This window comes from Eucyclogobius newberryi, unplaced genomic scaffold (genome assembly GCF_026437365.1).
Source record: "Eucyclogobius newberryi isolate DKJ021-1_F unplaced genomic scaffold, fEucNew1.0.hap1 SCAF_6, whole genome shotgun sequence".
Lineage (NCBI taxonomy): Eukaryota > Metazoa > Chordata > Actinopteri > Gobiiformes > Gobiidae > Eucyclogobius > Eucyclogobius newberryi.
Genome location: NW_027316278.1, coordinates 27,623,333 through 27,767,211, shown reverse-complemented (window position 1 = coordinate 27,767,211; position 143,879 = coordinate 27,623,333). Strand labels below are relative to the sequence as shown.

General features: G+C 40.5%; 7 protein-coding genes across 10 annotated transcripts in view; 4 read left to right on the top strand and 3 right to left on the bottom strand.

The window, feature by feature from the left end:
- The window catches only part of rnf122 (ring finger protein 122), a 37,340-nt gene extending 2,401 nt beyond the window's left edge, over nt 1-34,939 (top strand). Inside the window, exons 2-6 of one of the 2 annotated variants that reach the window (XM_072433929.1) lie at nt 18,756-18,912; nt 31,977-32,022; nt 32,113-32,154; nt 33,090-33,169; nt 33,433-34,939. In XM_072433929.1, coding sequence (XP_072290030.1) covers nt 18,756-18,912; nt 31,977-32,022; nt 32,113-32,154; nt 33,090-33,169; nt 33,433-33,547 — 440 coding nt within the window. In that variant the 3' untranslated portion in view covers nt 33,548-34,939. Of the gene's footprint in view, nt 1-18,755; nt 18,913-31,976; nt 32,023-32,112; nt 32,155-33,086; nt 33,170-33,432 lie in introns of both variants that reach the window. The other variant, XM_072433927.1, reaches the window with a different exon arrangement.
- On the bottom strand, nt 25,653-26,771 carry LOC140346732 (uncharacterized). The gene is made up of 2 exons (XM_072432915.1): nt 26,049-26,771; nt 25,653-25,919 (listed from the first exon to the last, which is right to left on the bottom strand). Exons 1-2 carry the CDS (start codon nt 26,769-26,771, stop codon nt 25,653-25,655), a joined length of 990 nt encoding a protein of 329 aa, XP_072289016.1.
- A 2,546-nt stretch (nt 34,940-37,485) lies between the features above and the next one.
- On the top strand, nt 37,486-45,373 carry LOC140347380 (chondroitin sulfate N-acetylgalactosaminyltransferase 1-like). Its single transcript, XM_072433810.1, has 9 exons — nt 37,486-38,002; nt 38,082-38,182; nt 39,215-39,393; nt 39,996-40,212; nt 41,664-41,765; nt 42,106-42,287; nt 43,439-43,533; nt 43,621-43,702; nt 44,954-45,373. The coding sequence occupies exons 1-9, from the start codon at nt 37,643-37,645 to the stop codon at nt 45,229-45,231; spliced, it is 1,596 nt and encodes a 531-aa protein (XP_072289911.1). The 5' UTR covers nt 37,486-37,642; the 3' UTR covers nt 45,232-45,373.
- Nucleotides 45,374-64,944: 19,571 nt separating this feature from the next.
- Nucleotides 64,945-72,524, top strand: LOC140347184 (phospholipid phosphatase 1-like). Its single transcript, XM_072433545.1, has 7 exons — nt 64,945-65,035; nt 65,274-65,473; nt 66,730-66,881; nt 67,449-67,729; nt 71,323-71,380; nt 71,511-71,687; nt 72,304-72,524. The coding sequence occupies exons 1-7, from the start codon at nt 65,013-65,015 to the stop codon at nt 72,430-72,432; spliced, it is 1,020 nt and encodes a 339-aa protein (XP_072289646.1). The 5' UTR covers nt 64,945-65,012; the 3' UTR covers nt 72,433-72,524.
- A 2,270-nt stretch (nt 72,525-74,794) lies between these two features.
- atp5fa1 (ATP synthase F1 subunit alpha) lies at nt 74,795-78,073 on the bottom strand. Its single transcript, XM_072434191.1, has 11 exons — nt 77,901-78,073; nt 77,363-77,438; nt 76,868-77,037; nt 76,612-76,785; nt 76,365-76,531; nt 75,996-76,296; nt 75,696-75,920; nt 75,517-75,624; nt 75,302-75,446; nt 75,079-75,229; nt 74,795-74,989 (listed from the first exon to the last, which is right to left on the bottom strand). Exons 1-11 carry the CDS (start codon nt 77,958-77,960, stop codon nt 74,911-74,913), a joined length of 1,656 nt encoding a protein of 551 aa, XP_072290292.1. The 5' UTR covers nt 77,961-78,073; the 3' UTR covers nt 74,795-74,910.
- Nucleotides 78,074-86,770: 8,697 nt separating this feature from the next.
- Nucleotides 86,771-103,444, top strand: ark2cb (arkadia (RNF111) C-terminal like ring finger ubiquitin ligase 2Cb). Of its 3 annotated transcripts, XM_072433515.1 has the most exons (9): nt 86,777-87,016; nt 88,116-90,420; nt 90,542-90,869; nt 91,383-91,511; nt 94,084-94,210; nt 95,118-95,222; nt 96,819-96,914; nt 98,937-99,040; nt 100,001-103,444. In XM_072433515.1, the coding sequence occupies exons 2-9, from the start codon at nt 90,408-90,410 to the stop codon at nt 100,116-100,118; spliced, it is 1,020 nt and encodes a 339-aa protein (XP_072289616.1). In that variant the 5' UTR covers nt 86,777-87,016; nt 88,116-90,407; the 3' UTR covers nt 100,119-103,444. The 3 variants fall into 3 exon arrangements, with proteins under 3 accessions (XP_072289615.1, XP_072289613.1, XP_072289616.1); XM_072433514.1 differs by lacking the exon at nt 88,116-90,420 and having other exon boundaries at nt 86,771-87,016; nt 96,831-96,914; XM_072433512.1 differs by lacking the exon at nt 88,116-90,420 and having other exon boundaries at nt 86,771-87,016.
- A 404-nt stretch (nt 103,445-103,848) lies between these two features.
- On the bottom strand, nt 103,849-142,188 carry loxhd1b (lipoxygenase homology PLAT domains 1b). The gene is made up of 42 exons (XM_072433930.1): nt 141,441-142,188; nt 139,945-140,059; nt 139,467-139,547; nt 138,654-138,838; nt 138,219-138,317; nt 137,996-138,144; nt 135,010-135,133; nt 134,231-134,340; nt 133,535-133,675; nt 132,748-132,883; nt 131,974-132,134; nt 130,954-131,040; nt 130,680-130,815; nt 130,184-130,338; nt 129,832-129,992; nt 128,972-129,048; nt 128,703-128,899; nt 127,438-127,630; nt 126,196-126,356; nt 124,710-125,031; nt 124,213-124,364; nt 120,259-120,392; nt 118,760-118,908; nt 118,503-118,607; nt 117,915-118,043; nt 117,056-117,220; nt 114,809-114,990; nt 114,604-114,720; nt 113,196-113,358; nt 112,876-113,030; nt 112,172-112,381; nt 110,077-110,212; nt 109,357-109,565; nt 108,369-108,554; nt 107,563-107,690; nt 107,052-107,169; nt 106,802-106,979; nt 105,721-105,906; nt 105,234-105,404; nt 104,989-105,121; nt 104,605-104,760; nt 103,849-104,529 (listed from the first exon to the last, which is right to left on the bottom strand). Exons 1-42 carry the CDS (start codon nt 142,066-142,068, stop codon nt 104,049-104,051), a joined length of 7,161 nt encoding a protein of 2,386 aa, XP_072290031.1. The 5' UTR covers nt 142,069-142,188; the 3' UTR covers nt 103,849-104,048.
- Nucleotides 142,189-143,879: the final 1,691 nt, after the last annotated feature.

Here is a 143,879-nt window from a genome sequence, read left to right as displayed (position 1 = left end):
GCTCCAGATGAAATTGCCGGCACACGCTGAATCAAAGAGTGACATTCTGCTCCCCAAAAATGATGGCGGTACTAGGCGGCTACAACCTGGCATCGGAGGCGGGCGATGGGAACAAAAATGACTCACGATAACCATACTCGGATCGTGTTTTGCAGAAAATTGCAGTAGACGTTCACGTTTGAACAAAAAGTTTACTCTAAATTTAAAGGTTTTTCAGTGTAAATGTATTCTGTTTGTACTGGGGTTTAGCTAATAATAGACATTTTTTAATCTTACGAAGATACTAATATTTCATTTGACCTTCTTTATTTTGATAACTTTATTTCATTGTCTGTAGCAAATAGGATTTCCCTTTGGTAAAGTCATTCTCAATGTTCCACAGTTTGGCATTGTAACTTGCATTTATTCAATTACTGTTGGTTTTATTGCCAAAAAAAAGCCTGACTTGTTGTATCTTGGCCTGGTCTCCATGGAGATAGATTGGTTTAATGCCATACAGTGGATTATTTGAGGCAAAGGAATAACATCATCATCATTCTCCATAGAGACGCGCAGGCATTTCAATAAAATAATCTATTGCCTGTTTCGGTTTTATTTCATATTAAACACATTTTTAAACAACTTTTTTTAAATTATTTTTCTTATTATAGACAATACACGTGTTATTCTGATTATTCCCACCTAATCAGAATAACAACTTCAATATGATTTCGCCATGGCGTGTTTCCGTTCGCCGCAGTGTTTATACGTGACACATGTAGTGCTTTTATGCGTGACACGGACCGCGCTGAACTTAACCTAGTTTCTACTTTTAAAAAAACGTCCGCGACAGCTCTTCGGGCGGGCTTGAGTGTTTCTACCACGTCAAGTCCTAAATATTTGATGGGATGTTCTCTTTCCGCGCAAGAACGAGCAGCTGCTTTGTGTGAGTATACTGCAAATATAGGCCAAAATCCCCCGCAGGCGTCGCAACGAGAAATCACAGCTCGGCGCGATCACAATGCTAACATTTCAACATTGATTTTGATAGGAATAAGAAACATTGAAATGAGGAGCTCTGCGTGGGTACTTCAGTGTCCAAAACAGAGTATTATTCAAAATTAAATGGATTTTGATTGGCCTTGGAAAAGACGCAACACCATTTAAAAATCGTAATGTTATATTTTTTTTTAAACACTTTTTTGAGGTTTAATTAGCTATTTTCTTTTCTCTTTTGCAATACGAAACAAGAACTGGCAACAAAAAATAAGACTCAAAAGAGCGACACGACAAAACTAAAGTCACAAGTGGAAATTAAAGCCGCGGTTGCGGCGATGATGTCTCTCGCCTCCCGCGCGACCGCCTTCCAGCCGTCCATGTTTTCTGCTGCGTTTTGCGGCATACCAAATGAAGCTCAGTAATTCACTGTTGATGATTGCGTAGTTTGCGATTCAAATAGTTGTTTGTCCTGACAAACTGCAAGATTGTGCTGAACGCAGACCTGAGCAGGGAGAAAGAGAGAGAGCCTCGGTGACCCGCGACTTCGTGTCGTTTTGCAATTGAAAATGTTAATACTTATTTCTAACAACTATAGTTTTGATACTTGTTTAGTATCGAGTAGTACCTGGGGATCGATTAAGTTTAGATTTTATTTGGTAAACGCCAGCTTATGACGTGCTGTACAGTGACAGTGAGAGTCTGGCTGACCATGATTATCTTTGTCCCTGGAAAAAAAAAAAAAAAATCACTCCATCCTCTTTTGCATCTGCTACTCCGGGTGCCATGGCAACGCCTCTTGTGAGTGTGTGCCAAAATATAGGTCAGTGGTCATGTAGGACTCCACCCACTCGCAGAAAACCCCATAAAGCTGTCTGCGAGCAAGCCAGGCCTGAGGTAGTTATTATTGAAGGTGGTAGAAATGTAAAATGAAAGGGTCATTGTTGTCGTTGTTGTTTTGGGGGTATGCTTAGTTACAATATTGAATGAAATGTCTGTAAAAGATAGATTAAATAGGCTGCAAAAAACATGCAGAGAAATATAAAGAAGAAAACACTTCCAAATCTGTAAAATGTGGTTCATTCTACAATTGTATGCGATACTTCAACCTCAACCAAGTTTTTAGCAGATTTCAGAAAATGTTGTCTGAATTTTGTCAATTGGATTATTCAAAAAACATTGTCAACCCATGTTCATATTATACTATCAAAGTATCAGTTACATTATTATTGCAAGATATTAAAATGTAGAGTAAAAGAAATACAAAAAGTCTTAAAGTCTGCAAACCCAAAAAACGTCTACCAGAAATTAAAACTGCTAACAAATTTGAACAAATCAATGATGTTTTGGGGCATTTCAATGTAACAAAAGTGTTGTGTTTATCTTGACCCCTACGACCAGGAAACTGACCACAATGAGTGTATAAAGGATCCACCAACCCCTGTCTTCAAACTTTTGAAATATTCCATTGTCTTAATCATCTTGCTCCTGGTTTAATGTGTGAATTGATACAAAAATATAATAGAAAAAGTGAAGATGCGAAGAATATGGAATAAGTGGGAAGTGCAGAGTGAAAAGGACAGCTCTGGATCAGTCAGTTCCTCTGCGTTCTCAGTAAAAGCTTCACATTTAAGGAATTCTTTGGCGCTGGATTCGAATTCACTGCCAGAAATCTGACTTTTCAACACAAAACTGCAGAGAAAATCAACAGCGTGAACTCTAAACTGCCCCGGGATGTATACATTATTCTTTTGTGTACTCTAATCTATGCCTGTAACTAACATTCTGTTGTAGTGTTTTCTGTTCCTGTAGTGTTTGCCTATTTGGTGGCAATGTTTAATTGTATCGTCCCAGTTGAACAAATAAAATGGATAAAAATAAACATGATGAATTCAATTGAATGGACAGTGAAGTGTATTCCCGTGACTTAGTACGGTTGTAGTCAAGATCTTCCTAATTTAATCATATGTTACGCCTTTTTTCTCGCCCAGGAATCATGCCGCTCTGCCCAGACAAAGTGTCAGAGGAGGTCGGCATGAGCGGCCATCTGCACAGGGAGCCCTCACAACAAACACTTGAATAAAAATGACCCAGATCTGAGCGCCGAGTGAGTTTGAGAAAGGGTTGATTTGTGCGAGAGCAGAACAAAGACAGTCAAGTGGCCCAACCATCAATAGAATCCGAATCAGAAAAGGTTTATTGCCATTGCCAATGAACAGAAATCACAAGCATAGGAACTTGTTTTGGTGATTCGGTGCGGCATAAAACGATGAACAATGATAAAACGACATATATAGAATCAAGAAGGGCACGCATTAAAGAAAAACTATTTAAATCTGCTTACTATGTACACAGAAATTACACTTAAACACAACATTTACCACCCCAATGTTTTATGTCATTCACCACAATGTTTTAAAATGTAGTTTATTTCAGATGGAGTGAAGGGAACTAAAAGCACTTAGAGCGTTTGGCTGTTAACCACCAAAATTGATTCTTTTTTGGGAGTGGGTCCACAGATTTCTCATAATTAGCTTGTGGCTTTAAGTATATTCAACTGCAACAATTGTGTCTGTTTGAGCACCATTAATGACACCGTTCAGTGCAAAATATATTCCGACTTACTTTATTTGTGCTTTACAGATATATCAACTATAAACCAGGCCAAACATCATTGCACTCATAGAATACTCCCCCACAGCACGAAACTGAACGTGTTGAAGACACCGTTACGGCAGGGAAGATATAATGAGTGTCATGACTGGGAGCGAGTCTGACATTTTGCTTTTGGAGTTCATCATTGTCATTAAACGAAGCCGTAAATAACAATACATCTTCAAAATTAATCAGATTGAACACGAGCGGCCGTCACCTGACATGAGAGGGGTTTATTGCCATTGTCAACGAAAAAAATTCACAAACATAGGAACTTGTCTTGGTGATTTGATGCAACACAAAACAATAAAACAATGAACAATGAATAAGCCATAACAATAAGCTAACAATCGATACAAAATAAGAATAGAAATAAAAAATAGGTTTAATAAATAAATATTCTAGACTAGATCACTCAGATTGTGCCCTAAATCTGTCAAATCTGGACATTTGATTAACTTTCCACCTTCTTCTTATGTCTTCAAAAATGTCTCTGTTTGTGAGAAATACACTTAGATTAATAATCATACACAATGTTAATCAAGATTTTGAATTGTTATGAGACGATGGTTCAATGATTAACCAAATGAAAACCCAAATTGATACAGAAATATATTTGTAATTATTGTATTATTGTACATTTAGTTGCAGAAACCCACCTATAACCCGTCAATCTGAAGCTTTGTCAATTTGGTAAAAGGTTCTGGTTTTCTTCTGTCCTCAATCAAAATAATCCACTAACCCTTAAACTCTGATAAAGTTTCTTAGTATCAGTTCTTATCGCTGATGGTTTTAATGTGAATTACTCACCACCATCTCTGCCACTGTGGAGTTTGGTGGTTTGCGTTGTCACAAAACTAACATTTCAAATTGGATTTTGATATTAAGGAATATACTCTATTCTCAATACTAATTTTGATACCACAATGAGAATTCAAAATGTTCTTATTTAGGTCAAGGTTTAGAGCATTGTGTACTAGATCTGCTAAAGCTCAAAAACATTCTAAAACTGTTCTGGAGAGGCCAATGTTATTCCTTTTCGTATCGATACTTGTTCAAATGAGTATCTAGTCTAGACAACCCTTTTGGTGGTGCATCCTGGGATTGTGTGACGAAAACTGCTCTAAAGGGTTGTCAGACAATTTATCCTGATACTATTTGATACTAAAACTAGTATAAAAACTAGAAACTCATTTGAACACGTATCAATACTGAAATCCCAATAAGTCAAAATTTGATCTTTATTGACTACTATTAGAATAGTCCTAAACTATATAATGTTTTAACAATCTTTATTCTAATCTACACTACTACCTTCCAGCTCAAGCTCAGTTTTAAACCAAAATCAAGTGGTTTTAATTCAACGTATAGTTAAGAAAAATCTAAATATGAAGTACTTTTTTATCCAGACAGTTAAATTTCATAAAGCTTGTCACAAACTTGAGAAATACCGTAATAATGTGTTTGACAATACTTCACACAGTCTCAGTAATCATCGTGAATAATTGTTTAAGCATGATGTTTTTCCTTACAATAATCATAACACAAGTAAACACAACATATAGACCAACCCCGAGAGTAGTATCAGGCCGTTAAATCTATATTTCCTTCCACGTGTGCTCCATTAGTCCTCGCATGCCTCTTATCGACCGCAGTGCGTTTAACACAAACACTTCTCCGCCGTTTTGAGGGAGATTCGTTGACGTCAATATCGGCTGGTGATTGCTTTTTGCCGAGCGAGATCATTTGACGCGAGTGCTTGTTCCGTGGAGTCCGGTCGTCAGCGTGCGTCCCGTTAATGGCGTATCAGAGCTCGTTCGGACTGGAGTGGAACTCTGAGGCGGCCACTATTGATCCTGTGAAATGGAGAAATGTCACCCAGAAATGTCAGCGTATTCATTTTGCTTCAGGAGTTTCTTGAAGTGGTGTGATCAATGGTGAAGTGTGGCGAGAGCGAGCGAGAGGACGGAACAAGGGATGGTTTTAACTCACAGGTGTCGGTCTGTAATGGAACAGTGTAGTTTTAATTTCATGCCAGGTGCTAGTTTTTGTACATACTCACCGCATACTATGGGAAAAAATGTGATTATTTGAGTCATTATTGAAATCGCAAATATTGGATTTACCGTATTTTCCGCACTATAAGGCGCATTAAGCGAAACAAAACGTGTACCACACAAAATCGCTTCGAGGTCAGTAAACACAACCAGAATTAAATTAATCCATATTCAAGGCGCACTGGATTATAAATTGTTTTTGGAGAAAAATGAAGGCTTTTAAGTGTGCCTTATAGTGCGGAAAATACAGTAAGTTCTATCTAAAGTTAAATCATTGAGGAAGAAAATATGCTCTCATTTGTTTAAGGACAATGCAAATGAACATAGATCTGTATTGAACAAAAGTAAAAATGCCAGATTATATACAAATGTTAACATTGTAGTGAATAAATGTTTTGTGATTGAAGTCATTGTAGATTCGATAAGTGCTTTTGCTTCAGGTTTTGAGGGGCAGAGCAAGACTTTATATATATATATATATATTTTTGGCAGTTGACTGGAACAAGTTTATTATGATTAATGTCAGGTTGAATATGGAGCATTGGATTTATAGTGTGGCCCCAACTACCACTAATCACTCGGTTAAGATGAGTAATTTTATGTTGTTTTACCTCAGTTCTTCCATCCAGGCTTCAAGCACATTTTATTCTCGCTCTAAAGATGAAAGTGGACAAATGGAAAAAGAAATTGAACAGGTTTGACCCAAATTTGACCTTTGGATCAACTGGGACGTTTATTTTGGAGTTTGTGTGGCTTAGTTTTCTCTGGATGTGTTTTATCATGTGTTCTATGTTCTCTCTGGTCTTGTCCTGTTACTGTGCTTGTTGTTAAGTGCTTGAAATAAATATATTAGACAAAAAAATGTTTTAAATTAACTAATAAGCCGTCTAGAAAGGACAAATGTCAAGTCGTTAATGAAATAAAACAAAAATAGACAGTCAGTGGACACTAAGTGAGTGATATGACTGATGTGACGCTGTACAATAAGAACCTGATTATGCGATCTCTGTTATTTCAGTCTTTTCATTTTGTGTAGAAGAAGGATTTTGAAAGCAGCAGGAAGCACTCAATCGACACAATAACCTGGCTGATTTCTCTGATGACTATTTCCCTGGTGTAATCAGTGAGACAGAGAGAGTATCGGTAATCTCCTTGACTCGTCTCGACCTTGTGCTCTCGGTGTTTAGGACGGGATTTTGGCAGGTGGCGAGCCCAACGTTTGGCCCTGATATCTAGGTTAATGTGACCTCGACCTCGACCTCTACTTCCTCTTTGTAGATCAGGACGTATCATTACAAACAAAGGGTGTATTTTTCTTGTATTTCAGAGGTCGAAGATATGACCTTTACCCTTTTCGCTCAAGTCACAAACAGTCCAGAATGCAACTTTGTGAGCGAAACACAGAACGCTGGTGTAAAAAGGACACTTTGTAGTTAGAATATGACCACAATCATCAGATTCATAAACATATCCAAGCTTCATCAAGGCACAGTCCAGAGAATGCTACAACACTTTTAGACATAGGACCAGTGTCATACTCTTTCTGCTGGTTTGAGATTGAGGTCCATGCTATAAACACTTCACAAATCTTTTATGTAAAAAAAAAAGAGGCTATTATTTAAGGATTTGCGTCTTGTATCGGATATTATAACTGTTGCAGAAGTCTTTTTAATGGGCCTGGATCAGAGGGCTGTATTTAGGTGGACAAACTGTCGTAAACGCAAAGAGAGTGTCACAATTGCAATCTGTGTTGAAATAGTTTATTGTATTTTAGTTACAGCAAAATATGAGAGTTAGGGCTTGAAAATGGGACGTAAGGTTGTGCCAATATGAGCAGTGTTTTCTCCCCGAGTGGCAAGTTTTATCATTGGTGCTGAAATTTAGACATTAGTGTCAAAGCGATTGAAAATAAATTCAATGTTTTAATGGGATGTGGGGGTGAGAAACATTGCATGAGACGTGGCAGTGATTAATCCCGGAGTGAAAAGGGATATTGCACGTTATACAAGATCAAACAATGTAAATATTCCCGAGTTGGCTGATTAGAGCTAATTTGTATGGAGCTTAGGAATTAAATGAGCACGGACCAAACGAGGGTGACAAATGCGGGGGACTGCGTCGCAGATTTGAGCGGAAATGGTTTTAACTTTGACCCTTGGGGAATCCTGTACTTCTGTAGTTATACTTATCATCTTCTGACCTACAGTCACACGTCAATTATGTCAATGGAAGCTGTCTGCAATACTAGATCAACCATTCAACCACCAAAACTAATAGAAACACAATGAGCAAAGGAAGTTATTTTTCTTTTCACCTCTATGATATCCAATGTTTGTGTTTTGTTTCTGGTATTTTATAAAATTATCAAAATGCGAGTGAAAAATTAAAATCTTCTGAACAATATTACATGAACTAAATCATATTCAATTCCATTTTTGTCACGCCCAAAATCACGACAGCATTTGCGACAGTGAAAAACAGATTACACACTGTTCAAAGGAAATTCGCAAATGTTCCTATGGGGAAAAAAGCAGAAACCTCGGGACAAAGGAGAGGTCCGACTCTCAGGGGCGGGACAATTTGCAGATAAACTGTGAATATATCAGATGTCATGTTTTAAAGTACTTGAGCTCAGTTTTGTCTGCCCGACCCACCTCTGCATAAAGCTTGCTGTCCAACCTGCCCAATGCCATGGCACATTTGCTCGTAACTCGTCTCCCTCCCCCATGATGTTCCCTGGCCCTGACCTTGCCACTGCAGACTGTACCGCTACAGTGATAATCTATTTCATGGTTAAACAAGCACACACACACACACACACACACACACACACAGACACACACACACACACATACACACACACACACACACACACAGACACACACACACACACACACGGGCAAAGAGGAGCGGACAATAGGCGAGACTTCTAATGGAAATGCCATCTGTTTGGGCTGGAGCAGTTTTCCAGACTTTTTTCTTATGCAACTATTGTGTTTGTAGCGCAATTGTATTATAAAGCAATTCATCATTTAAGACATTTTTTTGGAAGCGCTCACATTGCTTACGTTGCGCCTCGATTGTTTGTAGCTACGCAAAGTCAGACTACAGAGTTTGGTGTCTGCTCCAAAAAGGAAACTAGAAACCCATTTTTCAAATAGATCAGACAAAAACATAAACAAACAAAACTTACCGTATATAAAAAGTGTAAACAAGGGTTCAAGGTGATATTTCTGAACATTTGCGTTTATTTTTATAGTTCATTCCCTAACTTAACCTCAACCTCTGCATTTTTGAGACACTCATCCTCATGATTCAGTACAGAATTTTAGACATTCTTGTGAATCCCTAAAGGAAATTTCCAAAATACCACTAAGGAGGTTACATAATAGAATATAAGGAAGTGCTGCAGTAGGTCAGAGTGAACCAGAATAGTCAGCGGTCAGGCACTCCTCAGGAACAGGATTTAAACGGAGATGAAATATAGCCCAAACGAAAACAAGCAAAAGTTACTCTGTGTATTTAACGTGGTACAAGTTTAGTCTAAAAAGTGCTAGGGCCAAATAAAGCACCCATACTTCATTGAACACTGCAGTGCACATTGCTTTTGGTCCCATTGTTTTATTTGCATTTTGGGTCTGAGATTGCAGAAAAAAGCTCTTGCCAAAGTTGGTGTGAAGAGAAACCCGTTAATACAACATGGATTATGTTTTTGTGCTCATGAGGAATGGGACAATATTGAACAGTTGTGTCACAGTTATCATGGCCACAATGAGAATAATTATAATATCAAGATACAATCATTATTAAAATTGCTGATCGTTATGCATTATAATATTGATATTTTGTAAAGGCAGTTTACAAAATGTACTACAAATAATTTCTGTCGACCTTTTTTATAGCAATTTATGCCTTTAACCCTAAGCAAGCTTTGAAACTTTTATCATTATATATATTTACTCGGTGCAGGAGGTGGGGGACAGAAGGGTCATGGCTAGATTCACATCTATGCTTGACCATGAGTGTCGCCCCCTGCAGGACACTCTGTCCGCTCTGGAGAGCAGCTTCAGTGAGAGACTGATCCACCCTCGCTGTGTGAAGGAAAGATTTCGCAGGTCTTTCCTTCTGCTGCTGTAAGACTTTATAACAAACACTGTTAGTCCTGAACACTCGCAATACTGACCTAACCTAATACTGATGTGCAATTCTGTCATATGTGCAATTACTGTCGTGATTCATGTGCAATTACTGTGAAATTCATCTGCAATCCATGTGCCGTCGTGACACATATTTATGTGCAATTACTGTCGTGATCACATGCAATGGCATTTATATATTTGTTTATTAGGCCCGAGCGCCACAAGCTGGCGAGAGGCCTATTAATCTCGTAAGGCCGTGCGAAGCACGGCTGCGAAAGTGCGCACATAGTGCGCACGGAATCGAGCGTGAAGCGCTCGCCCACTTCCAAACACTCACTAACGCACTCCTCCACTCATGCACGCCCCGTGCATACTAATTATTAGTAGGAAAATGGAACATTACCGTTGTAAACGGGCGAAGCCCGTGCAAAAGTGCGCACTAAACGAGCACTTTACATTGGGATGACGACCGCGAAGCACTCATTTACCCTAAGTAGCTCACGAATACGTTCCTCATCTCTTGCATGTTCCGTGCATATAAGCATGTAATGCAAAAATTGAACATTATTACTGTATAGAGGGCCAAAAACACAAAGTGGGCGGAGCCCACTCAAAATTAACGAAAGTACCCGTCAGTGACCAGGGACCCACACCATGAGGTAGGAAAGCGCGAGCGCTTTCCGAAAATGTATAGTTTATGATATTTGAAAAATGGGAAACATTGTTTTCGCATCGGAATATTATTAGGCCCGAGCCCCAGCAGGGCGGAGGGCCTATTGCTCCCGCAACGCTGCCGAAGGCAGCATGTTTGGTACCCCGTCGCCCCTGGCAAGTACAGTGAACTAGCCCATGCCGAAGGCATGGATCATGCATACTTACTCCTGCTATGACAGAAATAGTCAACAATGAGTGAATGGGCGTAGCCCATTCACTCATTGTTGACAACAGCAGCGCGAAGCGCTGCATTCCTCCAAAAACCCTCTTGGCATCGTCCCGTACGCGAAAATCCATGCCGCAGGCATGGGTCATGCTTGTATCTGCTCAAATCAATGGAAGTCTATGGGGAGTGGGCGGGGCATCCCGACGGAATAGGGAGTGACGAGCGCGTAAGCGCTCGTAATGATGATTCCACCCCATGACGGCATCGGGAAGGCTTAGAGCTTTCAAACGATGTATAATTTGTTGTTATAGTGGAAACGGCTATATTGTTTTTGCTAAAAATATTATTATTCTTATTAGGCCCGAGCCCCAGCAGGGCGGAGGGCCTATTGCTCCCGCAACGCAGCGTTGCAACTGTCTGACCAAACATGCGGGCGCAGCCCGCATGTTTGGTACCCCGTCGCCCCTGGCAAGTACAGTGAACTAGCCCATGCCGAAGGCATGGATCATGCATACTTACTCCTGCTATGACAGAAATAGTCAACAATTAGTGAATGGGCGTAGCCCATTCACTAATTGTTGACAACAGCAGCGCGAAGCGCTGCATTCCTCCAAAAACCCTCCTGGCATCGTCCCGTACGCGAGAAACTATGCCGCAGGCATGGGCCATGCTTGTATCTGCTCAAATCAATGGAAGTCTATGGGGAGTGGGCGGGGCATCCCGACGGAATAGGGAGTGACGAGCGCGTAAGCGCTCGTAATGATGATTCCACCCCATGGCGGCATGGGGAAGGCTTAGAGCTTTCAAACGATGTATAATTTGTTGTTATAGTGGAAACGGCTATATTGTTTTTGCTAAAAATATTATTATTAGGCCCGAGCCCCAGCAGGGGGAGGGCCTATTGCTCCCGCAACGCTGCCTTCGGCAGCGTTGCGGGAGCAATATGACAGAAATAGTCATATTGCGGGAGCAATATGACAGAAATAGTCAACAATTAGTGAATGGGCGTAGCCCATTCACTAATTGTTGACAACAGCAGCGCGAAGCGCTGCATTCCTCCAAAAACCCTCCTGGCATCGTCCCGTATGCGAGAATCCATGCCGCAGGCATGGGCCATGCTTGTATCTGCTCAAATCAATGGAAGTCTATGGGGAGTGGGCGGGGCATCCCGACGGAATAGGGAGTGACGAGCGCGTAAGCGCTCGTAATGATGATTCCACCCCATGGCGGCATCGGGAAGGCTTAGAGCTTTCAAACGATGTATCATTTGTTGTTATAGTAAAAACGGCTATATTGTTTTTGCTAAAAATATTATTATTATTATTATTATTATTTTTCTTGTTCTTCTTCAGCGCTTTGATCTCTAATTTGACCCCCTGAACATGCTCAAAAACTCACCAAACTTTGCCCAAAATTCAGAATCGGCGAAAAATTTTATTTTTTCTGGGCCATTTTTTTTTTCGTTAAAAAATGGCGCGACAGCGCCACCGACAAAAGTCAAAATACATTGCGCCTATGGGAGACGCCCCGAGGTCAACTTTGGCGTAAAGCTACGAAATTCGGGACACGCATTCCTCTCGTGAGGATAAACAAAAAAAATCATTGTGGCCACGCCCCCAAACTTACCCTATGGCCGCCATCTTCCTTTGAAAATGAAAACAAGCTGAGTTAGCCATTTTGTTTACGTCAAACTTTGACGAACTCCTCCTAGGGCGTTTTGCCCACCGACTTCAAAATCGGCGTACGTCCTCTGGACAAGTGGGGCATCTAAAGTTATTCAATTTTTTGATATACCTTTTACGGTCTGTGTGCGGCGCAGCCGCAAAGTTGGACAACTTATTTTGGAATATTGCAGGTCTAAAAATTGCTCCCATTTGATCAAAACCAGTCCGATTAGGACCAAATTTGAATCAGTTGTTAAACTTTCTAGTTTGGACCAGTTTATGATGACAAAATTGAAATGGCAGTGATAGCGCCCCCTACAGAGTGACCTTTAAATTAACATTGAAGGTCAAAAATTAGTTTTACCAAAATTGTCTAAACTTTACCCAAAATTCTATTTTGCCGTCCCGATCACAAAAGCCAATCACAAAAATGCCTAATTTTTTACGCCGTAGTCGTAGCGATGACAGAAACCTCCCATGTTATCCCTATGGGAAAACCACAAAATCTCTCAAATTACCACATTTTTATGTTTTACACTTTAACGAAGTCCTCCTAGTGCGTTTTGCCCACCAACCTCAAAATCGGTGTACGTCCTCTAGACAAGTGGTGTATCTAAAGTTATCCAAATTTTAAGGATAACTTTTACGGTCTTTGTGCGACGGAGCCGCAAACGTTTCCCAGAATTCTGACTATTTGGCCTTCAGAGTGGCCTATAAACAATAGAGTTTTTCCAAATGACATGATATTTTGAACAAAATTCTAATTTGCCATCCTGATCATAAAAGTATGAGAGCCAAAGTCATATTTTGTACGGCGTAACCGTAGCGTTGACAGAAACATCCCATGTTATCCTTATGGGAAAATCGTAGGATCGCTCAAATCACCACATTTTTACGCTTCACACTTTAACAAACTCCTCCTAGGGCGATTGTCCGATCAAGCTCATATTTGGGGGAAATCATCTACACAAGCGGGCCATCCAAAGGTATCCATATTTTGATTCTAAGTGCTACGGTCTCTGTGTGGCGGACCCGCAAATATATGTCAGAAATGGGAAAACAGCGAAATCTCTAAAATGACCACATTTTCACGCTTCACACTTTAACAAACTCCTCCTAGGCCGATTGCCCGATCAAGCTCATATTTGGGGAAATCATCTACACAAATGGGGCATCAAAAGTTATCCATATTTTGATTTTAAGTGGTACGGTCTCTGTGCCGTGGAGCTGCAAATATATTGTCACAAATGGGAAAAACACCAAATCCTTGAAATGTTCACATTTACGCTTCACACTTTAATGAAGTCCTCTGTGGGCAATAGCTCGATCAAGCTCATATTTGGGAAAAATAATCTACACAAGCGGAGCATCAAAAGTTATCCATATTTTTATTCCAAGTGTCACGGTCTCTGTGCGCTGGAGCTGCACATTTGACCGACATTTGTGTTCATTTGCACTGGTTAAGCACAGCATTGTACATGTCCAATGTGTCGCTGTCTTAGTTCTTAGACAATTGCGTTAGCGCCATCTCTGTAAAATGCAGAGAGCAGAGTCGGAAGGCCGGCGGCCCGCGAGGGCCGTTGGATGCCGCTTGCGGCTTTAATTTTTATTATTTTTCTTGTTCTTCTGCTTTTTGAGCTCTAATTTGACCCCCTGAACATGCTCAAAAACTCACCAAACTTTGCCCAAAATTCAGAATCGGCGAAAAATTTTGTTTTTTCTGGGCCATTTTTTTTTTCGTTAAAAAATGGCGCGACAGCGCCACCGACAAAAGTCAAAATACATTGCGCCTATGGGAGACGCCCCGAGGTCAACTTTGGCGTAAAGCTACAAAATTCGGGACACGCATTCCTCTCGTGAGGACAAAAAAAAAAAAAATTGTGGCCACGCCCCCAGACTTACCCTATGGCCGCCATCTTCCTTTGAAAATGAAAACACGCTGTGTTAGCCATTTTGTTCACGTCAAACTTTGACGAACTCCTCCTAGGGCGTTTTGCCCACCGACTTCAAAATCGGCGTACGTCCTCTGGACAAGTGGGGCATCTAAAGTTATCCAATTTTTTGAGATACCTTTACCGGTCTGTGTGCGGCGCAGCCGCAAAGTTGGACAACTTATTTTGGAATATTGCAGATCTAAAAATTGCTCCCATTTGATCAAAACGAGTCCGATTAGGACCAAATTTGAATCAGTTGTTAAACTTTCAGGTTTGGACCAGTTTAGCATGACAAAATTGAAATGGGCGCGATAGCGCCCCCTACAGAGTTGCCTTTGAGTGAATATTGATGGACAAAAACTGGTTTTACACAAATGTTCTAAACTTTGCCCAAAATTCTATTTTGGGGTCCCGAGCAAAAGGCCAATCAAACTTATGCCTTAATTTTTACGGCGTAGCCGTAGCCATGACGTAAACCTCCCATGTTATCCCTATGGGAAAATTGCTAAATCTCTCGAATATCCACATTTTTCTGTTTCACACTTTAACGAACTCCTCCTAGTGCGTTTTGCCCACCGACCTCAAAATCGGTGTACGTCCCCTAGACAAGTGGGGCATCTAAAGTTATCCAAATTTTAAGGATAACTTTTACGGTCTCTGTGTGACGGAGCCGCAAACTTTTCCCTGAATTCTGACTATTTGGCCTTCAGAGTGCCCTATAAACAATGACATTATATTTTGCACAAAATTCTAATTTGCCATCCTGATCATAAAAGTATGAGAGCCAAAGTCATATTTTGTACGGCGTAACCGTAACGATGACAGAAACATCCCATGATATCCTTATGGGAAAATCGCGAAATTGCTCAAATCACCACATTTTTACGCTTCACACTTTAACGAACTCCTCCTAGGGTGATTGTCTGATCAAGCTCATATTTGGGGAAAATCATCTACACAAGCGGGGCATCAAAAGTTATCCATATTTTGATTCTAAGTGCTACGGTCTCTGTGTGGCGGACCCGCAAATATATGTCAGAAATGGGAAAACAGCGAAATCTCTAAAATGACCACATTTTTATGCTTCACACTTTAACAAACTCCTCCTAGTGCGAAACCCCGATCAAGCTCATATTTGGGTGAAATCATCTACACAAACGGGGCATAAAAAATTAGTCATATTTTGATATTAAGTGGTACGGTCTCTGTGCCGTGGAGCTGCAAATATACTGTCACAAATGGGAAAACGCCAAATCTTTGAGTCGGAAGGCCGGCGGCCCGCGAGGGCCGTTGGATGCCGCTTGCGGCTTTAATTCTTTCTTTCTTCTTTCTTTCTTTCTTTCTTTCTTCTCGGGACCAACCCCCCTATTTTTCACCCAGTGAACATTGACGAAAAGTCACAAAAATTTGCACACCTCTAAAAATCGTGCCTCTCTACATTCTGGCTATTTCCCTTTTCTAAAATAAAAAAAAATTGGCGCGTCAGCGCCCCCAAATGTACCAAAAATGCATTGAGAGATGGGAAATGACCCAAAAAAAATCTGATCGTAGAATCATGAAATTTGGCGCAGAGGTAGATGGTGACAAGAGAAGTAAAAAATATTATTACGGCAACGCCGTCCGCCCAACCAAATGTCGGCCATATTGCTTCAAAAATGGCTAAACATGACTTCGGAGTTTTTCCAAACGTCGTACTTTTACGAACTCCTCCCAGGGCGTTGGCTCTAAAAAGCTGAAATTTGGTGAAAATGCTACTGAGGAGTGGGACATCAAAAGTTATTCAAATGACATTGATACCTGTCACGGTCTCTGAGCGGCAAAGCCGCAAACTGTAGCAAGAATTTCAGAAATCTCCCAAATTTTACATTTCTGCCGTTTGCGCAGATAAAGTCCGAATTGCGTCAAATTAGAATCAGTTGTTAAACTCTTTGCGCTAAATGTACTTGAAGTGAAATAAATTAATTTGGCACCACAGCGCCCCCTACAGATTTTATATGGAGGTTAAATGTTTAGTTTTGCGAAATTTTATGAAATTTGACACAAAACTCAATTCTGGCATCCCCATCAAAAAAGTCAATCAGACCCATGTCATAATTGTTATGGTTTTGCCGTAGCGATGACCAAAACCTCCCATGTTATTCCAATGGGGAAATTGCCAGAACATGTTTACACTTTAGACTTTCATAAACTCCTCCCAGGGCGTTAGCCCTATTAACCTGAAATTTGGTGAGACTCATCTTCAAGGGTGAACCGTCAAAAGTTATTCACATTTTTATTCAAAGAGTCACGGTGTCTGTGCGGCTTTGCCGCACATTTTGCCAAGAATTCAAAATAAAATAGCTTTTTTATGGTAAAACCAAGGGGAGAAGATGTGACAGCGTCACAGATTCAGCAGTAGGCGTAATAAAAGGACAATTGGGGCGCGTTAGCGCCCCCTCCTCTTGCGGCGTGGCGGCGGCGTGGCGAGGGCCGATCATTGCCGCTTGCGGCTATATTTTATTTTTATCTTCATTATTTTTTCCCCTCCATCCCTTGTTGGGAAATGGGAGGTTTTGTCTATGGGAGTTTTTGTTTATAGGAGATCTTCTACTGAGAGTGTTTTTCAAACTTCCAATAAGTGATCTGTTCTTTTCTTCTGTATCTGCCTCTTTATCTACCTGCGTTGCATCAATGAAATTTCCCCATGTGGGACAATAAAGGAATATCTTATCTTATCTTATCTTATCTTGTTTTGTTCAGCAAGTCTGTGGTAAATGTACTTCTGGAATCAAGCTGTCACAGTTGAGCTCCATTAGTATGACAAACTTGATTTTCCTGGCAGTGTTGTTCAATCACAAATAAATAATAATGACTTTTTCAACAAAGCCTCTCAAAGTGCCACAGTCATTATTCATTCACTCCATATGGGGTGAAGGAACAATGACATACGCCACATTCATGCTCTGCGGGTGAAGTGTTTTGCCCTAAGGACACAACAACGGTCCAAGCTGAATGTAACACTGTTTTTTTGTTTTCTTTTAGTAACAATAATCATATCCGTGCAATTTGTCAGATGAATGCTAAAATATGCCTGTAAATGACTTCGAAGACTTTGAAATTTACAAAAAGTAAATACAGTACACAAATATTGTTTCAAAGCTTAATTAATTTTGGAAGATTACACATGTTTCATGTTTCATCTTTTTCATACAATACTAGTGGATTTTGCAGACCTTCTTTGACATTACCTTGCACCTCTCCACAGTTGCAATAAAAGTATCTTCTTTTTCAAGGCTAGGATACACAGACTAATTAAAATAGATTGTAATGTAACAAAGCTTCATTACAAGTTACGAGCTACAAACCAGTTGCTTGGATACAACAGTAGTATATTAACATCTTTAAGTCCAGTGAATAGAATCAATTCACCTTTTCAGAGAAGTCCAGACAGTTTTTTGTCTGCCTTTTGTCCATGTTATGCTAATGCCCTGTCATTGTTCTTCTTCTTTCCTGGAAATGTTCTTTTTCTAGGCCTGTGACTAATTACTGTATCAAATTTTTGTTCAATAAATGAGAGATTAATGAGTTCTTTTGCCACACCATATTTTCTGTAGGTGACAACCAGGTGCTGTTGTGTCTTTAGGCCACACACTTTACCTTGTTTACTATAAATGTGGTGTGTGAGTGGTGGTCAAAAAGGCCGATGGCGCAGATTGGCAGCATTGCTTCAGTCTAACTCGTAATTGTATTTTACCACCACTAGGGCCACAACAATTAATCGACTTATCGTGAGTGTTGTTGTTACAAGCTTGGTTTCAGAGATTCAGTTAAATTCAATTTTTATTAAATTTTTAAAAAGCAACATATTTCTTTAGTGATAGAATGCAGAGAGACAAATGCCTGGATACGTGTGAGCAGAGCAGAGCCGCTAATGTCCTAGGACTGAAGTGTATGTAAAAGTGTCTGAGCGCTCTGGCAATTTACTGGGAATAACAATGACAGTAGCATTATTAAAACTAATCTGATTTGTATCAATAACAAAACTTATTAATTAATATTCCATATCTAAAAGCCTTCAATCACCATATTTCAGCCATTATTTGGTTGATATTTAAAATAATGATTGCTGACTAGTCAAAGACTAAATGTCACTGTCAAAGTTTATTTCTAAAGCACACTTACAACTTTAAAAGCTCAAAGTGCTGTACAGACAAGTGCAAGAAAATACATTAGCACCAAATAAAATACAATCAATTACAACTACACATAAAGTTTCAGTTTGTGTCAAATGCCAGAGAGAAAATGTAAATTTTAAACAAAGATTTAAATTGCCCTTGTGTCTAAGCAAATCTATGTAGTTTGTGGAGGTTTTTTCAATGTTATTGTTTATTGCAATATATATAATTGTTTAGTGCAATATATATAGCCATATCACACTGTAATTATTTTGACCTGCTTATATGTTTGTGCAGGGTGCTTCTGTGGTCTGGGTCTGGTTTACTCCAATAAGTCATGCACCATGCCGCCCATCACCTTCCAGGACCTGCCTCTTAACATCTACATGGTCATCTTCGGCACAGGCATCTTCGTCTTCATCCTGAGCCTCATCTTCTGCTGCTACTTTATCAGGTACGGCTTGAATATTCAGACAGCATCATCCATGTTTTATAACTTGAATAATTTGCAATATATTGAAAACAAGTTGGAGTAACACTGCCCTAAATTTTTCATACAAAAGAAACACCTGCAGAGGAAGCATTCGTGTCCTAATGGTACACAGAGGAATTGAGCAGTGTACTAGGAGAGACACTGAAGGTGTCAGCTTCTGCATATTAGAACACTAATGAACACTGAAGCAATTAGTGATCAGAAATATGTGGGATTGCTAGAACATTGCTCAAATAAAACAAAACACAGCTTCACATTATAACATGATTTAAAAGCTGAACAATATCAGTAAAACATTGTAAAAAAAAAAAAAACCTAACCCAACAACGTAAGGCTTGATTTATCATCACAGAAAAGCAAGATTTGCATATATAATATTATTAAATAATCATCATCATATAATCATCATAATAATCATAATCATAATAATAAACTGGATAGTTTGCACCACTAAATCTGTACTGTTCAAACACTTTAGTTGTAGAATTGTCATAATTATTTAATAGATGTGCCTACAGATATGAAGTGTTAAAATGTACACATCTATATATTTTTACTGATAATTTTATTGTTTGAGCTACAGCTATTAACTTTGACAATGTGTGTTTTTAATGCGATAGTTAGCAGATCACAATGATCAGCTTTGGGCTTTTTAATCAGCTTTGTCTAACAGCCAGTCCTGTGTAGTAAGTGCTCAAGCACCTGCCCCTTTGCCTTAAGTACCCTCGTGGCCAGCATATTCTTTAAGCTTTAATATTCACCCCAAGGAGACAGCAGAGATGTAAGGTGCTGTTTTAACTCTACAAGACAAGACAAGAAAGAAGATTGCTGTCAATTCTCTCTTGCGCTCTTTCTCTCCCTTTCTTGCTCATATGCATCCGCCTGTCACAGCTTCCAGAGTTCACTTCAGCGCCGCATCCCTTCTGTCAGAGCAGACAAATACTGCTGCTGCCCCAGAGCTCTGCAGTGCCCCCAGACCAGCCGCAGTAACAGGCCAGTGGGATCTGAGCTGCTGTCTCTATACAGAGTGTAATGAATGAGTCTGGTCATTAACACATAGAGCAAGATCAAAGACTGTAGGAAAAGTTTGGAATCCATAAAGCTGTTCTACACCACTTACGCTTTTAGCCATTTTACATTTTAACCTCTTATTCGTGATTCTTATGAGTAACACATGACAAAAGTTTATGTTTCGTCATCCAGTGTGAGGCTGTAGCTCACAGACAGTGGCTGCGGACCTCAAGCTACAGGCCCTTACGGTCAGGGGTACAAAACATGTTCTTTTTCCTCCTGCTGTTTATATTTTGTTTCGTTTACATTTGTCCCAGACTCCTCAGCTCAAACAGGAAACACTTGTGCACAAAGTGTCACTGCTAGAACCTCAACAGAAGCATAAACATATTTGATATTTGAACGCTTTGCAGAAGTTCATTTTAAGCGTCATGTAAAATTTCCCTTTTTTTCATGGTAGAGCACCTGCCCCTCAAATGCCTGTACACATCGCTGGCAGTAAGAGCATGTGGGTGGGACAGCAGTTTGGAACTTGACTTCTTTTCTTTGTTAAAGTGCCTGTGCCCAGTGTTTGTCCATGTTATTGCCCTAGTAAAAAGGTAAAATGAGACCGCTGTGTGCTGTTTATAAGCCATTTATTGTCTGAGTATCAGGAAAAAACCCTTTGAGCAAGCTAGTTGTTGTTAGCTTTACCGTGACAGCAACGCTCTCTGAAAGTTGGAAAAATCTTGTTTAAACTCATCACGTGAATAATTAGGATACTTGGAAGGCAATAAAAAGAGAAGAATAAGATTCTGCCGCTGCAAACCATTTAACATGAACAATTCTGAGTCATTTAAATAGCCATAAGAATCACAAATTATAATAAATATGACAAACGTGTTGCCCCGCCCTACATTTCACGCTGCAGTTGGGATGTGCGTACTTGAACTAGAAAACTCCAAAAAGAAGAACAGCATGACCCATCCTTCCCCCCAGCTCCCAATGAGCAGAAAGGGACACGGGGGGCCATAGGGACGGGATATGAGGCAACAGGAAGCAGGCCAACGCTGTTTTAAAACCCAGCCAGAATGAATGAACTAGGCCACAGTGGGAGAGCAGCTGAAAGAGGACACGGCACCTGCAGACCAACCACTGCGTCATCCACACTCTGGGTCTGCGTGACCGAACTTCTCCCCGCGCCACATATTGTGAGCTGGAGACGAGATATGTGACATGTCAAAGGCTTTGATAGACATAGAGCTGATGCACTCTTATCCACAGAGAGAGAAATCTGAATAGTGTCCGTTTGGAAAATTAACGGCGGGATAAAAATGGCTTTAGTTCGATTAAGGTTGTGTTTGATTCAATACTAAGGAATGAGCTTGATAATGCAGTGAAACTATTTTTTTTTTTTTTTTTAGACAATTAATCGTTATAATAGTACTTAAAGCTAAAGGTAGTCAAACGAAATGTTAGCATGCGGGACTTCTTTTGTTTTGGTCAGGCATTGTATTTCATACATGTAAAACACACTAAATTAATTTGTTATTCACTCTGCTACCACAAAATGTATGATCGTCCATGTATCTCATATGTGTGATTTCATAAATGTTACTAAAGCACAGTACCATACACACAGTAAAAAATGCACACTTCTAATAGGGATGTATATTTTGTGTTCTTTAGTCGACTAAGTCTTTTTGAAAAAGTGACAATAATTATCTACTGTAATTTGATACACACAAGACACGACAGTGGGTTTTACTTTGCGTATCCTTTTCCATACAGTTTAATTGTACTGATTTCATTCAAATTATTCTTACTCATCAGTGTAATTGCAATCATCAGACTATGATTCCCCTTTTTTCACTGTCATGATGATCAAGGCCCATCAGTACTACAAAGTCAGCGTCTGTTTGGAGTGTTTTGTCTGGCTTTTTATGTTAAATCCACCAACAACTTTGTCCTCGAACCTGTTGTGTCTCTAAAAACACTGAATCATGAGCAGTAAGTCACTTCCTTTGGCCCCCATGAGGAAGCTGGAGGTAGACTGGAGGAGTGTAATTATGATTTCATTTATAGTTCGACTGATTCACCACAGTAATATCGTCAGGATTTGGTTTGTTTTATTTTGTATTATTCCATCTCTTTTTATAGATATAGATATAGAGACATTTATATATAGTGTAATCGTGTGGGAGTCCAGAGTGTAAAAGAAGATGCCCAAACTCACGCCCAATTTCCCACTTTCTTCCTCCTATGTGGATAAATACAGCTTATAATGAAGGCAAACTTTGACAGACATATTGTCTGAATATTGGTTGAATATTGTTTCTGTCAGTATAGCCCGGCCCTTGTTAGCAGATATTGTTTTTAGTAACTTTAACAGTATTAATATATATGCATACAAATGTAATGGGCCAACCAAATAAGTTAAATTATTATTACATTATTTGATACGGTGATGTTTTTAACTGTGACTAGAGTAAGGATGTGGTTGACCTGTTTTAAAACAGACAAAAAAATTATGTTGCAAAGAATTAGTTTCTTTGTTAAAGGCGCAATGGATGATTTTTCGGCGATTTGAGAACGCAGGCAGAAGTGCGCATGCGCACTCCCCCGTGTGGAGTGATACAACACACACGTGCGTTTGTTTATTAGCGCAACGGATCGCATCGCATCTCTCGTCTCCCATAGATTTCCATCTCTTATGAGTCAACTCGAACAGCCTTTCTCCGTCCTAATTTTGTCCCGTACACTAAGGGAACTATATTATGATAGATCAATGCGCTTAGACACGCGGAACCGTGCTGCTCTAGGGGGACGAGCCACACGCGGCTGCAGGTGAGCGGTAGGTGCGTTTTATGATTGATACGTGGCAGGACTAATCGGCCGTCTACGCCACGAGGAAATAAGACTAAAATTTGGGCCAAAAAAATCGTCCATTCAACCTTTAAAGACAATTAGTCTTTAATTAATTTGCTGGGTAAAAAACAGTAGCTCATGGAGTCTGCCCTGCTATACTTTTGTAATCCATGCATTTTATCTTATATTCCAGCGGTCAGGACAATCAAGGCAAGCAGTGATTGACCAATGAAATGTAAAATTACCATGTGTCCAATTACCAATTGTTCTAAAATATATCCAAATAAGCCCGTTTTCCTCTCACTTCTGCTGCTGAAGCTTGGCTGAAGTCATGATTCTGCAGTCTTTGTGTTCAGAGGCCGTTCATGCTCCTGCACATGTTCTCTGAGGACCACACAGCCTCAAAGCATTGGCTCTATGCTCAAACCACGCTGAATAAACCTGTGTGAGAATCTTAAGGTTTTGCCCTAACTGAGCATGTGCAGAGAAGTGAAGCAACAGCAGCCTAAGTTTCAATAAACTGACTTAAAAACTATCTTTTAGAGACTTTATTCTCTTTATTTGTAGTCTTTATTTGGAGCTACAGATGTTTCTAATGATTAGATGTTAGTTAGAAATATAGGCAGACATTTAACTATATAAAGCGCTAATTTGTTTAATTTGAGCTAATTTGATTGGTAAAGTGAGCTTATTTATTCCATTTAGCACTTTAAGCTCAGTAGTATAGGCATTCGCCCTTTATGTGGGAGACCCATGGGATTGTCTTTTTATACTTATTTTCTTATACCGGTCATTTATTTATACTATTGAGTTGTGTGTAAAGCATGTTCTAATGCTGGTAATGTGTATGCTGATGTTGTTAGACCAGAGTTGACTGCCCCATCCAAAGGTTAGCGCAGGCAGGTGACAAAACTTATATAAATGTGTACATTTACACCTGAATATACTTCTTAATTGTAGCCCTAAACATTATTGTGTTTGTGGCCCACCAAATGACAAACACTGTTGTTAAATACATGGACTTAAAGGTGGAATGGACGATTTTTTTCAGCAATTTTTTTTATCATATTTCCTCGTGGCGTGGATAAATCATTTGTCCTGCCACGTATCAATCATAAAACGCACCTATCGCTCACCTGCAGCAGCGTCGGTTCGTCCCCACGTTTCCACGTGCCTAAGTGCATGGATCTATCATAATATAGTTCCCTCAGTGTACGGGGCAAACTGAAGACGGAGAAAGACAGTTCGAGCTGACGCAGAAGTGGACAGAAATCTACGGGAGACGAGAGATGCGATGCGCTCCGTTGCGCTAATAAACAAACGCACGTGTGTTGTATCAGTCCGCACGGGGGAGTGCCATGCGCACTTCCGCCTGCGTTCTCAAATCGCCGAAAAATTGTCCATACCGCCTTTAACAATGAACATGATAGAATAAGGTCGTGGGGCGCTATTTAGCTAAATTATTATTTAGAATTTATTACAAAGTGAGAATCCGTAGAGATTGAGACCTCTTTTTTTCAAGTGTGACCTGGAAATGTTAAGTGAGGGCTCAGTGCTTCTGACCAGCCTGTGTTTGGGTTCGACCTGTGGCTCTTCTGGTGCTGCTGGTGAGAGAGAAGACCACACACTCAGCTCTCGATTAGGGATGATAAAGAACTAAAGACACATGGTTCTGTGTATTAATCACACTATCATGTACAGTGAATATAAAAAGTCTACACACTTCTGTTAAAATGCCAGGTTTTGTGATCTAAAAAAATTAGACCATGATAAATAATGTCAGAACTTCCACCTTTAATGTGACCTATAACTTGTATGATTCTGTTTTTTTTATTTTTTTTTAATCCTTTGGGGAGGGTGGAGTGAATATAAAAACGAAAACAATGTGGTTGCGTAAGTGTGCACACCCTTAAACTAAACGCTGGATAGGAGTCTATCTGCACATCTTGACTTGGCAATATTTGCTCACTCTTCTTAGCAGAAAGGCTCCAAATCGTCGATGGCATCTCCTGTGCACAGATTTCCAATCAGATTCAGATCTGGGCTCTGGCTGGGCTTTTCCAAAACTTTGATCTTCTTCTGGTGAAGCCAGTTGATTAGGATGTATGCTTTGGGTCATTGTCATGCTGAAATATGAAGTTCTCCTTCATCTTCATCTTTCTAGCAGAAGCCTGAAGGTTTTGTGCCAACATTGATTGGTATTTGGAACTGTTCATAATTCCCGCCACCTTGACTAAGGCCCCAGCTCCAGCTGAAGAAAAACAGCCCCAAAGCATGATGCTGCCATCACCATGCTTCACTGTCAGGAAAAGCCTTGTAGAACAGCTGAACTTTATTGGGGGCTGATCAGAGGCAATTTAAATGATGGCAGGCATGTACTGACTCCTATTTAACAGGAGTGTGAATGTGATTATAAGACCCCCAATTATAAGACACACACTTATGCAACATCACATCATTATTTTATTGTTTTATTTTTACTCCTCCCCAAAGGATTTCATTTTCAACTGAATCATACAGGTTATAGGTCACATTAAAGGTGGAAAAAGTTTTGAAATGATTTATCATGGTCTAATTTTTTTAAATCACTGGTTCTGGCTCTAAACGATCCTTTGTTTTTTTTATAACACTGGCCGGCCCTGGATGGACATTTCATTTAATCCCATCATTATCACAGGAATTTGCACAGGACCATCTCCAGATCTCAGGGCTGGACTTGATTTCAGATTTCAGATTTGACCATGTGCATGTTTTGGGTTGGTTGGGGAAACCGGAGCATCGGGAGAAAACTCTTGTTCCTCCTCAGAGTCGGATTATAAAAACCAGTAGTCCACTTCCAGGTCCTAGATGGGGATTGGTGGAGGCGGGGGTAGAAACACTCTCGGGTGAATAAACCTGCTGTTCTCCCCTGAGTCTTTGTCAGACTCCTCCTCTTGGTCCTCCTCCATGTCTTTGTCAGACTCCTCCTCTTGGTCCTCCTCCAGGTCTTTGTCAGACTCCTCCTCTTGGTCCTTCTCCATGTCTTCCTCTTGGTCTTCCTCCAGGTCTTTGTCAGTCTCCTCCTCTTGGTCCTCGTCCACGTCTTCATCAGTCTCCTCCTCTTGGTCCTCCTCAGAGTCGGAGTCTAAAAACCAGTAGTCCACCTCCTCCTCCTTCTGAACAGGGATTGGTGGAGGTGCAGGGACAACAGGAGCCGGGGGTAGAAATACTCTTGAGTGTAAAAACATGTTGTTCTCCACTGAGACTTGGTCAGTCTCCTCCTCTTGGTCCTCCTCCAGGTCTTCATCAGTCTCCTCCTCCTGGTCCTCCTCCTGGTCCTCCTCAGAGTCGGAGTCTAAAAACCAGTAGTCCACCTCCTCCTCCTGAACAGGGATTGGTGGAGGCGCAGGGACAACAGGAGCCGGGGGTAGAAACCGAAACACTCGTGAGTGTATAAACCTGTTGTTCTCCTCTGGGACTTGGTCAGTCTCCTCCTCTTGGTCCTCCTCCAGGTCTTCATCAGTCTCCTCCTCCTGGTCCTCCTCCTGGTCCTCCTCAGAGTCGGAGTCTAAAAACCAGTAGTCCACCTCCTCCTCCTGAACAGGGATTGGTGGAGGCGCAGGGACAACAGGAGCCGGGGGTAGAAACCGAAACACTCGTGAGTGTATAAACCTGTTGTTCTCCTCTGGGACTTGGTCAGTCTCCTCCTCTTGGTCCTCCTCCTGGACAGGGATTGGTGGACGCACAGGGTCCGGAGGAGCCATGGGCAGAAGCGCTCTCAGGACTTCCCTGATAGCATCCATAATGGGAGCATCTGCGCCATCGGGCGGCCTGACATTGGGAGCATCTCCACCAGGTCCAATGTGCAGTGGATGGTTGACATGATCAATAAAGTTTCCATCTCCGGCCTGTTCTGCAAAGTGCAGTCCTCCTGGATGATGGTGGACGGGAGCTTGGTTAACAGGGATCCTGTTGTTTTCCATTTCAACTTATTTGAACAAATATATATGGTCAAATATGTGTTGAGAACTCCTTTTAATAAAGAGAGAGACTAGAGCACTTTTACGTCTGCTCTAGTCAGTCTTCTTCTTTGGTGTTTTATGGCGGTTGGTATCTAAGTGTTACATTACCACCAGACCTTAGACTTTCTGCTCAGTCATCTGTGATCAAACAAAAAGATGTGTTCATGACATGCTCTGTGATGTCATAGAATGGTGATGATGTTGTTGTGTTTCTTTTAATGGCAGTTGACAGCCAACTGAAAAGGTGCATTACCAATTACAAACCAACTAGATGCTTCTTCTTCTTCTTCTTTGATGGTTGTTGTTGTCTTATGGCGGTTGGTATCCAAATTGTTGTTGTTGTTGTTGTTGTTTTTGTTTTGTGGCGGCAGGTTGTCTGGCGGTTGGTATCCCAACTGGATGCTGACTGCGTAAAGCATGGCCTTATTCTTTACAGTTGCCATGACAATGATTTCACGCAGCGCCAACATTCTGTGTCATACCAACATTCCGCCACTCTAAGAAATAGGTCAAAATCGCAAATTTGACAACGAATCCCGAAGACGTAAAACTACAGTAGGTGGCGGTAATGTAACGGAAGCTAATTAATTCATCCTACATTTATGGGCATTACAAAAACATGGGTCAAACTAAGGTTTGTAACAAAAATAAATATCTCCAAGACTGTAGAAATTATAGCCAATTAAACAAAAATATATTGAGTACGCAACACTCATGAGCAATCATCATCAATTTGAATATGTGAAATTATCAAATTAATTACAATTTCATGGGTACTAATAACAAAACATCCTTGTTCATATTTCAGTCTTCTCTTACTTAATGGATGTGTTTAAAATGCACACTGTGAACTGTTTGCTGATTTAAAAACATAATTAACTAAACTAATCTCAATCGCAATACTGGTCTGATGAATCGCAATTCTATTTTTTTCTTCAAAATTGTGGAGCCCTAGAGATCAGAAAAAATACGAAAGTATTAGCCACTCAAGTACTGAGTAACTGTGGACTTTACAACTAGATTTACGATTCTTTAATGTTAATGCGTTGGACAAACAAAACGTAAAATAAAACAAAGTTACATTCTAGGTGTTTTGAAGAATAGAAAAGGATAGTTTGTCCCACAACTGAAACAAATACTGTTACGTCCAAAAGGTATGACTAAAATCAAAGTAAACGAATGTCTGAAAACACGTTAAGTGTGATTTCTTCAAAAAGCGACTCAAGTGAATGTGATGATTAATACGTAGCAGGTCTTAACGCGCTCTCTGTGTTTGTATAGAAGTTCTAACACGTGTACAAGCAGCATCCTCACATACATTGTTCTTTAGCTAGACTTGAACAAGCAGACAATTATTCTACTGTGACCTAAGCAGGATAGGATCAATAACAAAAGAAAAATATAACCGCAAGCGGCAATGATCGGCCCTCGCCACGCCGCCGCCACACCGCCGCCACGCCGCAAGAGGAGGGGGCGCTAACGCGCCCCAATTGTCCTTTTATTACGCCTACTGCTGAATCTGTGACGCTGTCACATCTTCTCCCCTTTGTTTTACCATCAAAAAGCAAATTTATTTTGAATTCTTGGCAAAATGATGGTCCACACCTGAAGATGAGTCTCACCAAATTTCACGTTGATAGGGCTGACGCCCTGGGAGGAGTTGGTGAAAGTATAAAGTGTAAACATGTTCTGGTGATTTTCCCCATTGGAATAACATGGGAGGTCTCGGTCATTGCTACGGCAACGCCGTAACAATTATGACATGGGTCTCATTTACTTTTTGATGGGGATGCCAAAATTGAGTTTTGTGTCAAATTTCAGATAATTTCGCAAAACTAAACATTTAACCTCCATATAAAATCTGTAGGGGGCGCTGTGGCGCCAAATTAATTAATTTCACTTCAAGTAGGTTTAGGGCAAAGAGTTTAACAACTGATTCTAATTTGACGCAATTCGGACTTTATCTGCGCAAACGGCAGAAATGTAAATTTGGGAGATTTCTGAAATTCTTGCTACAGTTTGCGGCTTTGCCGCACAGAGACTCCTCAGTAGCATTTTCACCAAATTTCAGCTTTTTAGGGCCACCGCCCTGGGAGGAGTTCGTAAAAGTACGACGTTTGGAAAAACTCCCGAGTCATGCTTAGTCATTTTTGAACCAATATGGCCGACATTTGGTTGGGTGGACGGCGTTGCCGTAATAATATTTTTTACTTCTCTTGTCACCATCTACCTCGGCGCCAAATTTCATGATTCTACGATCAGATTTTTTTTGGGTCATTCCCCATCTCTCAATGCATTTTTGGTACATTTGGTGGCGCTGACGCGCCAATTTTTTTTATTTTAGAAAAGGGAAATAGCCAGAATGTAGAGAGGCACGATTTTTAGAGGTGTGCAAATTTTTGTGACTTTTCGTCAATGTTCACTGGGTGAAAATATCTCATCTGCCTGAGGAGTGGGTCCAGTTCGCCTCAGTCGGTCCCTCATCTGCCTGAAGAGTGGGTCCAGCTCCAGTCTCCTCGTGTCCGTCTGTCCGTCTGTGAGAGTCGGATCTCTCCTTCACTGGAACTCCTCCAGGTTTCTACGCTTTTTTCCCAAAGAGGTTTTTTTTGTAGTTTTTCCTGGCCGAGAAGGAGAGTCTAAGGACAGAGGACCCTGGGACATCGTCCCTCGCCACCACAGACATTGTCTGACTTCATCGCCACCACAGACATTGTTGATTCATTTCTCCCTGTGGCCCTCAGAGGCAACTGTTGTTGTGATTTTGGGCCTTACAAAAATAAATTGATTTGATTTGATTTGATTTGAAAAATAGGGGGGTTGGTCCCGAGAAGAAGAAGAAGAAGAAGAAGAAGAAGAAGAAGAAGAAGAAGAAGAAGAAGAAGAAGAAGAAGAAGAAGAAGAAGAAGAAGAAGAAGAAGAAGAAGAAGAAGAAGAAGAAGAAGAAGAAGAAGAAGAAGAAGAAGAAGAAGAAGAAGAAGAAGAAGAAGAAGAAGAAGAAGAAGAAGAAGAAGAAGAAGAAGAAGAAGAAGAAGAAGAAGAAGAAGAAGAAGAAGAAGAAGAAGAAGAAGAAGAAGAAGAAGAAGAAGAAGAAGAAGAAGAAGACGAAGACGAAGACGAAGACGAAGACGAAGAAGAAACAATGTTTCCCATTTTTCAAATATCATGAACTATACATTTTCGGAAAGCGCTCGCGCTTTCCTACCTCATGGTGTGGGTCCCTGGTCACTGAAGGGTACTTTTGTTAATTTTGAGTGTGCTCCGCCCACTTTGTGTTTTTGGCCCTCTATACAGTAATAATGTTCAATTTTTGCATTACATGCTTATATGCACGGAACATGCAAGAGATGGGGAACGTATTCGTGAGCTACTTAGCGCAAATGAGTGCTTTATATGGGGATGACGACCGCAAAGGTAAAGTGCTCGTTTAGTGCGCACTTTTGCACGGGCTTCGCCCGTTTACAACGGTAATTTTCCATTTTCCTACAACTAATTAGTATGCACGGGGCGTGCATGAGTGGAGGAGTGCGTTAGTGAGTGTTTGGAAGTGGGCGAGCGCTTCGCGCTCGATTTCGTGCGCACTACGTGCGCACTTTCGCAGCCGTGCTTCGCACGGCCTTACGAGATTAATAGGCCTCTCGCCAGCTTGTGGCGCTCGGGCCTAACTATGTACCAAGTTGGGCTGAATGAGCTGAATATCTAATTAGTTTTTTTCTGACATGCGCTGTGACTGCGATTAGATTTGCACATTTAGACAGAAGCATTGAATTTTGAGAGAAAACTAACAGAAATATGTAGAATCACGTGCATTTCAGAACATGCTTGTAGCGGTCCAAAATGCAGGGTATACCGTACATAAAAAGACCCCATGCAGACAGGATATTTCATTGTTTGCAGAGGACATTATATAAGCCTCCAATATCTTGTACTGGCAACCAAGCACCTTGCAGCCATAATAGTACCAAGAATGACATTTTAAATCAGGCGGCCATCTCACACCGTGATATGATCTATGTTTTTAGTTCGGGTTATATGAAAACAAACATCCCAAAATAACCGGGCCCTTAAGATAAAGATCTGTGCTCCATTGTTGAATTTTCGGGGAGCGGCACCAGCATTTGAACAGCAACAGTCAGCGCATTCATTAGACCCCATTGTGCGAGCGCGTCCCTCCACACGAACGCGAGCGCTGTGGCCATGGGGCGTTAAAAGACAAGTAATTGTAAAAGTGTGGTTAAAAAAAGCCCTTGTTTATATTCTATCATTGTTTAAGGACACTAAATTAATGTTTCTTTCCACCCTAAAAGAAAAGGGACTGATAAAAAGGTAGTGAACCCTCCGATTGAAAAGTTAAGAAGATGCAAGCGTTAGGGCTGAACAATATTGCAAAAATGTGCAATTGCTGACAAGTGTAGTACAGTTTGCAAGATTCAGGTCACAATGCATATTTTAAACACGTCCAGGAGCTTTAACGTTAGCGATACCAACTGAAGGTATAAATAGAATATGATCTGCTAATCTAATACAAGAAACACATGCATTTCAGAATACGTTGGTGCAGTTTTCGTACACAATAGGTCCCCATGGAGACAGGATATTTGTTGTTTGCAGAAGGCATTATACCTACAGTTTGCAGCCTTTGTGATGAAGCTAACGGCATACGTTCAAGGTTGAGATTTAGATTTTTGTTTTTGGCGTTATAATTTTGCACTCTATAGCATGTGCTGTTTGGGCAAAATAGGAACAAATTAGGTTTTTGTTTTGGGTCAAATTTTAAAAGATTCTATAAAAAAATCATAACCTTAAGCCCTTGATTTTGTGTCGAACACTAGTGAGACTTGAGAGCCACAATCATTTTTGCATCTTTTCAACAAAATAAGTATGCCGCTACTCAAAAATGTTTAAATAACACTTACCTAAGGTGTCAGTGAAGGAACTCGGGGATGCAAAAAGTGTAATTTGGTGCATAGACCTTGGAACATTAAGCTAAATACTGTAAATGTATAAATGAATCAACATTTAATCGTCTTAGCTGAGCGTCTCCAACCCAATGTAACAAATGTCTACCATAAATACATTTTGAATGTATTAATTAAACTACATATATGTACTTTTTAATTGATCTATTCTTGACATAAATTAACATCTATCTGATTATTGTTTTTGTAGCAAACTGCGGCACCAAGCCCAGAGTGAGCGCTTTGGCTACAGAGAGGTAAGTCTGTCCACTGCCATAAGCATTTACTGGGTCAAATTAAATTGAAAGATTCATCATTTATAGTTTTATTTTTCACTATATCCACAGGTGGTTCTGAAAGGAGATCCAAAGAAGCTGAACCTTCATGGGGTAAGGACATGTCTATTGTATTTATGCTTTTCAATCACATTGTATATTATATGTTAAAGACACTATTTTGATACAGTGTCAAAAGGTTCACAAACTAGTCGTATCATTCGGGAGGTTTTTGTATTATTTGTGATTGAATCTTGGGGCTATTGTGGAAAAAATATGTTGTGCTTACAATGAAAATGGTAAACTTTGTGCCAGTTTTTTTATGTGGATAGGTAACCATAAACCAGGACAATTAGAGAAGGTTTCAGAACCGGTACTAATAAAAGGAATGTAGCTAAACAGGTCATTGTCCTTCCATCACCACCACACTGCTACAGATGAAGGGTAAGACTAGTCAACAGTTTTTTTTTGTGCAGAAACTGCCTCTTCTTTACTATTTCAGTTAAACATCTCTGTCTATCCTTCCACTGTTTGATTATGGTGGCAATCATTTATTGTCATGCAAAGGAAATGCACTCTGTCACTGTGATTTGTTTTGTTACAAACAGCCCCCTCAGGACTTGCACTGGCTCATGTTCATATAAAACCATGCTGCCTAATGCCTATCTATCAGCTGCTACAATAAGAGAGATTCAACACTCCATTCTCGCAGCATATCTTGCTAAAAGTTCCCAAGGCCAGGTCCTCTTTTAGCCTCATGTCATTTAAATTTGCTGCAGCTAACGATTACATTTTAAGGACTTGTGTAAATATTTCACAGTGTCGTACTAACTGATACGATATGTAAATGTTAATATTCATTTTAAATGTTTTTGTGTTCACTCCCTCTCTTTTGGGTGCACTCTAGCACACCATGGCCTGATAAAATGAAGATAAAATAAATAAAACAAAACATCTACATTTTAACAGTGATGTGACTTACTCTGTATTGTCTGAACTAGTTCTAATGCACCGTCTTGACCCCCTGTGTTGACTGTCACTCACAGCAGACGTGTGCCGTGTGTCTGGAGGACTTTAAAGTCAAAGACGAGCTGGGGGTGTTGCCATGCCAACACGCCTTTCACAGGAAGTGAGTATTGGCCCTATATATATATATATATATATATATATATATATATATACCGGTATCCATATCTATACCTATATCCATCTCTATACCTCTATACCTCGCTCTCTCTACCATGGGATACAAGTAGTTTATCACAGCACCTTTGAAGTATTTTAAGTACGGCTTTTCTACAGTTTCCTACAGCTGATTTAGTGGAACTTTTAAAGGCTGTTTTTGAAATTAAGAATTGTGATAGTAAATCTATATTTTGTGTCTGTGTCCAGGTGTCTGGTGAAGTGGCTGGAGGTGCGCTGTGTTTGTCCCATGTGCAACAAGCCGATTGCTGGCCCCCCGGAGCAGCACCACAGCATAGGCACCCTGCTGGATGAACTGGTGTAATGCATGTGTCTACAGCCACAGGGACCAGCCAGCAGCACCTGCTTTAGGATCAGATCCAGTAACAACAGGGGACACTGTTTGGTAGAAAGAAAACCAGCAAAACCAGACCATGCAAATATTAAGATGAGGTAACCTAGTTACCACCTGGAGGAAGACTCTGAAGGATGCAGTTGCTTAGCAACATAACGACACCTTGTGGTGTCTGAGATTATGTGGAGCCACCCACACATCACTCCAGCACCCTTCTCTTCACCTAGTTCTTCACATCTCCTGTGCGTCTCCAGCAAGGCCAATGCAGAGGAAACATTAGCTCGCCTCAGCAGGATGAGAAGACAGCAGAGCATTTTATAAAGAACGTGCTGCTGCAAAGAATGGTATTTTAACACTACTGGAGACCTCACCATTTGTCTACTTATCAGCAAATAACATTTTATAACTATGTCAAACATGTCTAAAAGCTGAGAAGAGAAAAGTATTAAAACTTGCTCTGACCTGTGGTTGAATGTGTGTGACAATAGTCCCATTTTAAAGAGGTTCTACATGGTTCGCACCGCAGTTGTCCAACGTGTCTGTCCCTAAACTGTGAACACGTTTTGACTCCATTTGTTTTCTATTCAGGCCTTTGCTGAAACAGTGGCATTGCTCCTTAACTCCTCCGCTCTTTCCTGTGTCTGTCGTCTTGTTATACTTTTTCAATACTCAAATAGGAGCACAGCCAGACACTCCACAGCTCATATACTCTTACTTTGGTCTAGATAATACACTTTTTTATTTGTGGGAGATCCAGGTACAAGTTTTGAGTGTCGTTTTGTGTTTTACTATTTTCAGAAAGGCAACTAAATTGTTCTTGCACACAACAGTTGTTCCACAGTCCTCTGAAGTGTTTTTTTTTTTTTCTTCAATTTTAGTGACTTTGCAAAACACTGCCTAAATTGAGCACAAGCATCACAAAGCACACGACCAGGACACGCGCCAGCACTGTATTTTCCAAATGAGGCTGTGGATTTAACATCCGTCTATTTGCCAAGAAAATCCGTACTTCGTGTTCTGTTGAAAATAAGACTGAGACTATTTTCCTCACACATTCCACCTTTTGTAAAATTCAGGTAATTCATGTAAATATGGTAAAACAATAATAAAGTTGTCTGTTTTGCTCAGCCTGTCTCCTTTTACAACCCCGTGTGTTTGGCGCCACCATCTGTTCAGTAATTATAGGTTATTAAAAACTGTTTATTTTAGATTAACTATAATCTGCAACGCAATAGCTGATTAAAGGTGCACTATGTAACATTCCTAGTGGAGGGTCCGCCATCTGATTGTGTCCGCTGGGATGTTATTGCTTTGTCATGAATGTTGCACAGTTTGACTTTAAACTTATCAGTCTTACGTTTATTCAGAGCGGTTCTTATTGCTCAGAAATACCTTAAAAGTTACTGTTACTGTGAGCGCCGTCGCCTCTCCATGGATATGACCTGTACTAACTTGTTGAAGCAAACAACCTTATGTACATCTACCCCAATCATTTCAACAAAAACACTTGATACAGCACTAAATAAATAATTGCACTGAACATTTCATATGCATTTAGTTGTTTAGTTGAATCTATTTGTTTTTAAATAGGAGCCCAACAACTGCAGAACACGTGAGAGAAAGTCAAATGTTAAACCCAGAGTGACCATCTGTACAGTATCTAATTAAAAAGCAGAGGACCCCCGCCTAATGGTGAGATCCGGTGGGTACCCAGCTATTTCCCCCTCTCCAGATTGCAGGTGGTAGAGCATCGCGGGCTGAGGGCATTCCTTACTCCTTCTGCCTTTTAATTAGACGTAAAGCAAGAAGCTGATAACGAAGAGAGAGAAGAGAGATAAGGAGAAGAGAGCAGAGCATAGTCAGAAAAAACATATTCAACAAGGCAACACTCAAGTTTGGACCAAGAAGTTGATTTAAAAGAAGTGAAGTCTCTGGATCAAGATAAACATGACTGCAACTTGAATAATCTAGGTAAGTAAATGTTCAAATGTGTGTGCGTGCTGCAATATTGTTCATTGAGACAAGTGTAAGAATTATGACTGTTAAGACTAATGTTATAAATCTTGAAAAGCATCAGGGAATACTTATCTTTAGTCTAACTTGTTAAATTATGTGAATCTTGTTCCATGTCGCTTAATTCAGTGTTTCCTAACCAGTGGTATGGACCCCTGGGGTACGCACTTACTGGGGGTATGAAAGAGAGGATGTGAGATATGCGGGTGGAACGGATGGAAATTAGCCCATGGCATGTTTACAGCATATTTTTCATGTATGTTCATCAGCATGCACTGTCCCCCCCCCCCCCAATTAAACAAACAAAGAATAGTTACTTAGAAACTTAGAATGGTTTCAGATTTTTCAAATGTGAAATTGTATACTATTTGACAAAAAAAGGAATGTTGTTGAGGAATGTTATGGACAAAAATTTGATTAAAACAAGAAAATATAATAATTGACAATATACGGTAGGAAACAGATTCATTTGTCTATTTTATGTATGTTTATTTTTCTTTATATTGACCAATTTGTTACATCTCTCATCACAAATCTAACTTTTTTTCTTACAATTTGCAGGTTAGAATAGTATGTCTCCATTTAATCTTTCTAGAATCCGGTGACCTTGATCAAAAAATTGAGAGAACAGTCTTAGTGCTAATAATTTAAAGAGTCTAAAGCATGATTTTAAAAAAAAAAGTGATTTTCGACTCTCTGCACATTTACTGTAATTGCCAGTCACACACACACACACACACACACACACACACACACACATACTTGGGTGGACCTGAAAACATAAGCAGGTCTTTCATGAGATCAGCTCCTACCTGGGCCATAAAGAACCAACTGTGCAGTGAATAAACTGATGATGGCGTCCACACGTACACGCACACATACAAACAGAGCAATGCTTGTTCCTGTCACTTCCCAGCGTGCGCGGCGTGGCACCCTGAGTGAATTTAAGGTCAACTTTTCCACCTTTTCTGCAGTTTTCTCACAAGGCGATCCCGGACATAGCAGCATGGAGACAGGCAGAGGAGCCACGCCAGGGACATGGCCGTGAGGACGAATGATACATCAGAAGAGGTTTGAGAGCTTGGTGTTTTTTATGCATTCTTATTTCCCATCACTTTGTCCAGTTACAGGTCAGATATAGATGAATCCGCTCACAGTAAGAAGGCAATAACACCTCCTTCTTTAAATGGAAAGTAGGTTGTATAATGTGATCAAATGTATTTACTGCCAGCATAATGAGGACAATGTTAGCAGAAGGAAATTTTACTTTAAACTGCCTTTTGCAAGAACTAAAATGTGCATTTCAGTTGTTATGTAAAGAGAAACTCTCTGTCAACCTTAAAACTGTTAAAATATTATCAAATTTAAGTATAAATGTAAAGGGATGTAAAAAAATGACTAAATTTTCATACTTCTCCTATTCTTATAGAATGTGTTATGTGTTTTTTATTATTGTTACTACATTTTCTCTCTCTCTGTCCGCCCTTTTGATAAGCTTTATACTTATTAAATTATGAGATATGTAATTAAATTATGAAATTGCATTGGATCAAACTTTTGCACTGACTACAGCATTTAGCCACAATTTGATTTTGATTAAAGGTATAAAGTGTATTTTTATAAAATAATTTATTAATACATGATTTTATATTTTGGTCCATTGTAAACTGCAATATTGATTTAAAATAATAATTAATGATAGAAACAGGTCCGTTGACTTCCTGTTCAAAACTTCAGAACCAAGAAGCCCCCGCCTCTTCTACAAGTACTTTGAGCTTATGATGAAGGAACACCAAAATTAAACGTTCAAAAAAGTCAGTTTTACATTATACTGTATATCCCATTACCCAGGTCACCTCTTGAATAACTAACTCCTTGACTCTCATTTTAGGATCCCTTTTGGGGCACAACACAGCTGAAGACTGAAGACTGTGGATTTCAGTTGGAGATTTGACACTATGATTACCTCTCTGAATGCGGATACCATTTTTTGCAGCCAATATGTTTTGGCTGATCATTTAAAAAAGACCCGGACAAATAAACTCTTCCGCCATGTTTAAGAGGTGGCTCCTGGCCCTGGTGGCTCGGGTCGGCCTCATCGTTTTGGCCCTTGGCTGTTGCCTCGCGCTGGCTTACTTTCTGGCGTGTAAACCTTCCAGCACTCACCGCGCCTCCTTATCATCTGGCGGGAGTTCTGCATCCAAGGAGCGCTACCTGGCTCTCCTCCAGGAGCGGGAGGACACTCACAGACATTATGAGAACAGCCTGAACAAGCAGATCTCAGAGCTGAAGGAGGCGCTGGAGGAGAGGACGCAGCAGCTGCAGGAGGCTCTGGACAAGGCCAAGGCCAAGGGGATTCTGCCTCTGGGGCTGGAGAGTCTGAAGAAACGCCCGACGCAGATCGACCTGAAGGTGAGGGCTTGAAGCAGCTGTGCGGAGGTGAGCTGAACGAAGCCGGACAGAACAGTGACTGATGTGTGTTTTGCTGCAGGAGTTCTTCCACTCACAGCTGAACCAGGCTGAGGTCATCTATGGGGTCAAAGTGTCCAGTGAATATGAAGTCATCTCTTACGACGCCTTCACACTGCAGAGGTAAGGTACATACAGTTGTTCAGTATTCACACTTTTGACTCGTAACTGCAGGGTTGGCAGTGGCTCAGTGGGTAGGGTTTTTGCCCATTAACTGTGAGGTCAGCAATTCCACCCCAGCTCTGTCCAGTGCACACAGTTGTTGTGTCCTTGGGCAAGACACTTCACCCATCTTATGTATGAATGTGGTAGTGGTGATTGGAAGGTCAATGACGCAGATTGGCAACCTCAGTTTCATCCAACCCAAGATCAGATGTGGCATCAGAAGTATTTGCCCTATATTGAGTTTGGGGAGTATTGCGTTCACAACATTTTCACCCAACCAGACCCAACCAGAGTCATCCTGGAACTGGACTAGATCAGAACCTAAATTGAGTCAATGCACCTTCAGAGGCTTAGAAGCTTAAAGATCAACAAAGCAGCAAAACGTAAGCCATTACAATGGAAAAAAATCCAAATCTCTGTTTGTCCCTGGCTGTGGCTCCAGTGTACCACACAGTGATGGAGGAGGTGAGGATGGACTTAATGATGGCCGTGTAGCACCATCATCTCCACTGTCAGATTGGCATTCCTCAGCTGCCGCAGGAAGTACATCCTCTGCTGGGCCAGTAGCTCAAGATATATCGAGCATACAGACATTGTCTACTGCCAGTCAGAATCAGAATCAAAAAAGGTTTTATTGCTATTGACAGTGAACAAAATTCAGAAACTACAAATGTTCTACAGTATGGTATAAAAACACTGAATATGAATTAATTAAATAAGTAAATAAATAAACGCTTTGTCTGAATATGAATTTACGAAGTTTGTAAAAGTGCAAATAGATGACATATTGCCACACATGGAAGTGCACAAGTGATTGTTTGAGCTCTAATTTGACCCCTTGAAACTGTACTGTAAGTAAAATTCACATTTCCAGTGTACCTTCTGGTCTTGTTTTGTTAATTCTAAAAGATTCAATCTGGGATAGATTCCTTCCACAGTAGAACTTTATGTGATCTGCTAGATTCCAGTAGATGTGCACTGTTTACCCAGGGTGTACCAGCTGGAGACAGGACTGACCAAGCACCCAGAGGAGCGCCCCGTAACGAAGGACCGGCGGGACGAGCTGAACGGGGCAGTGGAGTTCGCTCTGCACGTGCTCAATGGACCTCGGCAGCACATGGACGCCGGCAGGAAGAAGACCACCTTCTCCCCCGCAGACTTTATTCAGGGTATGTCACACAGGGCTGTCTACAGGTAATATCAGAGAAACTAATGTTGAGTGGATTTGATCAAGGTGGAAATACTATTTTGATTGCACTAAAGTAGATTTTGCTGTTGAAAAAGCTAAGATACAAAGCTAAGATACGTATATATACACATACTGATGATGTGGTTTTGCCTAGAATGTTCCACAGTATGGCATTAAACGTATCTACCTTTCATTTATAAGATTGCAGGTGTTTTTATTGCTCACAAATATCTTGATAGACATTCAATTTTAGTGGAAAAAGGTGACATATTTTGGTAAAACTTTATGATACCTACACTTCTATTTGTCTTAATAAACTAGGAACAAAGACTTAATTCATAATTAACAAATTATTTATTAGGAATGATCCAGGCTTTATAACTTAATTAATACCCAACTCCTGACCCAATAATTAACTACTAGATACTAAGCCTGTGCCATTCTTCATAAATAATGTTTTCAGTATGTTTTAGTTATAGTAAAGTGGTACCTATATATTTTTTTAGACTCAACTTTTAATAAATCATTTTGAAGGAAACAAAAAAATTCTACCAGAAGGCAACTTTGATTCCTTGTCCCTAGGTCTGTCCCGTACTGAGAGGGACAAGGGCACAGTGTATGACCTGGTGTTTAAAGGAGACACGGCGCACGACTTCACCAAGCTGGTTCTGTTCAGGCCGTTTGGTCCCGTCCTGAAGGTGCGCAGTGACAGAGTGGACACCAGCCGCGTCCTCGTCAACATCATCGTCCCACTGTCCAACAGGCTGGACACCTTCAGGCAGTTCATGAGCACCTTCAGGTATTGTGTCGTCCTCACACGCCCGCAAAAAACAAACACATATGCCAAAGCAAGTCATTTGTGCTGGATTCTGTCATGCTGCTGCAGGACGGATAACGGAACATTTGTTGTATTCTGCATTTTATTGCTGTGCTGAAATGTAACTACATATTCTATATATTGTAATGCATTCTGTCTTTGTGGACTGTGCTGTATTCTTGTATTGATGGCAACATTGGTGAATAGATCAAAACATTTCCTTCTAGTGGGACAATAAAATCAGTTTTTATCTTTATTTTTATTTTTGTATACGGAGTGATAATGAATGCACATCTGTAACAGTTGTAGTGTAAATAAGGTGCTTATTTCCATATGTCGTTCCGAGGAAGGTGACACTGAAGACAATTACAAAGAAAGACACACATAGAACAGTAAAAGGCCAGAGTTTAAAGCGCTCACGGACTTGGTTTTCTTTTATGGATTTAAAAGTGAACAGAGATGGATATTCTCTTATTGTCAAAGGAAGACTATTCAAATCATTAGTCTCTTTGACAGAGAGCACAGTCCGTCCAGATGTGGTGTATCTGCGTGGTGCCAATTACAGCCATATTCTCAAATGAGAATGAACACAAATGGGCTGAGAAATGTTCGTTATAATTATAAAAGGTGGAACCTCGCACTGACCCTGGTGCAGAATGGTGGCATTGGTGTTTTGGGTTGGTCCTGGCTTACTGTCATACTCACATGCAATAATGTCACATTCATGTGCATATAACTGATGTAAATAGTGTTTATTTTACCATTATTATTAGTATTATTTTGTCTTACGCTAGCTGTTTTTATTTTATTTTATCTTTATTTTCCCCCTCCATTCCTTATTAAGAAATGAGAGGTTTTGTCATCTCTGTTTTTGTTTATAAGAGTTTTGTTTATAAGAGTTCTTCTATTGAGAGTGTTTTTTAAACTTAAAAAATACTACTATAAGTTATCTGTCCTTTTCCTCTGTATCACCTGCATTGCAACAATGAAATTTCCCCATGTGTGGACAATAAAGGAATATCTTATCTTATCTTCTATAGAATTTGGACATATTCCTCATGTCTGTCATCAAATAACGTAATGACACTGGTGTCTAAATCATCCAAGAAAACAATCATAAGGATGTAAATTATACATTCTATATATACATTTAAAAAAAATTCAATTTCACCGTTTTAAATCTGAAAGTTCCCTCTGGTAAGTGTTTGCGCTCCCCCATATCCCTGGTTGGGGAAACAATGCAACAGCACAACAAACTATGAGACGAGATATATTATACTACGGTATTATTAATATTGTCCAATATAGAGCATTGTTCTCACAACATGCTTTAGAGTACAAGAGAAGTCAGAACCAATCTTTTTTCCTTCCATCTGCTAATTCACCAACGAATGTCACTGAGAATCAATGTTTCAGTTTCTTCTCTGTTTCAGATTGGTGTGTATCCAGCAGGACGGGCGTGTCTATCTCACTGTGGTCTACTTTGGACGGGACCAGATCAATCAGATTAAGGCCATCATAGACCAGACCACCAGGTGAGAACGCTCTCCCTTCTGTACGACGCCTTTAAAGTTTAAGGTTTACCGTATATAGGCATGTTTTCAAAACTATTGCTGGGATTTGGATGTGTGATAACGTTCTGTAGGCCTATAATATTTAATGGGGATGGGGGCTACTAAAAAGACTGTTAATATGCATGTTTTTGTTCAAAGGCCCGGTCACTATTTAAGGATCATGTATTTTCCTTTTGATTTTGTTAATGATATTATACTTTCAGATCATCAAATGCCAGATTCTGAAATTCTCGTCAGTAAACATGAAAAGAAAAAATAATTGTGTTTATTTGTATCTGACTTTCATTTCGGTTGTCGTCAGGGAGACCCGCTTCAGGAGTTTTACACTGATCCTGTTAAATGAGGAGTTTTCTCGTGGGCGGGGATTAGAGGTGGGTGCCCGGGCGTGGAGGCGGAGTCAGAATGTCCTGCTCTTCTTCTGTGACGTGGACATTCACTTCACCGCAGAATTCCTCTCATCCTGTCGCCTGAACGCAGAGCCTGGTGAGACTGCACAACATACTTGCCACTATTATTTTTTTACTTTATTGTAATGTTTCAATGTTTCAATTTCCTCATGATTTTGAAACAGGGAAAAAAACTACTGTATTGTCATTCCACTCTCCCAATATTAAAGAATCTACTCATATTTTTCCTTTCTGATTCGAGGCCCTCTTTCCCCTCGGGTCAAGGACATGAAGGAACAGACTTGAAATTTAAGCTCAATAACTGCAATAACACCATATTTTCTGTTTTTAATCAATGACACACAGAGATTGGAAGAGCATATAACATACAACATACAACCCAAAGTCTCCCTAAAAAGTCCTGATGGGGATCATGTTTTCTATGTAAATTCCACTTTTTATTGAATTCATGTGATCCCATTGAAAAAGTGGAGCAGAATATTGTTATGTATTTTTAACAGTTCAAGGGCTTTGATCAGGTTCAACATCTGTGGAGTTTGCTTCTGTGGACATTTCTTATAAACTTAGACAAACTTTATTGATCCACAAGGGAAATTACTTGGAAACATTTGCTCAACCTTCACAATATATTAACAAAGATGAAAAAATAAAAGTGTTGTGAAAAATTCAGAAGAAGAAAAAACGTTCAAACTAAACAGGGCAGTTTATAATACTCTAATACATAATATATTAATTTGAGAGAATTAACTCTAAATAAGTGGGACAAGGAAGAGGGGCCTAAAGGTTTGTGAAGGACAAGCAAAAGAATGATATTTATTCATCCTATCTGGACCACATGTAGCTGTAACTTTCATTTTGACAACCGTTTTTTATAAATATAGTTTTAGTCTGTTCAAAAATACTTGTCAATGCTAATCTGACAAGCTAGGTTTAGTTAGACAGTACAAATGGAGTTGTTGGGGGAAACGTCAACACATTGCAACCATTACTTTCAGTCAATTGAGTCATTCTTATTTGATTTCCTCAGCAAATTATATGAAATTGACTTATGGCGAAATACACGTGGCATATCACCTGACAACTCCTTTATCTGAGTCTAGACCAGAGGAAACCTTTCTTGGTTGGCTAATATCTTTCCACTTTCAGCACCACATATACTTGGTAATGTTGTGTTGCAATATTACGTACGCTACATTACGATTGTTGCTTTGTTTTGTCTGTCTCCAGGTAAGAAAGTCTACTACCCTGTCCTTTTCAGCCAGTACAACCCCGCCATAATCTACAGTAACCAGACACAATCTCCTCCGCTTCAACAACAACTGGTGTGTGATAAAGCAGAGATGTGTCGGGCATGATAACATAGCAAAGACAATAACACGACATACTTTTGTTTACCTTTTGTGCCTAAGGTGATAGAAAAAGAATCTGGCTTCTGGAGAGACTTTGGATTTGGCATGACATGTCAGTATAGGTCGGATTTCCTCAACATAGGTAACTGCAACGCTCTTCATTATGATATTCAAAACTAAACTATTTTTACTGCTGGTGTTAAGAAGACATCCGAACACACGTGGCTAACTCATATTATTTCATGGAAGTGAGGTAGAATATTGTTAATATATATTTTTAACAATTCAAGGGCTTTGATCAGGTTCAACATCTGTGGAGTTTGCTTCTGTGGACATTTCTTATAAACTTAGACAAACTTTATTGATCCACAAGGGAAATTACTTGGAAACATTTGCTCAACCTTTACAATATATTAACAAAGATGAAAAAATAAAAGTGTTGATAAAATTCAGAAAAAGAAAAAACGTTCAAACTAAACAGGGCAGTTTATAATACTCTAATACATAATATATTAATTTGAGAGGATTGCTGAAGGGCTAAATAAAATAATCATATTTGCTTTGGTTTATATTGAGGTGTGAGTAGCACAGATGGTTCAACCCCCATTACTTTAGCAAGACGTTTCATTCATATTTCCTATACAAACATGTTATAACTGGTGGATATTTCTTTTGCTTGATCCTCAAATATTATAATGTTTCTTATACAGTCCAGGTTTGTATTCATATTTTATTCATTTTAAGGAACAAAAACACCCAAAAGAAAAAAAAGAAAACTTTTAAACAGTCAAGAATTTACAAATACATGTACCAAAAAATGCTATTTACATTTCCGGCACAGTTACTTTTTCATTTGGAAGTGTTCAGATTAGAGTTACTTCTTCAAATTAAAGGAAAACATCACCGTATTTGATTTGCCTTTGCAATTTGGGCTTCGAAATTAATGGTATTCGTGAGAAAAATAGAAAACGCAGCTCTTGTAGTGAATGCGTGTGCGATTTTGTTTCATTGTTTGATTTTCAAACTTTGCTGGTAAAATCAAGAAATATGACGCCGTTTTAGGTCATGTTTTTACAATAATAATAATAATAATATAATGCAACTTAAATACTTCAAAGCATTCACATCACTATATACACTGAGTAATGTTCAGTCCATTCACTTTTTGTACGATACTTGAACCCTTAATCAAAGTATTTACTGGAACATCTGAGTACATTTCTGACAGATTACAAACGTCTTAACTGATCATTATCGAGAGGATCAAAAACATATCAAGATACACATTTTTGTCAACATCACCCATCTTACACAGCACGTTACCATCAGGAATAGGGCAGGACGGTCACTGGTCCCTCTTCTTCTTGCATTTGTTGAACTTGTCTTCTTACAGGTGGGTTTGACCGCAGGATCAAAGGCTGGGGGCTGGAGGACGTGCACTTGTATAGGAAGTACCTGCACAGTAAGCTGATGGTCATCCGAGCCCCCTCCCGTGGCCTCTTCCACCTTTGGCATGAGAAGACGTGTGCGGATGAGCTGCCCCAGGACAAGTACAAGATGTGTATGCAGACCAAAGCCATGAGCGAGGCGTCTCATGGCCAGCTGGGAGCGCTCTTGTTCAGACAACAGGTTGAGGCCCATTCAAAGCTGCAAAAATGGAAGAGTCGATGAAGCTGTGTGGATGGAGCAGGAATACAGGAGATACTGTGAAACAAACTGAACTGCAATGTTGAATTTTTAAAGTTAACCTTTTATTGAGTTAACAGATGAATTATATTATATTTTATGACAATTAAAATTATGTATACATGTGCTTTTTTTTTGTCTGTTGCTTTTTATGTGACTTTGACTTTCATAAGGACAAGTTCCTGAGGCTTATTTAATAAACCACCTATATTTCTATCAGAATACCAACAATATGATTCAAAATAGTGTTTATAACCAATTTGAATACTACGACGGAGTATAAGGGCCAACCAAGAAAAAGAAATGCGCTGCACTACGAGAATAAAGTCATTAAATATAGCCGCAAGCGGCAATGATCGGCCCTCGCTACGCCGCCGCCACGCCGCAAGAGGAGGGGGCGCTAACGCGCCCCAATTGTCCTTTTATTACGCCTACTGCTGAATCTGTGACGCTGTCACATCTTCTCCCCTTTGTTTTACCATCAAAAAGCAATTTTATTTTGAATTCTTGGCAAAATGTGCGGCTTTGCCGCACAGACACCGTGACTCTTTGAATAAAAATGTGGATAACTTTTGATGGTCCACCCCTGAAGATGAGTCTCACCAAATTTCAGGTTAATATGTCTAACGCCCTAAGAGGAGTTTGTGAAAGTCTAAAGTGTAAACATGTTCTGGCGATTTCCCCATTGGAATAACATGGAAGGTTTCGGTCATCGTTACGGCAAAGCCATAACAATTATGACATGGGTCTCATTTACTTTTTTGATGGGGATGCCAAAATTGAGTTGTGTGTCAAATTTCATATAATTTCGCAAAACTAAATATTTAACCTCCATATAAAATCTGTAGGGGGCGCTGTGGCTCCAAATTAATTTATTTCACTTCAAGTAGGTTTAGGGCAAAGAGTTTAACAACTGATTCTAATTTGACGCAATTCAGACTTTATCTGCGCAAACGGCAGAAATGTTAAATTTGGGAGATTTCTGAAATTCTTGCTACAGTTTGCGGCTTCGCCGCACAGAGACCGTGAGAGGTATCAATGTAATTTGGATAACTTTTGATGTCCCACTCCTCAGTAGCATTTTCACCAAATTTCAGCTTTTTAGGGCCAACACCCTGGGAGGAGTTCGTAAAAGTACGACGTTTGGAAAAACTCCGAAGTCATGTTTAGCCATTTTTGAAGCAATATGGCCGACATTTGGTTGGGCGGACGGCGTTGCCGTAATAATATTTTTTACTTCTCGTCACCATCTACCTCTGCGCCAAATTTCATTATTCTACGATCAGATTTTTTTTGGGTCATTTCCCATCTCTCAATGCATTTTTGGTACATTTGGGGGCGCTGACGCGCCAATTTTTTTATTTTAGAAAAGGGAAATAGCCAGAATGTAGAGAGGCACGATTTTTAGAGGTGTGAACATTTTTGTGACTTTTCGTCAATGTTCACTGGGTGAAAAATAGGGGGGTTGGTCCCGAGAAGAAAGAAAGAAAGAAAGAAAGAATATTAAAGCCGCAAGCGGCATCCAACGGCCCCGCCGGCCTTCCGACTCTGCGCTTTCGACTTGATAAAGATGGCGCCCTTATTGTGTGTTGAATAAAAAAAGAACTTGACAGACGGCGACACATTGGACATGGCCAATCCAGTGCAAATGAACACAAGTGTCAGTCAAATTTGCTGCGCCGCCGCACAGAGACCGTAGCACTTAGAATATAAATATGGATAACTTTTGATGCCCCGCTTGTGTAGATGATATTTCCCAAAGTAAAGCTTGATCGAGCTATTGCCCATGGAGGAGTTTGTTAAAGTGTGAAGCATGCATTTGAACATTTCAAAGATTTGGCGTTTTCCCATTTGTGACAGTATGTTTGCAGCTCCACGGCACAGAGACCGTACCACTTAAAATCAAAATATGACTGACTTTTGATGCCCCGCTTGTGTAGATGATTTTCCCCAAATATGAGCTTGATCGGGCAATCGCCCTGGGAGGAGTTCGTTAAAGTGTGAAGTGTAAAAATGTGGTGATTTTAGAGATTTCGCTGTTTTCCCATTTCTGACATATATTTGCGGGTCCGCCACACAGAGACCGTAGCACTTAGAATCAAAATATGGGTAAGTTTTGATGCCCCGCTTGTGTAGATGATTTTCTCCAAATATGAACTTGATCGGACAATCGCCCTAGGAGGAGTTCATTAAAGTGTGAAGCGTAAAAATGTGGTGATTTGAGCGATTCTACGATTTTCCCATAAGGATAACATGGGATGTTTCTGTCATCGCTACGGTTACGCCGTACAAAATATGACTTTGGCTCTCATACTTTTATGATTTGGATGGCAAATTAGAATTTTGTTCAAAATATCATGTCATTTGGAAAAACTCTATTGTTTATAGGCCACTCTGAAGGCCAAATAGTCAGAATTCTGGGAAACGTTTGCGGCTCCGTCGCACAGAGACCGTAAAATCTATCCTTAAAATTTGGATAACTTTAGATGCCCCACTTGTCTAGAGGACGTACACCGATTTTGAGGTCGGTGGGCAAAACGCACTAGGAGGAGTTTGTTAAAGTGTGAAACAGAAAAATGTGGATATTCGAGAGATTTAGCGGTTTTCCCATAGGGATAACATGGGAGGTTTATGTCATCGCTACGACTACGCCGTAAAAATTAAGGCATTTGTCTGATTGGCTTTTTTGATCGGGACGCCAAAATAGAATTTTGGGTAAAGTTTAGAACATTTTGGTAAAACTAATTTTTGACCTTCAATGTTAATTTAAAGGGCACTCTGTAGGGGGCGCTATCGCGCCCATTTAAATTTTGTCATCATAAACTGGTCCAAACTAGAAAGTTGAACAACTGATTCAAATTTGGTCCTAATCGGACTTGTTTTGATCAAATGGGAAAAATTTTTAGATCTGCAATATCCCAAAATAAGTTGTCCAACTTTGCGGCTGCGCCGCACACAGACCGTAAAAGGTATCTCAAAAAATTTGATAACTTTAGATGCCCCACTTGTCCAGAGGACGTACGCCGATTTTGAAGTCGGTGGGCAAAACGCCCTAGGAGGAGTTCGTCAAAGTTTGACGTGAACAAAATGGCTAACACAGCGTGTTTTCATTTTCAAAGGAAGATGGCGGCCATAGGGTAAGTCTGGGGGCGTGGCCACAATAATATTTGTTTTTTGTCCTCACAAGAGGAATGCGTGTTCCGAATTTCGTAGCTTTACGACAAAGTTGACCTCGGGGCGTCTCCCAATAGGCGCAATGTATTTTGACTTTTGTCGGTGGCGCTGTCGCGCCATTTTTTTAGGAAAAAAAAAATGGCCCAGAAAAAACAAAATTTTTCGCCGATTCTGAATTTTGGACAAAGTTTGGTGAGTTTTTGAGCATGTTCAGGGGGTCGAATTAGAGTTCAAAGCGATGAAGAACAAGAAAAATTAAAGCCGCAAGCGGCATCCAACGGCCCTCGCGGGCCGCCGGCCTTCCGACTCTGCGCTTTTGACTTGATAAAGATGGCGCCCTTATTGTGTGTTGAATAAAAAAAGAACTTGACAGACGGCGACACATTGGACATGGCCAATCCAGTACAAATGAACACAAGTGTCAGTCAAATTTGCTGCGCCGCCGCACAGAGACCGTAGCACTTGGAATAAAAATATGGATACCTTTTGATGCCCCGCTTGTGTAGATGATTTTTCCCAAAGTAAAGCTTGATCGAGCTATTGCCCACGGAGGAGTTTGTTAAAGTGTGAAGCGTAAATGTGAACATTTCAAGGATTTGGCGTTTTTCCCATTTGTGACAGTATATTTGCAGCTCCACGGCACAGAGACCGTAGCACTTAGAATCAAAATATGGATAACTTTTGATGCCCCGTTTGTGTAGATGATTTTCTCCAAATATGAACTTGATCGGACAATCGCCCTAGGAGGAGTTCGTTAAAGTGTGAAGCGTAAAAATGTGGTGATTTGAGCGATTCTACGATTTTCCCATAAGGATAACATGGGATGTTTCTGTCATCGCTACGGTTACGCCGTACAAAATATGACTTTGGCTCTCATACTTTTATGATTTGGATGGCAAATTAGAATTTTGTTCAAAATATCATGTCATTTGGAAAAACTCTATTGTTTATAGGCCACTCTGAAGGCCAAATAGTCAGAATTCTGGGAAACGTTTGCGGCTCCGTCGCACAGAGACCGTAAAATCTATCCTTAAAATTTGGATAACTTTAGATGCCCCACTTGTCTAGAGGACGTACACCGATTTTGAGGTCGGTGGGCAAAACGCACTAGGAGGAGTTTGTTAAAGTGTGAAACAGAAAAATGTGGATATTCGAGAGATTTAGCGGTTTTCCCATAGGGATAACATGGGAGGTTTATGTCATCGCTACGACTACGCCGTAAAAATTAAGGCATTTGTCTGATTGGCTTTTTTGATCGGGACGCCAAAATAGAATTTTGGGTAAAGTTTAGAACATTTTGGTAAAACTAATTTTTGACCTTCATTGTTAATTTAAAGGGCACTCTGTAGGGGGCGCTATCGCGCCCATTTAAATTTTGTCATCATAAACTGGTCCAAACTAGAAAGTTGAACAACTGATTCAAATTTGGTCCTAATCGGACTTGTTTTGATCAAATGGGAACAATTTTTAGATCTGCAATATCCCAAAATAAGTTGTCCAACTTTGCGGCTGCGCCGCACACAGACCGTAAAAGGTATCTCAAAAAATTTGATAACTTTAGATGCCCCACTTGTCCAGAGGACGTACGCCGATTTTGAAGTCGGTGGGCAAAACGCCCTAGGAGGAGTTCGTCAAAGTTTGACGTGAACAAAATGGCTAACACAGCGTGTTTTCATTTTCAAAGGAAGATGGCGGCCATAGGGTAAGTCTGGGGGCGTGGCCACAATAATATTTGTTTTTTGTCCTCACAAGAGGAATGCGTGTTCCGAATTTCGTAGCTTTACGACAAAGTTGACCTCGGGGCGTCTCCCATAGGCGCAATGTATTTTGACTTTTGTCGGTGGCGCTGTCGCGCCATTTTTTTAGGAAAAAAAAAATGGCCCAGAAAAAACAAAATTTTTCGCCGATTCTGAATTTTGGACAAAGTTTGGTGAGTTTTTGAGCATGTTCAGGGGGTCGAATTAGAGTTCAAAGCGATGAAGAACAAGAAAAATTAAAGCCGCAAGCGGCATCCAACGGCCCTCGCGGGCCGCCGGCCTTCCCACTCTGCGCTTTTGACTTGATAAAGATGGCGCCCTTATTGTGTGTTGAATAAAAAAAGAACTTGACAGACGGCGACACATTGGACATGGCCAATCCAGTACAAATGAACACAAGTGTCAGTCAAATTTGCTGCGCCGCCGCACAGAGACCGTAGCACTTGGAATAAAAATATGGATAACTTTTGATGCCCCGCTTGTGTAGATGATTTTTCCCAAAGTAAAGCTTGATCGAGCTATTGCCCACGGAGGAGTTTGTTAAAGTGTGAAGCGTAAATGTGAACATTTCAAGGATTTGGCGTTTTTCCCATTTGTGACAGTATATTTGCAGCTCCACGGCACAGAGACCGTAGCACTTAGAATCAAAATATGGGTAAGTTTTGATGCCCCGCTTGTGTAGATGATATTCTCCAAATATGAACTTGATCGGACAATCGCCCTAGGAGGAGTTTGTTAAAGTGTGAAGCGTAAAAATGTGGTGATTTGAGCGATTCTACGATTTTCCCATAAGGATAACATGGGATGTTTCTGTCAACGCTACGGTTACGCCGTACAAAATATGACTTTGGCTCTCATACTTTTATGATCAGGATGGCAAATTAGAATTTTGTTCAAAATATCATGTCATTTGGAAAAACTCTATTGTTTATAGGCCACTCTGAAGGCCAAATAGTCAGAATTCTGGGAAACGTTTGCGGCTCCGTCGCACAAAGACTGTAAAAGTTATCCTTAAAATTTGGATAACTTTAGATACACCACTTGTCTAGAGGACGTACACCGATTTTGAGGTTGGTGGGCAAAACGCACTAGGAGGACTTCGTTAAAGTGTAAAACATAAAAATGTGGTAATTTGAGAGATTTTGTGGTTTTCCCATAGGGATAACATGGGAGGTTTCTGTCATCGCTACGACTACGGCGTAAAAATTTTGGCATTTTTGTGATTGGCTTTTGTGATCGGGACGGCAAAACAGAATTTTGGGTAAAGTTTAGACAATTTTGGTAAAACTAATTTTTGACCTTCAATGTTAATTTAAAGGTCACTCTGTAGGGGGCGCTATCACTGCCATTTCAATTTTGTCAGCCTAAACTGGTCCAAACTAGAAAGTTTAACAAATGATTCAAATTTGGTCCTAATCGGACTGGTTTTGATCAAATGGGAGCAATTTTTAGACCTGCAATATTCCAAAATAAGTTGTCCAACTTTGCGGCTGCGCCGCACACAGACCGTAAAAGGTATCTCAAAAAATTGAATAACTTTAGATGCCCCACTTGTCCAGAGGACGTACGCCGATTTTGAAGTCGGTGGGCAAAACGCCCTAGGAGGAGTTCGTCAAAGTTTGACGTGAACAAAATGGCTAACACAGCGTGTTTTCATTTTCAAAGGAAGATGGTGGCCATAGGGTAAGTCTGGGGGCGTGGCCACAAAAATATTTTTTTTTTGTCCTCACAAGAGGAATGCGTGTCCCGAATTTCGTAGCTCTACGACAAAGTTGACCTCGGGGCGTCTTCCATAGGCGCAATGTATTTTGACTTTTGTCGGTGGCGCTGTCGCGCCATTTTTTAACGCAAAAAAAAATGGCCCAGAAAAAACTAAATTTTTCGCCGATTCTGAATTTTGGGCAAAGTTTGGTGAGTTTTTGAGCATGTTCAGGGGGTCAAATTAGAGATCAAAGCGCTGAAGAAGAACAAGAAAAATTAAAGCCGCAAGCGGCATCCAACGGCCCTCGCGGGCCGCCGGCCTTCCGACTCTGCTCTCTGCATTTTACAGAGATGGCGCTAACGCAATTATCTAAGAACTAAGACAGTGACACATTGGACATGTGGACAACCAGTGCAAATGAACACAAATGTCGGTCAAATATGCAGCTCCAGCGCACAGAGACCGTGACACTTGGAATAAAAATATGGATAACTTTTGATGCTCCGCTTGTGTAGATTATTTTCCCCAAATATGAGCTTGATCGAGCTATTGCCCACAGAGGAGTTCATTAAAGTGTGAAGCATAAATGTGAACATTTCAAGGATTTGGCGTTTTTCCCATTTGTGACATATATTTGCGGGTCCGCCACACAGAGACCGTAGCACTTAAAATCAAAATATGGATAACTTTTGATGCCCCATTTGTGTAGATGATTTCCCCAAATATGAGCTTGATCGGGCAATCGCCCTGGGAGGAGTTGGTTAAAGTGTGAAGCGTGAAAACGTGGTCATTTTAGAGATTTCGCTGTTTTCCCATTTGTGACATATATTTGCGGGTCCGCCACACAGAGACCGTAGCACTTAGAATCAAAATATGGATAACTTTTGATGCCCCGCTTGTGTAGATGATTGATGATTTTCCCCAAATATGAGTTTGATCGGACAATCGCCCTAGGAGGAGTTTGTTAAAGTGTGAAGCGTAAAAATGTGGTGATTTGAGCGATGTTGCGGTTTTCCCATAGGGATAACATGGGAGGTTTCTGTCATCGCTACGACTACGCCGTAAAAAATAAGGCATTTGTCTGATTGGCTTTTTTGATCGGGACGCCAAAATAGAATTTTGGGTAAAGTGTAGAACATTTTGGTAAAACTAATTTTTGACCTTCAATGTTAATTTAAAGGTCACTCTGTAGGGGGCGCTATCGCGCCCATTTCAATTTTGTCATCATAAACTGGTCCAAACTAGAAAGTTTAAGAACTGATTCAAATTTGGTCCTAATCGGACTCTTTTTGATCAAATGGGAGCAATTTTTAGATCTGCAATATTCCAAAATAAGTTGTCCAACTTTGCGGCTGCGCCGCACACAGACCGTAAAAGGTATCTCAAAAAATTGAATAACTTTAGATGCCCCACTTGTCCAGAGGACGTACGCCGATTTTGAAGTCGGTGGGCAAAACGCCCTAGGAGGAGTTCGTCAAAGTTTGACGTGAACAAAATGGCTAACACAGCGTGTTTTCATTTTCAAAGGAAGATGGCAGCCATAGGGTAAGTCTGGGGGCGTGGCCACAATGATTTTTTTTTTTTGTCCTCACGAGAGGAATGCGTGTCCCGAATTTCGTAGCTTTACGACAAAGTTGACCTCGGGGCGTCTCCCATAGGCGCAATGTATTTTGACTTTTGTCGGTGGCGCTGTCGCGCCATTTTTTAACGAAAAAAAAAATGGCCCAGAAAAAACAAAATTTTTCGCCGATTTTGAATTTTGGGCAAAGTTTGGTGAGTTTTTGAGCATGTTCAGGGGGTCAAATTAGAGTTCAAAGCGCTGAAGAAGAACAAGAAAAAATATAGCCGCAAGCGGCAATGATCGGCCCTCGCCACGCCGCCGCCACACCGCCGCCACGCCGCAAGAGGAGGGGGCGCTAACGCGCCCCAATTGTCCTTTTATTACGCCTACTGCTGAATCTGTGACGCTGTCACATCTTCTCCCCTTTGTTTTACCATCAAAAAGCTATTTTATTTTGAATTCTTGGCAAAATGTGCGGCTTTGCCGCACAGACACCGTGACTCTTTGAATGAAAATGTGGATAACTTTTGATGGTCCACCCCTGAAGATGAGTCTCACCAAATTTCAGGTTAATAGGGCTGACGCCCTGGGAGGAGTTTGTGAAAGTCTAAAGTGTAAACATGTTCTGGCGATTTCCCCATTGGAATAACATGAAAGGTTTCGGTCATCGTTACGGCAACGCCATAACAATTATGACATGGGTCTCATTGACTTTTTTGATGGGGATGCTAAAATTGAGTTGTGTGTCAAATTTCATATAATTTCGCAAAACTAAACATTTAACCTCCATATAAAATCTGTAGGGGGCGCTGTGGCGCCAAATGAATTTATTTCACTTCAAGTAGGTTTAGGGCAAAGAGTTTAACAACTGATTCTAATTTGACGCAATTCGGACTTTATCTGCGCAAACGGCAGAAATTTTAAATATGGGAGATTTCTGAAATTCTAGCTACAGTTTGCGGCTTCGCCGCACAGAGACCGTGAGAGGTATCAATGTAATTTGGATAACTTTTGATGTCCCACTCCTCAGTAGCATTTTCACCAAATTTCAGCTTTTTAGGGCCAACGCCCTGGGAGGAGTTTGTAAAAGTACGACGTTTGGAAAAACTCCGAAGTCATGTTTAGCCATTTTTGAAGCAATATGGCCGACATTTGGTTGGGCAGACGGCGTTGCCGTAATAATATTTTTTACTTCTCTTGTCACCATGTACCTCGGCGCCAAATTTCATGATTCTACGATCAGATTTTTTTTGGGTCATTTCCCATCTCTCAATGCATTTTTGGTACATTTGGGGGCGCTGACGCGCCAATTTTTTTTATTTTAGAAAAGGGAAATAGCCAGAATGTAGAGAGGCACGATTTTTAGAGGTGTGAACATTTTTGTGACTTTTCGTCAATGTTCACTGGGTGAAAAATAGGGGGGTTGGTCCCGAGAAGAAAGAATAATATTCCGATGCGAAAACAATGTTTCCCATTTTTCAAATATCATAAACTATACATTTTCGGAAAGCGCTCGCGCTTTCCTACCTCATGGTGTGGGTCCCTGGTCACTGACGGGTACTTTCGTTAATTTTGAGTGGGCTCCGCCCACTTTGTGTTTTTGGCCCTCTATACAGTAATAATGTTCAATTTTTGCATTACATGCTTATATGCACGGAACATGCAAGAGATGGGGAACGTATTCGTGAGCTACTTAGCGCAAATGAGTGCTTTATATGGGGATGACGACCGCGAAGCGTCATCTCAATGTAAAGTGCTCGTTTAGTGCGCACTTTTGCACGGGCTTCGCCCGTTTACAACGGTAATGTTCCATTTTCCTACTACTAATTAGTATGCACGGGGCGTGCATGAGTGAAGGAGTGCGTTAGTGAGTGTTTGGAAGTGGGCGAGCGCTTCGCGCTCGATTTCGTGCGCACTACGTGCGCACTTTCGCAGCCGTGCTTCGCACGGCCTTACGAGATTAATAGGCCTCTCGCCAGCTTGTGGCGCTCGGGCCTAATAATATTTTTAGCAAAAACAATATAGCCGTTTCCACTATAACAACAAATTATACATCGTTTGAAAGCTCTAAGCCTTCCCCATGCCGCCATGGGGTGGAATCATCATTACGAGCGCTTACGCGCTCGTCACTCCCTATTCCGTCGGGATGCCCCGCCCACTCCCCATAGACTTCCATTGATTTGAGCAGATACAAGCATGACCCATGCCTGCGGCATGGATTTTCGCGTACGGGACGATGCCAAGAGGGTTTTTGGAGGAATGCAGCGCTTCGCGCTGCTGTTGTCAACAATGAGTGAATGGGCTACGCCCATTCACTCATTGTTGACTATTTCTGTCATAGCAGGAGTAAGTATGCATGATCCATGCCTTCGGCATGGGCTAGTTCACTGTACTTGCCAGGGGCGACGGGGTACCAAACATGCGGGCTGCGCCCGCATGTTTGGTCAGACAGTTGCAACGCTGCCTTCGGCAGCGTTGCGGGAGCAATAGGCCCTCCGCCCTGCTGGGGCTCGGGCCTAATAATATTCCGATGCGAAAACAATGTTTCCCATTTTTCAAATATCATAAACTATACATTTTCGGAAAGCGCTCGCGCTTTCCTACCTCATAGTGTGGGTCCCTGGTCACTGACGGGTACTTTCGTTAATTTTGAGTGGGCTCCGCCCACTTTGTGTTTTTGGCCCTCTATACAGTAATAATGTTCAATTTTTGCATTACATGCTTATATGCACGGAACATGCAAGAGATGGGGAACGTATTCGTGAGCTACTTAGCGCAAATGAGTGCTTTATATGGGGATGACGACCGCTTCGCGGTCGTCATCTCAATGTAAAGTGCTCGTTTAGTGCGCACTTTTGCACGGGCTTCGCCCGTTTACAACGGTAATGTTCCATTTTCCTACTACTAATTAGTATGCACGGGGCGTGCATGAGTGAAGGAGTGCGTTAGTGAGTGTTTGGAAGTGGGCGAGCGCTTCGCGCTCGATTTTGTGCGCACTACGTGCGCACTTTCGCAGCCGTGCTTCGCACGGCCTTACGAGATTAATAGGCCTCTCGCCAGCTTGTGGCGCTCGGGCCTAATTAAAGCCGCAAGCGGCATCCAACGGCCCTCGCGGGCCGCCGGCCTTCCGACTCTGCTCTCTGCATTTTACAGAGTTGGCGCTAACGCAATTGTCTAAGAACTAAGACAGCGACACATTGGACATGTACAATGCTGTGCTTAACCAGTGCAAATGAACACAAATGTCGGTCAAATGTGCAGCTCCAGCGCACAGAGACCGTGACACTTGGAATAAAAATATGGATAACTTTTGATGCCCCGCTTGTGTAGATGAGTCTCCCCAAATATGAACTCGATCGGACAATCGCCCTAGGAGGAGTTTGTTAAAGTGTGAAGTGTAAAAATGTGGTCATTTTAGAGATTTTGCGGTTTCCCCATAGGGATAACATGGGATGTTTCTGTCATCGCTATGGCTACGCTGTACAAAATATGACTTTGGCTCCCATACTTTTATTTTGGGGATGGCAAATGAGAATTGTGTGCAAAATGTCATGTCATTTGGAAAAACTCTTGTTTATAGGCCACTCTGAAGGCCAAATAGTCCAAATTCTGCGGAAAGTTTGGGGCTCAGCTGCACAGAGACCGTAAATGATATCCATAAAATTTGAATAAATTTAGATGCCCCACTTGTCTAGAGGAGATACACCGATTTTGAGATCGGTGGGCCAAACGCACTAGGAGGAGTTTGTTAAAGTGTGAAGCGTAAAAATGTGGTCATTTTAAAGATTTCGCTGTTTTTCCATTTGTGACATATTTGCGGGTCCGCCACACAGAGACCGTATTACTTAGAATCAAAATATGGATACCTTTTGATGGCCCGCTTGTGTAGATGATTTTCCCCAAATATGAGTTTGTTCGGACAATCGCCCTAGGAGGAGTTTGTTAAAGTGTGAAGCGTAAAAATGTGGTGATTTGAGCGATTCTACGATTTTCCCATAAGGATAACATGGGATGTTTCTGTCATCGCTACGGTTACGCCGTACAAAATATGACTTTGGCTCTCATACTTGTATGATCAGGATGGCAAATTAGAATTTTGTTCAAAATATCATGTCATTTGGAAAAACTCTATTGTTTATAGGCCACTCTGAAGGCCAAATAGTCAGAATTCAGGGAAACGTTTGCGGCTCCGTCGCACAGAGACCGTAAAAGCTATCCTTAAAATTTGGATAACTTTAGATGCCCCACTTGTCTAGAGGACGTACACCGATTTTGAGGTTGATGGGCAAAACGCACTAGGAGGAGTTCGTTAAAGTGTGAAACAGAAAAATGTGGATATTCAAGAGATTTAGCGGTTTTCCCATAGGGATAACATGGGAGGTTTATGTCATCGCTACGACTACGCCGTAAAAATTAAGGCATTTGTCTGATTGGCTTTTTTGATCGGGACGCCAAAATAGAATTTTGGGTAAAGTTTAGAAAATTTTGGTAAAACTAATTTTTGACCTTCAATGTTAATTTAAAGGTCACTCTGTAGGGGGCGCTATCGCGGCCATTTCAATTTTGTCAGCCTAAACTGGTCCAAACTAGAAAGTTTAACAACTGATTCAAATTTGGTACTAATCGGACTGGTTTTGATCAAATGGGAGCAATTTTTAGATCTGCAATATTCCAAAATAAGTTGTCCAACTTTGCGGCTGCGCCGCACACAGACCGTAAAAGGTATCTCAAAAAATTGAATAACTTTAGATGCCCCACTTGTCCAGAGGACGTACGCCGATTTTGAAGTTGGTGGGCAAAACGCCCTAGGAGGAGTTCGTCAAAGTTTGACGTGAACAAAATGACTAACACAGCGTGTTTTCATTTTCAAAGGAAGATGGCGGCCATAGGGTAAGTCTGGGGGCGTGGCCACAATGATTTTTTTTGTTCGTCCTCACGAGAGGAATGCGTGTCCCGAATTTCGTAGCTTTACGCCAAAGTTGACCTCGGGGCGTCTCCCATAGGCGCAATGTATTTTGACTTTTGTCGGTGGCGCTGTCGCGCCATTTTTTAACGAAAAAAAAAATGGCCCAGAAAAAATCAAATTTTTCGCCGATTCTGAATTTTGGGCAAAGTTTGGTGAGTTTTTGAGCATGTTCAGGGGGTCAAATTAGAGATCAAAAAGCAGAAGAACAAGAAAAATAATAAAAATAAAAATAAATATAGCCGCAAGCGGCAATGATCGGCCCTCGCCACGCCGCCGCCACACCGCCGCCACGCCGCAAGAGGAGGGGGCGCTAACGCGCCCCAATTGTCCTTTTATTACGCCTACTGCTGAATCTGTGACGCTGTCACATCTTCTCCCCTTTGTTTTACCATCAAAAAGCTATTTTATTTTGAATTCTTGGCAAAATGTGCGGCTTTGCCGCACAGACACCGTGACTCTTTGAATGAAAATGTGGATAACTTTTGATGGTCCACCCCTGAAGATGAGTCTCACCAAATTTCAGGTTAATAGGGCTGACGCCCTGGGAGGAGTTTGTGAAAGTCTAAAGTGTAAACATGTTCTGGCGATTTCCCCATTGGAATAACATGAAAGGTTTCGGTCATCGTTACGGCAACGCCATAACAATTATGACATGGGTCTCATTGACTTTTTTGATGGGGATGCTAAAATTGAGTTGTGTGTCAAATTTCATATAATTTCGCAAAACTAAACATTTAACCTCCATATAAAATCTGTAGGGGGCGCTGTGGCGCCAAATGAATTTATTTCACTTCAAGTAGGTTTAGGGCAAAGAGTTTAACAACTGATTCTAATTTGACGCAATTCGGACTTTATCTGCGCAAACGGCAGAAATTTTAAATATGGGAGATTTCTGAAATTCTAGCTACAGTTTGCGGCTTCGCCGCTCAGAGACCGTGAGAGGTATCAATGTAATTTGGATAACTTTTGATGTCCCACTCCTCAGTAGCATTTTCACCAAATTTCAGCTTTTTAGGGCCAACGCCCTGGGAGGAGTTCGTAAAAGTACGACGTTTGGAAAGACTCCGAAGTCATGTTTAGCCATTTTTGAAGCAATATGGCCGACATTTGGTTCGGGGGACGGCGTTGCCGTAATAATATTTTTTACTTCTCTTGTCACCATCTACCTCGGCGCCAAATTTCATGATTCTACGATCAGATTTTTTTTGGGTCATTTCCCATCTCTCAATGCATTTTTGGTACATTTGGGGACGCTGACGCGCCAATTTTTTTTATTTTAGAAAAGGGAAATAGCCAGAATGTAGAGAGGCACGATTTTTAGAGGTGTGAACATTTTTGTGACTTTTCGTCAATGTTCACTGGGTGAAAAATAGGGGGGTTGGTCCCGAGAAGAAAGAATAATATTCCGATGCGAAAACAATGTTTCCCATTTTTCAAATATCATAAACTATACATTTTCGGAAAGCGCTCGCGCTTTCCTACCTCATGGTGTGGGTCCCTGGTCACTGACGGGTACTTTCGTTAATTTTGAGTGGGCTCCGCCCACTTTGTGTTTTTGGCCCTCTATACAGTAATAATGTTCAATTTTTGCATTACATGCTTATATGCACGGAACATGCAAGAGATGGGGAACGTATTCGTGAGCTACTTAGCGCAAATGAGTGCTTTATATGGGGATGACGACCGCTTCGCGGTCGTCATCTCAATGTAAAGTGCTCGTTTAGTGCGCACTTTTGCACGGGCTTCGCCCGTTTACAACGGTAATGTTCCATTTTCCTACTACTAATTAGTATGCACGGGGCGTGCATGAGTGAAGGAGTGCGTTAGTGAGTGTTTGGAAGTGGGCGAGCGCTTCGCGCTCGATTTCGTGCGCACTACGTGCGCACTTCGCACGGCCTTACGAGATTAATAGGCCTCTCGCCAGCTTGTGGCGCTCGGGCCTAATAATATTTTTAGCAAAAACAATATAGCCGTTTCCACTATAACAACAAATTATACATCGTTTGAAAGCTCTAAGCCTTCCCCATGCCGCCATGGGGTGGAATCATCATTATGAGCGCTTACGCGCTCGTCACTCCCTATTCCGTCGGGATGCCCCGCCCACTCCCCATAGACTGTACTTGCCAGGGGCGACGGGGCACCAAACATGCGGGCTGCGCCCGCATGTTTGGTCAGACAGTTGCAACGCTGCCTTCGGCAGCGTTGCGGGAGCAATAGGCCCTCCCCCTGCTGGGGCTCGGGCCTAATAAAAATAATAATATTTTTAGCAAAAACAATATAGCCGTTTCCACTATAACAACAAATTATACATCGTTTGAAAGCTCTAAGCCTTCCCGATGCCGCCATGGGGTGGAATCATCATTACGAGCGCTTACGCGCTCGTCACTCCCTATTCCGTCGGGATGCCCCGCCCACTCCCCATAGACTTCCATTGATTTGAGCAGATACAAGCATGGCCCATGCCTGCGGCATAGATTCTCGCGTACGGGACGATGCCAGGAGGGTTTTTGGAGGAATGCAGCGCTTCGCGCTACTATTTCTGTCATAGCAGGAGTAAGTATGCATGATCCATGCCTTCGGCATGGGCTAGTTCACTGTACTTGCCAGGGGCGACGGGGTACCAAACATGCGGGCTGCGCCCGCATGTTTGGTCAGACAGTTCTAGCGAAGCGGTCGTCATCCCAATGTAAAGTGCTTGTTTAGTGCGCACTTTTGCACGGGCTTCGCCCGTTTACAACGGTAATGTTCCATTTTTCTACTACTAATTAGTATGCACGGGGCGTGCATGAGTGAAGGAGTGCGTTAGTGAGTGTTTGGAAGTGGGCGAGCGCTTCGCGCTCGATTTCGTGCGCACTACGTGCGCACTTTCGCAGCCGTGCTTCGCACGGCCTTACGAGATTAATAGGCCTCTCGCCAGCTTGTGGCGCTCGGGCCTAATTAACGAGAAAAAAGACGAAGTCAGAAAAAAGTCGTAAATTATTGACAATAAACTCATTAAATAACGATAAAAAACTCATTAAATAACAATTAAAAACTCCTTAATTAATGAGAAAAAAACTCCTTAATTAACTAGAAAAAAGTCGTAGTTTAGGGGCCGATTCAAAGTGATGTGAGCAGTTCACTTTCAGCACCACGGTCAGGACGCACAAGAACGGGCTTGGATGAGTTGACAGTTTAGAACTACATAAAAGCCTGAAATAGATGTTGAAGTGTTTCCTGGCCTTTAAAACAAGGTCTTACGTGTTTGTTTATTACAAGACAAGACACTGCGTTTAGCAGCATTTTTCCTGTTACGCATCATTCACAAAATGTAGGATAAACCCTTTACTTTCTGTAGCTGTAGTGCATCATGGGCTCAAACAGCAGCCGTGCTCCGTGCCACAGCTGCCCGGAGACAGGAGGAGCCTCGGTCTTATATTCACATATGTTCTGCTCCTCTATAGTGTTGTTTCTCTACGTGGGCACTTTGCATACAGTCACTCTTCTCACGTGCTCATTGTGTGAACTTAAGTTTTATGCCCGGATTCTAACCTTTTGTCATCCTTTGGACAAACTCTGTAAAACACACAGAACACAAAACATCCGTCTGACGCCCAGATCGTGTTTGGCACAGCCAAAAAGCGATAAGTTTTACGCACATGCATCATCCATACATCACCCATACATCACCCATACATCATCCATACATCACCCATACATCACCCATACATCATCCATACATCACTCATACATCACCCATACATCATCCATACATCACTCATACATCACCCATACATCATCCATACATCACTCATACATCATCCATACATCACCCATACATCACCCATACATCATACATACATCATCCATACATCATACATACATCATCCATACATCACCCATACATCATCCATACATCACCCATACATCATCCATACATCATCCATACATCACCCATACATCATCCATACATCACCCATACATCATCCATACATCATCCATACATCACTCATACATCACCCATACATCATCCATACATCACCCATACATCATCCATACATCATCCATACATCATCCATACATCAGCCATACATCAGCCATACATCATCCATACATCATCCATACATAACATCCAGCCCGTAACATGGTGCTGAAAGTGAACCGCGTATCTGCCTTTATTCTCTTTAAATTATGAGATTTTTCTTGTTATTTAACGAGAATAAAGTCATTAATTAATCACTTTATTCTCATAGTGCCCCGCATTGTTTTTTTTTGGGTTGGCCCTTATACTCCGTCGTAATCTACTGTATCCATAACAATGTAATTTTGTTGAAACCACTTTTCCTTTTTTCTTTTTACGGCAGATTAGGGCACAATCTGAACGTGTGTAACTGCTGCACTTTTGAGAATGATTATAGGCTGTATTGTCCTGTATGGTTTGCTGTATTTCAGCAAACCATACAGGACAAACCATGTCACATTTATAACCAGTAATATAAGTTGTGGAACACTGCAAAAATGTGTATTCTACGACGGAGTATAACGGCCAACCAAAAAAAAAAACAATGTGGGGGCACTACGAGAATAAAGTAATTAATTAATGATTTTTTTCTCGTTAGTTAACGAGAAAATTCTCATTAATTAATGACTTTATTCCAGTTAAATAACGAGAAAAATCTCATAATTTAAAGAGAATAAAGGCAGATAGGTGGTTCACTTTCAGCACCATGTTACAGGCTCCAGCCCTCTTTTCCAAGCAACACTTCTATCAATGGATGTTTTGTGTTCTGTGTGTTTTACAGAGTTTGTCCAAAGGATGACAAAAGGTTAGAATCCGGGCATAAAACTTAAGTTCACACAATGAGCACGTGAGAAGAGTGACTGTATGCAAAGTGCCCACGTAGAGAAACAACACTATAGAGGAGCAGAACATATGTGAATATAAGACCGAGGCTCCTCCTGTCTCCGGGCAGCTGTGGCACGGAGCACGGCTGCTGTTTGAGCCCATGATGCACTACAGCTACAGAAAGTAAAGGGTTTATCCTACAGTTTGTGAATGATGCGTAACAGGAAAAATGCTGCTAAACGCAGTGTCTTGTCTTGTAATAAACAAACACGTAAGACCTTGTTTTAAAGGCCAGGAAACACTTCAACATCTATTTCAGGCTTTTATGTAGTTCTAAACTGTCAACTCATCCAAGCCCGTTCTTGTGCGTCCTGACCGTGGTGCTGAAAGTGAACTGCTCACATCACTTTGAATCGGCCCCTAAACTACGACTTTTTTCTAGTTAATTAAGGAGTTTTTTTCTCATTAATTAAGGAGTTTTTTTCTCATTTATTAATGACTTTTTAATCGTTATTTATTGACTTTTTATCGTTATTTAATGAGTTTATTGTCGTTAATTTACGACTTTTTTCTGACTTCGACTTTTTTCTAATTAATTAACGTCTTTTTTCTCATTAATTAATGACTTTATTCTCATAGTGCAGCGCTTTTTTTTTTCTTGGTTGGCCCTTATACTCCGTCGTAGTAGAGTAAAGCACTGCTGTGAAAATGCATTTTCCAGCTTGTAGCATTGGGGATATGTTGCTCATTCTATTGCTGGTGTTACATTTAAAACAGTAAATAAGTTGTAAGTGCAACTAATTACTTCTGAAAAGACATTTCCCCTACACTGCACTTGTGGTGGCCTATCAGATGGTACACATGGACAAATAGGCCAAATAGAAACTGAGAACGTGTGTGGGGACTTTAAATAGTTATGTTTTTTATTATTATACTTCTATGCATAACATGCAACACTGCAACACTGGAATTTCCCCATTGTGGAACGAGGCCGTGGCTACAGAGTTTCAGGAGCTGCGGCACGGCCATATAGCCTCATGGCTAACCCTAACCCTAACCTTAACCCTAACCCGGCGCGGTCAAATAGCCCAGCAGTTTCAGGAGCCGCGGCACGAAATAGCCTAGCAGTTTCGGCCGCGCGCCGCGGCTCTGTAGACCCTCCCGTGGAAACAAATAAAGGTTATCTTATAATTCATTTTTATTCATGTTTTTAACCTTATTGGCTCAACCCCAACCATCATTCCAAACTGGACAATAGGCCCGCATCCCACTAGAAATGTCTATGAGCTAAATGAAAACTAAAGGGAGCAGTTCTGATGAAAGCTGCGGCGTGTGCGCTTCTCTGTGGGCGGAGCCACGCGGATCGGCAGACGCGTTCAGCCACGCCATAGGACGAGCGCGTGCTGCTATTTTGCCCTTAGCAGCGGCCTTCAGGTGCACCTAGGAAATACCACTTTCCACCAGCAGTGTCGTTAAGTTGAGTTGTCCTTGTCATTTAGTTATTATTGTTTGTGTAGAATCGAAGCAAAGAAGCCGAAAACAACGGTATGGTAGATTTGTTTAAGGCATTGGTGGCGTAATGGCGCTTAATGGTGCGTAACGGCGCGTAAAATCCACCGGTGTCGCCACCACTCCCTGAAGGCACCGTTAAACCCACCTAAATACAGCGCCGTCAGTTTGCCGAGTTCCCCGGTAACACACGCACACATACACACACGGTCTCGCGTCTGGACTCGGATACGCGCTTATGAGCTGAAGCGTCCGCCACGGCTCGCGCTACGATGAACTTTGACACCTTTAACGGGTGAGAGGTTTGTTCTCGTGTTAGACTAGTGCATATAGCTATAGTTTGTGGTGTTTCCGTAGCGCTCCGTCTCGTGTCTGTGCAGTGACGTGACGTGAAGTGGGACATCCCCGAATAGAGCGCGCGACAGAGACCGCGGCGCCCTCCTCCTCCTCCTCTTCTTCTCCCCCCCACAGAAAGTACAATCAGTGCAATGACGCGGCCGCTGCTGCTCTATTTAACTCTTGTGCGCGAATAGCGAGACATGTGCGCCCGATAGGCAGCGGCTGGTCTCGCCCAAACCCACCCGGAGGACCCTCACCAGGAACGACAGCCGGCGGAGGATCGCGTTTGCCCGCGCGGAGCAGCAGCAGCAGCCGAGAGCGAAACGACTGCGCGACATGTTCGAAGCCTCCGGGATCCCGCTGGTCCTCCTGGATGTCAGCTCGCTCGTCCTCGGTAAGCCCCCGCTGCCTTTTTTGAGCCTGTCAAAAAGTGCCACAGACAGTTATTTTTACACCATTGGCTCAGTCGAAAGTCAATTGCGCAGGAAGCTTTTTTTAACGTTGAAATGGAAACTATCCCCGTGACTTTTATTCCCGTATTATACAGCTTCGGAAAGTAAACAAACGTGTAATGTATGACACCGCAGGAATGAACTGCTCGTGCAATCTTTACAAGGACTTTGAACCTGAAGCTAATAATACAAGGCAAGTTGTGACAAATTGCTCTGTACACAATGATAATGATGTCATTGGCACCTATTTTGTTTAGAATCAGAATAAGAATCAGAAATGGCCATTGTCAATGAACAGAATTCACAAACATAGGAACTTGATTCGGTGCAACTTGAAACGATGAACAATGATAACACAACCTATATAAGTCGAAATGAGTCAGTGCTTTGCGGTTGTTGACTATACATGGGCATGGTAGTTGGATGCACAGTTGTTTTAATTGCTAGTTTCCAATTGGCAAATTGCCCTGCACACAATGATGATGATGGAATTGGCACTTATTTTGTTGAGTCAGTGCTTTGTGGTTGCTGACTGTACATGGGCATGATAGTTGGATGCATAATGGCTTTAATGGGTAATTGTTGGCAAATACTGTTAAAATGCCATTGTGGACAAATAGGACAATAAACACGAAAGAATGAAACGTTTTGAGTGTTGGCAAAACGAGATTAATGAAAGTCATTCCACTGTTTTGTCTGATTTGCCTAAATACACGTTACAAAGACATGATATGTGTAACTTAACACCTCTGTTCCAAACTGGTTCAGCCCTCTTTTCCAAGCAACACTTCACTATCAACTTTACAAATGGAAAACTGTTTGCGTCATGTTTATATTGAACTCCTCATTTGATGCTATAAAACAAGGCGGCACAATGTATCACTTGACTTGGTGCGATTATGAAACCGCAAAGGCTCCATTTCAATAGATTATCCTCTGCAAAGAACCAAATAGGTTGTGTCTTTTTGGAGACAAATCTGGCTGTACTTTTACTTTACACCTCAGACATGCTCTGAAATTCATGTCATTCTTGTCCAAGTTTGATAGTTCATATTTTAAAATGTTAATTAACGCTCCCGAAGTTTACAATGCGCACTCCGAACAGAAGCCTACTTTTTTGTCGAACTCTATTGCAAATCTAATGGCAATACTCGCTGTATCCTAAAGTCCATTTTCTTTGTTGTCTTTCTTCTGACAGTCGCACTACCATTTCTTATCCTCACTACTCAACACTACCACTTCAATCGAGGATTCTTCTGCAGCGATGAATCCATCCGATATCCACTCAAGGAGGAGACGATATCCTACCAGCTGCTTGGAGGAGTTCTGATCCCATTTTCGTTGATCGTGGCAAGTATAACGTTGTCTGTTTATCGGCTAAAGGTGCACCGTGTAACTTCTCTGGTAGAAGGTCTCCCATGTGCTTGTCTCGTAGATATGTTCTTGCTCTATCTGTATTACTCCAGTGTTTTGATTTTGGGTTTTGATCTGAAACCATAGCCCGTCTCTCCGATTTACGATATTGTCCGTTCGTGTCTAAACAAACATGTAAGTTTACAAGTTAAACAGGGGGAGACAATTGAGAAATTGAGATGATTTACTACACTGTCAATCTGAGGTAAAAGAAGTTTATAGTATGGTATATTTTGTTCATAAATTAGCGGCTGTGGTTCGAAGTTAGGAGGTCTTTTTTAGGCCCCTGTATGGACCCGATTCCAGAGCCTTCTGTATTCAAACATAATGTAGGAGGAAGTGCTGGTCATGCTAATACATTGCTAAATTCCTGGATAAACGATAGCATCTCAATGGCGACGAGGAAGTGTCAGAAAAGTTAGATAGTGCACCTTTTTAATGACACCAGTCCAACCTTTCCCTTTGACATTTCCAACTTGTTTTTCACCACTCCTGTGTTTGCAGGTTGTGTGCGGTGAGTGCCTTTCTGTTTACCTGTCCCGCATCAGGAACCATTCTTCGGGGATGAGATATGTAGTGTGTGTCTACAAAGCCGTGGGGAGTTACATCTTCGGAGCTGCAGCCAGCCAATCGCTGACCGATTTAACCAAGAACTCTATTGGACGCTTGCGGCCCAACTTCCTGGCCGTATGCAACCCGTCCTGGGACAAGATCAACTGCAAGACCGGGGTCTATATCGAGAACTTCACCTGCACTGGAGAGCCATCTCTGGTGGATGATGCCAGGTATTGAAATCAAAATGTAAAGCGAGTTGATAAGTGCAGCCCAGATTTTTATGGCTTTGTCCTGCTCTGTAAAGTATTTGGGGAAAAAGGATTCCCAGATACTAATCGATACTATAACTAAAACTAAAACCTTTGCCTGAATAGTTTTAAAATGGTCTTTATCTGTTATTATTGGAACTATAATGTACGATGAGTACATTATACGAGGATAAGGGCCAACAAAAAACAAACAAACGCTGCACTACGAGAATAATGTAATTAATTAATGAGAAAAAAGACGTTAATTGATGAGAAAAAAAGTTGAAGTCAGAAAAAAGTCAATAAACTAAAATTAAATAACAAGAAAAAAGTCATTAAATAACGAGAAAAAAGTCGTAGTTTAGTGGCCGATTCAAAGTGACTTGAGCAGTTCACTTTCAGCACCACGGTCAGGACGCACAAGAACGGGCTTGGATGAGTTGACAGTTTAGAACTACATAAAAGCCTGAAATAGATGTTGAAGTGTTTCCTGGCCTTTAAAACAAGGTCTTACGTGTGTGTTTATTACAAGACAAGACACTGCGTTTAGCAGCACCTTTCCTGTTACGCATCATTCACAAAATGTAGGATAAACCCTTTACTTGCTCCATGGTGTAGCTGTAGTGCATCATGGGCTCAAACACCAGCCGTGCTCCGTGCCACAGCTGCCCGGAGACAGGAGGAGCAGCCTCTCTGTTATAGTCACACGTTCTCTGCTCCTCTAAGTTGATTCTCTACGTGGGAACTTTGCATACAGTCACTCTTCTCACGTGCTCATTGTGTGCACTTAAGTTTTATGCCCGGTTTCTAACCTTTTGTCATCCTTTGGACAAACTCGGTAAAACACACAGAACACAAAACATCCGTCTGACGCCCAGATCGTGTTTGGCACAGCCAAAAAGCGATATATTTTACGCACACACATCATCCATACATCATCCATACATCATCCATACATCACCCATACATCACCCATACATCACCCATACATCACCCATACATCACCCATACATCACCCATACATCATGGCATGAGCTCCAACACACACGAGCGCCCTACACCCGAGTACATAATTTTACAGGTCCAGGACCTGACATGGGGGCACTGCACCGGGGAAATGATTGTTTGTAATGTCTAAAATCATAAAGATCGACATATATTGTGGGCTTTTGTATTCACTTTTAACCAAGCGCCATTTACGTCCTGGCAGTGGCGTGTTTGTGTAATGAAGACTCCACAGATGCATTTGACTCAGTGCAGATCAGCTTCATAGCTTTATACTCAGCTCGTCCGAGGGTTCTGGGAATGAGCAGCAGGATGAGGCTGAAGCTATTGATATCCGGGGTGAGAGCAGAGACTGTAAGGTGATCATAAAGCTTGCACAGGATAGTGCATCCTTTAAGGAGTGGAATTCAGTGGCATTGTCAAAGAGCCTAACTGTAGCTGTGGGAGTGATCAAGAGTGCGAGTGTCCTTAGAGATGGCTCGCTGCTGGTCGTGTGCAAGGACGCGGCTCAGCAACGGAAGGCGATTGGAACTAAACGTCTGGGTGGAAAGGACATTCTTGTGTCTAATGCTGAAAGAAACACGGTCAGAGGAGTTATCGTAGGTGTCCCTACGGCGACGTCTGTGGATGAAGTTAAGGAGAATTTGACTGGAGCTACGGTGGTGGACGCTAGGCGGTTGACCCGGTCTGGGGTAAGATGTGACAGCTTGTCGGTAATGGTAACACTTGAAGGGAGGTGCCTGCCTAGTAAGGTGTTCATTGGGTACATGTGCTATAGCGTCAGGCCATATGTTCCGCCGCCCCTGCGTTGCTTTAAGTGCCAGCGCTTTGGGCATATTGCAGCGGTCTGTAGAGGGAGGCAAAGGTGTGGTAAATGTGCAGGAGATCATGAGTATGGGAAGTGTGACGTGGGTGCAAAACTGAAGTGCTGTAACTGTGGGGAAGAACATAGCTCTGCCTACGGGGGATGCAGGTTTAGCAAAAGAGCTGCTGAGGTGCAGAAAATAAAGGTCTCTCAAGGTATATCCTATGCAGATGCAGTCAAGAAAGTTTCAAGTAACGAGTTTAGAGTAAATACAGAGAGAGGAGCCAGCGCTGCTCCCAGCCAGGGCGAAATGAGAAAGGCCAGCGTGGCTCCCAAGAAGTGTGAAGGTTTCAAGAGTGGAGGTCCCAAGTGTGCAGGTTCCAGAATTAATGAGAATACCCTGGTTGTGGATAGAGAGGATTTTGTACTCTTTATGGTGGATGTTGTAAACTGTGCTGCTCAGACTCAAAGCAGAACTGAAAGGATCAGGATCATTGCTAAAGCTGCAGGGAGATTCCTTGGAACAAAGGAGCTTGATTGGGCAGATATAGAAAACAGGCTAAAGGCGCTAAATGGGAGTCCGAGTGATGGGGGTCTGCTTGTGGGGAGTCAGAGTGATCAGAGTGACGAGATGAGGGTGGGGGTGGTCTCCTGTCCTCGTCCAGTCTCGTAGACGCACGGCTACCAAGCGGCGACATCAGTGGACATATTAAAGCCTATAGAATGAAGCCTGAAGAATAAAGCTGTACGGTGGAAGCACCGAACGTAAAACCGGAGATTCGGATCGGCGCCGGTGCGTTTATACAAAGGAGGAACTCATGAAACTGCGGAAAACCATCGTCTTACCCGGAGATCGTCACGTTATCCCGGCGGACATCCTAATTTTTTCCCTCCATCCCTTGTTGGGAAATGGGAGGTTTGTCTATAGGAGTTTTTGTTTTATAAGAGTTCTTCTATTGAGAGTGTTTTTTAAACTTCCTATATTCTGTGATCTGTCCTTTTCCTCTGTATCTACTGCGTTGTATCAATGAAATTTCCCCATGTGTGGACAATAAAGGATTATCTTATCTTATGATTTAGTTGACAAACCATATATTTGCAACTTTCTTACTCATTCTATTTATTTATAAGTATTATTTGTTATTCTAGGCATCTTAGCAAGGACATTACTCCAGCAAAAACATTGTAGATCATTCAGTTATTTGTGTAAAATTATGGCATGACCCATTGAAATTCTGTACTTTTTTTCTTAAAGTTTAAAAAAAAGTATAAATGTCACAATCAAAACGATCTGTAAAATGGTGTCATGTTGTTTTGTCTAGACTGTGTTTTGCTGGCTTGCAAATACCAGCTTATATAAAGCTGACTCTGTGTACTGTGTTTGAATAGATTTAATAGGATAAGCCAAAAAGAAAAAAAAGTGTTGCCTTGATGCTGTTAATAATTTGAATTACAGAACTATATCCTATCTATTGGTACACGCTATAATAGTGGAGATAGGAACTTAATGATGTCATCTTTCCATTGAGATTACTTCCTGTATTTTCGACATAATACACCCTTGTTGTTTGTGCCTTCAGGCTTGGTTACTTTGGAATATTAGGGTCATGCTCAACCATTTATACACAAGTCTGCATTTTTTACGCGCCAAAGAAAACAACAGCCACGTGAATGGGTCTCTAAGCACTGTACCAGAATGAAAGAAATGTTACACTGCACAATCATTGGTTTCATAATTAAGTGATATAATTTTGGTCTGTTGCAGGCTTTCGTTTTACTCCGGCCATTCATCGTTTTCGATGTACTGCATGATGTTTCTTGTTGTAAGTTATTTTGGTACATTTCCATTGACTAATAGTTATAGTTATAGCAATAGTTATTATACACAGACATTATGACTTTGCTCCACAGGCCTCTATACAATACTGATGTTTTTCCTTTGGTCTACTGCAGTTGTACATTCAAGCCAGGCTGAAATCAAACTGGACCAGGCTCCTGCGCCCCACCTTCCAGTTTTTCCTGATTGCGGCTGCTCTTTACGTGGGACTGTCCCGAGTGTCTGACTACAAGCACCACTGGAGTGACGTGCTGACTGGACTCCTGCTGGGAGGACTGGTTGCCATTTTAAATGTAAGTTCAACACTGTTGATGGATGTTGATTTAACGATACACTATGCCACTTTTCTGGTGGGAGGGTCCACTACCTGCTTGTCTCCATGGCGACGCTTTAACGTTGACTCTAAAGTTTCACAGTCGTAGAGCATTAAACCTTTGTATCTTGTTACTGTGAGTAAGGTTGCCTCTCCACAGATCTGACCTGTAACCTGGTGGCACCACCTACTTGTCTCCATGCAGATACGTGTTTAATGCCATTCTGTGGACTGATGCCAGACCCTCCATCAAAAAAGTTACATACAATTCACCTTCGTAAACACAAAAAGTGAAATCGTTCAATGGGATTTAACATAAGATTGTGACTCTATTACAATATTGAAATAGTTTTACTCATAATACATTTGTAGATGTACATTTGTAAACATTTATTCTCAGAGTACCCGTCACAAATCAAACGCATGTGTTTTTTGCTGCGGCCTGGGGCAAAATGCAGAAGTAACTAACTACATTGCTCATGATCCTTTTCAGTTCAACTTGAAATTATTGCTCGCCCAACTTCCACTTGAAACCTTCCCACAGTAAAACAACAAATATACTGGGAAGTTCCAATTCTTCATTTTACTTTCTGCAGGTTGTTTGTGTGACTAACTTCTTCGAGCAGCCCATTGATCGAGCGGTGTCACAAGAAGAAGAGGCGGCCTCGCACACCAGTTTACAAGAAAACCCAGCAAGAGAAAACCACTACGGCAGCACGGAGTGAACCTCAAACGTGTTCCCACTCTCCAAAGAACTTCTGAATCACAGTTTGCCTTCAGCCGTACTGTGCGCACTACGGGTGACGAACCTTTCCACTATGTCATGACTTTTTTGTTTTGTGTTATTTGTTGATTTTATCGCGAGACAAACGCAAATCATGGTTGATTTACGGTTTATTTCCTGACAAAAACGCGACTCTATTTTTTTTCACTTTGCGGAAATGTGGTTACGAATGTACAGAAAGCTTGTGTTGCCATCGTGAATGAATGAATTCCTTTTGCCTCGTACATAATGATCATCTGTGTGCGCTTGCAGTGGCCCTGTAGAACCTGTGAAAATGTACACCCGGACTTCTGTAACCCAAAGAAGATTGACCCAAGAAATAATTTATTTTTTGCCTTAGACTAATAATTGGTGCTGGGGCGGTTGAATTATGTTTTATTGTTTTTAATATAATCATTGTAAGGATTTTAATTTTTACTACATGCAAATGCTGTACTTGTTTTGGTTTGAGCAATGCAACGATTAAATGGTGTTTTTATTTGAACAAAGTGTTAGATCATTATTGCACAACACAAAACCATCATCATAACTGGTTTTCATGGCAGTAAAAGGAGAAACTTGAGAAGTGCCGTGTGCGGACAATGCTTTGGGTGGGTCGGTCACTTTGTAGGCAAACCATTGAAACCACCAACATGCAAATACACAAAACTCAGGCAAGTCTGGCAGCTGGAGCTGCTTGAATGTGGAAATTATTCTCCATGTGTCTTAATGGAACATATTTACGTTCTGTCATAGACTAACTTGTAGAATAATAAACTTATTATTTTACTTATGTTTTTGCAGTCTTCTACTTTTAGATTATTTCATTTTTTTATATATCTAGATTTACCAATGGCACTTTGCTTAAGGGGCTGTTTCTAAACATCAGAGACAGGTTATTTTCCCAGCAAACAGGTGCCACCAAGGCCAGAGCTTATGGTTGCAATCCAATTATACACAGGACAGGCATAGGTGAGACAAGTCACATTCCCATAACGTCTTAGGCGTCAATAACGTTAAATAAAATATAGCGTTTCCCAGCCTCAGAGTTTATGTACTTGTGAAATCTGTGCCTGTGTCTCAACTTTTACATTTTTAAGAATGTGCATTTTATAAACTCTCACAGGAAAACCAATGAGATGTCTTGTTTGCTGAAGTTACGTGACATGAGGTAATTGAATTTGGATACAAAGAGTTATTTTGTCAGACTGAATGTAGTAGACCCAAATTTGACAATATATTTGACAACTATGTAAGAAAAAAAAATACAACCACTGAAAAAATAACTTGATTCCATTTGAGTAGTCTGGGATGAGATATTTAGTACTAAAATAACTTGGCAGGTGCTTTGTGCAGTGTTTATTTGAATACATAAATCTGTCATCATACACATTAATCTGGACATTTCCCGGTATGTTTTTTTTTAAGAAAACCTTGGTGTCCTGCAATGGGACAATTTCAGTGTTGCATTCCAAAGTAGCAAACAATTAAAAAAGGATTAAAAATAAATACAAGATGAAGCACTGAGTCCATCTTACCATTTAAAACTGTTCTATTGTGCACCATTTCTATGCAGTCCAGTTCCTCCTTGGAGCATGGTCCTTGTCACTGACCTCCACAATAGTCTGCATTCACAGCTGTCCTTCTGTCACATGGCGCACTAATAGGCCAAGAGTAGAAGGGAGATTACACTCACCCAATAGCTACTGTAAACATTTTGGACCATGCCATTTAATAAATCACATTTTAAGCCCACTAGTAATTTCTATCTCGTTTGTAATTGTGATCGGAGAAACCAGGTAATTAATTTTATCCAAGGCGTTTGCATTTAGAATAGCAAAAGGGACAATAGTGTTAGTTTGATTTTTCCTTCTACTTAAGTTCATATATCACTAAGCTCAAATCAAACATTTTAATTCTAGTTTGAATGTTCCCTAACCTTCAAAAGGCCCAGACTACGCAATGGCAGTAACCTCTACTGGAGTTTTGATTCTTTCCAAAGGACAGTGTATGGTCACTTTGTCCATGTATACATGGTGCATATTGACAAGTGGGACAAAGAGAATAAAACCAATTAGGCTTGTTTTAGAGTATAATTTATTACCATTGTATCAAACACTCCATTTGGGCTAAAGCAAAGTAAACTGGGCCCAAACCTTCCTCACAGTCACAAGCTAATATCTTTAACATTTTATGGACAAATGTTTTTTTTCCCACAATAGAAGTCTGTCACTGAAATCTAAACATGTCTTTCATGGACCGTTCTACCTTTTGGAAATATGCTTTAAGGGCACAACCTCTACAATGAGCAGAATTTTGCAATCTTTAGGCTGTAAAATTTTATTTGGGGAAATCTGTACATGGAGGTTGTGGCCTTCACTGTGTCACAAATAATAACAGGAACAGGACAGGTTAAGCACACTGATCACAAGTGCTTCGTTTACTCAAAGCTGGACAAGAAGTTCAGAACAACCTGCTTCAATTTAGCATCTGATGTCTCTGAAATTTGACCGTCGGCCCTGGATGGTAAAAAAAAAAAAAAAATTAAAATGGGGGTGTCTCAATATGTCACATGAAGAAAATTGTTTAATAGGGAAACAAACCCTACCGGATTGCTGAAAGCAGGTCCTGGTGCTGGCTGAGGACATGCTGCAGGAAAGCAGTCTCAAACCTTGTGATCTTGCTAGGCTCCATTTTGTCAAGGTAACCTCTGACACCAGCGTAGATGACAGTTACCTGCTCTTCAATAGCCATAGGACCTACAAGTAGACACAGGGATTACAATCTGAACACAACTACTATGTAAATTCAGATGAAATGCCCGTACTTACAGTACTGTCCCTGCTTGAGCAGCTCGGTTAACCGAACACCTCTGTTAAGCAGCTGCTGAGTGGCAGCGTCCAAGTCAGATCCAAACTGAGCGAAGGCTGCCACCTCACGGTACTGGGCCAGCTCTAGCTTCATGGTACCAGCCACCTACATAGCAACACATTTCAATAAGTTTAACATTATAACAGTCACTTAAAATGTAAGTAGGCAAACATACCTGCTTCATAGCCTTGGTCTGGGCAGCGGAGCCTACTCTGGACACAGATAAACCTACATTGATAGCTGGACGAATACCCTTGTAGAACAACTCTGTCTCCAAGAAGATCTAGAGCAGAGTCAAATTGTCAGCACAGCAGTAAATTAAACACATTTTTAGTCAAAAGGTGCTCAACAAACCTGCCCGTCAGTAATGGAGATGACATTAGTAGGGATATAGGCAGACACATCACCAGCCTGGGTCTCAATCACAGGAAGGGCAGTGAGGGAGCCGCCGCCGAAGTTGTCGTTCATCTTGGCGGCTCTCTCCAGCAGACGGGAATGCAGGTAGAACACATCACCGGGATAAGCCTCACGACCAGGAGGACGACGCAGCAGCAGGGACATCTGACGGTAGGCAACAGCCTAAGAGAGCAAACGAAGAAGAGTCAACACATTCTCCCAATATCAGCCTTTAGACATTACGTTAGGAGGGCTCACCTGCTTGGACAAATCATCATAAATGATGAGGGCGTGTTTGCCATTGTCTCTGAAGTACTCTCCCATGGAGCAGCCAGAGTACGGGGCCAAGTACTGCAGAGGAGCGGCATCAGAGGCAGTAGCAGACACTACAATGGTGTACTCCATGGCATGAGCGTCAGTCAACCTCTTCACCAGCTGAGCCACAGTGGACCTCTTCTGTCCAATGGCCACATAGATACAGTACAGCTTCTTCTTTTCATCAGTTCCATCATTGAACCGCTTCTGGTTGATAATGGTATCAATGGCAATGGCAGTTTTTCTGAAGATACAAAAGTGAATGGTTAAAAAAAAATGTCTTTCTTTAATGCCCTTTCCAAAAGTTCTTACCCAGTCTGCCTGTCACCAATAATCAGCTCTCGCTGGCCTCTACCGATGGGAACCAAACTGTCCACAGCCTTGATACCAGTCTGCATGGGCTCCCTCACAGAGATACGGGGGATGATACCAGGGGCCTTCAGACCCACACGTCTGCGCTCGGAGGCACCCAGGGGACCCTTGATGAATTAAATGGGGAACATGTGATCCTCTAGTCATTGAAATGATCCAAATTGTAAAATTAAGTTCAGGCACAAACCTTTCCATCAATGGCATTTCCCAGAGCATCCACTACACGGCCCAGCAGCTCCACTCCAACAGGAACATCCACAATGGCTCCAGTTCTCTTGACAACATCACCTTCTTTGATGAGTTTGTCATTACCAAAGACCACAACACCAACATTGTCAGGCTCCAAGTTCAGAGACATGCCCTAATAAAAAAATATATACAAAGAAAATTCTGTGTCAAGTTTCCATGTTTAAATCATGTGTGCAACAGCTTGTTTATCATACCTTCAGTCCTGAGGAGAACTCTACCATCTCCTCAGCCTGGACGTTCCTCAGGCCGTACACCCTGGCAATACCGTCACCAATGGACAGCACACGTCCAGTCTCCTCCAAATCAGCAGAAGTGTCTGCTCCCATGATCTTCTCTTCCAGGATGGAGGACACCTCCGCTGTGCCTGGAAAAACCAAATGTGTTTTCAGTCCTACAAGTTGGCCGGCGCAAAATAAGCATTGTTTTCAATTGCTATGACCTCAAAAGTTTAAAAACATAAACATGCCTATTCAAATTAAAAGCTGCAACTGATCATTTAAAAGAAAAAAAAAACTTTTTTTAATCAATGATGAATTTCAAATAGTGAATCATTTGAAAGGCAGGGTCTTTGTAAACTTTGAAAGACATGGCAAAATGGCTGACGTCGAGTTGAATCATAATTTTGTGTTGAAATGATCAAAAGGCATTTGGTTGTAAATAGTCATGAGTCTAATGTTGTCTTTCCTCACCGGTTTTCTGCAGCCATGGTCTGTGTGTGTGGAGGTGGTTGACCCCAACGCAGACAGCGGGGATCGTCTTTGAGACCTACGGTCAATGACAGACTTTAATTGAATGCATTTACAAAACAAACTAATAATGCACATGAAGCCTTTTAAATGCGCAGTCACAGTGTTGCAAAAACTTCCGTGCGACGCAGAGAGGGTGCGCTTCATGCTTTCTGACCTTCACATGGCTGAATGGGCCGTTAGCATTTAGCAATGTTAGCTTTATCGCAAAGTCCTAATGGGTTTGCCCCGAACACTCGAAACAATCGGTCTGGTTCAAGGGCAAACGGCAAAATACGAAACATTTCAAGAATTTTGACACTGCAGATTGCACGATGCATCACAGAAAGATTTCAGGGTGACTTGTACGCAATGTCCCATATGACAGGTTAGCTTTAGCTTGCGCGGCCTGCGACATTGCCCTTAACGTGATGCAAAAAACTGCAATACTTAACCATAAATAACCACCACCAAACACCCAGAAGTTGAATGAAGCACTTACAAATCCAGCTCTTCTTGGCAGAGCTCTGGCCAAAGCTGAAGCAACCCTCACGGTCAGCATGTTGTCAGTGTGCAAATGACCTGTCCTCCGCTGTTCCTCTGTGAGAAGAGTGAGAAAAGTGTAATGGCTGAATGAACCTTCTTCTATTTATGTCAAAGCTGTGGCGCTGTGCCGCTGCCTGCACAATACTGCCCCCATACGTCTTGGAGGTGAAACAAGAGTACTTCGTCTGTAAATAGTTTATCTTTAAAATAAGTTGTAAAAGAAAATAAATACAATTATAGTCACAAAAAAGCTCTTTTATTGATAGGTTTCAGATGATACTTTATATTGGCCAGTAATAATAAATACAAATGGGAGACAGCTAAAATGTATTTAGTTAAAATTCACATACACACACACAACAAGTCTTCAAGGTCACTCATAAAAATGAGAAAATTCACACAACCATAATTGGAAGCAAAACTGAAGTGGTGTATAATGTTATTTCAGTAGAGTAAGGATTATTGCAAGAATATTGTTTTAATTTTTAGTTAATTTAACTTTTAGTTTATTTAAACTTTTAATTTATTTAACTTTTAATGCAGCTAAAATTTGTATCCCCATCCTTTGTAATTGACAACTACCCTTGAAATTCAAAAGCATTTTTTGTTATACTATAAAAACCATTAGCATTTAGATCTGATATAAATTATTAATTGAATATATAATGGTTTACTTGAATTTCTCTTCAGTCGCCTTGTCTCCAAAATTTTCAACATTTTGATGACATAGCATAAATTCAGGGTCTGTCTATGACTGTCACAGTGATGAACATCTAGCATTGTCATCTGCCATTGTCGATGAACAGAATTCACAAACATAGGAACTTGTTTTGGTGGTTCAGTGCAACAGAAAACAATGAACAATGATAAAACAACCTACATAAATCAAAAAGAAAAACAAATATAGCCGCAAGCGGCAATGATCGGCCCTCGCCACGCCGCCGCCACACCGCCGCCACGCCGCAAGAGGAGGGGGCGCTAACGCGCCCCAATTGTCCTTTTATCACGCCTACTGCTGAATCTGTAACGCTGTCACATGTTCTCCCCTTTGTTTTACCATCAAAAAGCAATTTTATTTTGAATTCTTGGCAAAATGTGCGGCTTTGCCGCACAGACACCGTGACTCTTTGAATGAAAATGTGGATAACTTTTGATGGTCCTGAAGATGAGTCTCACCAAATTTCAGGTTAATAGGGCTGACGCCCTGGGAGGAGTTTGTGAAAGTCTAAAGTGTAAACATGTTCTGGCCCCATTGGAATAACATGGGAGGTTTCGGTCATCGTTACGGCAACGCCATAACAATTATGACATGGGTCTCATTGACTTTTTTGATGGGGATGCTAAAATTGAGTTGTGTGTCAAATTTCATATAATTTCGCAAAACTAAACATTTAACCTCCATATAAAATCTGTAGGGGGCGCTGTGGCGCCAAATGAATTTATTTCACTTCAAGTAGGTTTAGGGCAAAGAGTTTAACAACTGATTCTAATTTGACGCAATTCGGACTTTATCTGCGCAAACGGCAGAAATTTTAAATATGGGAGATTTCTGAAATTTTAGTTACAGTTTGCGGCTTCGCCGCACAGAGACCGTGAGAGGTATCAATGTAATTTGGATAACTTTTGATGTCCCACTCCTCAGTAGCATTTTCACCAAATTTCAGCTTTTTAGGGCCAACGCCCTGGGAGGAGTTCGTAAAAGTACGACGTTTGGAAAGACTCCGAAGTCATGTTTAGCCATTTTTGAAGCAATATGGCCGACATTTGGTTCGGGGGACGGCGTTGCCGTAATAATATTTTTTACTTCTCTTGTCACCATCTACCTCTGCGCCAAATTTCATGATTCTACGATCAGATTTTTTTTGGGTCATTTCCCATCTCTCAATGCATTTTTGGTACATTTGGTGGCGCTGACGCGCCAATTTTTTTTATTTTAGAAAAGGGAAATAGCCAGAATGTAGAGAGGCACGATTTTTAGAGGTGTGCAAATTTTTGTGACTTTTCGTCAATGTTCACTGGGTGAAAAATAGGGGGGTTGGTCCCGAGAAGAAGAAGAAGAAGAAGAAAGAAAGAAAGAAAGAAAGAAAGAATAATATTCCGATGCGAAAACAATGTTTCCCATTTTTCAAATATCATAAACTATACATTTTCGGAAAGCGCTCGCGCTTTCCTACCTCATGGTGTGGGTCCCTGGTCACTGACGGGTACTTTCGATAATTTTGAGTGGGCTCCGCCCACTTTGTGTTTTTGGCCCTCTATACAGTAATAATGTTCAATTTTTGCATTACATGCTTATATGCACGGAACATGCAAGAGATGGGGAACGTATTCGTGAGCTACTTAGCGCAAATGAGTGCTTTATATGGGGATGACGACCGCGAATTCGCGGTCGTCATCCCAATGTAAAGTGCTCGTTTAGTGCGAACTTTTGCACGGGCTTCGCCCGTTTACAACGGTAATGTTCCATTTTCCTACAACTAATTAGTATGCACGGGGCGTGCATGAGTGGAGGAGTGCGTTAGTGAGTGTTTGGAAGTGGGCGAGCGCTTCGCGCTCGATTTCGTGCGCACTACGTGCGCACTTTCGCAGCCGTGCTTCGCACGGCCTTACGAGATTAATAGGCCTCTCGCCAGCTTGTGGCGCTCGGGCCTAATAACAAATATAGCCGCAAGCGGCAATGATCGGCCCTCGCCACGCCGCAAGAGGAGGGGGCGCTAACGCGCCCCAATTGTCCTTTTAGTACGCCTCCTGCTGAATCTGTGACACTGTCACATCTTCTCCCCTTTGTTTTACCATCAAAAAGCAATTTTATTTTGAATTCTTGGCAAGACAGCGTCAGACACCGTGACTCTTAGAATAAAAATGTGGATAACTTTTGATGGTCCACCCCTGAAGATGAGTCTCACCAAATTTCAGCTTTTTAGGGCTAACGCCCTGGAAGGAGTTCGTAAAAGTACGACGTTTGGAAAAACTCCCAAGTCATGTTTTGCCATTTTTGAAGCAATATGGCCGACATTTGGTTGGGCGGACGGCGTTGCCGTAATAATATTTTTTACTTCTCTTGTCACCATCTACCTCTGCGCCAAATTTCATGATTCTACGATCAGATTTTTTTTGGGTCATTTCCCATCTCTTACTGCATTTTTGGTACATTTGGGGGCGCTGATGTGCCAATTTTTTTTTATTTTAGAAAAAGGAAATAGCTAGAATGTAGAGAGGCACGATTTTTAGAGGTGTGCAAATTTTTGTGACTTTTCGTCAATGTTCACTGGGTGAAAAATAGGGGGGTTGGTCCCGAGAAGAAGAAGAAGAAGAAGAAGAAGAAGAAGAAGAAGAAGAAGAAGAAGAAGAAGAAGAAGAAGAAGAAGAAGAAGAAGACGAAAGAATAATATTCCGATGCGAAAACAATGTTTCCCATTTTTCAAATATCATAAACTATACATTTTCGGAAAGCGCTCGCGCTTTCCTACCTCATGGTGTGGGTCCCTGGTCACTGACGGGTACTTTCGTTAATTTTGAATGGGCTCCGCCCACTTTGTGTTTTTGACCCTCTATACAGTAATAATGTTCAATTTTTGCATTACATGCTTATATGCACGGAACATGCAAGAGATGAGGAACGTATTCGTGAGCTACTTAGCGCAAATTAGTGCTTTATATGGGGATCATCCCAATGTAAAGTGCTCGTTTAGTGCGCACTTTTGCACGGGCTTCGCCCGTTTACAACGGTAAAGTTCCATTTTCCTACTACTAATTAGTATGCACGGGGCGTGCGTGAGTGAAGGAGTGCGTTAGTGAGTGTTTGGAAGTGGGCGAGCGCTTCGCGCTCGATTTCGTGCGCACTACGTGCTTCGCACGGCCTTACGAGATTAATAGGCCTCTCGCCAGCTTGTGGCGCTCGGGCCTAATTAAAGCCGCGCTCTCGCCACCTGCGCGACCGCCTTCCCCATAGAGATAACATGGGAGGTTGCTGTCATTGCTACGGTTACGCCGCATGATTGGCTTTTTTGATCAGGACACCAAAATAGAATGTTGGGCGAAATTTTTAAAATGTTCGTAAAACAATTTTTTGTCTGTCCATGTTAATTTAAAGGTCACTCTGTAGGGGGTGCTATCGTGGCCATTTTAATTTTTTCACCATAAACCGGTCCAAACTTGTAATTTTAACAACTAATTCAAATTTGGTCCTTATCTGCTCAAATGGGAACAATTTTTAGATTTGCAATATCTCAAAATGCGTTGTCATACGCCCAGAAAAAACAACATTTTTTGCCAATTCTGAATTTTGGGCAAAGTTTGGTGACTTTTTGTTTTGATTGTTGTTGTTGTTGTTGTTGTTGTTGTTTTATGGCGGTTGGCATCCAATTGTTGCATTACCGCCAGACTTTATTCCTCAGACTTTTCGTAGTCCTCAGACTCTGTCGTAGTCCGTAAAAGTACTCCTTCCATTGCTTTTGATTGCGATCGCCCCGACACTGGGTTCTCTTAGATTTTATTCTTTATGCTTTAGGCTTTATTCTTTAGACTTTTTATTTAGACTTTATACGGCTGCCAAGCGAAGTATCAAAGCCTAAAGAATGAAGCTGTACGGCAGAAGCACCAAACACCAAAGAAGGAGAGGAAGATGAAGAAGAGTCAGCTCTGGAATAAAGCCAGTCGGAATCTGAAAAATGAAGTCTTGAGAGAAGAATAAAGAATGTCTAGAGTCTGTCTAAAGAGTGAAGTCTGGCGGTAATGTGACACTTCACTTGGATACCAACCGCGATAAAACAAGATAGCTTGATGGTCTAAAGAATAAAGTCTAATGAATAAAGTCTAAAGAGAGGCGGTAATGTAACACTATGGATACCAACTGTCATAAAATACCATCAAAGAAGAAGAAGAAGTTGTGTAATGTAGTTTAGTTGTGTAAATAAGTGTAATGTGAAAAATGTGTGTAAAAAGTACTGCATTTGTGTGTAAAAATACTACATGTGTGTAAGAGTACTGCATGTGCGTAAGAGTACTTCATGTATTTAAAAGTACTTTAAGGTCATAAATATGACACTAATGACTACTACATGTGTGTAGCAAACAGATGAAAAAGAGAACCAATTTTTGAACAATAGCTGTTTGTCAGTATGTGTTAGTCAGTGCGTTTGTCAGTGCGTTTGTCAGTGCGTTTGTCAGTATGTGTTTGTCAGTATGTGTTTGTCAGTATGTGTTTGTCAGTGCGTTTGTCAGTGTGTTTGTCAGTGCGTTTGTCAGTGCGTTTGTCAGTATGTGTTTGTCAGTATGTGTTTGTCAGTGCGTTTGTCAGTGTGTTTGTCAGTGCGTTTGTCAGTGTGTTTGTCAGTGCGTTTGTCAGTGTGTTTGTCAGTGCGTTTGTCAGTGCGTTTGTCAGTATGTGTTTGTCAGTATGTGTTTGTCAGTGCGTTTGTCAGTATGTGTTTGTCAGTGCGTTTGTCAGTATGTGTTTGTCAGTATGTGTTTGTCAGTATGTGTTTGTCAGTATGTGTTTGTCAGTATGTGTTTGTCAGTATGTGTTTGTCAGTATGTGTTTGTCAGTGCGTTTGTCAGTATGTGTTTGTCAGTATGTGTTTGTCAGTATGTGTTTGTCAGTGCGTTTGTCAGTATGTGTTTGTCAGTATGTGTTTGTCAGTATGTGTTTGTCAGTATGTGTTTGTCAGTGCGTTTGTCAGTATGTGTTTGTCAGTGCGTTTGTCAGTATGTGTTTGTCAGTATGTGTTTGTCAGTATGTGTTTGTCAGTGCGTTTGTCAGTATGTGTTTGTCAGTATGTGTTTGTCAGTATGTGTTTGTCAGTATGTGTTTGTCAGTATGTGTTTGTCAGTATGTGTTTGTCAGTATGTGTTTGTCAGTGCGTTTGTCAGTGCGTTTTTCAGTATGTGAAAAACACATATATAACAATTTTAGTTAGATTTATTTGTCAATTCCAAAATAGTGTTTGGATACATAGAAGGGGGCGCAAAAAACTCAACTCCGCCAAGCAAAAAAACCAAACGTTTAATTTTTTTTTTTTTTTTTTTTAATCCAGAGCCCGCCCCAGGCACCTGCCTATACGGCCTAGTGGAAAGGCCGGCCCTGTTTGTCAGTATGTGTTTGTCAGTGTATTTGTCAGTATGTTTGTCAGTATGTTTGTCAGCGTTAAATCATCCGTCACTGTCAGGCCATGTCAAAATAAAACTCCTGTATCTGTAAAACACAGAGGCCTTTATTTTGTAAGTGTCACCTAGCAATGTCATTACGCTCAGTAATGACACATTTAAACATGAAACTTATGCTGTTGAATAGAAACCTCTGTAACAAACACCAGAATGTGCAATCTATGCATTTAAAACGTTTAAACAAGAAAAGAACAACCCGAAATAAAATTGGCTGCGTTTTGCGGGATACCAAACGACGCTCACCATTGATGAATGCATAGTTTGCGATTCAAATAGTTATTTGTCCTGACAAATTGCAAGATTCCGCTGAACGCAGGCCTGAGCAGGCAGAAAGGGAGAGAGAGCCTGCACTTTTTTTCATGGCGTCTCGAGGAGAATATAACCGATGAGATTCAAACAAATCAGATAATGTTGAGTTTGTCATACAATGGGTAGGTGGCGCTATAGAGTAAATTTGTTACATGGGTATTAATTATTTCCAATCAGACCATAAAAACGCATTCGTGGGTAAAATATGAGCTCCGTAGATCAATTATAATTAGGTGTGACTTGTCTTTGAAAAGACAGGAAATTAAGCCTTTTTTGAGGGCGTGTTACGTAAGGTATATCAAACATTTTTTGAATCTTTATTAAATTTCAATGTTTCTAGATGCAAAAAGGGTTGTTTTGAGCTGAATCGGACGAAAAACACAAGTACGATTTAAAAAAAAAAAAAAAGTCAAACGTGGCGGCGCCACTTTGAAACAACACGGTTGACTTCCTGTTTATCATACAGCGATGCCGCCATTTTGGACTCTGTAACTTCCGGACCGATAACTTCCATCCTGATTCCCTATGATCATAGGAGCTCAATCACTGTTCCAAGTCTCTTGTGCATTTTCTTTTTTGCTCTAGGTGGCGCTGTTGCAAGCTGCATTTTATTCGATTTAGGGCCGAGCCGATCGCGTCCATATCCCCATGTGGGACTTTTCATCGATGTTCCTAAAAGGAAATTAAATCCTAATTAAAGTCAAAATACAAACAAATAAAAAGGAAAACAGTTAACAATCAAAACTTGTGTGATGGTTATGATTGCTTTGCTTGGAATATTGTAGAAAAAGGTTCAGTTGTAGTAATTTGCAATTTGCATCTTGGATGAGAGTCGAAACGTTGTTTTTTTCTAAAACTGAGTCCAGATGACTACAACTGAACTTTTTTCTACAATGGAACTCTCCTGGACGAATGAGGGACTACACCGACATGCTTTGCTTGGAATATTTCTCAGTATGGTATTCAATTCAATTCCATTTATTTCCCAAAATCACAACAGAGGCAACTGCCTCGAGGGGCTACAGTGAAAAACAGATTAAACAATGTTCATAGGGACTTGGCAATGTCCCAGAATCCCGTGTACTTTCTTAGACAACTGTCCCAAGCTCTTCTGTCCTTAGACCCTCCTTCTCGGCCAGGAAAAACTACCAAACCTCTTAGGGAAAAGTAGAAACCTGGAGGAGTTCCACAGTGAAAGAGTATTAACTTATATATCTTGGATTCTTTAATTACAGGTGTTTTATTAGCTTAAAAATATATTTTCTGCTTGTAGTTTTGGAAATAATAAATAAGCAGGCTGTAAAAAAAAATGAAATTGAGATTTTTCTGTAGCATTGCAATTGGATTTGCCATGTCTAAAAAGCGGGATTCTGTCCAAACACATTGAAAACAACTGCAGAAGCATTAAAATGTGAGAGAAGACTGAATGAACTGCAAAACTATTAATACAAGAATGAATCCCATGAATTTCAGAACATGTTTGTGGAGGTCTAAACCAGTAGCTCAAAACCTTTTCTCCCAGTGACCACTATTGTATTTGTGGATACGACCCAAACAGCCTTTTCCTATCTGATGAGTTATATTGTCTTTTAAGAAGAAAAATATTGACAATTTTCTGAGAACCATTGAGAACCTGTTGGGACCCAAATTGGGTCTGATACCCATTGGGAATACTAAAGATACAATAAGGTTATTCTATAAATAGACAAAATGTTTTATTCTTTATCTCTACACAGACAAAACGTGGCAAACCCTCCACCAGAGTGCACTTGCTACAGTGAAATGTCACTATGATGGAGCAGGGCTTATCAGGTCTGCAGATTTGAACAAAAATCCAATGGAACTGTTTCTATTAAGCCGTTATGATGATTCATTCCTTTTCAACCGCTTGTTCCCGTTAGGGGTCGCGGGTGAGTGGAGCCTATCCCAGTGACTTTGGGCCTTAGGCAGGGCACACCCTGGACAGGGGCCAGCTCATCGCAGGGTTAACACAGAGCCCTTGTCACACAGACGACCATTCTTTTGCCTCACACCTGCATGTCTTTGGACGGTGGGAGGAAGCCAGAGAACCCGGAGAGAACCCACGAATATTACGGTTTACAATGAACAGAATGTAAAATTATGCTATATTTATTCAACATTATTGTTATAAATTAATCCTAAGTACCTGGGAAAAACATAATGTCTCCTTTAAGCAGTTTTGGCAATCCTACCACATGGATCTATTATATTATGCTCTACCCCCTGGATCTATTATATTATGGTCTACCTGGATCTATAATATCCCCACACAAAACAACAGAACAATTGTTGTTCTCCGAAGCGCCCCCCTGTGGCCGTGATGCCCCACGACATGTCTGCTGTAGTGAAGCACATCCAAGCGGAGGAGACAGAAACAGTCGCACTGAGGGCTGCCCGAGGTGCTAGCAACTTTAGCCTTTAGCTCCAACAAGCAGCCGCCTGAATGTAGATCCGCATGGGCTACTCCTACTTAATCTCCGAATAAACCAGCGGAACTGTAAGACACGGACCCCAGGATGGTGTTAGTGCATGTCGGATATCTGGTTCTTCCCGTATTCGGCTCAGTAAGAAATCGAGGTATGGTTTTAGTTCTCTCATCGAGCCAAAACATGTGCCCTGTTTATCTTAATATGCACTGCAGCTGTTGGCTAGCTTTACTAGCTTGAGCTTAGCTCTGACATTAGCTCGATTGACTGGCTCCACAGATTAATAACAATTTACTGCGCTAAATATCATGCAAATCGTACTTATTTCGTGACAATAAAAGCTGTTAATTTGCGGTCTTCTTTACAACATGTAAAACTAAAAATAGCGTCGTTTACAGTATGCTACGCTAGCTCGCCTGTAAACATTTGTCACAAAGGACCACTCACACACGGACGTCTGTAGCAATTTACCTAATGACCAAAAAACATTCCCTCACTGTGGATTTAGTGCGGCAGTAATATCCGTGTTATTACTTAACGGGCACGTATACCCGGCAGAACATAACATTAGGGTGCGTTTTTCCCATAGCGGCACAGTAAAAATACCGCAAAATAGACGTAGCCTTCTCCAGCCACTCATCTTATCTGTGCCTGGATGATGTCATTTGAAGATCATCTGCAAATACGCGTCTTGTCGGCTTTTTATCTGCATTTTTGCCATCTACACGTGTTAGTATGTGAACTAAACTATACATTATGTGTTCCGAGTCGCCTATTGATAGTTATTTAATGTTAATTTGCCATTCCGTAGCAGCAAGAGCCGAGTCTGCGGTCACACTCAAAACCGAGAATTAGAAGTAGCGCTGCAACGATTTATCTGAACAACCGTGACTTGTCGACTAATAATCGTAATCGTATTTTGGTTTTAATTGTGATTGTTATCTGGACTGCAGACTCTAAAATACATGTCCAAAAAGGAATAAACTATTTCTGATTCTGCTTTCATTGGCACATATAATTTGTTAAAGCCTCCTGTCACAATATTTCAATCTGGTTAAAAATATTTAAAACCCCTCAATCTACAATCGTTTGACCTGTCGACTAACCAAATACATAATTGCTGACTAGTCAACTACTGAAATAATCGATAGTTGCCTAATTAGAAGCTCCAGTGTAAAATTAATTTCACAACAGTGGCATCAGTGATTTCATTGTGCTTTTATTTCTGTTCTTATTTCCCTGTTTCATAGTATGGAGGCTGGCTCTACATTCTGCATTTATCAGATCTTTGTCGTCCCCCCCATTGTGTAGCTAATGATCATCTGCTGCTGTGTGGTGTGGCGTGGCCTCTGCCTGTTCTCTGCATTTAGCTGTATTGTGAACCCCTTCTTCATTTCCTCTTTCCATCAGAAGACGGCATTGGTATTAAAAGCACCCCCCTCTCCAGATGTGTTCAGCCATAGACTTTCATGTTAAACAAACTAAACATAGCTAACACCTTAGTCCAGAGCACCTTTTGTCTTTTTTTCTGTCAATTTGCTGTAGCACTGATTAAGCATTTAGATCCTTTTTAGATATTGAATGTCATTGTGTACCTCCCATCCAGTCTTGATAGAAAACATGCTGTAAATTCCTGTAAAGTGGATACATTTTGCATGACTTCCAATAGTGCACTGCATTGTTGAACACCAGAATTTGGCTCATCCTCCCTTTTCTCTTCGCACAAGGTGCAATGTACATAAGTCCACAATAATCCCATTGGAATCATCAAGTGCATGCCAAAGCTAACTTAACGTACACTGCACCTGAACACCTGTCATAAATGTTTCCATTTTTGTGTAATTGTTTCTGTTCCCTTTTTTGCAAAAATAATTCAAGCTTTGAATCACACTGAATTGTCAGGTTGTTGATAACAAAATTACAAATTACAAAAGTCTGCAAAATGTGCTAACTGGTGGTTCATCACTTCTGATTTCCCCACTAACCCAAAGCCAAAATGCTATCCATTTCACAGGGATGCCTATTTTTCCTGCACTGCTAAAAAAAAAAGTCCTCTATTAGTAATAACGTCTTATTGTTTGGTTGTGGTCTCTCTTTACCTTTTGTTCTGGTAATAGTACTTTCAATGCATGGTTCACATTTATGATTCATTATTTGTTTATGTTTTTTCTACATTGACTAGTTCAAATCCAATGTAATCTTTCTGTAGTAAAGATGTATCCTGCTGTACTTGAATCATGTGCTATAGCCAACACGTCTGCTCATTGGATGCTGCTTTTTGTTCTTTTTTAACCTATGGAGCATGGTGGGCCTTGCCTTTTAGTCTGTTGTTTATTTTTGTTGCATGGATTTATTACTATTTATTACAAAAGAGGAAAGAAATTAAACACAGATTTCACAAATACTAATATTTATTTCAATAAAGACAATAGTGTTTTTCCTAACCTTCAGTGTGCTTCTTGCTGATTTCCATATATTGTCCTCTTCCCCTTCTCCCTTGTCCCTACCTGCCCCCTCCCAGAACAAAACAGAACTCCCCCTCTTACACCCGTCTCCCCCACTTCCTCCTCCCTCTGCTCTGACAAAGATAGACTCTATCACAGGGCCTTAACAGTCTATCTGCTGTCGTTCATGGTGATCGTTTTGACAGAGATGCTTTGGAAATGCAGTGTTGCTAACGTTCAGTAGCTACAGTAACCGTGTCTAGACGCAAGGCTTTGACCCCAACACAAGGTCATTGCCCGTCTGCTCAGCTGCATTGACTACATGTCCTGCGAGGCACAAAACCATTACGCGCTACTGCTCAGACATCCGTCTTTTCATAAAAACACTGCTTTTTCCAAACATACTCTTATGTAAATGCAATGTAGACTTGGCCAAACATAATTGTGGTAACATAATTTTATATTTCCATATCATAACTGGTGACTCCATCAAAGTCTATGGTACATAGAAGTTGACATTGTTTAAAGCAAACATTCAATGCTTATTTTTCCGCCACTTAAAAACAGGTTTTTGTAATGTTGAAAAAATGTGTTTCATCTTTACTCTAATCAAAGGGGCCGTTCTAAGCACAGTAACAGTATTCAAAGAAAGGCTAAGTAAGCATGTCTTCTCCATCGAGCCTGCATGGACAGCAGTCTGTTCACTGTAGTTGCCAAATAGCTGTGGTTGGAAAGAGAAAGACATCCAAGTAATTTCCTCTAAACTCATGTGGTTTAAATAGACTTTAGTGAAGCTCTTGGAATACTAAAGCTCTGTGCTGTTACTGTCTTCAACATGCTAGTGTCAAATGGGGTTCTGGCATCTACTCAAGAAAACATTTGAATAATTACTATGACACTTGTACGGTCAGCTGCAAATGTAAAACCGAGCTGCGCTGAAGAGGTAGTAAATGCCGACTTTACCTTTCTGATCCGGTTTCCTTCTGTGAATCTGAAGACCGGCAGTCGAACCAGAGATCGGAATTCCGTTATACTCAAGACCAAATAATGGTATTCATGCTCATGGCTCTGTGGTAACCATTTTCCACCCACAGAAGTATGTTCACTCTAGGTAAGCGCCAGGGCTTCATTAACATGCTATATGACACACACAGTGACTCCACATTTCACCCACTATTAATTCCATCTAATCTCTTGTGCTGCTCCTTGACAGCTTGTCCTATCTCCTGCAGGATCCCATTTCAACCGGCAACAGCAGCAGCAGCAGCAGCACAGCCATGCTACCTCTTGCCGGCACTTCCAGTTAGGCCCTCAGGCCTCGCTGCCCATGGACTTCCCCATGCCCCACCCCGGGCAGCCCCAGTCGGGCATTAACCCTCACTTGGCTCCCCCGGGTCACCAACATGGCCCTCCACTACACCCACCTCTTAACCCCATGTCCACACCCCAGTTCCAGGACCTCCCCGCCCCCCCTTTCCTACCTCAGGCATTACACCAGCAATACCTCCTGCAGCAGCAGCTTTTGGAGGCCCAGCACAGACACATCCTGCCACCCTCCAGGTACTGCTGTCATACAAACATTTCAAACATGGATTTCGGTATGAAAGAATCAGTTTATGTTCAATCAGACTTTTATCACCATTATTGCAATTTAAAAGTAACCCGAGACCAAACCTCACATTAGCTGTATTCAATTTAACTGATTCTGTGGCCCTCGAGGTGCTCGTGGCCATACTTTAGAGTGAATACATGTATCTTTCGCCACCCAGTATTTTCTTCAGTTCTGACACAGCTCTGGTAAGGACTCACCGTTCAACAAAAGATGAGCTGAGATACTTTCCCTTACATACAGTGACCGCTCTGTTAAATCACTGTTTCTCAACCTTTGACTATGACATGAATAGATCAGACCATCACTATGTCCTAACCCTAAAATTAAATAAAGATACTCAAGAGAGAGAAAATTACACAAATGTCCTTTGAGTGGTTTGTTTTTTAGTTACAAAAGTAAATATGTCTGCCAGATTCCAAAAGTCCAAATGTCAAGCGTATGCTTAATCTTACTGTTAACAGACGCACCCCAGAGAGAGTTCCACCCCAGCCCCACAGACTGCGGCCGGGATACGAGTTCGCTCCCCCGATTCATGTCCCTCCTCAGCCTGTGGTGCAGCAACCGCGCTACCTAGCTGAGGGAACAGACTGGTAAGCAAGTGATGGATTTATACAATGGCATTTTTAATATCAATTTGTCCAATAATTAAAATGTCTAGTACACAGAGGAAGCTTTGTTGAGATCCTGCTATTTGATCCAAGGTTGCGCGGGCAGTAGCACTAGAGACTACGCTATTTTAAGATTAGGGCTGTAGTCCTTTAATAGTTTAGTTGTTAATTATTTTGATGGATTTGTAGTTTATCAAATTTCTTCTTAGTCGGCTATTCTTTTATTTGTACTGTAAGTATTTCTATAGACCACAGCAATAAGTAAATGGATAAAGTGAATTGGATGGAGTGAATGGACAGTTTAATATTAGCTTTTCATCAAAAGCAGTCATCTGGACAATGTGTTCAAAACACAAGATGTTTTGACTTCTATCCAAAAGCAATTTTTATCAGAAGGAGCTGGCCTTACCAGCTAGACTTTATACTGCTCCAAGCTAAATTGGCCCTCAGGGCCGTATAAAGTCTAACTTTTCAGGTCAGCAGCACATCTTAATTGTAAACATTGTCCAGAAGTCTTAGAGACGTCATCTACAATTGATCACTCCTGGACGAATGAGTGATTTTTTTTCATTTATTGAAATGCTATCCATCCATCCATTTTCGGGTGACTGGAGCCTATCCCAGTGACTTCGGGCCTTAGGCGGGGTACACCCTGGACAGTGGCCAACTTGTTGCAGGGCTAACACAGAGACATAGCCATTACAGACACTCTCACATTCATTCACTAGGGCCAATTTAGAGTTACCAATTTCTGCCTAACACATGCATGTCTTTGGACGGTGGGAGGAAGCCGGAGAACCCGGAGAGAACCCACGGTAACACGGGGAGAACATGCAAACTCCACCCAGAGAGATCATGTGATGTTGGTCTGGTCCGGGAATCGAACCCATGATCTCCTTCTTGGGAGGCAAGAGCGCTAACCAGAAGAGCGCTTTGCCACCGTGCACCCTTACTTTTATTTATAAAATGTATTTACTTTTGCCTTTTCTCTCCTGCAAGACAACACATTTTCATCCCATCAACAAAAAATCAGGCTATTAAAAATGGGCTCAATTTTAATTGGGCATATTATGTAAATAGTAGAAAAAGGTTCAGTTATAGTCAACTGGTTTCAAGTACATATTATGTATGTCTTTTATGAGCTATGCTTGATCATTAACTTACTCCAAGTTGTAGTTTGATTGAGTCTTGCGTTTAAGGCTTGAGTGCTCAGAAAATTCCTGTTTTCACCTACCCCCCCATCTCTGCCCACTATTCAATACCGGTACTTGTAATTCAAAAATTTCAGACTCAAAAATCATACATGTAGGGTTAAAAACGTGCTCGCTATGGTCAAATGCCACCATGGTCCATCTGTTTCCTGTATTCAGTTGGTCTAGATCAATACGGCAGTTTACAAAGAACAACATCCAAAATTATAATCAATGCGTGTTAATGTTCAGTATTTAAAAAGCGTAACATGTCGTCTTTAAAAACGCAGCGTGGTTTGAGCTACAGTGGCAGTTGTTGCGAATGATTTATGATGTCAAATCACTTCAAATAAATCGCGCCAGGCATTTAATCAATGTACGAATGCCAAACGTAAAGGTGATGGAGAGAGCTGTAAGTCAGGAGATTTACTGCGGCAGCGCTCTTGCTAATATGAAAAAATGACGGTAAGTTGAGGCAGAGAGCGAGTGGCAAAAGATGTTTCATTATTTAGGGGCTCTGCAGTCGTAGCTGAGCGCAGAAGATCTTCCTCTGAAAGTGTAGTGCGATAATGACTGAGGGACCCGGTCTCCCTCTCTTCTGTCACTCTCACTTCTCTCCCCGTCTCTCTCGCGCTCGCCTTTCTCTTCTCTTCTAATTCTTTCTCACACATTCTCTCTTGTATTTCTCTGCCTCTCACTCCAAACCCCCTCTTTTCCTTTATCTCTTTCTTCCCGTTCTCTTATATCTCTCTCTTTCTCTTCAAGGCTTATACAGCATAATTGTGTGGTTCATTTTTGTATAAAAAGCTCTTTATGAATACCAGTTTGATAGATTGATAAATAGTTAGTAAATATATGTAAATACATTTGTAAGGAGCATGAAGTGAATCAAATTTCATGGTAAAATGTTTTGACAGACCCAATAAAGGTCTATTAAAAATCAGTCCGTCTCTTCATGTAGGAAGCGGCTCAAACCCTGGACTTCTTTTAAAAGGACGGGTGGCTTTGGTTTTGTTACAGCACGTTGGTGGGGGAAATGGAGATCTTTGAAGCAGCGTGGACAGTAGATCGGGGCGATGTGGCATTTTTATCACAGTGTAAAAGAGATACTTTGCAGTATATTTGATGATATATTATTTATACAAACGGATGCTGGACAAAATTAAACAGGGGCATATGATATTTGTAATCTCCATTATACTGAAACAGAGAGGAAGATGGCACTGTAAATGGCATTACATTGCAATATTAAAATTGGTTATGCCCCCCAAAGAAAATGAGGACGTATCATGAACAATTTGATGTGGACTCGCTCACGTTTCTCTTCCTCCCTCCCCTCTCTCTTCTCTCTCCCCTCTCTCCAGGGACCTGAGCGTAGATGCCGGGCTGCCTCCTCAGTACCACATCCACCCGCTGCCGCAGCACTATCAGCACTACCTGACCTCTCCCAGAATGCACCACTTCCCCCGGAACAACACGTCGACACAAGTGGTGAGCTCCACGGTCCAGTGCGACGAGGTCTAGAAGATCAGGAGTTAATTCATCCTGAAAATACTATCACCACCACAACATTTTAAGATGTTGTTGCTGTGAATGTGAGGACTGAAGGACTAAAGTGGGTCTAAATAAGAGAAGATAACCTTTCTGCAGTGGAATAAAAATGTCAGAACAGTATCTAAAATATTCAAGAAAAAAATAGCTCCAAAAACATAATTTGGAAAAATACACATGTTTAACTACAATACCAATTGAATGATAAACTCTTCATTGGATGAAATTAAATCAAAGTGGAATAAAAACAATGCGGTTATGAAGATTATTATGCAACTGGTATTTACAGTATGTGGACAACAATAAATACCAGCTGAAGTAAAAGATAAGCAATAATAACGCATCAAATTTACACTGAAAGATGTTTTGACATTTTTCATACGCACCTGGTGGCTACTTTTCTAGCCATGTCTGCCCTGGGGCAAACTGACAGACCACCAGCACTCACTCACTCACTACAGTCACACCATATGAGGCGCTTAAAGTGTCCGAGTGGAAATCAACCCTCCAGCCTTTGAGTTCACTGTCCCCGTGTCTACAGCATGTTGCACACGTGGTGATACATGATTAGATGAATGACGTCCAGAGCTAGCAGTGTCCAGACAAGGTTTAATCCAGGACTGAATATAGTGCAAATCAGTCCAAACCAGGACTAGACGTCTTTCACCAGATACTGTAACCAAAGAGCGGAATGTATAGGCGCAGATGCCTTGTTCTCTTGTTGGCACCCCCCCGGGCTCTGTCAGAATAAACTGGATGCCCCGGTTACAGGAGCTATTGTGGCTTCCTGTCTGTGATTTCCGACTCAGATCTGAAGACGGTGCTTCTTTTGTCTGTCGTCTCACAGGTCGTTCACGAGATCAGAAACTATCCGTATCCTCAACTGCACTTACTCGCTCTGCAGAGTCTCAACCCCTCCCGCCACGCTTCTGCTGTTCGGGAGAGTTACGAGGTGAGTATCTCCTCTTGCTCGCGGTCCCCCTCCTTCTTTCCTTTCTCACTCTCCTCACTCCCCCCCTCTCGCTTTCTCTCGCTATCCTTCCTTTTCCGCTCTTCTCTCTGTCTCTCTCACTCTAACTCTCTCTCTCTTGTCTTGGGTCTCTCCTTTCTTCTTTTCTTTCCCTTTTCGACTTCCTTTTTATGCTCTTTATCCTCCTTTGTTTTTTGCTGCCTCTCTTCTATCTCTCTCTCCCTCGCTCTCTCTATTCTCTAACTCTAACTCTCTCTTGCCTTGGGTCTCTCCTTTCTTTCCCTTTTCTACTTCCTTTTCATGCTTTTTATTCTTTATACTAGTTCTCTATTTATTTTCCCTTTTTCCTCCCTCCCTGTTTCTCTCTCTTTTTCCCTCTGACCCTCTCCTTCTCTCATTCTCTCTCCTCTCTCTCTCCCTCCCTCCCTCCGCAGTAGATATGCACGCTGCCACACATTCGTCACCATTTCTCTGTGACCAATGCTGAGGACGTGCTGTAAACAGAAAGCTGTGGCGGCTAAAACATTATTTTTTTGCGCTGACTGTTCTCCAAATGTTTCAAATCTGCCATCTGCCTTTAATCTAATAACATTTGTTTCCATTTGTTCCTTCTTGTTCATTTGAGTGCATTGTTTATTACGAGCATACGTGCTGGTTTATGTCTGTCACGGAAGGTATTGTTTCCGTTTTTAGTAGGTACAGCTTGACGCTTATGTGTGAGTTAAGACACATCGAATGTCTCAAAGCTGATTCTCACTGTACATGATTTGCATAGCATTACGTAATAAAACAGAATGATAAACCATTACTCCAATTATTAATGAGCATTGCTAATACAGGACCTGTGATTTAAGTGGTGGTCTCAGAGGGTGAGCAAGAGCCAATTTATTTTATTAATTCCCTGGAAAATGTATGAGAAATAGGCAAAATGAAAATCCACAAATGCACAGGCCCTTGAACTTGCTACGTTACAAAATGTGCAACGTTTCAGATCAAGCCTATGGCACCTGCTTTTCCCTGTGGTGATAGATGTTCCACAGTGTGGCATTGAGCTAATCTCTCTTGCATTTCACATGACAGTGAAAACCATTTCAAGTGACTTGCTCATTGAGCGTGAGAGAAGGCCAAGGGTTTGCGGCGCTGTCAACAAAGCAAACGCCTCGCTTCATACATTTGACATCTTAGATTCTCATTCAAATGAATCAGAAGGTGTGTGCAAGCGTTTAACTGGTAGTGTAAACACGAGCAGAAATACATTTTAAAATGTAGATAGTGACATTCTTAAATCAAAATAAATAAATAAAAAACGAGCCATTTGTGATTTTCATCAATAACATAGTTTATTCATAAATATTATCTGGAAGCCTGCAGTCACCATATTCTACCTGTGTCCTAGCTACTGAAAACCAAAAAAACAAGATTATTTGATTAATTAATTGCAGCCATAATCATGTCTCTCTAAACTGTAAATGCTAATTAATTGTAACTGAGGTTATATAATGATTTTTTTTTATGTTTACTTCAGTCATATTACCAATCCTTTCCTTTTGATAAACTGTCTTTATCCTGGGGTTCCAGGAGCTCTTGCAGCTTGAAGACCGGCTCGGCAGCGTAAACCGGGGCGCAGTACAGACCACCATCGAGAGATACACTTTCCCCCACAAGTACAAGAAGGTACCGTTACATTTGACTCTTTTTAATGAGCAAAAGAAGGTGGAATTCTGTCAACTGGACAAGGTTTATATCATCCAAGTAGCTTTTCAATTCATACGCAGCTCTGTCTTAAATAGCTGTCTGAAGGGAGGAGCTAACTGCACTGAAACTAACACCAGCTGGTAGTGTACTGGAGACTGTTGTTGGTTAAGACCGTTGAACTACCCTAAGTGTGAACTGTCACTGGAGTCATTATTTGCATAATTGTTGATAGTCATAATGAGTCATTTAGCACTCATTCTTGAGATTCAGCTTCCTGTCCAGCATTTTGAGGACGTTTTCCCATTCAAAAGATATAATATATTTTGTTTCTATGGTACAATATTACAATATTACAATGTACAATATACTATTGTTTCCCTTGTTTTGGTTTAAGTAAATAAATGGTACCACTTCATAATAACTACACCTTAATTAGTCTTAACAAAGCATGAACAAAGACTTATTCAGAATCAGACTTAGAAAATGTTTATTGCCATTGTCAGTTGGCAAACATGGGAACTTGTCTCGGTGTTAAGGGTCAACATATTACAATGAATAATAAAATGATAATAATAGCATATCAAACATATAGACTATTAAGCATGATTCGAGCTAAGTAACTACTTAAGGTTAGGGTTTAGAATTTGATGTTAGATTATTAGTTAAATAATTAATAAGCCTGAAGTATTCTTAACAAACTATTTGTTCACGATGAATTAAGTCTTTGTTCATGCTTTACTAATGTTGGAATATAGTTATCATAAAGTGTTACCAAATAAATTAAAGTTTGAAAGCTTGCTCTGAGAAAATCAGCTTTGTGGTAGCTAACAACCATGAGACATATAATTGTATTTAAAATCTGTTCCTTGTGATAGGTCTGTTACATTTGTCCAGTTTTAAATTTAGTGCGAATGTGTTGGAACCTCCTTTTCAATTCAAGGTTGATTGTCTTTCTGGACAAATAGAGCCTCTTTCAAAACATGTGTCCAGTTGACAGAATTCAACCTCATTTGGCTAGGGACACTTTTGAATCTTTAGGTCAAACAAAGCACTGCGTACCAGGACAGAACTACAGTAGTTTGTAGAGGTCAAAAGTACAGTTCTAGAATGTTTCATATACAAGACATTCATTTCATAACTTGGGCAGCACGGCAGTAGTAAATGCTCTCACGTCACGGCAAGAAGGTCCCGGGATGGATTCCCAGGTGGCATGGGGTAGTGATGCGCGGGTTGTCTTTTAACCCGCGGGCCAGGAAACATGAATTTTTTATTGTGGGTCTGGTTATAAAATCTGTAAGTTTTTAATATATTAAAAAAATATAAATAATTGCAGTCGATTTGCTTAGTGCAAACATTCAAATTAGGGCCTCCTATTGATTGACAACAATTTTCATTTCTATTCTATTTTGTTCTATTAATGGCCCAATATTAATTTGATCTTTTTATCATTGCCATTTAATAATAAAAAAAAGAGGAATGGCTGAAGTCCTCTTGGCAAAAAAGACCCAAGCACAATTAGACGATTAGAAGTGACTGAATCTCTGGATTAAATTTGGACTAACTTCTACAACTCTACATCCTGCTACACACTGTTGCTGTAGATGAGGAGGAAATAGACAAGGCTGTCTCCCAAGTCCATAAGATCAAAGCATCTACCCACTTGAGTTCAAAGGTCAAACTCATTTCTGCCGGCATTTGCAGTCTGCAGTATGCCCAATTGAAGGCTGGAGATGACTCATGCAGTCTGTGGATATGTATGCTGGAGGAATTCAAATGCCACAACACTGAATATGACCTAGATACTCCAGAAAGGATGTCACACTGCGAGTGAGGGCGAATAATTGAGTCTGTAATATCCAAAGACAAATGATTATTTTTCACTGGGAATGCTGATTAGTCTGTTCTCATTTCGAAATACCCATGGCGTAAACAAACCTGAAACCCACCCCTGCATAACGCAAGCTAAGAATTGTTCATTTATTGTCGTTCTTTTTTTTGCAGAGAATACCCCAAGACCTGAAAATTTGTTTGGACGACGAGGAATTGGACACTGATGAGAAGTGCACTATCTGTTTGTCAATGCTGGAGGACGGAGAGGATGTCAGGTACGCACAATTATTCAAGAACGTTTTGTTTTCTGGTGCGGCACCACTGGATTCTTTGCTCAACACGCTCCATTCATTCATCATTTTTAATTTGGATTTAGGTCCACCAATTTGCCAAATGAAACTTGTTCATAAGAAACCATAACATTGAATAATAATCAAGATAAATCCATTAAAGAAGACATTTGACTATATTAACCCTAAACCAGGTTAACAACAAATCTTACCATAGAATTTAAACTTGGCCGCCACCTTTTTAAACTATGGGCAGTTTAGATTGTTACGTCACATTATTCAAGAAAATTGAGTTTTCCGAAGCGACGTGGGTGAATTCTTTGCTCTGTTTGGTGTCGGGAGAATTATGAAAGGGGCCTTATTTGTACTCGGTGAGAGTCTGGTCGGGTTTTGGCAGAGCCTGCAGAATGTCTCATTTGCCTACGCTGTTTGTTTTGTCAAGCAGCCTCGACAATGCAGCGCTTTGACACCGCACTGTTACAGGACTGGAGGCACTTGGTCCAAAACAGGATCATTGTGTGCTCTAAAAGCCACAATTCAAGTCTCTGCTTGGTGTTTTTGGAGCTTTTATGACAGTATTGGCATCCAGCCAACTCATCTCGTGTTATTGATGTGAGCAATAGAGTAGGTGTAGTTACAAAATATAGTTTTCCAGGTACATATGTGCTTAACTCTGACTGTACTACCCAGGGAGAAATGTTGATTCTTGTACAAATTGCTGAATTGACAGTATATAGCTGGGTTAGACTTGAATCATTGCTATATAACAACTATTTTTTTTCCTCCAGTCAGAATTCTGCTCAAAAAACACATGATTTTACTGAGCTCTTGGTTAAAAAGCCCCAAGCTGATCATTGAGGATTAGAAATGATCTTGATTAAAACTTGATTACCCGCACAGCCCTAAACTTGAATGTGTTTCTCTCTGTGTGTTTGACTGTTGCAGGAGGTTACCCTGCATGCACCTCTTCCACCAGGCCTGCGTGGACCAGTGGTTGGCAACGAGTAGGAAATGCCCAATTTGCAGAGTGGACATTGAGACCCAGCTGACGCCCGACAGTTGATAACTCTCCAACTCCGCTCAGCTGTGTGTCTTGGTCGTGTATTTCTCCATTGCCTCCCGCGGGGGACGCTCTGCCAAAACCTTTCCTCTTTCCCTCTGCGTCCGTCTTTGAGCCTGCCTTCTGAGACGGCAGTGACGGAGGGATCAACAAAAGCACACTAACTACAACACAACACAACGGGACTGGTGCGGTGGGTCGTATAGGGGCGGGGCGAGGGGGTCAGAGCAGGTCAGAGGATGGACAGATGTGCTGAGGCTCACACTACCTTTACTATCAAACTCCCTGTTCTCGTGCTCTTTACGGCCATTTCTCTGCCACTAAACCTGATCTACCAAGCCTGTGATAACTCTTTAAGCTGCACTCTGCCCGAGCCCTCAGCACATCTGTACAGAATATATCCAATGATTAGCATGAGGTTGTTTGGTGTGAAATCTTGTAGCTGAACGCTCGTGGTGTTATGGACTAATAGTACTGACTAAGTATTTACTGAGTAACAGTGTTGTGTAGCAAGCAAATGCCTTTGCTTTTCCGTTCGTGATAAAATAATACTAAAGGGTGACATACAGCTGTAACAGTGACAATATTCAGTGTGGTGAATCTTCATAGGCGACGAGGAAAGCAGTTATATTAAAAAAGAAAAAAAGCCAAAAATCCCTCGTCGTCGTCTATAACATGGTGTGTGGATTTCCAGTTAGTAGCCGTCAAGAGGTGATGCTAAATCCGCTAACTGCAGGCATGGCTTCAGTGACGTGTTGGTGTCGTAGACGGGCCTCGCTGATCTAGAGCCGGGGCCTCAGATGTGCATGCTGTACGGCAGGCTTGGGCTGTGTTGTCATTGTGGAGCAGTAGAAACCGGGACTATGTCTGTGCATGTGAACCATATACTCTGATGAGCTCATTCATTCACAGAGAAGGACCAGAACACACTTGCCCCCTTCCCCCTCCCTCTCCTCCTCCTCCCCCTCCTCCTCCTCCTCCTCCTCCTCCCCTCCTCCCTACTCATCTCCAGACCAAAGTTGCTCTGAGTCGCAGATCTGATGCCATCGTAGCTCCTCCTCGCCCCAAAGTCAGTTGTGAGCGCTGGGGTTTGTTCTGCGGCTAACAGCAACTCCTCTGTGGCCTCTTCACGGCATGATCGGCATGACGACGCAGTGCCTGAGTCTTGCAATCACAACAGATCAAACCTGACATTTCTATATTACCAGAACCTTATTGCCTATTGAACAAGCAAGCACATGTAATTTCTATGAACCGCGAATCGCCTCTATGTATCCTTTCATTTCAATCTTTGTTGCTCCCACTGTGTCTGGTGTTACAGGGAAATACAAACTAGTCTGCCTGTGATCTGTGCTAGAATATGTATGATTGTCTCCCCTCTAATGGTAGTAGTGTATGGTACCGCTAGAACAACTGTTGTGAACAAAATGTTCAGTGCTAGAAGCCGTTTTCTATTTGTCATGCATGAACCATGTTGGCGTAGTTCACTTGAAGGAGTGTGAAAGGGAGAAAAAGCCATCCATTTGAAATATACCAAACAAACGTTCTTAACATTTAATTTAAAACATTATTTCAATGTCTTTTTGCCACTAGTTCGTTTCTTCGTTTCTTTTTTTACGTGTAATGTCTATTCTTTTGCTCACATGCCAATCTGGACATGGTACTAGTTCGCTGAGTCCTTGTCCATTTAAACATAGTGAAGAAAAAGTTGCATTGCTGCATATTAATGTCGTTCTAATGTAGCTTGTGTTTGTAAATGCACTATGATATGGAGTTGCCTGATTTGGTTTGGTGGCGTGGATCCCTCTTGTCCTAGGGTTTGTGTTATGTTCAGTTACAAGTATTTTCATGCTTTCTTGTGTACTATTGGAGGGTGACTTGACTGTTTGTGTTGCTTTTTCTTTTTGTATTAAACCTCCATCCAAAAAATTACAGATGGATGACAATGGAGGTTTGCTAGTTCACATAGAATGCTGTGATTAAAGATGCCTTAAGTATTTAACAATCATTATTTATTACTAACTGTAGCTAGCTAGCTATTGTGGTGGAATATTTAATGTCTCTATCTCATAACTTTGCAATTTAATCAATATATTTATTTAGAATAACACAAAATATGAAAAAAACTATACCTCATTATGCATTGGTCGGTGGGGATGCTTCTGCATGCCGTTTGTGTTTTCTTTTCCGAGGAGAAAAAAAGATTCTTGTTGAGAATGAATTGGGGCGGTTCTGATCCATTTTCTGGCCAGCATGGTGCTGTTGATTCTGGATGACATTCCATTCATTCACTTATTAGTTACATCGCTGCTTTAACCCAAAGCAGAGTACGGGCTCTGAGCTCCTCATGTGGCTCGACAACTTACATGTTGACATTTACATTATTTACAGTTAACCTTTTTTCCGATTTGTTTTTAATATTCAATCATATCTAAATATCAATTGAATTCCTCTTGCTTTAGGTCCCACAAAATGTGCTGTATAATCTGGTCTTATGTATTGCTGGCAAATGCTTTGTGTGGGACTTAGGAAAGTATCTAACTTGAGCCATTGATTATTGAGCAAATTTCTGGTGTACTGTGGTTATACAATATAGATAGTGTGTTTTACACTTGGGTATAATAAGCTACTGTTTTGGTGTGCATTTCTTATTAATACTCTACTAATCCTGCAAAACCTATAGAATTGGAATGACGCTGGCTGGTCTTACTATATGATTTCATTTCGTGCTCTCACTGGCCTTACCCATGTCCTCCACAGTGTAACCATTGCTCCAGAGCAACCTGGACAGTAGCCATAGTATTAACTCAAGCTGATGAACCGGAATGAACAGTAGAACTTAAAGCACAAGCTTTTTAATGCATGTCCTTCTCAGGTTTTCCTATGTGTATGTGGGAGTAGCTCTGTAGATGTGTTTCATATGATGCTGTACCTTCTTGAATATTTCAGATGTTTCTTTGCTGCTGAAAAAATGTTGATTATTAACCTGCCAGTGAAAAGGGAAGTGGCCATCTTTGTACAACACACTGCTGTTTTGCTGTAACCGCGCAATGTTTTATGATCTTGAGTATTTTATAGAGAAGTAGAAGTATGTATCAATAATATGAAAGCAATAGCTAAATCATAATGAAGAATAACATGATCAGTGAATATTGTGGAAAATTCTAGATTCACTCTGGGTGGATTTTGTACTGTATTTATTACTAATGATGATGCAAAAAGTTGCATAGCTTAATCCAAACTGTTCTGTCTCTTTTTTATTTATTGTCTTGTATATGATCTTTTTGTATGTGTTTTTCAAATAAACTGCCTAAAATGCTGACAACTAATGTGGATGTGTAGCTGTGATGTTTTGATGTCCAAAGTATGAATCCTACTTTACTCAAATGACTTTACAGTTAAACTGAATTACCTTGAATTTCCTTGATTTGAATTTATTGGGCCGATTATCCTTTACTTTAATGATGCTATGCTACAAGCAGCAAAGAAATTATGAATCATAAAGCAAATTATGCAAATAAAAAATGAATCAAAAATAAAATAAAACATGTAAACTTCCAAATAAGGTACCTAAGCCTCACTACAACTACATTTGAAGACAACATTTAAAGTCATTAAAATGCCCATTTTAAGATAATTTCTGTTGGACGGACACACTATCATTTGAGATATTCATTTTTGTCAATATTGTCCACATAGTGTTGATGTAACAAATAAAAATCTGGACAGATGGAAGAGTCAAAATGTGTTTAATTTCCTATTTTTGTAGAAAGTTTGAATGTCATTGGCTTTTTTTCCTAAAGTAAAATGACAAATCCACTCATACAGTATAATTGACGGAAAAGTTGGCACTCATGAAGGTTCCCTTGTGTAATAAAAAAACATAGATGCTTATAAAACCCCTGTACAGTATATCATATTAGTGCATTGTTGCTAATATCTGGGGTACAGCACTCTCTGGATGTGTCCGTCTGCCTTCTTGGTGTCCAGCCACTTGCCACACATGAAGATGGTGGTTACAGAGTTGGCCGTGTTGGTCACCTCCACACACTCTAAGTACCAGCCGCAGCTCGGGCCTTTGTTGTCGTGCTCCACTTTGATCCGCAGTAACTCCCCGAGGTCCAGCATCTCCACCACAAAGCGGTCCGTTTGGCCTTGCTCGAAAAGGTTGCGGAACTTCTGGCGGAGATGGCGCTTGCCTGAGTCGCCGTTGACACCGTAGAGCGTGATGAAGACGTTGGCGTCTGTCCCGGCGCCTTTCACATCCCCCGTGATCACAATGATCTCATACTTGACAGGCACCAGGTTACGGACTTTGCTGGCGAAGCTTTCCACTGATTTGTAACACTCAAATGTCAAGAACTGATCCTTTTTGGCTGCAAGGGGAACTTGTGCGTCACAGCGGAAGAAATACCTGACCAGAACAGACGCCGTTAAGGCTCGTCTTTGCACTCACTCACACAGTTTAAAATGATGTATGAATACTCACTTGTTTCCAAGCTCCTTCTCTGTTACTTCTACTTCCATTACATGCCAGAAGCTCGCACTCTTGGGCTTCTTGCCATCTTTCGTTATGTGGCCCAGACAGATGCCAGCAATTTCTCCGACATGTTTGGATGAAAACTCAAATGTGTCCGTGGCACCACTGTAAACAGCAGAAAGTTAGCACCTAAATAATTAAAAGCCCTGCTTTAAGGGAGTTTTTCTTTTACGTCTCGTGGGATTAGTTCTCCTGAGAACCTAGACTGGGAAAACTGAAAGTGAGACAAGATTAAAGAGGAGAGAAAAACAAGACGTGGAGGAGAGGAGATTATGCAAGCCCCAGTAAAAACCTTCACCACAAATGCTGCACGTAGACTCTCTTAAGACTCACCATAAGAACTTCTTCTTCTTATTCTCCAGCACAAACTCTTTGGAACGAGCTTTTCTGCCTTCCAGCACAACCCAGGCATTTTCTGTGGTCGAGGCATCGTCTGTGTTTGCAGTTGTTGTGGCAATTTGATATTCTGTAAGTAAAGACAATTGTTTTCATAATTATTACCGTTATATTATATTATCACAATATAACATTTTTTAGAGAATGTTTTCCAACAGTAAATTGATTCCTCTTGTCCTCACTGGTTTTGTCGCTGAGGTCGATGGAGTCGTTGTTGGCACATGCCAGCTCCCTCATTATCTGTCCGTCATCTTCGTTCTTGGCCAGCCAGCGGTCACAGGGGAACCTGAAGGTTTGGTCCATACTCTCATCTTTTACATCCACGTACTCCAGGTGCCAGCCTGGAGCAGGGCCTGTTTATAAATATACAGAAAAGTAAAAAACCTGCTCATTGGCCGGGACAGAAGGATCACATTATGTAGTATGGTTGCTAGGTAACTGTTGTAAAATAACCTCTATGTATGTACAATTATACATTTATACAACTTCACCAAAAATGGTCAAACTAGGGAAAACTAGACAATATAACATATAAACATATTATCTGACATATGTGTTTTTGCAAATTAACTCACTCACTCACACTTATTTTGAAAGGGCTTCCTAGAAGGGTTAAGAGTAAAAAATATAAAGCCAAAATCATCACCACAGAGATTTGTCGTTTCTCACCCTTGTTGTCGTGCCACACCCGGACCTTGGACAGCTCTCCCAGACTGAGCATTTCTGGAAATTTGAACACATCTTTGCCTTTACGCTCAAACTTGTTCCTGTTGGTGCTTTCTTTCAGAGGTAGTGTCCCCGTGTCTCCATACTCCCCAAATAGTATTAAGAACACGTTGCAGTCCGTCCCAGCCCCTGCAATATCAGAAAATGTATTATCCATCTATTCAATTGACTAAATGCTTTTCATGTATTAGGCAGGTCAGTCTTTCCCCCAGGATTTCAGAAGGGCGTAATGGGATTTAAAAAAGGGCACATAGCTACTCCTTAAAAGAGAAATAAAGAATAATATAACTTTAGCAAAAACAATGTATTTATTTACATGCTATATTTGTGGTGGGTAGTGCAACAAGGCAGTAAAAGGTATTTATATTTCAATTATTGACAAGTGCTGTGAATTTGGTGACCCTACATCCAATAATAAAAAAGTTATTGAAGATTGGTATCCATTCTTCATCATATTTCATCATAAAAAAACATGTAGGCTTCTGATGGGTAAAAGAAAGGTTGTAGTAGATAAATATTACCATTATTGATAAGTGCTGTGAATTTGGTGACCCTACATCAAATATTAAAAAAGCTATTGAAGATTTAATTTTCATATTACATCATATTCCATAAATAAAACACAACTAAAGCTTCATATGGAAAAATTAAAGGTGGCTGTGGTGTCCATCATGGTGTATTTATGATTTATGATTTATTATTTTTCAGTATTCATATCTTTATTTTTTGATGACGGTCTCTAAGTTCTCTTCTCGGCTCCGGCTGCACATTCGGAGCTGTGTAATTCGCTGCGCCCCAAAATACGCATCTGATTTTTAAAAACAAGATTGTAGTCGCTTGACTGACCTCGGAAGTCCGAATCTGTGAATATGACGCTAACTACACTACGCACAGCTGATACATTAAGGGCAGCGTCGCGGGTTTTGATTGATTCAGTATAAGGAGGGCGTATCGGCCCGCTACGCTAAATAGGACTGGGGGAAACACTGGCAGATATATATGCGGTAAATTCTTTGTAACAAACCTCCGACGTCACTGGTTTGGACTTGAATCGTGTACGTTGTGCTTTCCACCATCTCCTCGTCATCCACGGTTGCGGGCAGCTCACACACCTTGGTCCTCTTTGGTCCTTTTGTCTTTGATAACCAGTTCTGATATGTGAACTCATACACCTCATCAGTAGTTAGGTTTTTTAGCATAATCTGAAATGTGTACGACGCAGGGATGTAAATAGGAATATTACAAACAAACAAATATTCGCTTTGCAAACTTACCTTATCAAGAAACCAATCAGGGCGACTGCCAGTGCCATCTATCCGAACTCGAATCTTCTTCAGAGGAGCAATGTCATCGATTTCCAGGCTAAATGGGTCTTCCTGGTCTCTTTCAAACCTTTATAGAAAGTATTTTACATGAAATGTGCACAATGCATATTTAACATAAGCAGAACAAAACAAAAAAGTAACAAAAAAACAACAAAAAGGAGGTGCAACGTACAAAAAAACACACTCATACATTTAAACCAAATAGACATACAGACAAAAATCATCCGACTTCTCAATGCGAGATGTTATTGCTTTGTTTAGAATGTTTAGCAGTAAAGCATTAAACTTTATGCAGATAAGACTGTGACGCAAAAAAGTTTTCGGATGAATAAAACTCCTGTAATTGATCAAATGCTAGATAGATTAGCTTAATGCCATACTGTGGAAGATTCCAGGCACAGTGCACATCTAAATCAGGATTCTGCACCGAGACATGAAAAATACTTATTGGACAACAAACCTGTCTCCATTTTTGGGCAGCAGCATTTCTTCTGTGCAGCCGTTGGCTCCGTACACACTCAGAAAGATGTTGGTATCTGTCCCTGCACCCTGAGTGTCACCTGTGACAACTGTGGCTGAATACACCACCTACAAACCAGAGCAGGGAGAGAAGTCACTGTCAAAAAGCAGATCAAATAGTCTTACATGGGGGGCTCAGGAATGAGGGAAAGAAAATGATACCCAGCTGCAAATTACTGCTGAAACAAGTATCAAAACCATCAGAACCAAACAGAAATTTCATAGCGATTAAATGTCTACGACAAATCTAAATTTGTATTTATTTAATCATCTACCAATCTACAACGGTCTGAGTATTGGTCAATTGGTTTAATTTCTTTTTTTAAATCCATTTTATTTATTTATTTCATTTTATTTTATTTATATATATATATATATATATATTTATATATATATTTATATATATATATATATATATATATTGTATTATGACTTTGTATTTGTATTTTTTAATATTTTAAATCTTTATTTTTATCTTTATTTATTTATTTAAAAAAAAATGTGGGAATACCTTTACCAGTATTTTAACACCTACATCTTTTTTTATGTGGACCCTAAATAAATATACTGTGTCTCCTCCACCAAATATCCACGTGATAGACATTAATTTACATCCAAATATCTTGATATGAAAGGTCACATGATATATTTAATGCATTTAAGGTCAAGGAGAGTCCGGCCTGTAAAATAAAGAATAACACTCTTTACTCCGTGTACATTCGCTGAGGGTTTTTGGGAGTCACTCACTTTGCGGGTGATGTTGATGGTGGTGGAGTCCAACACGTTGAAGAGTCTGCCAGTCAGTCCGTCTCCCCTGTCTTTGGCCAGCCAGCACTTACACGCAAAGATGTACTTGATACCTTTGGTTGGCACGGCAACCGCCAGCTCATCCACCAGCCAGCAGCTCTCCGGAGTGAGACCGTTGTGGCCGAGCTAAAACAGAGCGGCAGAGAGAGAGAGACGGAGAGATGAGGCAATGCAACACAGGATTTACACACGCCTGATTCAAATGTATCCACGGTTTGTGTCACTCTACAATTTGATGTCGTGGTTTCAGATGCAGGGCAGGGACCAATCCACACGTTTCTGCTTCATGTTTATAGGTGCCTTTTGAGTACTTTTGATGAAGGCCTGGAGGCTAGCTACTTGGAATACTCTGAGGAGGTCCATGAAGCTTTCCTTTCTACTGTTTGTTCAAAACGCACCTTTAAAGTAGTAGTAAAAGGCCTGTAAATGATTTGGAACCATGTGTCAGGAACATGTTTTACTCTGAACCGTTAGCTCCACCCACTTAGTCCTTTCTGCCACTCTGACATATCACACCAAACAACGAAGAAACAAGCTTAATAATGCAGAAAGAATCAAGTATCTGGAATAGTGTTGAGAAGTTGTTTTTCCCCATAAATGTGCCTGATTGGACAAATAGAGGTGACCCAGCTTCTGTCTTTGTTTATGCCGAACTCAATTTGTTGTAAAATGCATAGATTTTATTGTAACGTTTCAATCTATTTCTCATTTTGTTGCTTTTACCAAACAATACATGATGTAAACCGCACTAGAATAAATGAAATCAGGTACAGGCCCTTTAAATACTGCTGAATAGAAACAGGAAATGTAGCCATATCTGATTCAACATACTCAAAGACTGTCAAAATACATTTCTACTGAGATGATTTTTAAAAATGTGATGACGAGAGCGTGTGTGGAAATAGTCATCAGTTTGACAGATTCTCACTTCAACGCGCTTGATCTCTCCCACGTCGTTGCCGTAGCAGACAAAATGCTCCATGGAGCCGGGAGCGAAGCAGGTCTTCCCCTCGGGCAGGTCCAGCCACAGTCGCTCCGTCTCAGTGTCGTTCGGACCCAGAATGATGACATAAACTCGGGCTGTGGTGCTGGAGTCTCGCTCGGAGCTGGTGGACAAGGTGAAGTGGTATGGAATAACTGGGAACAGAAAAACACTAGTGAATTAAGGCTGGGCAAGTGATTAAAAACTGAATCAAACTTGAGATGCACTTTCTAATTGTAGGTTTGAGTGTTTTTAATTGTAAGGGCAACAGCCAATCCTCTGTCAGAGAAAGCTTTTTTGAAACTTTGGATTTTGGAGGAAGAAATTTGACTTGAAATTTGTATTTAACGACACTGATTAAACGTGTGACTTATTCATGATCTGGAAATACAGTTTATTATTTATATGAAAATAGTGATTGATCAATATGAGGGGGAAACAAGTGAGTGGTTCTCAATATTTTCACACCAAGTAGGGATCTGTTCCACCTGAAGGAGCCTGCATCGTACACACACCACAGTTTGAGAACCCCTGTCCTATAGTAAATACGCTTTTTCTGTACATACTTGACTTCCTTGAAAATATGGTTATGGGTATTTTCAGATTGCATATATTAAATCTGAGTCTGCAGTTTGATTCCAGCTCCAATCAAACTGTTCTACTTACTTGGTCCTTCTTCAACCATTGCCGTTTTCTTCTTCTTTTTCTTCTTCTCCTTCTTGTTGGCGTTTCGATCCAGCCCTAATTTGGCCTGGGCTAATTTCTTTGTGTTTGGATCAGTGTTTCGTTCACCTTCATAGCCCTGAATGAGAAACACAAAAGAACAAGGCAAGTTTATTTGTAGAGCACATTTCACACACAAGGCAATTCAAATTGCTTTACACAGCAGGAAAAATGCATTAAAATCACAAAGAAATTACAGCACAAAAAAATGTAAGACGTGCACAGCTAAACAAAACTGTTTTTAGCTTAGATTTGAACATTGTCAGAGTAGAAGCCTGTCTCACATCTTCAGGAAGAATGTTCCAGATTTTAGCTGCATAAAACTGAAACGCAGATTCCCCATGTTTAGTCCTGACTCTGGCACCAGCAGGAGGCCGGTCCATGTTTAGTCCTGACTCTGGCACCAGCAGGAGGCCGCTCCATGTTTAGTCCTGACTCTGGCACCAGCAGGAGGCCGCTCCATGTTTAGTCCTGACTCTGGCACCAGCAGGAGGCCGGTCCATGTTTAGTCCTGACTCTGGCACCAGCAGGAGGCCGGTCCATGTTTAGTCCTGACTCTGGCACCAGCAAGAGGCCGGTCCATGTTTAGTCCTGACTCTGGCACCAGCAGGAGGACGGTCCATGTTTAGTCCTGACTCTGGCACCAGCAGGAGGCCGGTTCATGTTTAGTCCTGACTCTGGCACCAGCAGGAGGCCGGTCCATGTTTAGTCCTGACTCTGGCACCAGCAGGAGGCCGGTCAATGTTTAGTCCTGACTCTGGCACCAGCAGGAGGCCGGTCCATGTTTATTCCTGACTCTGGGCACCTGCAGGAGGCCGGTCCATGTTTAGTCCTGACTCTGGCACCAGCAGGAGGCCGGTCCATGTTTAGTCCTGACTCTGGCACCAGCAGGAGGCCGGTCCATGTTTAGTCCTGACTCTGGCACCAGCAGGAGGCCGGTCCATGTTTAGTCCTGACTCTGGCACCAGCAGGAGGCCGCTCCATGTTTAGTCCTGACTCTGGCACCAGCAGGAGGCCGGTCCATGTTTAGTCCTGACTCTGGCACCAGCAGGAGGCCGGTCCATGTTTAGTCCTGACTCTGGCACCAGCAGGAGGCCGGTCCATGTTTAGTCCTGACTCTGGCACCAGCAGGAGGCCGGTCCATGTTTAGTCCTGACTCTGGGCACCAGCAGGAGGCCGGTCCCTGAGGTCCTCAGAGGTCGAGATGGTTCATATGGCATTAACATATCCGAGATGTACTTTGGTGCTAGGCCATGGAGAGACTTGTCACAAGCAGAGCTGCTTTAAAGTCTCTTCTCTGAGCCACAGGAGCCAGTGCAGAGACCTGAGAACAGGACTAATGTGATCATACCTGGTTCTTGTCAGGACCAGAGCAGCAGCGTTCTGGATGAACTGCAGCTCGTTTAAACAGTCCAGTGAGCAGGCCATTACAGTAGTCTAATCTACTGGAGACAAACGCATGGATAAGTCTCTCCAAAACTGGTTTTGACACTATATTTTTGATTTTGGCAATGTTTTTTAGATGGTAAAAAGCTGCTGATCAAGTCTGAGTCCATCATTAAGTCTGAGTCCATTATTACTATAAAATGTACTATGGAACTCTTCTGTCCCCCGTTTGTCTCCATAGAAATGCTATTGCTTTGCCTGGAATGTTTCACAGTATGACATTATCTTTCTCTTACATACAATTTATTCAGTTCAGATGTTTATATTGCTGAAAAATCTCAATTGTAATCAAGTAGTTACTAAGCCTGATTCATTCTTAATAAACAATTTGTACATTATGAAGTCTTTGTTCATGTTTTTTTAAGGTTATTGAAAGTGTAGTTATACATTAAGAAGGGAGAAGACCAAAAAACTATTGATCATGATGTCTATGATCAGATTACAGTAATTCATTGAACAGTCCGTTTTGTGCACTTCAACCAAGACATTTACAGGCACATTTTTGATTGATTGGAAAGTATATCCGTTATCGAGGGAATGACGAAAATATAACAAGATGTGACTTTTTATCCCTATTTACAACTGTACAAACCTTGACGAAGAAGGTGCGTGCAATTTGTTTATCCTCTCTCTTCTTGGACAGCCAGCGTTCACACAGAAACATGTAGACTTCCTCTATTTCCACATCGTCCACCTCCACCTGATCCAAGTACCAGTCGGCCCCGACCCCGGAGTCGTCGTGGCGGATCAGGATCTTGAACACTTGGCCCAGGTCTACGGCTTCAATTGTGAACTTGTCCACCTGAGATCCAGAGTGACACAAAATGACTGTTGGAACAGAGCTACTGCAGCGTTGATTCTGACTACCAGGATTTATGACATCTTAGATGTTTCTGCCAACATCATTTGACATTTTTTGTGAAGAATCTTTTGAAAAATGTGCACAGTGCCATAGCAATTAACAATGAAAAACTAAATATTGTTAGGGATGGGCAATATATCGGTTCCAAAGCGGTGTGAGTGAAATTGGAGAGGTTTCCCAGATAAATATTGAAAATGTAGCCTATGTTTGGCACCAATATTTTTTCAAAGCTGCTTTTTTCTCTGTGTGCCCATGTGTCGTTCCCAGTTTGTCCTCTGTGCATCAGGTTTGTTTTTGAGTAAAAGATCAATTAGGCTAAAAATATGGTATACAGTCATTTATTTAGTGCCGGTCCAGAATCGTATTATTTTTTACTCAAGTGATAAATATATTGAAATGATGATGATAATGATAATAATTTGTTTCTACTGTACCTCTCCTCGCTCAAACTTGTTCTTGTTGGTCTCAGATTTGGCCAGTTTGCGCTCTCCTGTGTCTCCCAAGTCTCCGTAGATTGTAAGAAAAACGTTGGCATCAGTTCCAGCTCCAAACATGTCTCCAGTTCGTACTGACACTTTGTAAGAATGAGCTGGGGGAAAACAACAGCAGCAAAAATAGTTTTGTTATTTGTTCTGGAAAGGTGGAAGGTTTTATTGCTGGAAAATCTTATTTGCAGTGACAAGGATCAAAAGCAGAGCAGATGTACTGTATCTATGGATTGGAAGATGAAAGTAAGGTATAAAGATGGACATACTCTCCAAAGCGTCCTCCACCTCGGTCTCTGTCGTTTTCAGTTTTCCGTCTCTGAGCAGTTTTTCTGTGATGATGTCAGACGGCACTAGCTCTCTCACGGTCTCTCCATCATCCTCAGATTTAGCCAGCCAGCTCTCACAGGGAAAAATGGTTGTCTCCGAACCCTGTAATTTAACACAAACAAATGTCCAAACCAGGCTCGGATGCATTTGCTTAACACTGTCACAAATAACATGATAAAATATGCATAGTTTTTAAATGAACAGAGGAAGAACACTTAAAAGAGGCATTGTGAATGACATTACATTACATTTCAGACTTCTAGGAACAAAGTGTTTATGTGAAGCAGTCTAAATGAGGCTAAAAGTAGTAGCTGGTAGCTTGAAAGTTGAACTGTGATTGATTATTGTGGGTGTAATATTTAGTGTGTTTATTTGGTCAGGATGGTACATGCTAATGAACATATGACATATTTTCACACACATGAGATACATCCTATAAACACACAGGCAAATTTCCATCCGTTTTCCTGCATTCACTCTCATTTATACATCAGTGCACTTATCACTGGAGGTGACTGACAGTTTGCACTGCTCCCCCTGGTATTCCCAGCAATCTACCAACCAAGTACTACAGAGGCAGAGGCAGATAGCGCGTTCACGTCTAGGGATGGTCAAACATGGGAAAGAAATCAAGTATATGCAACAAATAATGTGCATATACTGTAATGGCACATATTGTATTTTTGAGGCAAATATATTTAATATTACTGTAAACTGTACAGGGACTGCAGCTATAACCAGGTACAATCATATTTCTATTTTGTGTTTTTATGTGTATTGTCCCTCATACATAAATATATTTAAAAAAACATATTGCAAGAGATGAGCTGCAGTGAGATAGTAGATTGAGGGCTGAAATTATGAGAATGATAAATGTAAAACTATGTGGACTTTGAAACACAAAAGAGCACAACCAAGATTATCCCCAGATTATAGTCCAAGTGTCTGGACGAGAGACGCCTCATATGTGTAAAATTAGTCAAAAATATGATGAGGCGTTCTGTTCCAGTAGTGCAGTTTGGGGACCTGTCTCTAGGTCCTGAGCAAGGTTTGATCAGGTCTTCCTGGCAGGAAGATTTAAGGTAAGGTATATTTTATAAATCCCTTGTGAGGTAAAGTCATTCTCTACGTTTAATCCATCCTTCAACCACTGCCACTGGGGCAATCTTCTAACTTGGTCTGGACCACTTTAGCAGGAGGATGTCACCTAATGTGCTGGTTTTGTGATGGGTTTGCCGCTTGTGCATATAACTCTATATATTTTTTATGTGGCTACATGAAAATCACAAAATACAGTAGTCAATATAGGATCTTCAAATATATTCTTTTGTACATGTGACTATCTACCTTCCCTTTCCGCAGCTGTCTTCGGATTTCAACTCTGTCCAGATGCCACCCCGGGTTGGTGCCTTTGTTGTCATGTCCTATTCTGATCTTTTCTATGACATCGCCAACATCCTCCAACTGTGAAAAGACGGCACAATATTTACACATTATTTACAGAGCTGCAGCTGGCGTCTTAAAGGATTTTTCTCCAAATCCGGGCGCATACCTCCACAATAAACATGTCCTCGGCTCCCCTCTCGAAGTAGAGGCGGCGTTCTCTTTTGTTGACACACAGGTGCTTCTGCTGTGTGCTCACCCCCTTCTGTCCGTAAAATGCAATGAAGACGTCCGCATCCGTCCCAGCCGTGAACACATCACTGGTGAAGATTTTAATTTCATAAGGTACGACTGATAAGAGACAAAAAACAGTTTAAGGTTAGAAATAAATGGTGCATAAGTGATGCATTACTTATTACTTCAGTAAAGTGGACATGTCATGCATTATTGTGCATTTATTCGGCTTTCAAATATGCATTTGGTCTTCTTGGCATTTGTTTTTCATGTTTTTTAACTTCAAATAATCTACATTTGGAAAATGCACGTCAACAACTAAAACTTCGCTTAGCTTGCTGGAATGAATAATGAAAAAATATATAATACAGCCATAAGGCAAGGTGACTGACTGCAGGAATGCAAAGAATGAATCCAGGTGTGGTTTATGGCACATGTGTGTGTGTGTGTGTGTGTGTGTGTGTGTGTGTGTATGTGTGTGTGTGTGTATGTGTGTTTGTGTGTGTGTGTGTGTGTGTGTGTTTGTGTGTGTGTGTGTGTGTGTGTGTGTGCATGGGTGTGTGTGTGTGTTTGTGTGTGAGTGTGTGTGTGTGTGTGTGTGTGTGTGCATGGGTGTGTGTGTGTGTTTGTGTGTGTGTGTGTGTGTATGGGTGTGTGTGTGTGTGTGTGTGTGAGTGTGTTTGTGTGTGTGTGTGTATGGGTGTGTGTGTGTGTGTTTGTGTGTGTGTGTGTGTTTGTGTGTGTGTGTGTGTGTGTGTGTGAGTGTATGGGTGTGTGTGTGTGTGTTTGTGTGTGTGTGTGTTTGTGTGTGTGTGTGTGTGTGTTTGTGTGTGTGTGTGTGTGTTTGTGTGTGTGTGTGTGAGTGTATGGGTGTGTGTGTGTGTGTGTGTGTTTGTTTGTGTGTGTGTGTGTGTGTGAGTGTATGGGTGTGTGTGTGTGTGTGTGTGTGTGTGAGTGTATGGGTGTGTGTGTGTGTGTTTGTGTGTGTGTGTGTGTTTGTGTGTGTGTGTGTGTGTGTGTGTATGGGTGTGTGTGTGTGTGTTTGTGTGTGTGTGTGTTTGTGTGTGTGTGTGTGTGTGTTTGTGTGTGTGTGTGTGTGTTTGTGTGTGTGTGTGTGAGTGTATGGGTGTGTGTGTGTGTGTGTGTGTTTGTTTGTGTGTGTGTGTGTGTGTGAGTGTATGGGTGTGTGTGTGTATGGGTGTGTGTGTGTGTGTGTGTGTGAGTGTGTTTGTGTGTGTGTGTGTATGGGTGTGTGTGTGTGTGTTTGTGTGTGTGTGTGTGTTTGTGTGTGTGTGTGTGTGTGTGTGTGAGTGTATGGGTGTGTGTGTGTGTGTTTGTGTGTGTGTGTGTTTGTGTGTGTGTGTGTGTGTGTTTGTGTGTGTGTGTGTGTGTTTGTGTGTGTGTGTGTGAGTGTATGGGTGTGTGTGTGTGTGTGTGTGTTTGTTTGTGTGTGTGTGTGTGTGTGAGTGTATGGGTGTGTGTGTGTGTGTGTGTGTGTGTGAGTGTATGGGTGTGTGTGTGTGTGTGTGTGTTGCTCGCTGCTCTCTGTCTGTTGACAGGATGTTTTTACTGCGTGGGTCAGGCGGATGTGGGGTGGTTGGGTGGCGCATGTGGAACTGTTTTTAATGCACTGTAAAGCACCATGTGTTAATATTTTTGTATGAAAAGTGCTTTAAATAAATAAAGTTAGATTGATTGATGACGCAAAATACAACTTCTGGTATGTTTCTGATGAGGTAACAGCATCATAAAATGGTTAACAAAAGTTAATTTTGCACAATATGTGTGCTTTGATATTACATACAAAACATTCACTTTTAAAAGATCTATTTGTAAGTTTCATCTTAAATTTCAGGTTTATGTTGTGTTCTTTTACCAATCTTCTACTTTGCATCTCTGACCAATTCTAGAAGTCCAAATCTCATATGACATCCTTAAAGCAAGACGTTTCTACTATTTTACTACAATTTGTTGGGCTACACAAAATATATGAATGTTAGTAAATCCTTTTTTAAATTAAATTCAGGCTTATAATCTAGTTATAGCAAAGAATACAGCAGTCAGCACCATTTACATTTAGATTGAGCCTCTGGCATGCACATATTCAAATATAAAACCGTTTTTATTTTAAAGTTGCTTGTACTTTTGATCATTATTCTGCTAAAGTAGACTCCTGACTCACATGGTGTATAGTAGTCTGTCTGTAACTCTGCAGGAAACAGATCTCGTACTATGGCCCCATCGTCCTCCCCCTTGTCCAACCAGCGGCCACAGGGGAACCGCAGTCTCTGACCTTGAGATGGCGCGTCAATCTCTACCCAGTCCAAGAACCAACCAGATGATCCTCCTGCAAGGACAGAATACAGATGAATCCCTGGTAGAAGGTGCTTTTACCCTTAACAGCACAGTAATAGCACGATAACAGGATGGAAATTGCATGGTAACTGAGATAACAATGGAAAAGGCACTCTGTAACTGTGCTTCAAGAAAATACAAAACAATTTTTTTTGTAATTTACTATATTCATATTAGGAATCATCATATTACTATTATATTACTACAAGTCTTATAATAGGCTACAACAAGACAATCAATATGGCAGCCCAGGCAAATCTCAATAGTTATGTATCTTTTCTCTAATGCTCCATTTGTATTCCGCTGTAGCTGTTTTCGTGGTATTCTTTTGTAACGGTGAAATTTGTCCATTGTGAGACAGTTCTTTTTGATAAGAGAAAACATCTGTCTTTTTGGGTAAAAACAAGTAGCAAAATGTTAGTTAAATATTCCCAAAAGACAAAAAAGGCATTCACAGAGTCAAGAAGCATCCTTTTCATCCAATTCAGTGTTTGTGTGTAGAAAAAAGATTGCACCCATTCAGCACTCCTTAGTCTTTTTATTCTTGATACAAAAAGGTCTTTTTTTTATACTAGCATGAAAGTAAAATTGTCACGTAATGGCCAAAAGGGCTCTTTTAGTTACCACAGTTAAAGTGCTTTACTGTGCTGTACTCCCAAAAAATGGCTTATTTTTGGGCTTGTTACCTGAATTGTCATGACCAATTCGCATCTTTTCCAGGTCGCCTAAGTCCACTGCCTCCACGGTGAACTCATTGATCATCCCCTGCTCAAACTTGTTCTTGTAGTTCTTACAGGCTTTAAGGTTGATAATACCTGTGATCAGAATAACAAACGAAACAAAGGCTTGCACACCTTCACCACTAGAATTACAATGAGCCTAGCAAGCTGCTGAATATTACCTGAAGAGCTGGAGTAATCATAAGATAAAAAACAATAAATTCAATTCTGTTGTGATCAATAAGGGCGCTCGCTCTGCCTATTCAAACCTGGAGCAAAACATCTACAGTGGCTTTTAAACATAAATCACTAAATATTAGAAATAAGTGATAATAATCTACATACAACATTCTGTAAATATGACTATTCATTCACTTTTGACTGCATTAATAATTCTTTCAAATAATATTTTTCTATCCATAGTTTTCAGAGTGAGAAAAAAAAATAGCACCGCTGCCATAAATAATTAACAATTCATAACAAGAAATACTGATGTATAAATGGTGAAAAGTGCTCAAAATAGCTCAAATAAACAGCTTGAGCAGCCATAGTTACCTGTATCGTCGTTTTCACCGAAAAGAATTGCAAAGACGTTGGCATCTGTCCCAGCATACTTCTTGTCTCCAGTTTTTATTTTCAAGGTGTATGTAGTTGACATGGCTGCAAGACAATTTCAAAATGTCAGTCTTCTAATCCTTTTATCTCCCCACTCACACACGGCACTGCATCTGCATGTCTCAGAACTGTTCTGATTAATACTTGAAAAGCTTTTCTTTATCCTCCCCCGGCACAAAGTTTTCAAATGTTTTTACATTTCTGTTCGAGTCCCAGTTTGGCGCCGCCCCCCTCCTCGTCGTCGTCGTCTTTCCACATAAAGGCCTCGTCCACTGGCACCAGTTCTCTGGCAATCTGCCCATCATCCTCATCCACAGCTAACCAGCGATTACACGGGAAGAAATATCTGAAATAAAAAGCATTAATAAAGTGTGACACTTTCAAATGACGTCTATACTTTTGTGTTGCTACAAAACCAAAAAGGTCAATATTGATACTAAAATGCACAATACTTGATAGCAATTTTGAGACTACAATCATATTAGATAAAGATCCAGACCAAAAGAAACTATTAAGAGGTCCAACTTTGTCCAAGTACTGATATTTGTGCAAATAAGCATCAGATTATTACGCTTGTATCAAACACTCTCTACCCTCATTGTCTGTTAAATTGTGGGTTATTACTCTCCATTATACTATTATCCTGCAGTTAGAAATGTTGGTAATTATTGTTGACAATCTGAAGTTTGGTAGTTTAAAGCTCCAGTCGGGACATACCGCAAATTGTGTCCTTGGGCAAGACACGTCACACGCCTTGCCTGTGTTGATGCATGCTTGGGGTATGACTGAGTACGTGTCATGTGCAAAAGTGGGACAACAGATGGACATTAGCCCGTGGCAGCAATCCGGCCTGTTTACGAGCATGGATCTCATGGATCTTAAGTAGCATATTAAGTTCCTGCCACTGCATCTAAATAGAATTCAGGTCAGGACTTAAAGGACGCTAAAATAATTGTCATTCACAGGTGGACTTGCTGGTGCTTTGGATCATTGTCCTGCTGCAGAACCCAGGTTCACTTCAGCTTGAAGTCACAAACAGATGGCTGGACACCTTCTTGGTAGACAGCAGAATTCATGGTTCCGTGTCTCACAGCAAGTCTCAAGTCTTCCAGGTCCTGAAGCAGCAAAACAGCCCCAGAGCATCACACACTTGGGACGTTACCACACAGGACATTTTTGCCCAGTGTCTTTCTAATGGCGAGGTCATTAAAACTGACCTTAATCGAGGCAAGTGAGGCCTGCAGTTCTTTGGATGTTGTTGTGGGGTCATTTGTGACCTCTTGGATGAGTCGTCGCTGTGCACTTGGGGTAATTTGGGTCGGCCAGGGCAACTCCTGGGAAGGTTCACCGCTCTTCCATGTTTTCGATAGTTCTGGATAATGGCTCTCAATGTAGTTCGCTTTAGAAGATTTAGAAATGGCTTTATAACCTTTTCAAGACTGATAGTTCTCAATTACTCTCTTTCTCATTTGTTCCAGAATTTCTATGGATCTCAGCATGATGTCCAGCTTTTGGTCTATAGTACTTCACTTCTTCTTCTTCTTCTGTTACTTTTAATGGCAGTTGGTCTACGTCTATATATCAATATTTAAATGTTCATATTTATAATTTTATACAACTAAAGAGCTTTGAGTTAGAAAGTAAACCAGTCAGAAGTTTGGACAGACTCTCCCATCCTCTGGTTTGTTTCACTCACGTTGTATCGTCCTTGGTGTCCACAATCTCGACCCGGTCCACATACCAGGAGGAGTAAGAGCCGGCGTTGTCATGACGAATGCGGAGCTTCTTCAGAGTACCCAGATCAATGGCCGTCACTGTGAAAACATCCTCCTGTAAAGCAGAGAGCATCATGGGAAACACTCACACAAAGTCACAACCAGTGGACAAACATACTTTAAAACAATGATTGCACTCTGACATTTGCAGTGATTTATTACAATTCAACACCAATATATTCAATATTAATTCTTGATGATAATGTATTCTCAATATTTAAGTTAATTAATATATAGTTAAAAGTAGCCTTTGCCATCAAGCCTAAGCACAGAGGCAAAAACATGTGGCCAACCAGGAAAATGTAACGCTTGAAAGTATAAAGATGTAATCAGTATCAGTATAAGACCAATTAAAATACTGGTAAATAGCCTAATGCACCTAATACTGCTCACTTAATTAAGTTTAACCCCATTAAAGAATTGCTATTTAAAACACAACGGACACCTCCAGCTAATAAAGCTTAGTTATGTTGTGATGTGTGTTGCTTAAGAGCCAATAATGAATAATGAGCTGAATAATTCACAGGTCGCACTCGTAGGGCAGATTCAGTGACACAATGGACTCCGGGTCGTCCGGCACTACGGCTCGCTGCAGGAGAACATGTAATCCTATCACACGCTCCAACACAACTCAGTACCAGCTTGTTTTACAGGGAAGTAACAGAGTCTTTGAATAACTGCAGTTTTATTTTCCTTCAGGGTGTAGAGGTACTGGGCTGCTCCTCCTGGTTTAAAAATGGCATATAATAGATTTGACCTTTGAAAACAGTGCTGTATGACTTTTTTTAAATTATTATTATTTTTTTCAAATGAAATTAACTTATCTACTGGGAAAAAAGACTTCCATGGAGATAAAACCAAGATGTTGTTTTTTGCTATAAAACGCCTGGAAAGAGATAAGGTTATATATACACCTACAAGAGGCACTTTTTAATATACTATTTCACATTTTCAATCGGAAAACTAGACGGAAATATCATATCTATCTCCTCATTAACCCTTAGGTCTGTAATGTTTAGTCCACTGAACCTAGTTTGATGCACAAAACCACAACAGTAAGAGCAGGGCCGGCCCAAGCCTTCAGGGGGCCCTAAGCGAAAACATTTTTGGGGGCCCCTCACCACGTCATCAGAATCAGTTTTATTGCCATTGTCAGTAAACAATTCACATATGGGAACTTTCTTCAACGCAAACAAAGCGCACCAAAACTCCAGGGCATCCGTTTGCCAGTTCTCAGCACCTCACAAGCTCAAATATTGATAACTTAAATCCCACAATGCAACTTGGTATTCCGCTGACATCACCTCTACTCCCTGTACAAATAACACACGTCCCAGATATGTTTTTGGGCGTTAAGGGTCTACAGCCACATTAGCACATTAGTTTAAATTAATGAACAGGGGGGGGGGGGTCTGGGGGCCCTCCCCCAAAGATTTTCAGACCTTTTTTGGGTCTTCTGCTGCATTTTAATGTGGTCCAGCCGGCTAAAGTAAGAGTAAAATGTTGAGGTTGTAATGCTATAAAATGATGATGTGATGAAACTGTGCCAGGAAAAAATGATTAAAGCCAGTTATTAATACATTAGTGTACTTAATTACTCAATACAATATTGGCTATGAAAAATAATTATGATCAAATTGATTCATTTTAACTGAAAATGTAAAATTAATAGTTATCCTTACTAATTTATCTTTTACAGCTCCCAACTGTTCCTTCTTGCTAAAGTGACAAAACAAGTTATATTAAATTAAACAAATGGCATAAACATTGCTTGATAACACTCATAAAGCTACACAGTGCAAACATGTTATTCCCAGAGAATGAACAGAACGAGAAGTGAAGGTTCAAACCTCGCTATTGTGAAGAGACTGCGTTTCTGCAACTTTGCCACTTTTATATAAAAATATATAGTATTATTCTATAACAGACGTAATCATAATATGTCTGGTTATTTTTCACTATCAATTTATTATAATTTATAACAAATAGTCTAATGATGCTTTTTAAATAAATTTAAATGTTTTATTGCTCTATTAAAAGTGAATTACAATATAAATGTTTGTTCTGATCAGAACATCACACACTGGACTCCTGCACCTTTACGTTCCTCTTATTGCACTTTAAGAAGTCAAAGTAAAACAGACATCACGAGTCACGATTGATCTCACACATGGTGATGTGAGAGAGAGGGACGCAAACTCAAACCGCTCATCTCTAACTGAGGCTGCACAGGGGCCCGGGACAGGGGCCCGGGACAGGGGACAGGGGCCCGGGACAGGGGCCCGGGACAGGGGCCCGGGACAGGGGCCCGGGACAGGGGCCGCACACTGTTCACTCCAAAGTCTCACGTCAGAGGTTCTGGACGAGACGGCGCTCGTCCGGACCGGATCTCCGCCTCTTAGTGACCGGGGCACAGACGCCCCTCACCGGCCTCACCTGCAGCTAACACTACGGAGCTGGTGTAAATGTGAATCTTATTATCTTTCATTCAGACATATTATTGTGCGCGGGGCAGAGCTCTCGTCGCCTCCAGCCTGAGCGAACTAACGTGACAGAATCGTGTTGTTTCAAACAGCAGCATTAACCGTCTCTTTGTAAGAGAAGTTCAATACCTGGAGAGTGTTGTTGAGTTTGCAGTTTCTTTACATCGTCAAGAAGTTTCTTCTTTCGTTTTTCGGCATCGGGGGGATATATTCCTCTGGACATGAGGACCACGTTGTGTTGTGTTTATGTTTTGCTCTCGAGCTCCTCGCGCACAATGAAGTTGCCCAATCAGCGCAGGTTTGGTGTCTTGGTTGCCAGATTGTCATTACAAATAAATGCAGTTTGTGCGTTATATGTTACAGTTGTGTGCGCTGCCGCGCCAGCAGCGCTGCTACACTAGTGGCGCACGCTGCGCTTGCACTTCGCATAAGACGGGTTGCCAGATTGGGGGCCCTATTAACGCCTCGGGGCCCTACGCGGCTGCTTAGTTCGCTTATAGGCTGGACCGGCCCTGAGTAAGAGCATAAAGCCAGAGCAGTTGGTGAGATTCAGACTGTTGGCTGAGTTTTCTGTCAGATCACCACTGCTGCAGCTCACTCTCCCTCTAGTGGTGACACATTATATCAAAGAATCAAACAGAATGCGCTCCAATAAAGGTAACTGGCATGCAAAACAGCCCTAAAATATCTATTATACATTTGACTCGAGGCTATCAGAGGGGAGGACATGCAGCAAAAAGTGTATTCGTTCATTTTAATATCCTCTATAAAAAGCTTTCCATTTCTTCCAAAAAAGTGGTACAATTGCTTAACAGATCATAATTTATAATAATTTCAGTTTAAATACTAAATACGATTTGAATAATTACTAATCTTTCATTTAATAATTAAATACATATTTTTAGGATGATTTTTAATATAAAACCCTGTCAAATACAATTAAACAGATATTTAAGTTTCTTAATTCTACTACTATAATAATAATAATAATAATAATAATAATAATAATAATAATAATATAATAAAAAAAACTCCCACAATAGGCAACCAGTAACACCGCAGAAGTGGAAAGATTAAGAGTTATTGACAAAAATATAGCATGGTAATAACTAAACTCATGGAAGCAGGACATTCATTTAACTGAATTATAAATAGTTTGTTACATTTGTGCTCTTTTTTCACGATAATTATATACAGGCTAAAACAATAATCGTTTCTCACCACCAAGTGCAATATGTGTAATCCCAACCCAAACCTAGCATGAAGTTAATTATATGGAAACAGGCCCTGTATCCCTTGTTATACTAGTTACTATGTTATTGCCACCCTTTTACCAGCTCTTACTGTGCTGTAACATAAAGTGCATCAGGCTCTTGATTAAGGCTGCCGTACCTGGCCCTTTTCAAACTTGTTGAGGTTGTTTGAGCTCTTCAGAGAGCGTTCTCCAGTGTCTCCATTTTCTCCATAAATATTAACGAAGACTTTGGCATCGGTCCCAGCTCCCATCGTGACTCCGGTGAAGACACTCACTTCGTAGGTGTTTACTGTTGAACAATGCACAAAGGATGAATGACTAACACCTCTTTAACCTCATGTACTGGATTAAATCCAAGAGCGTAGAGCTGATAGTAGAGCTGTGCAGCAGTGTGATAACAAATATTGCTCGTACGTATAGTTAAAACGTGTGACCAATTGATGACTGATGACACATGTTGTAATAATAAACAGATGCAAAACAACTTTCCCCAGCTGAACTCTGAAGACTGAAATAATAGATTTTCAATTTTAGACAATGTACTCAATATTCTAATTTTACATATTGAAAACTATAATGTTGCTATCTTGTTGTGTAGATGACATATTGTCCACATCTCTGTCTCTGTCTTTACCTTCCAGATCCTCTGCATCCTCGGGCACCAGCTCCACCACCAGCTCTCCGTCCTCTTCACCTGAGGCCAACCATCGGGAACATGGGAAATGATACGTGAACACCACCTCCTGCATCTCCTCCCCTTCGTCGTCCTCATCATCCTCTTCATCTTTTTTCTTCTTCTTCTTTTTCTTCTTGTCCTCCTTTTTCTTCTCTTTGGGTCTCATGGCCATGATCAAATGCTTGACATCCACAGACTCCAGGAACCAGCCGGGTCCAATCCCAGAACCGTCATGGCCGATACGGATTTTGAAGATTTTACCGACATCCTTGGCCTCCATCTGTAAAATATGACAAAAACATTTAAAAAGGAATATCTCAAGGCTGGGATTCAGGATATTAAAGGGGCACTGTGTAACTGTATCTATCTCTATGGAGACAAGCATATGTGTTACCAGGCCAAGGTGAGATCTACACAGCCGGTTCTCCGCTGTGACTGTCATGCCAGGACTTCATGCATCAGAAATGGCTATCGCTATAAAATAATCTTTTATATTCACTGCATGGATTATTCAAGAAGGTTTTTCTCACAAAAATGTAGTTAATGTAGATTATTTTTAATAACGTAATGTTTAGAGCAGAAATGCATACTCATGCTACAAGACATGTTTCTGCCAATACATGTATGTTACGTTGAGTCATTCCCAACTACATTAAAGGAACTTTCAATTACAGAGGAATGTATGAATGGTACTTATATTACATTTTATATATGGTACATATATATATATATATATATATATATATATATATATATATATATATATATATATATATATATATATATATATATATATATATATATATATATATATATATGTATAGTGTAATTGCTTTTTATGGACCCCAGTAAGATAAGCATCAGATTTACTGGCACTATTGGGGATCCCAAAAAAAAAAAGATAAATCTGTGGTGATCTGAGCCCGTCTACAGTAAAAATTAATGTTTTTTCAGCATTTTCGAGCAATACAATTTTTATTAGATAGATAAATTTAAGGTCATATGTGGAACATTCCAGACAAAGAAATAGCATCTATTTTAAGACAATTACGTGACAGACCCTCCATGAGAAAAGTTACAACGTGTACCTTAAATCTTCGACAAAATCAGATTTATTTACATAAATGGTCTCGAATCTTGCAATTGTAAGAAAAGTAAATGTTACAATTTTTGGAATATAGCAGTAAATTAAGGGAATTTCACTTATTATGTAAACACACTAAACTAGATAACTTTAACTAATACAACTTGACAGACACATAACATCCAGTAGCTTAAAAAGCAAAAAACTATAATATAGTCATAAATACTAAATATTAAATAATATAAAAACAATTCCAAAATAATGTACAATATACGTTCTGTAATTTAGTCTTTAACAGTGTTAGTTTAAACATCTGCTTTAACATTGCTTCATTTGAACCATATCAAAGGTAAAAAGTACCTTGAATATTTCGGTGGTATTTCTCTCGTAATTGTTGGATCGGCTCTCGAGGATCATCACTTCTGACTTCCCTTTATCTCCGTACATCTGAATGTACACTCTGGCATTAGTGCCGGCAAAGGTCACGTCTCCAGTCGTCACACATATCTCATAATTCATGTCTGGAAAAGATAAAGAAATTGAAGAAAAATACAAACAATTTATTGCTATATTATTTGTCATTTCAGAACAATAACACTGAACAATACAGAACAAAACATACCAGGAGTTGTGTTTTGTTTCATTTGTACATATTTGAATCGACTTTGTGATTTCATTAGGTGATAATCCAATAAACCACAATAAACCTTCAACCTTCAATAAACCTTCACTTAAGAGTCATTCTGATCTTTTCAGTGCTCAAACATCAAGCCCTTTAACTGTTTAGCCTCATTTAACCTGCATCACTCCAGTCTGTGCGCCCTCTGCTGGCAACTGTGGTGCTCAGAAGATCATTATTTTTTTTGTCTGTAAAATGTGAAATACAATTAAAAACTTTGGCTAACAATATGGCAATAAAAATAATCTCTCTTAAATTGATCTTAATTTTCGAATTGATTCTAAAATTTCTTATGGAAAACAAATGAATGTGACTTTTCAGGTCCATGAACAGAAACAAGGAAGACTTTAAATAAACAAATCAAATAGATTAAAAAAGTATATGGTTCAAACTAAGGTTTGCAACAAAAAAGTATCAAAATATATCTAATACAGCAGAAATTATAGCCAATTTAATCTGTGCAAATGCCACATGATTGGCTGTAAACCTGTCACTTTAAAATAAACCAAAGATTGAAAAGCCAAGCCATTACAATCTGCTAATGATAAGATCTGAATTCCAGAGTCATTTCTAGGGAGGGGCCAGGGGGGGCCAAGGCAGTATCGTGGGGTAAGTAACCCATTTTTTGTTTTACACATAATATTGCACCAGATAATAACAACAGAGTAACTAGACATAAATGTACATCATTCTTATCACTTAAAATGATTCAGTCACTAAAAATTTGAAATTTAAGAGTTACATAAATTCTCAATATCATCCATTAAAGTCTTTGGTGGGCCCGATCACCACACGTGGACCACCCTTGAAAAAAAAGTCTGGTCACGCCCCTGATTGATTAATTACCCGGCCATATTCTAATCCATCCTAAAAGCACTTTAAAAGCCTTAAAAATACAGCTGGTAGGTAAACAATGTGCTTACACTGTTCCAGGTCCAGGATCTCACTGGGGTAAATCTCCACCTCTGTCTTTCCATCCGCCTCGTCCTTACAGAGCCAGCGATGACTCGGAAACATGTACTGACTCCCATGAACCGGCACCATGATCTGAACACTGTCTAAAAACCAGCCAGCCCGCATGCCCACGTTAGTGTGGCCGATCAGCAAGCGGTTGATCTGTAAAAAAATGAATCAATAAAAAAGTTTGTCGACGGGCAGCACTGAAAGTAGTTTTTAACATGGGACATTATAAAATAAATGTATAACTTATTTGACCCATTGGTTTGTTGGACAGCTTAGCAACAATTGCAAAAGAGAGTAAAGCATCATTCAGCAAGTCCAGACGACACAACAGATCTTTTTTCTACAACGGAACACTCCTGGATGAATGAGGCTCCAGCTCCACTGTCTCTCTCGCCTCTGAGGGAGTCTGATCTCTCCATCACTGTGGAATTCCTCCAGGTTTACTTTTTCCCAAGGAGGATTTTGTAGTTTTTCTAGTCCGAGAAGGAGGGTCTAAAGACAGGGGACATCGCCCCTCGTCCCTTTGGACATTGTTTAAACGTTTTTCACTGTCGCCCTCCGAGACAACTGCTGTTGTGATTTTGGGCGTTATAAAAATAAATTTGATTGAATTCCACCAACATGTTGCGGGCTCAATCCCAGGGGTCTCCAATAGGTGGTCCGCGGGCCAAGTCTGAACCCCGAAGGAATTTGGTCTTGCTCGCGGCCCAGTTTTTCATAATAAGAAAAATATATATGTATATATATTTTTTTCATATATATGCGCAACTGCAGCACTGAAAGGCCTACGTGAGTGCACAGCATGTCAGTCTGCTGTGCGTATTGTGCGGATGACGTGAAGTGGGTTGAAAAAATAGATGTCTGGAGCAGCTGCAGGTCAGAGAACTTTTTAGCCTTCCGAAAACTCTGTCCCCTTGAATATATAATTGTTCATTTTACTATTTCAATTGTTTCTTGACACCAAAAATGTCTCATCCTAAAACGTTTCTCTGGTCACTATTGCAATATCAATCCAGACAATTAAAAGATTCCATCTACATTCTGGGTAGTTATTTTGTTATTTATATGATATATTTAGGTTAAGGGTTACTGTGTGTTTGCTGAATAACATTTCTAAAAACACCAGTTCTCAGAAGGTATTCAGGAACAAGGACAAATGAAAAACCCAACCATCATAAACTGAACTGTATAATTCTAAGCGAACAATTTGCCTTGAGTTAATTACCTGTCCAATGTCTGAGGTGTCCACGGTGAACACGTCCACCCGGCCAATCTCAAAGTAGTTCCCCAGGTTGTTGTCTGAGACCACCAGCATCATTCTACTGGTGTCGCCTTTCTCTCCATAAAACTTCACAAACACGTTGGAGTCCGTGCTGCCCCCGGGTATGTCTCCAGTCTTAATAGCAATGTGATAGTTCACGTCTGACAAAACACACAGCATGAATTGACATAAATAGCACACGTATGATCTAAAAGAGGAAAACAGTGACTCACTGTAAAGACGCTGGCCATCTGAAAACGGCACTAACTCCCTCACAATTTGTCCATCATCTTCATTTCGATCAAGCCATCTGAAAAACAACAAAACTGCTATATACAGTATGCAAAACTAACATAATAGAAATAATTAAATCAATTTTGTTTTCAGACAAGCAGCAGAGGTGGTTAGTGTTGTCAAAAAGAGTAAATCATATCTAAAAATGACTAAAATAGAAGTTAAAAGTAGTGACCCGCAGGGCTGCACAATCCAATCAAAATTTCAATTTGAAAATGTGTAATTACCAAATCAATTGAATTTCATGGGTTCTAGAGTGTTTACTACAAACAACAAAACATCCTGACAATTCAGGGGGTAAGTTATTTGCCGGTAAAATTTAAATGTTATTCTTAATAAACTATTGTGAAATGCATGAGTTCATATTTCAGTTTTCTCCCGGCTCCTAATGGATGTGTTTAAAATGCACACTGCTGAATTAAAACATCATTTGCTTTTTTCATTCATTTTCTTCAAAATTGTGCAGCCCTAGAGATCAGAAAAAATACTTAAGAGTACAAAAGTATTTCCTACTCATGTACTGAGTAACTGTGGACTTTACACTCGATTTACGATTCAGAGTTAAAGTGTTGGACAAACAAAATGTAAAATAAAGCAAAGTTGTATAAATATCTAATATAATCAATATTAACATAACATCATGCTTTTGTCCCACATCTGAAACAAGTACTGTTACTTCTAAACTGACCAAAATAGATTAAAAGTATGTCAGAAAACATGTTAAGTACAATTTCTTCAAAAAGTGACTCAAGTGAATGTAATGATCACTATCCATGGTCAGCCAATAAATACTACAAACCTGGCACAGGGAAACTCCACAGCATTGGCCTCTGCTTGTCCCTCCTCTCTCACAATCACTTTGTCCAGAAACCAGCCGCAGCGTCCACCTTTGCCATTGTGACCGATCCTGATTCTGCGCACGCGCCCCACAGACACCGCCTCAATGATGAACTCATCCAGCTGGAACAAATATACATTTATTCTCTGTAACTGTAAAACCACTCTCTATTTTCTATGTATTGCATATTTTGTTTGTGTTTAAAAAGAAAAAAAGATAGAAGATTTTAATGCCATACTGTGGCGCATTCCACCACGTGCTCTTCTCCATGGATATGTTGTTGCCAACAACATATCCATGGAGTTCTACTCACATTTCCTTTTTCAAACTTGTTGACATTGTTCTTGCAGTTGAACAGCTCTCTGTCTCCTGTGTCTCCTTTGTCTCCAATTAAGTTGAGAAAAACAGAGGCGTCTGTTCCACTGCCTCCTACTGTCCCAGTGCAGACAGTCACTCTGTACTTAATCACTAGAAAACATAATGTGTGATTCATCGATTAGTACGAGTCTAGTCAGGGTTACATGTCCTGGTTGGATATTGGTATGGTCCTGTTCCAGTCCAGGTTTAGTGATGATCTAGTCCTGGTTGAATTTCAGGTTTAGTCTCAATTAGTCTCAAGTCTAATTACGAAGAATATTTGGTCAAACTAGTTTTTTTCTATCCAAATAGACCTAGACTTGGACAAACTTTACTGCTCCCCAAGGGAAATTACTTTGAGTGTACAATATAACCATATGTACAAAGCCACAGACTTGTTATGTGTAATGTGGGGCTGTTTAAGATAAAAATGGTGATATAACGTCACATACCAGCAAGTGGCTCGTCTATGAGGTCTCCAATGGCAGGAAGCTCCCTGACCACTTCATTGTCGTCTTCATTGCTGTCCAGCCAGCGCTCGCACGGGAAGGTGTACTTCTCTTTTGTCAATGTCTTCATGATGGTTGCCTGAAAAATTACAATATCATTTGAGTTTATATGTATCTAGTGTTGGTATTATTTTTGTGGTATTGGATGGCATACTTATTGTTGTAATATGCAGCAAAAACATATTTCCAAAATGAACCACGCAACAGTAAAGTTCACCTTACTCAGATGCCATCCTGCAAATGGATTCCTCTTCTCATGCCAAATACGAAGTTTATTAATTTTTCCCAAGTCAGCCAGCTCAACCTGTAACAAATAACAGCACAATATGTGTTTGTCTCACAATTGGGAAAAGTCTGTGTTGAAACAGAAAAGCACAAGAAGAGAAGCAGTACTTTAGAAGATAAAAAAAAAGATTAAAAAGGAGTATTACATATATTGCAGTTAAATATAAATATAAATTGAAAATATTTACTAAAATATCAAATATACTTTGAGAAAAAATGAAGTACAATATACAACTATAAAACACAGAAAATATTCAGTAGTACAGTATAGTACATAGTAGGGCTGCGTGATATCAGAAATAATTGCAGTATGAGTTATGGCTGTTAATTACTGCAAATACATGTTTTGACACAATAAGAGTTGTATTAAAAAAATACATTCATGCTTTATTGTATTACTCAATAAGTAACTTTACAAAGACAAAATCAAGGCTAATTTAGAGTGAATAAGGAGAATCATGAATAAAATCAACATCTTTAACATTTAAAACCACAACATTTCTGTCAGATGGATGATTCAGTGATATATTTAGTTTGTTGGAATATTGATTCATTGTGATATATTGTGCAGCCCTATTATTTGGACTCCGAAACTCGTTGGACGTGTAATAGTACGTACCATCAATTGGACTGATTTAAAAAGGAGTTGGACTCCGAAAACACGTTACCCTCTGTGGCTAGGTGTTTTTTTTATTATTATTTTTTTATTTAGTTAAAAATATAGTTAATTAATTATTTCTGTTTCTGTAATTTCTTTGTGATTTGAATGCATTTTTCCTGCTGTGTGAAGCACTTTGAATTGCCTTGTGTATGAAATGTGCTCTACAAATAAACTTGCCTTGCCTTGCCTATATGGACCGCAATAAATACATAGTAATTGAACATCTTCCATTACACATTATATGAGCAGGTATAGAATATCAGTCAAATCTAAGAATATTAAACAACTTACCATAAATCTGTCAATTTGACCTTGCTCAAAATTGTCCGTTTTGTTGTCCAGCCGGATTTCATCAGATTTTCCTTCCTCTCCGTAAATCTGGAACGAGATGTCTGCGTCTGTCCCTGCACTAGGGATGTCTGAGGTCCAGATCCACAACGACCATGGGTGCTCTACACACAAAAGCAGTAACCAATGATTAATTAAGATATTAGATCATATAAAATGAAAAACTAGAAATGTACTCTTATGATGTTGAGCGTTTCCCATTCATAATGAAGACTATGGAGGCAACCAATAGTCTAATTGTCTTTGCCAATAGTCTAAAAACATGCGAGTAGCTATACATACATATCTATATACCAGGGCATACTTTTTAAAAACAAACTGAACAATATGGCAGTTTCACAAATTAATAGTGGCTTTAATTGGTGCATTTTAATGTTTAAATATTATTTAATGTGAGCTTTATCAGCGCTCAGTAGAAAGAATTGTAGTAAAGTCATGTATTTGCTTAAACCTAAATAAATGTTGATAATGGTTGCATTTCCTTTTTCAATATTAAAATTAACGAGAAAATATGATCACTTTAGCTCATAAGATAATCTTGAAATTCCCAAACAGTATTTTTCTTGATTTACTTTTGAATTTTTTAGCCTGCCCTTGAACACAATTGAAGGTGGCAGGCACGGCTGAAAATGAATGAATACACTACTGTAATCCTTTACTATGATGTCCAATACAGACTCAAAACAATGTATTAAAACATCTTGACGGTGTTCTTACTCTTTTGTCTTTTCTGCCTGAGCGACACCATCTCGTAGAGTTCCCTCTCGATCAGCCCGTCTCCCTCCTTCTCGTCCAACCATTTACTGCAGGGAAACGTCTGCTCGATCCCCGTAAAAGGACAGTACACCACCACCTGCAACAAATGAGTACGCTCGATACCAATTCCACAGCCAAATACAACCAACAATACCCTTGATGTACCAGTCATCTTTATTCATCTCTTGTTTAGAATATAATGTCATTTTCAATCCCAGTGAGAAAACCAAGTCGAGATCTTGAAGGGTGATGATTGCATATGAATAAACCCTTTTCTAAATATACATACTGTATCATAAAAAAAACAAGAGCTACAATATGTATAAGAGCTACAATATAAACTGAATGAAACACTAGATCTTTAATAAGTCGTGAAGTTAGCGCAAAACATATTGTTCCATTATTATTATTATTTCATTTATTGAAGTTGATATAGTTTAGTAATCATCATCTTGTTAGTGTGCTTGTCCATTGTGTCTGTCATTGTGTCCTTGGGCAAGACACTGTACCCATCTGTAGCTATATAATAATAGTTCACCACCGCCTAGTGTGGAGAGAATGAATAATGCATTATGATTATTATTTGCATCTGAAATAGAATAGAATCAATACTTAAACAAGTGAGTATCTAGTTTTGCAAATAGATTTAGTGTCTATAAGTATCATGTTGACTTTTTGACAGAAAAAGTGCTGCTGATGTGGATCCATGTGTGATAAAAACATAACATGGTGGAAGTGTGTAGCGCACCTTCTCACAAAACCACCCCGAGCTGACTCCACAGTTGTCATGTCCGATCGTCACTCGGCTCAAGGGGCTGAGCAGAGCCGCGATCTCCACTGTAAAAATGTCAGTCAAGCTGCGCTCAAACTTGCCTCCCTCTAAAAATACCTGAAAACAGGAGGAAAGACACCAGAGGTACTTAGTTTAAGCCACAAGGAAAGATACATGCACAACAACTGTGTTTGGAAATATGAATCTGCTTAAAAATTGGCAATACACAAGCACAACTGAACCATTGATGTGATTAGCTGTTGTTTACAACATGTCAAAGAGTTTTAGTCATAAGATCTGGCAACACAAAATGAAGAGGCATAGTAGAGGTAATGTTTATAATTCAAATATTCAAAGGCAGACAATGTCACTTTTCATGCTCACAGTAAAAATGCATGTTTTTCAAGTTTTTTCCAGTATTTTTTGGCAGTAAAACAGTGGTAATTGGATAGTGTCCAGTCTCATTGCCATTAACGCTTAACTGACCAAAACACATCTCCATGGAGACAAGCAGGTGGCAGACCTCAAAGTTACATCTGCGTATAATACTTTTTAATATGAACATACATTTTGAACCCATTTTTAGGATTTATTTCATTCTTCAACTTTTTCATCTGTATGCAAATAACTGCAGTTGTATTTACATAAAAATGTGCATATTTCCTGTTTTACCTTGCCGCTGTTTTTCATGCCTTTGGAGCCGTGCATGACTATGTGGATTTTGGAGTTGGTTCCGGCTCCTCTGATGTTTCCTGTCACAATCTGGACGGTGTACACAATACCTGAGGGTAACATTACATGTCAGGCGCTGTGCCAGGGCGTCGTTACACATCACTGCAGCCAGATTCCCCGAAGGAGAAGAGCAGCCTTAACCAATACTTAACGGCCACTTACAATGACATAATGGCACAAGGTATTAAGAGATGTCACTTGCCACAATACTAAGATTTACTGACCATTAAAATGGATTTTACTAACTAAGGAAATAGGGCTGCAATTAATTTAATTCTAATTGTGACTACAACTATTGCTTTTTTGTTCTGAACTATGGCTGCTTGTGCTGCCCTTCAAATCCTTGAAGATCTCAATTCATCTTTGAAACTTTATAAACTATACGCACTTTGTAAATATTTGTAATTTCAGCTAAAACCCATACATGACAAATGTCTAATTAATTTTCAAATTAAGGGAAAGTCTCAATACTAAATATCCTCTGTAAATTGTACCTCGTAAACTAAACAAAAGTACACATTTTACCTTCTGGTTTCATGCTACTTCTGTTCAAAATCAAGCATTCTAAAACAAGGAACTAGTCTAAAATTATATTGTATTTTTTTTAGTATTGTTGTTTTCTCAAATGAGGAAAAGTGCAACATAAGACTAATGCATAATTATTATTAAATGACTCTCTCATTTAGATACTAGTCTTACTTGACTATACCTGCTCTCACCTGTGGGTTGATTGCCTCCAACCAAAATGTCCCTCTGGATCTTCCCATCATCCTCATCAATGGCAAACCAACGATTAATGGGGAATTCATACACTATTTTGTTTCCAAGATCATCCACGATCACCTAAAATATGATGTTAAAAAACAAGTTGCAGGTACATCACAAAAAGACAGCCAGGGTTGATACTAAAATAAAATGTACTTGATCTTATTGTTGCTTCCCCTTCTCAGTCTATTGTGCCTATATCTGCATCAGTGACTTTAGACCTGTCTTTATTGAAGAAAAAGCAATAGACTATTCTGGAATAGTTTATATGTGGATTAAAAAATGGGTATATTGGCGTGCCCTAGGATTAATTTCCCCCTGGATTTCAATCAGTCTCAAATTCTTCATTAATTTGTGCAACTTCTTATACATTGCTCCTCCAGTGGCTCTTGAGTTTGACACGTCTAATGTAGATTTAATGCAAAAATTCCAATCGCAGCCACTGAGTAAAAACCTTTCCATTAATAGTTCATTAATCAGTACATAATCTTCCATAATCTTTGTTTATACATTCAAAACTTTGTTCAAAATCTATTTGGTATGAAATCAATATTGCAACTCCCCTCTTGTGTTTTCCTCTGTATGATGGATAGTGCAATTTCTTGTTTGTTTTTTGTATGTTCAACATCTGAAATGTGTCTCTTGTAAATATTAAATATCTATTCTTTCTTTTCTCATTTTTGCTAACATTTCTTATTGTTTGATTGGGTTCAATATGCCATTTTACGTTACAGGGTGCTACTTGTGATGCAATAGTAATGATTGTATTGATTTGGCCATAGATCATTTTTGAATGTTTTTAAACTCTCTGGTCGAACACAACATATAAACCCAAGAATTACAGAAAGACAAAACAGTTGAAAACAAAAGGGTTCATGCTGCAAAACATGCATCGAACCCAAAACCTGATCACGTGTAAGATCGTAAAGAGGAGGAAAGTTCTTTGGAGTTCCTCTGGCTCCTCCGGTGTTCTGAGCACCTGTTTTTTACACCAAAAGTCACCAGAAGAGATGTGGTGGAACTTTTCTGCTTGTTAACAAACCTTGCATGAGATATTCAGGGCAAAGTAGACGTGCTTTCCTTTGTACTGGAGGTCTCCTTTTACTTTTGCAGCCTTCATGACACGTTCCTTCACACGATCATTAAGAAACCTCTTTATCAGGCCTTGTGGTTTAACAGTTGCTGGTCTTGTTTTGCCCAGGCGATGTGCTCTTTCTATTCTGATGGGGGGAGGGACTTCAACTCCAGAGCCCAAAATAAGCTCTGGGACCAGCTTCTCGAGGACATTTTCAGTGCCATCTCCTTCTTCTTCCACAAGTCTGAGATTATTCCTGCGTGATCTGGACTCCAACTCCAGGATCTTACTTTTTACGTTCTTGTTCTCTGTCTGCAGCATCATCCCGTAGGCTGCAGCGTCACCATCTCAGTCCGCGTTTGTATTGCCTGAAATACGCTGGTCAGCTTCATCGATACGAGCTCCGTTTCCTCCCCCCGCTTTTCAACTCTTTAATGTCGTACTCTGATCGGTTGAATCAGGCTGCGCCACCCGTAGCTCTCATTTTCCCTCTCAGTGATGCCATATCAAGCTTCATTTCGCGTTTCATTTCAGACACGATGAGAGCAGGATCATCTCCTCACCTCCATCCGACTTGAGCCTTGAGTTTTTCCATGGAGCCGTGGACCAATAGCTTTGCTTGTTTAGTTCCCGTAGCGTTACCTGTCCTGTGTTTACTCCTCTCTTGTTCGTCTTTTATGGAATTAAGTGGGAGAGAATCAATCTAGCTTGTCACCATAACCGTCCTTTGTAGATAATTTAAATGTCTATGTCTCTGTGTTGGCCCTGTGACAAGTTGGCCACTGTCCAGGATGTACCCCGCCTATGGCCCGAAGTCACTGAGATAGGCTCCAGTCACCCGCGACCCCGAAAGGGAAGCGGTAGAAAATGGACAGATGGATGTTTCCAACAGTTACAGTACAATATTTACACAAGAAGAAACAAAAGTCTAATCTATATTGCACATATATCCATAGTAAAAAAAAAAATCCCTATACTTTTCAATTGCCCACTGAATTAGTTTAATTTTGCAGAAAACAATTTGAAAAGTCTGCACCTTTCTTAAGTAAATAACTGTGTAGAAAGACTATAGTGTTTCAGTCCACACCCGAGCATGTATCCGGTTACTGAACAGCTTGTGTGTGTGAGGGGGTTAGAGTTTATGGGTGTCAAAACAAGGTTACATAAAAGAAACCAGTCCATCCAGTCCAATACATCCAAAACACAAACTACTGAGCACTGGTTGTATGAAAGGTAAACATGATTAATTGATGTCGTCATGCTTGATTTTTCTGTGTCGCGAATGACTTCTCCCTCTGGTCATTGTAACGTGATGCTTTAATGGAGGGCAGTTTCCCTTTACATGCGGGGTTAGGGTGTCGGCGTGTGTCCAGGGCTCGCACACTCATCCCTGAATGAAGTCGTGGCTCAACTCCACCGGTGCACTGTACGTGTGGAGAGAGGCGGGTACACTAGTCTCACACGAGAAGACCAGGAGGAACTACAAAGATCAAATGTCTTAAGTACCATTGCAGGAGCAGTGTCGGGACAAATAAGGTGGATTACACAAGGATTTGGGTTTATTTTTGTTTCTGAGGGTAATTGTATCCAAAAAGTACATGGGGGGAAAGCCAATTGTATATACTCATTTAGTTATTTCTATTAAAATTTAAATCATTCAAGTGCATCATGTTTGTTTTAATACAGAAAATACATATTCTTAAAGGAACATTTTCAGATTGGACCAAAATCTGTTCTCTTAAGCTTAATGTTAAAAAGAAAACGATTGAAAAATGCAGTGTTCTCACTTTGCCCATGTGTAAATGTTATGTGCGTGTGCATTTTTTAGCATTAGGCACAATGTTATGTAGATGTTTTATCCGTACCTTGTCGACAAACCACCCAGCTGAGGAGCCTTTGTTGTTGTGTCCGATTGTGATTTTTCTGATTTTGCCCAGATTTGGCGCTTCTATGGTAAACTTGTCTTCCGTCGCTTGTTCAAAGTTGTCCTTCTCATTGTCGAGTCGTCTCTCTCCTGAAATTAAAATGGTGGATTTAGCTGGATTGCCAGAGACAGTGCAATTCATTTTGTTTCCGTATATTAATTACCTGTGTCTCCATTTTCCCCAAAGATGTTAATGAAGACATCTGCATCTGTTCCACTGCCTTTGACATCAGCAGTGAAAACGCTCACTATATATTTGTTATCTGCATAAAGAGATGATAAGACATGATGAAAAACATGCACATAGAGATATTTGTGGATGACAAGGACGTTTGTACTTTTCTCTCAACAGAATTGAACACATATTTGATTTTTCAGCTTCTTCCGCGGTTGAGACGCTTCAACCAATCAGAGTGAAGTGTATTTGAACATCCCAAACCCTTTGAGAGCCTTTCCAGATTGACATGTGTAGAACTCAATTCAATATCAATCTGGAGTGAGCATGGTTAGTGGCTTATTTGTAGGTGCACCTTAAAATAGAGCGTTACCAAAAGTATCGATAAGGTGTTGTATATTTATATGATGGTGGCATGACATACATTTAGGCATGTCCATGGGGTCCATTGTGCCCAGCAGGTCTCGGATGTAGAGGTGGTCTCCCTCATCTTTGCTCAACCAGTTGTTACAGGCAAAGTAGAAACGCAGGTGAGGCCGGATCACGTCTGTAACCACCACTCGGTCCAGAAACCAGCTGGCGTTCATGCCCGTGTTGTCGTGTTCAATCCTGCATTCACAAAAGCATTAGCAACAAAGCAACAGCTGAATAAAAAGCAGTATCATATTCTAATGGAGCACAACAGTGGAGGGGACTTCATTTGAGACTATAACTTAAGTCTTGACATTTTTCCATTATACTATTCAAATATTAAGAGTTTACAAGCACAATTAAGGTAACTTAAATGTAACCATAACATATACAGAGAACTTGAGGATGTCAAGCTTTTGATTGACATTTGAACTAAAACATGTTTGCTCAGCACATATAACTTACTGGCTTCCACAGAGACTTCATATATAATGTTCAGTAAATCTATGGTTTTTCAGAGTGATGAAAAATGTGAACTATTGGTAGGCACAAATCAAAACAAAATATGCATGTGACAAAAAGCCATGAAAAGGAATTATGAATGAGAATTCATAATGGACCCGTCCACTGTTGTTCTCTTACTGTCCCACTCTACAGACATTTGTGTTGCTGCACTTCTGTACATATATATATATATATTTTTCAAACAAATTTAAAAAACGATCTCAACGAAATCAAATGATACAAAAGATGAGAGTAAATACAAAGGGATGAAAAACATGAGTCACAAGCTTTCATCGAACCATAAAACAAACTGAAGTCATACCTTATCTTTTTAATGTTTCCAACATTGTGAGTTCTTATTCTGAATACATCAGTTTTCGCCTTCTCAAACGCAGTGCGACTCCTGAAATAACACAATAATACGTTACAAGAAAATCCTTAGTAGAGCATGAAATATGTTACAATAGTTCTCAAAAGGTGTGCTTTTGGATGTCAACTTGTGCATTTATAAATTAGTATGTTCATAAATGAATTAACAAGTTTATATATATTGACCCCCATAAAATCCGCTTAGGTCCAAACACACATCTTGGGACAACTATCTTAAGATGTACAAATCCCCAAATATTAAAACAATATTACAGCAAAACAAAGCACTCAGATCATACCAACATCACAATCACTTGAAGATTACCTTTTCTCTGTGCTGTTAGCAAGCAAGAAAGCAAAAATATGATGTTACAACACCAATCAGACAATAACAATATTAGACTTCAGTGACACAGATTTGTGGGGCTTACTTGCTGGCCAGGTGAACCTTTGGAGTGATGCCAAATTCTCCAAACAGTGTGACAAACACATTAGCGTCAGTTCCAGCTCCTCGCTCGTCTCCAGTGATCGTCACCACCTCGTACACTATGTCAAGATAACAGTTTACAGCTTTGTAGGGCTGCAATATTACTCACAATTTAAACAATCACAAAAGCAAAAGCCTCCTCACAAAGGCTGCAATTATTCCAGTTATTTCAATTCAAGAATAGTTAATAGAAAGTAGTCATCATTGTGTCCTCTGGCAAATCTTATGTCTTTTTACAAATTCTAGTGACCCAATAAGAATCACAAACGTGTGATTCTTATTGGACATTGGATTGCAGTTCATATTTCAGTGTCTCATCTGTGTGTGACGCCTTTATTTATTTATATTTTGCTGATTGTGTAGCTCTCGGTCAGAGGATGTACCGACAATGTAAGAAGTTGTGTTTAACTGTGCCCTTGATCACGGAGACAATAAAGGCTGATTTTATCCCATCTTATCTTAATTCTTTTATTTATTTATTAGTTTATTTAACAGGGACATACATTTCACTCAATGTTAATCCTCCCGGTCGTGTTTACGATGTGCTCTCTGAATCACACCTCACAATCCATGCCAGAATAATCCTAATCAAGATTGTCTGTAGTGAGATCACAGGTTCATATACGGTTGCTTGAGTGTGGCTTTACATCGGGACACGTTTATCGGTGAGAGCGTAGAGGAAACTGTAGAAGCTGGAGGCTTATTAGAATCGACCTCTGCTCTTTAAGATGAGTGAGTGACAGGTTTCATGTAGCTTTAAGTCGGAGGTAACAAAGTGCTGGTACTGGACACCACTTCTATCAGTTAACTCTTACCTATATCATTGTTTCACAACCGGGCCAGGGCACAAGAAGGAGGGATCAGGCTCAAACTGACAGGTGTATAACTGAATACTATTTGAATTGCCTGATCAGCCAAGACAACCAGCTTTTACATTACTGTACCACGTTTAGTCTGGTACTGGGGTTTTATCTCCCACACGTTCAATGGGCTTGCTTGACAGGCAAATCAGCCAATCAAACAAATTCATGGTCCAGTTGTTTTCCAATTTACGCAAAGGGAAACGTGGCAGACTTCTGCAGAATCAATGTGTGAAGCACTGATTGCTGTCAAACTGAGGAAGGAGAAGTTATATATTTCTTCTGCCGTTGAGACACGTACTGGGATTAGATGAGCAAAAAACCTGTCAACGCCTGATTCAAGACTCATTCAAACTGGAAGTAGGAATGACAAGGCAACTATTTTAATAAAGCTTTCACAGCACAGTCACTCATTTTTTTTTAACTAAACAGGCATTTCAGTTGGGGACTTTCTATTATAAATCAGTATAGAAAAGAGACAAAGAGACCAAAAGGTTTAGAATAAACTGTCTTGACCTACATCACAGAAGACTCATAATTCAAACAAAAGATTACACATCGATGTAATGGCTTTACTTACCTTTCTTCTTGTGATATTCATCCTCGTAGTTTTCCACTTTCTCCGGCTCATAGTTTCTCAGCTCTTTCTCATAAATCTCCACATAATTTTCTACTTTCTTCTTTTTGCCTTTCTTTTTGGTGTCTTCGTCACTGTCTGATCCCTTCTTCTTTTTGTCCTTCTTTTTCTTCTTCCCTTCACCCTCCTCCTCCTCCACCTCAGAGTCCTTTTTGGATTTCTTCCCCATTTGTTCTTTTGAAGAGGACTTTTTGGTGCCCTTCTTTGTGGTCTCAATCACATCTGGCAGTTTCTCTTTACTTTTGCTGTTTTTGGACACATTTTTGTCGTCTTCTGAGCCGGAGATTTGAGATGTAACACTCAACTCATCCCCGCTTACCTCTTTGGGCTTTTTTTTCTTGACCTTTTCCTTGTCTTTGGTCTTTTTCTTGGTCCTCTTCACATCCGATCCTGAAGAGTCAGAGTTGTGGCCTTCTTCATCGCTGCCTCTGTTCTTCTTCTTCTTCCTCAATCTGCTTGACTCACTTTTCTTCTTTGGTTTGGTTTCTTGATCCTCCGAGTCCTCGTCATCCACATCTTTGGTTTCCTCCTCGTCCGTTCTCTCTGTTGTTTTTTTCTTTTTTGTGGGCATCTTTAATTTATTTACTACCTTGTAATCGTAACCGATTCCTGTGAAACTTGATTAAACTGACCCTTGAGTGTACACCAGAGTGACCTGCAGGACGGACACATGCAGTCACAGTTCTCTCTGTCAGGCAGGCGGCCGGGGAAGCCCCTCTCTGCTATGCATCTGACCTGGGACCTGCTGCTGAGGGGCCGTCATTACACATGATAATCTACCACAGACACGTGACCTGCAGTGGAAACCCTCCCAATATAAGGTGACACATATAGGCCACCCTACACATACACTATATATATATATATATATATATATATATATATATATATATATATATATATATATATATATATATATATATATATATATATATATATTGTCCATAAAGCTAAAGAAGAGAAAAAAGGGTGCTCTTATTCAAAACATCCAATAAAGACCATATCCTCCTGAACTGTGATTATACTGATAACCTGATAACCCTGTGCAACTCAGAGTGCTAAAACCATTGTTTAATTGACTTTGATGTCCCACATTAGGCAGTGTCCCACATAGGACCCCTGGACCTAGGCCTTTAGCATAAGCTACATAATAAGCAGCAAACTTAGAACTGTCAGTGTGAAGTAAACATTATTTTCAGGTTTTTCATTAAAACTAGTTAAAACGAGAAAAAAGTCTAGGTTATAACAAGGTAAGTTTAACGTTTCAACAACTTTCATTTCACGTTTTATTGAGTTAAATTACACAAGTGACATATTTTAATTGTCTCATACAATGTAAATAATAGACAATTAAAACTAGTAAAGCTACTCACGCAACTTACCTTCAAAGCAAAAAAAGAAAGAAAGAAATCTTGCTGTTGCAGTATGAATGCCATGAAATACATATTTTTAAAATGCAGAACATCTTTCATCAGGTTAAGCTGCATTTGACCGGGACAACAGCAGACCACGTCACGTGCCAAATGGACAAGTATATATAGCAACATTAATCAAGTACATTTGAATGTGTCTTTTTGTTGGTTATTTTACCTGACTCTAGTAAATACAGGTAAGAAAATTGACTTCATTAATTGAAAGCTCATGGTGGTGATTTCTTGTACTGCGGTGGTGTTTTAATCCTACTGTAAAACATCACTTTAGACTTGACCTGTAGTTCACCTGATGCCCAGTAGATGGCGACATTGTCAGGTGTTTTGTACGGTCCTGGTGTTGCAGCTTCTCTCCTTCAGTTGCATCAGTTTGATTAAGGATTTTCCACACGGAAGTGTTCTCCTCTTGATGGCGTAAACTCTCTGCAGAACTGTTATAACATTGATTATTCTTCATTTGGCTACTAGAACATGCAAGTCTGATTGTGCAAAACACTGCATACTGTATTACATGGTCAGAGTGTTTTATAAATATACTTACAATTAAGGTCTTTCTTGATTTTTTTCCATTATGGGGTTTCTATTAATTATCTCATATAAATTACGATTTCAGTTTATTTTTGTTATATAACCTGACAAAGGTAAGATTCTTCGGAGAAATATGAAGCATAAGTTAAAGGTGCACTATGTCTTCTAACTTTAAATGGGGTCGCCTCTCCACAAATCTGACCTATAACCTGGCCTCGTGATGTCACCCTCTTGTCTCCATGGAGATAGGTGAATCTGAGTTCATGTGAGCCTCTGGAACTCGGGAAAACAACTTGGGAAGTCGGGTCAAAAGCTACTGCCTGACTTCAACACCTGACATCTAAATGACTCAAATATGCTGATTTGTTCATTCATCTCTAACATTTTAGCTCTTTGACTAAATTTCAATGACATTTAGGGCTTT

Bases quoted from the DNA above. Each gene is read 5' to 3' on its own strand.
- atp5fa1 (XM_072434191.1), bottom strand. From the start codon at position 77,960: ATGCTGACCGTGAGGGTTGCTTCAGCTTTGGCCAGAGCTCTGCCAAGA. The intron at 77,439-77,900 runs GTAAGTGCTTCA...CATTGACCGTAG, and splicing joins TGCCAAGAAGAGCTGGATTT to GTCTCAAAGACGATCCCCGC. The intron at 75,921-75,995 runs GTGAGCCCTCCT...TTGCTCTCTTAG, and splicing joins ATGATGATTTGTCCAAGCAG to GCTGTTGCCTACCGTCAGAT.
- LOC140347380 (XM_072433810.1), top strand. From the start codon at position 37,643: ATGTTTAAGAGGTGGCTCCTGGCCCTGGTGGCTCGGGTCGGCCTCATC. The intron at 41,766-42,105 runs GTGAGAACGCTC...GGTTGTCGTCAG, and splicing joins ATCATAGACCAGACCACCAG to GGAGACCCGCTTCAGGAGTT. The intron at 42,288-43,438 runs GTGAGACTGCAC...GTCTGTCTCCAG, and splicing joins TCGCCTGAACGCAGAGCCTG to GTAAGAAAGTCTACTACCCT.
- LOC140347184 (XM_072433545.1), top strand. From the start codon at position 65,013: ATGAACTTTGACACCTTTAACGG. The intron at 66,882-67,448 runs GCAAGTATAACG...CTGTGTTTGCAG, and splicing joins TCCCATTTTCGTTGATCGTG to GTTGTGTGCGGTGAGTGCCT. The intron at 67,730-71,322 runs GTATTGAAATCA...GGTCTGTTGCAG, and splicing joins TCTCTGGTGGATGATGCCAG to GCTTTCGTTTTACTCCGGCC.
- ark2cb (XM_072433512.1), top strand. From the start codon at position 86,956: ATGGTGTTAGTGCATGTCGGATATCTGGTTCTTCCCGTATTCGGCTCA. The intron at 90,870-91,382 runs GTACTGCTGTCA...TACTGTTAACAG, and splicing joins CACATCCTGCCACCCTCCAG to ACGCACCCCAGAGAGAGTTC. The intron at 95,223-96,818 runs GTGAGTATCTCC...CTGGGGTTCCAG, and splicing joins CTGTTCGGGAGAGTTACGAG to GAGCTCTTGCAGCTTGAAGA.
- loxhd1b (XM_072433930.1), bottom strand. From the start codon at position 142,068: ATGCCCACAAAAAAGAAAAAAACAACAGAGAGAACGGACGAGGAGGAA. The intron at 126,357-127,437 runs GTAAGCACATTG...TATCTTTTCCAG, and splicing joins GATCCTGGACCTGGAACAGT to ACATGAATTATGAGATATGT. The intron at 107,691-108,368 runs GTGAGTGACTCC...TCTGGTTTGTAG, and splicing joins CCATCAACATCACCCGCAAA to GTGGTGTATTCAGCCACAGT.
- LOC140346732 (XM_072432915.1), bottom strand. From the start codon at position 26,771: ATGGAAAACAACAGGATCCCTGTTAACCAAGCTCCCGTCCACCATCAT. The intron at 25,920-26,048 runs GTGGAGAACAAC...TCCGACTCTGAG, and splicing joins AGGAGACTGACCAAGTCTCA to GAGGACCAAGAGGAGGAGAC.